The 144,179-nt window shown below is 38.5% G+C and overlaps 5 protein-coding genes and 2 non-coding genes across 24 annotated transcripts in view; 4 read left to right on the forward strand and 3 right to left on the reverse strand.

Annotated features, from left to right (window-relative positions):
• The first annotated feature begins 28,727 nt into the window (after positions 1-28,727).
• LOC120104984 lies at positions 28,728-28,833 on the forward strand. The gene has a single exon (XR_005507384.1). It is a non-coding gene; the product is annotated as a small nucleolar RNA R71 (small nucleolar RNA).
• Positions 28,834-33,416: 4,583 nt separating this feature from the next.
• Positions 33,417-69,956, forward strand: LOC103696124 (ATP-dependent RNA helicase DEAH12, chloroplastic-like). The gene is made up of 3 exons (XM_039116992.1): positions 33,417-34,421; positions 58,939-62,080; positions 68,315-69,956. Exons 1-3 carry the CDS (start codon positions 33,588-33,590, stop codon positions 69,523-69,525), a joined length of 5,187 nt encoding a protein of 1,728 aa, XP_038972920.1. The 5' UTR covers positions 33,417-33,587; the 3' UTR covers positions 69,526-69,956.
• Positions 69,904-70,919, reverse strand: LOC103696119. The gene is made up of 2 exons (XM_008777654.4): positions 70,507-70,919; positions 69,904-70,423 (listed from the first exon to the last, which is right to left on the reverse strand). The coding sequence occupies exons 1-2, from the start codon at positions 70,878-70,880 to the stop codon at positions 70,051-70,053; spliced, it is 747 nt and encodes a 248-aa protein (XP_008775876.2). The 5' UTR covers positions 70,881-70,919; the 3' UTR covers positions 69,904-70,050.
• A 3,485-nt stretch (positions 70,920-74,404) lies between these two features.
• On the reverse strand, positions 74,405-87,000 carry LOC103696125 (31 kDa ribonucleoprotein, chloroplastic). 11 transcript variants are annotated; one of them, XR_005507377.1, is made up of 7 exons: positions 86,588-86,999; positions 85,607-85,705; positions 85,220-85,498; positions 84,936-85,100; positions 77,461-77,521; positions 75,178-75,242; positions 74,405-75,094 (listed from the first exon to the last, which is right to left on the reverse strand). XR_005507377.1 is itself a non-coding variant. In XM_039116994.1 (6 exons), exons 1-5 carry the CDS (start codon positions 86,924-86,926, stop codon positions 84,951-84,953), a joined length of 795 nt encoding a protein of 264 aa, XP_038972922.1. In that variant the 5' UTR covers positions 86,927-87,000; the 3' UTR covers positions 78,214-78,447; positions 84,936-84,950. The 11 variants fall into 11 exon arrangements, 4 of the variants coding, with proteins under 4 accessions (XP_038972921.1, XP_038972922.1, XP_017695858.2 ...); XR_005507375.1 differs by having other exon boundaries at positions 74,405-75,104; XR_005507376.1 differs by having other exon boundaries at positions 75,178-75,250.
• Positions 87,001-99,618: 12,618 nt separating this feature from the next.
• On the reverse strand, positions 99,619-101,943 carry LOC103696122. Its single transcript, XM_008777655.4, has 5 exons — positions 101,682-101,943; positions 101,473-101,544; positions 101,297-101,367; positions 100,995-101,188; positions 99,619-100,178 (listed from the first exon to the last, which is right to left on the reverse strand). Exons 1-5 carry the CDS (start codon positions 101,867-101,869, stop codon positions 99,999-100,001), a joined length of 705 nt encoding a protein of 234 aa, XP_008775877.1. The 5' UTR covers positions 101,870-101,943; the 3' UTR covers positions 99,619-99,998.
• A 17,667-nt stretch (positions 101,944-119,610) lies between these two features.
• LOC120104983 lies at positions 119,611-119,716 on the forward strand. Its single transcript, XR_005507383.1, has one exon. It is a non-coding gene; the product is annotated as a small nucleolar RNA R71 (small nucleolar RNA).
• Positions 119,717-129,983: 10,267 nt separating this feature from the next.
• Positions 129,984-144,179, forward strand: part of LOC103696979 (RING-H2 finger protein ATL52) — a 15,439-nt gene continuing 1,243 nt past the window's right edge. For 3 of the 8 annotated variants that reach the window (XM_026801075.2, XM_026801078.2, XM_039116995.1), the window contains exons 1-2: positions 129,984-131,477; positions 138,981-139,024. In XM_026801075.2, coding sequence (XP_026656876.2) covers positions 130,117-131,274 — 1,158 coding nt within the window. In that variant the 5' untranslated portion in view covers positions 129,984-130,116 and the 3' untranslated portion in view covers positions 131,275-131,477; positions 138,981-139,024. Of the gene's footprint in view, positions 131,478-138,977; positions 139,025-144,179 lie in introns of all 8 variants that reach the window. The other 5 variants (XM_026801077.2, XM_026801079.2, XM_017840565.3 and 2 more) reach the window with 2 other exon arrangements.

Here is a 144,179-nt window from a genome sequence, read left to right on the forward strand (position 1 = left end):
ATGTTATGTAACTATTTAATCTTTTCTAGCAGCATAATAAGTTGTCTAACAAAGAGCAGTGGGCATGGCAAAACAATAAATAGAAATAAATATTGGGACTAGATTAATACCTGTCGTCAACACATCAGAAGCCTGTGCATCTTGCTGTGTAAGTGCAAATACTCTTCCTTGAGTCTTTGGCCCCTGGCTTCCTTCCATTGCCTGAGTAGATCTATTCTCGTTTCTTTGTGGGCAGTCTGCAATTTTATGACCTATCTTACCACATCTAAAACAGGCACCGGTGTTCCAATGGCAATCCTTGTCAGCATGAGCCTTACCACATCTGGAACATTTATTGATATTCATCTGCTTAAGGTTGTCACTCGTGGATTTCTTGTTTGAACTTTCGACGTTTTCATTGCTCTGCCCCTGAAATTCATTTGACCTGTTTCTCTTCTTTTGGTTTCTTTCCCTTTCCAACCGTTCATCAATAACTTCCCTTTCAATTATTAAAGCCTTATTTACCACAGCTGCATAGGTAGTCAATTCATAAGGTACCACTTGTTTTCTAATTTCAGTCTTTAGTCCCATCTCAAATTTATGCGTTCGATCTAGTTCATCTTCGACTAACTTTGGAACAAATTTCGCTAGCTCGGTAAATTTAGCTTCATATTCTGCAACAGTCATATTTCTTTGCTTTAGGTGAATAAACTCCTGCTCTTTCTGCGTCTTACACTCCGAGGAAAATACTTATCATAAAATGCTCCTCGAAATTTTCCCAAGTGAGTGGCTCCCTATCTGCTCATATTTATGTTCCAACATCCGCCACCAGTTGAATGCCTCACCTTGCATCATGTATGATGCAAACAAAATCTTTTCATCATTCTGGCATCTCAAGACAGCAAATGCTTTTTCCATCTCTATAAGCCAATTATCTGCTTCCAACGGTTCTGTAGTCCCCTTGAAAGCTGGAGGAGCCAGCCTCTTAAATTCAGCTATACTGCTCGTTGTTCACACTGTTCCCCTCGTCCTTGCTGTGGCTGTGTCTGGGCAACTGTGCTTGTTGTTGGAGCAACTGCTGTTGCACTTGCTGTTGCATCTGCATAAGGCCCACTATGGTCTGCATAACTTGGCCTAGGCCTGGCTCTTGTCCTGTCTGAGTATCACTAGCAGGATTGACGACTCTCTCCTGCTGAGGGGTGTTACCAGCTTGTTGGGGTGTACTGTCATTTTGCGGGTTGGGTGCCTTATTAGTAGCTCTGCGAGTAGTCTTTCTCGTCCGACGTGGAGGCATCCTGATCTATGTCTATCAGATAGCAGCATACCAATAATAAGCTTACCAGTTCATTACAAGTACATAGAATGGTTGTTACAATCATCATAAACTAACGTTCCAATGTCCTAGTGTCTACCCACCTACACTCATGTCATGTCAGAGTTTTTTTTTTTTTATTTTATCCATCCTGCTCTGATACCATAAAAGTTGTCACGCCCCCGCCCGAGATCGCGAGCCGGGGGTCCGCGCCAACCGCCGCACACCCATAGGAACTCTCCCACAGCATGCAAGGCATCTAAACCAAATACTCAATTATAACTAAAATAATTCAGCTGAAATAAATGCAATCTTATTCCATTGACTAACAAGTCATAGGGTTCACAAGTCTAAATACGCAGCGGAACAATAAAGATAACATCAATTTAAACAAAGCCTAATCTAGGATAACTTGTGCTTCAGTTCTTCTAGTCGCTCTCCCATTTTAAATCCCGATAGGTTAGTTCTCAGAATCTGTAAAACAACAAGAAATTGTATATAATGAGCTAGACAGCCCAGTAAGTAATAAACACCTTAACTAGTCAATTCATATAATAACATAAAATATAAATACAAATTACGATGAATCAACATAATAACATAATCAATTCCTTTTCAAGCACAAATTCATTAAAATTCATATTTTTCAAATATCTATATACATAATCATAAATCTGATTCGAAACAAATCATATTCATCTCATCAGCCTTTAGCTACGACCACACTTATACCCTGTGGCTAGGCCAGAAACAGAACCGCACTTATACCCTGCGGAGTGGGCCAGAATACCGCACTTATACCCTGCGGAGTGGGCCAGAATACCACACTTATACCCTGTGGTGGGGCCAGAATTGCCAATGCATAACCCCCTATTGGCAGGGTCCAGAACATAGCCAGGCTGAGAGTTCTAAATCTGATGCACATCAAAATTCTTTTGTAACATAATAGATATATCATAATTCGATCTAAATATGTATATAAAAAAAAGTAATATAACAATAGTCCGAAAAATATTATTCCAATTCACATATCCATTTTTCATTCAAAGCATCATCTCGTAAAATTCATAAATCACATATAAATTCATTAACAATTTATTCGATGCAAAAATAATATTATATAAATGAAGAGTCTAGAAGGCAGTTCATTACTTACATTGAACGCGATCCACAACAAATCCAATTAATCTCACAAATTCCTCGCAGAACCTAATATCCAAAAATCATATTTTCTTTTAAAATTAATCACAATATATATAAAACTTAAATTTTAACATTCTTCCAGGCCGACCCTGCAGAAGTGCTAGCCCCCGAGGTTCGGTTCGGGTTCATACCCGTAAACCACCCTTTCCCTTTATTTATATTTATTATTATTTTTTTTCTTTCTTCTTTTTTTTTCTTTTCTTTTCTTTCTTCTCTTTTCTTTTTCTTTTCTTTTTCTTTTCTTTCTTCTCTTTTCTTTCTTCCTTTTTTTTCTTTTCTTCTTCTCCAGAACTTCTCCCGACTTCTCTCCTTCCCCCTTTCTTTCTTCTTTCTTCTTTTTCTTTCTCCTCCTCCTCTTCTCCCGACGTTCTTCTCCTCCCCCCTTTCTTTCTTCTTCTTTCTCTCCCGCGAAGGGAGGTCGCGAGCTCGGAGAAGTCAAGTCGAGGCCGGCGGCGCTCTCTTCCCGCGGAGGAGGCATGCACGGGAGAGAAGAAGACCCACGACGGTCGGCCTTCTCCTTCTTCCCTCTCTTCTTCTTTCTTTCTTCTTTTTTTTTTTTTTTCAATGGTACTACAAAGAGATAAAGATTAGGATTCCCTTACCTCAGCCCCGGTGAAGGTCCGGCGGCTTCCTCCCTCTCCAGCGGCTCCTTCCTCTCCGGCGGCAATGGTGGAAAAAGGGTCGTCCGTGCTGTGGCTCGGCTCTCTCTTTCTCTCTCTCGGTCGGCAACCCAAGGAAGAAGAACCCCCAACCAGGAAGGGACTTGGGTTTGCGGCTCCTCTTCCAATGGCTTCAACGAGAGGAGGAGAAGCCCTAAAAACAACCAGATGCCGGCTTCTTCGGATCTCCCCTTCTTCACGCCCCCTCACGTGCGACGCACGTGAGGCCAAAACCTTGGGGCTGCCGGTCCACTAGACCGGCTCAGATCCAGGGTCTCACGCTACGCGAGAGGAACACCCCCCCCCCCCCCCATGGTTTTACCACAACAAAAAAAAGAAAAAATATATGTAGGATAGAAACAGGAGAATGGCCAAAAAAAAGAAAAAATATATATAGGATAGAAACGGGAGAATGGCCAGTGAAAAATAAAAGGTATTTTTGGAATTAAAAAATAAGCTCTCTCCATCATCAAAAGAGGCATTCCTTCCTTTATTTGACCCTCATATGTTTATCTTGATCTGATGGAGTGTTGAAAGTCCGATGGAGTGTTGAAAGTGAGTTTGAAATAAGGGATAGGGGATATGAGAGTTTTGCTCCTTTTCACGGCAAAATGGAAAGAAGATAGGTAGAAGGAAGAAAAAAGAGATGAAAGATATTTTTTATTTTTAGAGTTGCAATTTTTTCTTAAACTTTGAGAAAATAAGTCAGGGTCTAAGTCTTTTAAGAATCCCCTTTTTCATCAAAAAAATTATTAAGAATCCTATAAGTGCATACTTTTTGCATTTTATCTTACGAGGAAGGATTGAAGTTTCATGAATCTCGTTGGAAAAAATTTGATTATTATTATTATTAATGCTAGGTCTTATTAGCGTTTATAAGTGCCGCTAATACTTTAAAAAGTGCTGCAAATAGTTTTATCAGCCTTTTTGATAGGATAGTATCAGCAATTAATTACGAGTGAAACAAATACTGATAAAAGTCCATTTATAAGTGCCTTTGAAGTCTCAATTCCCACACTTTGTCTTACATTTTTAGCAGCATTTATACATGCTATTAATAATCCATTTGCGGTACTTGTGGAAATGCAGTTAAAAGTTTGCTTAATAGTGGCATTTATAAGTGCCATAACATTTGTATTTTAGTAGCTATTAATGACACATTGATATGTTGCTAATAATCAATTTATTGGCTTCTCTAATAAGTGCCTCTATATCATTTAAACTGGAATGGCCACCTCCCATTATTATGGGCAAATGTAAATTTCCGCAAAAAAGGATTGTTAGATTTGGTAACATTATATCACTCCTTCTACCTTTATTGAAAATATATTATTAGTTGATGGACTAAAGTATAATTTTCTTAGCATTAGTCAACTGTGTGATAAAAGTTTTAAAGTAATATTTGAATTCTCTATATGCATTGTTTCTAGTCCCAATGAGGATGGCATAAAATTTGTCAAGTATAGGTCTGAAAATGTATACATGGTCAATATAGACCATTTATCCATGAAAATGCTTAGTTGCAATAAATGCCAAAATCAGTGAGACTAGTTGGTTATGACATTGTAGGCTAGACCATGATAGCATGGATCTTATTTCAAAATTAGCTAAAAAAATCAAATTATAGATTTTTCTAAATTATATTTTGAAAAAGACAAAGTTTGTGATGCATGCCAATTAGAAAAATAGACTAGAATTTTTTTAAATCAAAGAATATGGTCTCAACTTTTAGGCCATTAAAACTTCTGCATATAGATTTATTTAGACTAACTAGAACTACAAGTCTAGGTGGCAAATATTTAGATTTGTCATCATTGATGATTTTTCGAGATTTACATGAATTTTATTTCTGGCACATAAAGATAAAACTTTTTTTGCATTTTCAAAACTATACAAAAGAATTTCAAATGAAAAAGATTTGCAGGTTCTTAAAATCAAAAGTGATCTTAGAACTGAATTTAAAAAATTTTGTAATAAAAATAGCATTGAACATAATTTATTTGGACCTAGGACACGTCAACATAATGGAGTGGCAGAAACGAAAAATAGAACTCTTAAAGAAATGTCTAGAACCATGCTGTGTGAAAGTCATCTTTTAAGATATTTTTAGGCTGAGGCAATCAACAAAATATGTTACATTCTAAATAGAGTATCAATCAAACTATTATTAAAGAAAATATCCTATGAACTTTGAAAAAATAGAAAAACCTAACATTGGGTATTTCATGTTTTTGGTTACAAATATTTTGTACTCAATAATGTAAAAATAATTTAGAAAAAAATTGATGCCAAATTCGATGAGCCTATTTTTTTTAGATACTCATCTTCTAGGCAAGGCATATAGAGTATTCAACAAGAGAACCCTAGTAACAGAAGAGTCTATACATATTGTATTTGATAAGCCTAATGATCTTCCATCAAGAAAGAAAAAGTTTTTAATGATGATACAGATTCATCGGCAGGAAAATGAAGGACCTCACCTTGAAGGATAAATCTACACAAGATGCAATGGACTGTGAAGAAAAAGATAATGAAGATGATCAAAAAGAAGAGGATCATCTATAACAACAATTTCAAGATAGACATGACTTACTTAGAGAATGAAGGTATGTTCATAATCACCTAAACAAACTTACAATTGGTGAATCCATCTCACAGGATAAGAAATAGATTTTTTATTAGAGATATTTGTAACCACTTAGCTTTTGTATCTCATATTGAACCCAAAATTATAGAAGAAGCTGAACAAGATCATAACTGGATAATTGCCATGCAAGAAAAATTAAACTAATTTGAAATAAATAATATTTGGAAGCTTAGAAGTAGACCCAAAACTTATCTTGTAATAGAAACAAAATGGGTTTACAGAAATAAATTAAATGAAGATGAAAGTATTATTAGAAACAAAGCTAGATTAGTTAGTTGCTAAAGGATATAATCAAAAAGAAGGCATTGATTTTGATAAAACTTTTGCTTCTATTGCAAGATAAGAAGCTATCAGATTGTTACTTGCCTTTGTTTGCTATATGAATTTAAAATTGTTTCAAATAGATGTTAAAAGTTCTTTTCTAAATAGATTTATAGCAAAGAAAGTTTATGTCTAGTTTTGGAAATTATAAATTTTCAAATTATGTTTTCAAATTAAATAAAACTTTATATGCTTTAAAGTAAGTTCTTAGAGCTTGGTATGAAAGACTGAGCAAATTTTTTTTAAAAAATAATTTTTCAAAAGAAAATATAGATTAAAATATTTCAAAAAAAAGATGATGATGTTTTAATTGTTTAAATATATGTCGATAATATTATTTTTGGTGTTACTAATCAAGCTTTATATCAAGAATTGTTAAGCTCTTGTAGGAAGAATTTAAGATGAGCATAATGGATAAACTCATTTTTTTTTTGGACTCAAAATTAAATAAACCAAAGATGAAAACTTCATCAGCCAAAGTAAATATACAAGAAAAATTTTGAAAAAAAATTGGCATAGAGAAAGCCAAGTATTTTGGTACCCTTATGAGTCCCTCTTGTAAATTAAACAAAGATGAGCATGGTAAGAGTAATGATTTAAAGCTTTATCGAGGCATAATAGGTTCTATATTATATCTTACTGCTAGTAGACCTGATATCATATTAAGTATATGTTTGTGTGCTAGATATCAATCTAATTCTAAAGAATCACACTAAATAGCTGTTAAAAGAATCTTAAGATATCTAAATGGAACAAAAAATCTAAGCTTATTCTAAACAATCTTCAATCAGCCTAATTAGGCATTCAGATGCAGATTTCACTAGTTGTAAAATTGCGAGTAGAACTTGCCAATTTTTTGGAGTCAAATTAATCTCTTGGTTTAATAAGAAATAAAATTCAGTAGCTTTGTCTATGGTTGAGGCCGAATATATAGTAGCTGAAAGTTGTTGTGCTCAAATCTTATGGATTAAGCAACTACTTAGGAATTATGGTATAAAACTTAATAATATTTCCATAAGATGTGGCAATACAAGTGTTATTAACTTAACTAAAATTCTTGTACAATAATCTAGAACTAAACACATTGAGATAAGATATCATTTCATATGATACTATGTTCAAAACAATGATGTGATGCTTAATTTTGTTTGTTCTAAAAAATAATTAGCCGATATCTTTACTAAACCCCTTAGTGAAGACAAGTTTTGTTTGATTAGGGGTGAACTTGGAGTTTGTAATCCTTTTGGTTAAAATCTTTTTAATTAAACTCTTGATTATTTTGTTATATTAATTCAATTTTATTCTTTCTAATTTTATAAAAATTAAGTATTTTTTTTCATTGTAAGCCGACTCTTGGTCTAAGGAGTTGACTCTAGATAATGAGGAGTCGACCCCATAAAGTAAGGGGGGCTTTGAGTCGACTCTAGAGTTAACTCGAAGTTCTACAGGGTATGGAGGAGTCGACTCGTAGAAATTGATGGGACTACCCCTCACTCAGGAGTTGACTCGAAAATTGGGGCAAGCCAACTCCTAATTCGGGAGACAGGTATTATACCCAAACGTTTCCAATTCTGTTTCATTTCTTCTACTCCCTCCTTCAACTTGAAACTCTTTCCTACCCTCTTCTCTTCCAAAACCCGATCTATCCTCGACCTTTTCTCTTCGGTTAGATTGGTCTCTCATGGCTCCAAAGAAGTAGATTGCTCAACAAATAAAGTGGGTGAAAACACTAGTTCCATCAAAAAGATTAACCAAAGCTAGGTTAGACTATGTTCCTCTGCAAGTTGAAGAGGCAGTTCCTTCTCCTCCCAAGCATCCCAAGTCAGGTACCCCTCTTTGCTAGGATAGTAACTATTGGACGGAAGATTGATTTTAAGTTTTCGATATGAGAGGATTTTTCAATTGGAAGAAAACTGAAGCAGATGGGTTTGGAGTTTATGTGCTCCCTAGATGTTCCTTCGTACCCCAACTTAGTAACATAATTCTATGGAAATGTGAAGTTTAGGGCAAAAAAACTTAGAGTCCATAGTCAAGGGGACTCACATTTCTGGATGCATCAAGTTTGGGAAGGATTATGCACATGCCAACTGTTGGACCTTCAAATGACTACCTTGAAGAGTGTCAGATTGGGTTGTAGTACATTTTAGATAGAGAGGAAGTTGATGAACAAGAAGAGATCCGTGCAAGCTGATTTCTATAGAGATGAGATTTCTTCATCATATGATTAGTAGAATCTTCTTTCCTAAGATGGGAAGATTTGATTTCATTTTAGAACGGAACATTTTGGTGATGTACCATGTGCTCAGGGAGAGTCCTCTGAATTTTCCTTCACTCATGTTCTAGCAAATGCATGAGGAAGCAACCAGGTCAAAAATATCTCTACCTTACGACATGATTCTGACCTTGGTGTTTAGGAAACATGGTGTTGTGCTTGAAGGAGAAACCTTGAGAGCACTACTACACATCGACACCTACAATAACCGTTCCTTGCATCGAATGGGATATTCTAAGATTGATGGTCATTGGGTGCTAGAAGACTTGATGAGCCTAGAGGAGATGAGCTCCATCAGGCAGAGGCTGGACCCAGTGAACCTGTTGCTACTACTAATGAAGGTATTGAGCCAACTGCCCATACGGAGATGCCTTCATCTGAGCCAGAATTGCCTAGAGGCAAGGACTTCCCTGTATCCTTTGACTTCCAACCTCCACATCTAGAGAGTAGGTGAATGCCAGGATGATGGCTTCTGGAGTTACTAGTCAATAGGAGCAGCAAGCCCCTAGGTCATCACATGGCACTCTTCCTATGGATCTGAGATTAGAGCCTAATGTTTCCTCATTGACCTAAATGATAGTAACGGTGAGGCATGATGTCTCTAACATCCAATTTCTGGTGACCAGTCCAATTTGGGAGGAACAACATATATTGAGGGGAGAAAAGAAACTTGCAGGCTTCTATAAAGAAAGAAATCAATGAATTTATTGCAAGTGCATAGAAGATCAGTGAGCTTATTCTAGGGATGCTTAAAAAATTTTGGGATAAATCAAGGTATTTAATAGAATCGCTTACTGCGTCTGCCTCTATTCTTATTGAGATGATCGCTTCAACACAGGAGTTTGAGAGCCTAGTCTACCCCATTAGCCTAGTCCATCTCGTCTACCTCCACCAGGATTTAGAGCTAGAAGATCCATCATTTATTGCCCTTACCATGGTTCACCCTCATCCCTCGTCCTCAATGAATCTAAAACTTATGAACCTTCCTTATCCTCCTTGTTTTGTATAGATGTAGGTTTACTTGAACTACATTTAATTCTAGTGCCTCAGCAAATACAATTTGAAATAATCATACTTTTTTTCAATCTCTTTTACTTAACAAAAAATTACAGCTTAATTTCATATCATGTGGCATATGTTTATCCGTCTATTTTGTAACCATGCTTTAAGTGTTATATTTATCTTTAATGTATGGATATTTTCAGTGTTATGGATGTTTAAATGTTCCTCAATACATTCTCTTGTGAAATTTTTCTCTTTTTTAAGCTTACCTTTTTTATCATCACAAAAAGGGGGAGAAGTACAAAGTTAAAAACCAAGAGAAGTACAAAGTTAAATACCAAAGAGAAGTACAAAGTTAAATACCAAGAGAAGTACAAAGTTAAATGCCAAAAGAAGAATAAATGGAAACAACAATGAAATTAATTAAAAAGAAATAGTAATAAGAAGGAATTAACTTGTACATCGTGGAAGAACTGCTTGTTGGCAGCATATTAAAACTACCTTTGCGATAGTTTTCTCAAAGAAATTTTGCTCCATTCCAATTCTAGTCAATCCAAAAGTAAAAACTAACTAGATAAAAAATGAAAGTGAATTTCTCTATATATATTAAGTTTCAAAAGATGTCATCCTTGTTCATACTATTCTCTTTTGGAACTCAAAAGCTTTTGTCATCATTAAAAAGGGGAAGATTATTAACCCAAAAAGTTTGATTTTGATGATATAAAAATATTTGAATAAAAGTTTACTAATCAGTTGCTTGAAGTATACTTGAATGTTTGCAGAAAGCCATGAAAATTTTTTTCAAATAACCTTCTACATGGAGAAATAAAATCTTTTTATCTAAATCTTTACACAAAGAGATCCAACTCCAAAAATACCTTAAAGCATCCCTTGAATGCTCATATGCAATAATAGTGAATTTCAACTTGGGCTATCTCAAGAGTTGACCCCCTGGATTACAACAAGTCGACCCTAAAAGAACAAGAGTCGACCCTAAACAGTCTCAGAAGATAGACAAAGAGTTGTATAATTCACCGTATTGACGAGTTGACCTATAAAGATTATAAGTTGACTCCAGTCAGACAAGAGTCAATTCTAGAAGCAAGCGATTCAACCTTTGAATAACCATAGACAAAAATAGAGAGTTATAAAATTCATTATAAGGAGGCCTGCTATGCCAAAAGCGAGAAAAACCCCATCCCTCTCTTTCCTTTTTGTTTTGTGCCCCCATGTCCCTCCCGTGTGACGGCATGGGTGTACTTGGAGCTTATCGACAGAAACGAATCAGTTTAGATAGTCCTTTGTGGCTCCGATGGAGACTAGATCAACGTGTCATTGGCTCAAAATCTTTCTGGAAAGAAGTAAGAAGCTGATTGTAATGGCCAAAAGGTCAATTTCGATAAGAGCCAGTGCTTCTTCTCGAACAGAGCTCCTCGCAGAAATTCCGGATCATTGAGGAGGAATAAAAAAAGGTAGTTTTCCTAAGCAATGAGGAACAAGTTGCCAGGCAACATCCTGATCCACCAATCCCAATTGGCATCCCAGTACAAACGGGACCAATGAAGATCATGAGCCGACTCCAATCAGACAAGAGTCGACCCCAGAAGCAATGAGTCAACCCCTGAATGATCACAGAAAAAAAATTAGATAGTAGTAAATTCAGTATGTTGGAGAGTCGACCTATGAAGATAATGAGCAGACCCTTGTCAATGGATGAGTCGACTCTTAAACCAAAAAAGTCGACCCCACAATAGTCATAGGAGAAAGACAAAATGGAGTAAAAGCAACAGTTAGTTCAAGTCAACCCTTGAAGATCATGACTCGACCCTTGAAAATGACGAGTCGACACGCCTGCGCCTGATAACAGTAACAACTAGTTTTTCTATAAATCAAAATAACAGTTTTTGTCGCACGATGGCTCATTAGATGTTGCTCGATTTTCATAAAATCATTCTAGATTTCCCATCTGCCATATCAATAGGAATAAATTAACATGCTATCGAGATCTTTGCAAAACTTTTCTTTTTCGGATTTTCCCACCTATCAGCTCAGGTAAACCAAGATCATAGTGTAATGATCAGCATCTCAAAATTTAAAACCTTGGTAGACTATTTTTGGCTTTATGAATAAAAGATTATCTAAACTAGTCTCTTTTAATAACTTTTATAATTACTTTTCTTTTATTTTAGTTGAAAGAACATTTATGTCGTAATTAAGGACCTCCATGAAATTTTACTCCATGTGCAATGGTTTTACTTGGGCAACATATTGATCAAGATATCAATATATAGCATAGTAAGAGCTTCAAATATGACATTTATTGAAGCATATTTTTGCCAGATAACATAAACCAATATATCATATTCTAAAACTAAAAAATAGAAAACATAAATATACCATGAGATATAGGCTAATATAATTTAAATGCATTGATTAATTTCAATCTTTTTAATTATCTAAAAGTACGTTTAATTGATAAGTATTTAAAATCAAACCTAAAAATGGAGTTAATCATTTTTTATATTTATGGGCACTATATCAGTATCTTGATTAGCATATGTCTATATTAAGATAAAAGATCTTTTTGAAAGTCCTCATCATCCCATCTTAAACCATGAGAAAACTAATATGTTAATTCATCTTATCAAAGCCATCAATCAATATGGTCGAGATATCAATTTTAAAAACTTTACTATATAATGTGTTTCCCTAATACCTCTACACCTCATTATTCCTAGAGAAGATGAAGCTGATCACATGTATGGTGCAACCACAAGAAGATTGCTAGTAGGCTAAATTATGCTTATAAAAAGTTCTGGTTACTCAATTTAAGGGGGTAAAGGGTTTATACATAATCCTTTCAGATGCATAATATGAAATGCTCAATGGATGCAACAAGACCAAAGAACGAAAATAAATGAAAGGTGGGTTAGTGACTATAATGGAAGAGCAAACATTATATAACAAGTGGTTATTCCATGTTTTTAATAGTAAGATGAGGAAGCATATTAGACCATTGGGCAATGCTAAATCTGATGTTCAAATTATTAGGAGTATTTGATAAAACTTAGTTGACAAGATTATCCGTTGAAAGAGAGAGCGATGTACTAAAGAGAGAAGATCTACAGAGATTATATATAAAATCTACTTCATATTTACTAAGTGGAATTCTTTTATAAGCATGAGCTAGCTTACAAGTAGGTATCTTGATGGTTTTTCTAGTTGAATCTTGCCATCGCTAGGAATGTCTAGTTTAGGGATATTTGGAAAACAAATTATGTAGCTAAATTTTTTAAATATTGATACTTAGCTGTTTAGGGATATTAGGAAAACATATTATTGTAGCTAAAGCTTTTAAACATTGATACTTAGTCATTTTTGATTAGTGATCAATATCAAGATGAATTGAGATTTTGTCTTTTTTGTCAAAGGCTAATGATCGGTTCTTTCAATTCAAAAATAAACCACGCAATAGCACGTATCCTGTAGGATAGTGATTACGGGTGTCGGTCCACAGGGATTGGAGACAAGTTATTTTTTCCTAATTGAATAATTACTTCAAAGGGGTATAAGCTAGAGTAAATGATAAAAACTAATAATTAATATGGATGTAATAGTATGAATTATCTATGGAGGGAGGTGTTTAGGGCTAGAATCCACCGATAGAATTTATATTCGTGACGCTTTCAATGATTGAGTTGTATTTAAGACTTGATTGCTTCCGACTACAAGCCAAGCAATCATAAAGAAAATTATAACTAATTCCCGAGCATGAATCATCTAAGTCTAGCACAAACCATCTACTCTAACGATAAGCAATGACCTGTCTAACTTAGCATGATGCATCTGATCTTTAAAATCAATTAAACATGAAATCGATGTCACATGAATATCTCCTCCAAACCACAGGTGTTGGATTCGATGAAATAGATCAATCTATGTAAAATATTTTATGCAAGATAAATAATTTCACATAAATTGGATAAATCATAAAGATCAATTGATAAATTCTTCATCATGCAACAATCTTTACAATACAAACTCAAATCAATAAAAATGAAACGAATACTCCTCTATGGCTTCATCAAACCTCTAAACCGAGGTTTAGCTGCTCATGATGCTCGGCGACTTTGATCGGCTTGCTGAGATGCTCCACGCCATCCGTCTCAAGTCCTTCCTTCTTTTCTTTTTTTTTTTCTTTCTCTAACTCATCCGCTCACAGCATCCCTCTTTTTTTATTCTTCTCGGCACATAACAGAGCATGCTCTGTTCCTTGGTTCTTCTCATCCTCCCCCTCCCTCTTCTCTTTGCCGATGGCCTCTTTATATAGACCCTCACCGGTGATGGATCCCCTGGGAGTACGCTGGTGAGGATGCGAATCCCGGATGCTCATCCGATGGGAGCTGGTTGCGGGATTAATGTGGAGTGAAAGAAGAAGGATTCGCCAATTCCATGGGATTGCGGACGGTTGGAATGGCTCAATCCGGCAGAGGGAGACGGCTAGATGCTTGATTTCATGGGATGCTGGAAGCGTTGATCATGGAGGATGATTTTCGGCTGCTGGGAGGTGGAACGGGCGGCGGATGGCAGCGGTTGATGCGGCTGGGAGGATCGCTCCGATGGCCGCTGTGCGGAGGCGGAGGCGCAGGCGGAGGAACGGAAGGTTGGCTGCACCGCATGGAGGATTCTTAGGCGACGCCATTGTGGAATTGTGTCCCAAAGCCATTTTTTTTAATTGTAAGAAATTGAATTATGTATATGTTTTATTAAAATGAATAAAAATTTATTCTGGCAATTTTCTATTCATCACAAGTGTTGCATCTTCAAATTGAACTCCTGTGTATTGTGATGAAGTCCTTAGGACTAATTTAGTGGATAAAAGAGGTTTTATCATTTAGTCCTTAACCAGTTCGCGACCAAATGACGAGCTGTCAATTGGACGATAGCTATGTCAAGTATAGGTCGTTGTGTGCCATTTAGTTGGTTGTCCTCTTAAACCAAGGAGTGTGGAGACACTGTATGGCATACAGGTGAGATGTAGGAGTACATCGTCACTGAATAGTGACTCACCTGCGTAGCACTCCACTGTCGGGAGTTAGCTCGTAAAACGTATGGGCATAAGTACCCTTAGACCTGAGACTGTCACGGTGACTTGCAAGCAACTCACTGTACTTAGGCACTGGATGACCTGAATTTCTAATTCAGGGATCGGAAGGATGCTGGGTGCAGTCAAGTACTCGCGAAGTCTGTGTATGAGTCAAGATGGGATTGACCGCTCCAGATTTTAGGAGTTGATGTCTCACTGTATTTCAATTCAGTAAAACCTTAGCCAGGGTAAACCAAAGTGATAGGTCACTTGATTTGATTATTTGAAATACACTATGGATGACCGGACCCAGAGGTCGACAGTCCTCTCTGAGGTCATTTGAGCATCGAAGGTCATAGGGATGAATTATGCAACAACCATACGTCTAGGTTCTTGAATGTTGCTTTGCATATTCGACCTATCCGGACGTCGGGTATCATTGCTAGATGGTCACCTCGATTAGTGCATGGAGTAGTCCATGTACTACCGGCTTAGTGTTCGAACCTATCGGAGTCACGCACATAAGTCAAGTTAAGTAGGAAGGACTTGATCCAATTTAATTGAGAATTAAATTGTGGGTCATTTGAGATTTGATTTTGTCTATGTTCAGCTAGCACTGAACATGAGGTACATACTGAATTTCATGGATGTGTATTTAATTATGTCTGTATTCTGGCTTAATCAAGTTTCAATTAATGTAATTGAAATTGATTTGGACTCATTTGTTGAGTTTGTTTTTGAATTGGATTCAAATGAATTGGGCTTAATGATGATTTTATTAGAATTTATTCCATATTTATTCTAGTCCAAGTGTGACTTGGATTGATCCGAAAATTGAACTAATTGGAGTTCACATGAATCAGATTCATGTGGAATTTTTCCGGATCCAAAATCTTTCAAATTGGTCTTCAATTTGGTTTAGAACCAATGATGGACCCAAGCCCATTTGATTCAGCCCATTTGAATTAACCCATTTAAGTCAAGTCTTTGATGAAATTTACTTGTTTGCCCCTCAATTGAATGACACGTTCTGGTTTCTTCCTCGGTCCATGGACCAATTTTCTGCAAATTCTCCCGTGGACCGCGTTTCTTCTTCTTCCGAACACATCGAAGGCCGCTTGATCTTCCCTCTTTCGGCTACCATTTGAAGATCCGAAGAGACGTGTCTCTTCGGTTTTGAAACCTCTTTAATAGGACTGATTTAATTGAAATCAAACGGTTCAAAAAATTCAATAAAATCATGAAACGTTTGGCGTTCACTCTTCCCTTTTGGCGTTTTCTCTTCCCTGGTTCAGCCTTGTCTTTGCCTATAAATAGGCTAGCTTTCTCTTCATTCTGGCTAGAGATTTTATCTGGGGAGAGGGGAGATTCATGATCTTTTGAGTAGCTTGAAAAGAGAGGAAAAGGAAACGGGAAGAAAGAGGAAAAGAAAGAAAAAAAAAAAGGGAAGAAAGAATTTTTGAAATTCTTTTCTTCCAGGGGTTTATTTGCAAAAGGGTTTTTGCACTATACAGACATCATCCTACCTTCCTGCATTTCTTGGCGTGCGTGTGAAGTAGAGGGTCCGTACATCCGGGCCCGCATAGCACCAGATCCATCAGTACCAGATCCGGCACCAGATCCAGTCCAGATCCAGTTCCCGATCCAGTACCAGATCTAGCATCCGATCCAGTATCTGATCCAGCACTTGGCCCTGTACCAGATTCTGTTCCTGAGTACCTTGACCATCTTCCGCTGCGGGATCGAGGTATGATAAACATAATATAGTTATGTTATTTATTATACCTGTTATAAATAAATAGATAAAATTTTAAAACTGATTTTCTGACCTGGCATCCGATTTTATCGGATTTTGCGAGATATTTTCCCTTCAACTGGTATCAGAGCCAGGTTGGCCGATGGAATTGGCCTATAATATCTAGAATTATGCATGATTTAATTTTTAAATTTAGATTAGATCTAGATTTATTGATAAAATATCAATCTTGTGCTGAATTATAAGGTTGTCCTGCTATAAGGTTAACCCCTTATAGTGAAAGGTTGTCCTAGCACAAAATTGAGATTAATTTGTATCATAAAATAATAGTTTATTTTTGTGAAATTATGCATAATTGAATGTTTATGAAATTTCAGTTTTAAATTTATTATGACCACAAAATTTAAATATAAATTGTTTATATTGGAATAAATTGACACCTTGAATTCATACATTTAATAAAGAATTAAATGTTGAATTTAAAATTTAAAATTTGAATTTCAAAATAAAGATTTAAAATTCAAAATTTGAAATTCGAATTAAATTTACATTTGAACATGGGTTTTGGGGCATGGGTTAGCACAATCAGATTAGTTGATTAGGTTAGACCTAATGTTAGAATTGAATTGGAATCAATAGTTGTATTAGACTAAATTCATTTTTCTAATTTGATCAAACTCAATAGTTTAGTTGATCATGTCCAAACACTTCAATTGGATCTGATTGTGGCTCAGTGGTCGAGCCTGAGTTCTCAATGACTATCTAAATCAACTTGACATCACCATTTGGTGTCTAAGGCCAGTTGGATCTACGGTTATTAATTGGGGCTACCTCTTTCCTGGCCAACTCTGTTGGTGTCTAGGAAAGACGGTTCATGGCGGAACCCTCCCGTGATCTCTCTTACCTGGCCAATATGGTCGTTCAAGCTTTGATTTAGATATCTTGAGACTTGGTACTCACCCATGTCAATAAGGAAATCAGTATGACTGATTTAGATGTCCATAGACCAATGAAATTCTATGTCCTCTATTTGACTCAGTACAGTCAATGGGAGGATATAGAATTATCCGGTCTCTCTAAATCCTCTAAATTATTAGGTCCTTAAAATGATATAGTTATATAGATAACTAGGTCATAGCCTCCCATTAAAATGGATGATAATTGGTCCAGTATTTCAGTTGGACATGCAGGATGCTTCCGTCTGGTGTTCATCTGAATATTGGAATTATCCTTCATTATATGATAGCTTCTTTGAGCTATCTGATTGTGATTAGGTTGGCCGAGCTTCCTCGGGCCTGATCATACATTAGGTAGTGTCATCGAGTTAGTTCATTAATGGTTGGACCTAACCAGGATTTTCAGTAGAGGCCTCCGCCTACTGATTACCAACTTGGGGCAAAATTGATTGCTAGAAATTGTTTAGAAAAATAATTGGTAATGTACCTACCCTTAGATGCACATGGGTTGGCCGAGCCTTCCTCGGGCCCGTAATGCTGTCTATGCGGATTCTAGTACCCAGTAGGGAATTAAAGTAATTCCTCGAATTAAAGGTAGAGGCTATTAATTCGATTAAATAGTGGGAGAAAACTTTAGACTAAAGTCCAAGTCTTTAGGATTAAATAAATCATATACTGATTAGTTGGGTTTTTCCTTTATTTTACAGATATGGCTAACTCATTATCCCTCCGAACACTCTTAGACAACGATAAACTTAATGGACCTAACTTCGATAGCTGTATCGGAAGTTGAAAATTGTATTAGAGCACGAGCGGATCCTATATGTGATATTGGATCCAGCACCTGAGGAACCTGCAGCAAATGCACCACGTGCAATCAGAGACGCTTATCAGAAGTGGCTTAATGATCGCACTACCGTACGCTGCATCATGAGGGCTTCGATGAATGGACGAATTTAGTCGTAAATTCGAAGAAGCACAGCCTGTGGAATATTTCAAATGTTGAAAGAGTCTTTCGGGACACCTGATGATGTCGAACCGACATAAGACTTCCTGTGCGATTTTCAATGCCCCGCATGAGGGAAGGGGAATCAATCACAGAACATGTATTGTACATGGTCGAGAAAATTGATCTCCCTGAGTAAACTTGGTTTTCCTCTGCACGAGCAATTGGGCAAGGATGCTATTTTGAACTCACTTCCCAAATCCTACCTGACCTTCCTTAGTCATTATAGAATGACTAAACCTGCAGTATCCTATCAATGGATTGCTAGGTTTACTGCAGACCTATGAGAAGGATCACCAACTCTTTAAGGGGTCGGTGAAATGTGGTGGGTGGAACTTCTGCAGGTCGTTCTTCCTTTAAGAAAGGAAAGAAAAAGAAGGTAAATAAAGTTCGTGCTAGGGCTTCTAAGCCCAAACAGACTATGAAGCTAGAAATCTGATCAGAGTAAGGCAGAATGCTTCTCTGCAAGAAGCAGGGTCACTGGAAGCGGAACTGTCCGGCTTATTTAGCGTCCCTTGATCCCAAACAGGCCAAAGAAGAAAATGCAGCAAACAGTTGCTGCACCAGGTAATTATATGATAACACCTTGTAATTTTTCTGTTTATGATTCTACTACCTGGGTATTGGATACCGGAAGTCCAATTAATATTTGCAATTCTTTGCAGGGACTTCAAGTAAGTAGAAGATTCAAGAACGGCGATCGATTCCTAAATGTTGGTGATGGAAGATCTGTTCCAGTCCTAGCTTTAGGAGTCATTGAGTTGTTTTTTTGAGTCTGGAGTAGTTATGTTAGATGATTGTCACTTTTGTCCAGCATTCTTGATGAATGTCATCTCTGTAGGCTTTTTGGCCAAGAATGGTTATACCTTTTATATAAATGAAAGATTTTGTGATATCATTTTTGAATTGATACTAAAATTTTCAGTGGACAAATAAAATATGGCATTTTATACTCTATCATTGCCTGTGAATGTAATGTACACATCTAATAAAACACCCTAAATTTGATAAAGTCAATGAAACCTATTTATGGCATTGCCGGCTTGGTCATATAAACAAAAACAGGATAAACAGGTTAGCCCAACAAGGCATTTTAGAAATCAATGATTGTGAATCATTGCCAACTTGTGAATCCTGTCTTCTGGGTAAAATGACCAAGTCACCTTTTTCTGAAAAGGGTGAACGAAGCCAGCGATGTTCTTGGCCCTCATACATACTGATGTATGTGGACCTATGAACGTAAGTGCCAAAGGTGGTTATGCCTACTTCATAACCTTCACAGATGACCTATTCCAGGTATGGGTATGTCTATCTGATGAAGCATTAAGTCGGAATCATTTGAAATGTTCAAACGATTTCGTAAATGAAGTAGAAAAACAGACTGAAAAGAGTATTAAGATCCTTCGGTCAGACCGAGGAGGAGAATACCTTTCGGTGATTTCTTGACTTATCTAGAGGAGAATGGGATTCTCTCACAATGGACCCCTCCAGAACACCTCAGCATAATGGTCGTATCCGAAAGGAGGAATCGAACTCTGTTAGACATGGTTCGATCCATGATGGGGTTTACTAGTCTGCCTCTATCTTTTTGGGGTTATGCTTTAGAGTCTGCGTGTATAATACTAAATAAGGTTCCAAGTAAGTCTGTTGAGAAAACTCCATATGAGATATGGACTGGGCGTAAGCCGACACTTTCATACCTTAGGGTTTGGGGATGTCCGGCTTATGTTAAACGTTCTCAAACTGACAAACTGGGTCCTAGGTCCGATAAGTGTTATTTTGTAGGGTACCCCAAGCAAACTAGGGGTTATTACTTTTACCTTCCTAATGAACAAAAGGTGTTCGTAGGACTTAAGGCAACATTTTTGGAAAAGGAATTTCTTGGTGAAGGAATTGTTGCCTCTAAGGTTGAACTTAGTGAAGTTCAGCAGGTGGAAGATTTAACACAATCTACTGAACCCACAGAATCGGTTTTAATTAGATCAAACCCGGAGCCCAATGTAGAAGCACCATTAAGGCGATCCGGTAGAGTACGCGTCAAGTGGATAGATACTACGGTTTCTTGGTCCATGACGCGGATCCTATTGAGCTCGATGAGAACAATGAGGATCCGATCACCTATATGGATGCTATGCAGAGGTCCGACTCTGAGTTGTGGCTTAATGCCATGAAATCCGAAATGGAGTCCATGGAAATCAATAGTGTATGGACACTAGTTGATCCACCCGAAGGGATAAAACCCATAGGGTGCAAATGGATCTTCAAAAGAAAGAGAGGCGCAGACGGAAAGGTGGAGACCTATAAAGCCCGTCTGGTTGTCAAGGGGTATCGTCAACGTTATGGTATCGATTATGACGAGACTTTTTCCCCTGTGGCAATGCTAAAATCTATTCGGATCATGCTAGCTATAGCAGCATATATGGATTATGAAATCTGGCAAATGGATGTGAAAACAGCTTTTCTAAATGGAGAGCTGGAAGAAGAGGTGTATATGATACAACCTGAGGGTTTCACATCCATAGACGAGTCCAAAGTATGCAAGCTACAAAAGTCCATTTATGGACTTAAGCAAGCTTCTCGAAGTTGGAACATACGTTTCGATAAAACTATCAAAACATATGGCTTCGTTAAGAACGAAGAAGAACCTTGTGTTTACAAGTGGGCTAACGGTTCAGTGATCACATTCCTTGTCTTGTATGTGGATGACATTCTCTTAATTGGGAATGACATTCCTGCATTACAAAATGTGAAACTTTGGCTGTCATCACAGTTCTCCATGAAGGATCTGGGAGAAGCATCCTACATCCTAGGGATGAAAATCTATAGAGATAGATCTAAGAGGTTGCTTGGATTATCCCAATCCACGTACATCGACACTATGTTGAAGCGGTTCAACATGGAGAATTCCAAGAAGGGCTATCTTCCGATAGGCCAAGAAATTTCTCTCTCTAAGAAAGATTGTCCGACAACTTCCGAGGAGAGAGAGCGTATGAGTAGAATTCCATATGCTTCTGCAGTAGGTTCTATCATGTACGCCATGACATGTACAAAACCGGACGTTGCTTACTCACTAGCAGTAGCGAGTAGGTATCAGTCTGATCCGGGTGAGAACCATTGGAAGGTGGTTGAAAACCATCCTTAAGTATTTGAGAAATACTAAGGACCAATGGTTAATCTATGGAGAATCCGACTTAAAACTTGTGGGGTTTACAGACTCTAGTTTTCAGTCAGACCATGATGATAGTAAGAGTATGTCAGGATTTGTGTTTACCCTGAATGGAGGAGCAGTCTGCTGGAAAAGTTCCAAGCAGCATTCAGTAGCCGATTCCGTATGCGAAGCAGAGTATGTTGCTGCATCAGATGCGGCAAAGGAAGCTGTTTGGATCAAGAAGTTTGTAAATCAACTTGGTGTTGCTCCCTCAATCAATGGTCCAGTTCTTTTGTATTGTGACAATACTGGAGCCATTGCACAAGCAAAGGAGCCAAAGTCTCACCATAGAACCAAGCACATTCTGCGTCGCTACCACCTTGTACGAGAGATCGTGGAGCGAGGTGACGTCAATCTTCAGAAGATCGATGGAAAGGAAAACCTGGCTGACCCATTCACTAAAGCTCTTTCTGTAAAGGAGTTCGATTATCACAAATCAAAGATGGGTATAAGATATTGTACAAATTGGCTTTAGTCCAAGTGGGAGTTGTTGGGAATTGTGTTCCAAAACCATTTTTTTTTAATTGTAAGAAATTGGATTATGTATATGTTTTATTAAAATGAATAAAAAAATTATTCTGGCAATTTTCTATTCATCACAAGTGTTACATCTTCAAATTGAACTCCTGTGTATTGTGATGAAGTCCTTAGGACTAATTTAGTGGATAAAAGAGGTTTTATCATTTAGTCCTTAAATCAGTTCGCGACCAAATGATGAGCTGTCAATTGGACGATAGCTATATCAAGTATAGGTCGTTGTGTGTCATTTAGTTGGTTGTCCTCTTAAACCAAGGAGTGTGGAGACACTGTATGGCATACAGGTGAGATGTAGGAGTACATCATCACTGAACAGTGACTCACCTGCGTAGCACTCCACTGTCGGGAGTTAGCTCGCAAAGCGTGTGGACATAAGTACCCCTTAGACCTGAGACTGTCACGGTGACTTGCAAGCAACTCACTGTACTTAGGCACTGGATGACCTGAATTTCTAATTCAGGGATCGGAAGGATGCTGGGTGCAGTCAAGTACTCGCGAAGTCTGTGTATGAGTCAAGATGGGATTGACCGCTCCAGATTTTAGGAGTTGATGTCTCACTGTATTTCAATTCAGTAAAACCTTGGCCAGGGTAAACCAAATGATAGGTCACTTGATTTGATTATTTGAAATACACTATGGATGACCGGACCCAGAGGTCGACAGTCCTCTCTGAGGTCATTTTGAGCATCGATGGTCATAGGGATGAATTATGCAACAACCATACGTCTAGGTTCTTGAATGTTGCTCTGCATATTCGACCTATCCGGACGTCGGGTATCATTGCTAGATGGTCACCTCGATTAGTGCATGGAGTAGTCCATGTACTACCGGCTTAGTGTTCGAACCTATCGGAGTCACGCACATAAGTCAAGTTAAGTAGGAAGGACTTGATCCAATTTAATTGAGAATTAAATTGTGGGTCATTTGAGATTTGATTTTGTCTATGTTCAGCTAGCACTGAACATGAGGTACATACTGAATTTCATGGATGTGTATTTAATTATGTCTGTATTCTGGCTTAATCAAGTTTCAATTAATGTAATTAAAATTGATTTGGACTCATTTGTTGAGTTTGGTTTTGAATTGGATGAATTGGGCTTAATAATGATTTTATTAGAATTTATTCCATATTTATTCTAGTCCAAGTGTGACTTGGATTGATCTGAAAATTGAACTAATTGGAGTTCACATGAATCAGATTCATGTGGAATTTTTCCGGATCCAAAATCTTTCAAATTGGTCTTCAATTTGGTTTAGAACCAATGATGGACCCAAGCCCATTTGATTCAGCCCATTTGAATGCATTAACCCATTTAAGTCAAGTCAAATTTGATGGAAATTTACTTGTTTGCCCCTCTAATTGAATGACATGTTCTGGTTTCTTCTTCGGTCCAGTGGACCAATTTTTCTGCAAACCTTCTCCCGTGGACCGCGTTCTTCTTCTTCTTCCGAACACATCGAAGGCCGCTTGATCTTCCCTCTTTCGGCTACCATTTGAAGATCCGAAGAGACGTGTCTCTTCGGTTTTGAAACCTCTTTAATATAGGACTGATTTAATTAAAATCAAACGGTTCAAAAAATTCAATAAAATCATGAAACGTTTGGCGTTCACTCTTCCCTTTTGGCGTTTTCTCTTCCCTGGTTCAGCCTTGTCTTTGCCTATAAATAGGCTAGCTTTCTCTTCATTCTGAGCTAGAGATTTTATCTGGGGAGAGGGGAGATTCATGATCTTTTGAGTAGCCTGTAAAAGAGAGAAAAAGGAAACGGGAAGAAAGAGGAAAAGAAAGAAAAAGAAAAAGGGAAGAAAGAATTTTTGAAATTCTTTTCTTCCAGGGGTTTATTTGCAAAAGGGTTTTTGCACTATACAGACATCATCCTACCTTCCTGCATTTCTTGGCGTGCGTGTGAAGTAGAGGGTCCGTACATCCGGGCCTCGCATAGCACCAGATCCATCAGTACCAGATCCGGCACCAGATCCAGTTCCAGATCCAGTTCCCGATCCAGTACCAGATCTAGCATCCGATCCAGTATCTGATCCAGCACTTGGCCCTGTACCAGATTCTGTTCCTGAGTACCTTGACCATCTTCCGCTGCGGGATCGAGGTATGATAAACATAATATAGTTATGTTATTTATTTATACCTGTTATAAATAAATAGATAAAATTTTAAAACTGATTTTCTGACCTGGCATCCGATTTTATCGGATTTTGCGAGATATTTTCCCTTCAACTGGTATCAGAGCCAGGTTGGCCGATGGAATTGGCCTATAATATCTAGAATTATGCATGATTTAATTTTTAAATTTAGATTAGATCTAGATTTATTGATAAAATATCAATCTTGTGCTGAATTATAAGGTTGTCCTGCTATAAGGTTAACCCCTTATAGTGAAAAGGTTGTCCTAGCACAAAATTGAGATTAATTTGTATCATAAAATAAATAGTTTATTTTTGTGAAATTATGCATAATTGATGTTTATGAAATTTCAGTTTTAAATTTATTATGACCACAAAATTTAAATATAAATTGTTTATATTTGGAATAAATTGACACCTTGAATTCATACATTTAATAAAGAATTAAATGTTGAATTTAAAATTTAAAATTTGAATTTCAAATAAAGATTTAAAATTCAAAATTTGAAATTCGAATTAAAATTTACATTTGAACATAGGTTTTGGGGCATGGGTTAGCACAATCAGATTAGTTGATTAGGTTAGACCTAATGTTAGAATTGAATTGGAATCAATAGTTGTATTAGACTAAATTCATTTTTCTAATTTGATCAAACTCAATAGTTTAGTTGATCATGTCCAAACACTTCAATTGGATCTGATTGTGGCTCAGTGGTCGAGCCTGAGTTCTCAATGACTATCTAAATCAACTTGACATACCATTTGGTGTCTAAGGCCAGTTGGATCTACGGTTATTAATTGGGGCTACCTCTTTCCTGGCCAACTCTGTTGGTGTCTAGGAAAGACGGTTAATGGCGGAACCCTCCCGTGATCTCTCTTACCTGGCCAATATGGTCGTTCAAGCTTTGATTTAGATATCTTGAGACTTGGTACTCACCCATGTCAATAAGGAAATCAGTATGACTGATTTAGATGTCCATAGACCAATGAAATTCTATGTCCTCTATTTGACTCAGTACAGTCAATGGGAGGATATAGAATTATCGGTCTCTCTAAAATCCTTTAAATTATTAGGTCCTTAAAATGATATAGTTATATAGATAACTAGGTCATAGCCTCCCATTAAAATGGATGATAATTGGTCCAGTATTTCAGTTGGACATGCAGGACGCTTCCGTCTGGTGTTCATCTGAATATTGGAATTATCCTTCATTATATGATAGCTCTTTGAGCTATCTGATTGTGATTAGGTTGGCCGAGCTTTCCTCGGGCCTGATCATACATTAGGTAGTGTCATCGAGTTAGTTCATTAATGGTTGGACCTAACCAGGATTTTCAGTAGAGGCCTCCGCCTACTGATTACCACTTGGGGCAAAATTGATTGCTAGAAATTGTTTAGAAAAATAATTGGTAATGTACCTACCCTTAGATGCACATGGGTTGGCCGAGCCTTCCTCGGGCCCGTATGCAGTCTATGCGGATTCTAGTACCCACTAGGGAATTAAAGTAATTCCTCGAATTAAAGGTAGAGGCTATTAATTCGATTAAAATAGTGGGAGAAAACTTTAGACTAAAGTCCAAGTCTTTAGGATTAAATAAATCATATACTGATTAGTTGGGTTTTTCCTTTATTTTACAGATATGGCTAACTCATTATCCCTCCGAACACTCTTAGACAACGATAAACTTAATGAACACTCTTAGAATTTCAAAGCACACACGGTTTTATTTACTAAATCACAGCCCAACTTCCAGGTTAATATGCAGTCTAAGTTAAAGTTGTTAAGTGTCCGTTTAGGGAGTTGTAAGACTCATTTATACTGGAGTGCTCGGTGAAATCTGGACTGTACATAAGCTAAGGGTTCGGATCAACAAAATATTGCAAAGACTAGTAGTTTCCAAGGATTGGTCGAAAGGACCTGTTCACTGATTCAAAATCATCTTATTTGCAGAATTTCGAGAGTTGTGGATATTTACTTTAGTACCTCACGGGCTTTATCTGTAATATTCCAGTTTACTCGAATTTTTACAACGACGGCTTTCACACTATTATCTTTTTCAAGGTCAATACAGAGTTTTTTTTTGGGTTCCTTTTTATATATATATTGTGCACTTTTACTCTTGTGGTGATTTCTCCGTGTAACGAGCAATCAGTCGACAACTCTTACACCAGTTGGCACAAGGTGTCAGGCATCAAGACTCCCCTACGGACTTATGCTCGGAGTTCTCATCACAAGCTCACTTGATCCTTGACAATAGGTAGCCCTTTTCGATGTTCCTGACTAAATCCATTATTATTGATGATTTTTTTTTTTGTATTCGATAAATATGATTCATCAGGGTCCAAGGTTGCTACTATACTATCAACATAATGTCGAGCTTAGACCTTAGAAGGGTCGGCCAGTGTGTAGTGAAATTCCAAAGTATTAATTAGCTTACAACTCCTTAAGAGAGACTTAATAACAAGAACTTAAATTTGTATTACTTCTGACTAGTCATTGAGCTGTTTAGATTTTATATACCTTGTGTGTTTATCATTCTCGCATAAATGTGTAGAAATTAGGTTTTTAAAAGCAAAAACTTTTTTTTTAATTTAATTTTTATTATTATTATTTTAAAAATGAACACATTTTTTTTATTATTTTTATATTTTTTAAATTTTTTTTTGGGATGAAAATCAAGATGAATACCCCCAAACATAAATCTGACATTGTGAAGTGAAAACGAATGCAAGAGATGCAAATAAAACCAAAAATGCTTAAAAATACTTAAAAATACCCCTAAATCTAAACCTAACATTGTCCTCAATGTTAAAGAAATTTAAGAGAATTGGGTTGCCTCCCAACAAGCGCTAAGTTTATTGTCTTCAGCCAGACACAGTGAGGTAGTTTTTGCATCTCCTTTTATGGGTTCATCTATTTTGTCTATCATAAAACACTCAACTTTCCTCGCGGGTTGGTCGTCTGCATTGAACACATTTAATTTTACCTTCATGTTCCCAAATGATATATTCATTACCCCCGTTCTACAATTTATGCACGCATTGGCTGTTGCTAACAAGGGGCGCCCAAGGATCACGGGAATTTGTTTCTTAGGATTGGGCTCATGTTCCATATCAAGGACGATGAAATCTACTGAAAAATAGAATTTGTCTACCTTGACAAGAACATCTTCAATTATCCACGTGGTATTTTTATAGATCGATCAGCCAATTGAAGGGATACCGAGGTTGGTTTTAACTCACCTAACCCAAGTTTCTCATAAACTGAATAAGGTAAAAGGTTGACACTTGCCCCTAGATCTAAGAGTGCTCGATCAATGAAATTATTTCCTAAGACACAGGAGATGGTGGGAGCACCAGGATCTTTGAATTTCGGAGGGGTGTTGTGTTGGAGAATAGAACTCACTTGCTCAGTTAGAAAGACCTTTCTGGGCACATGTGTCCTAGATTTTTGCTTTTGGGTGCACAGGTCTTTAAGAAATTTGGCATAGGAGGGAACTTGTCTAATAGCATCAAGAAGCGGAAGGTTGATCTTCACTTGTTTGAAAACCTCCATCATCTCCTCTAGTGAAGTTCCCTTTTTGCCAAAGGGAGAGGGTGAATTAAGAGCTTCAAAAAATGGGGCCTTTGGGATGTGAGTTTTGGCAGAAGGTGGACTAGCTGAAGAAGAAGAAGTTTTTAGAGTTTCATTTGACACATGTCTATCCTCTTCTTCATCTTCCTTATTGTTAACTTCCCCAATCTTATTATCTACTACACGTCCACTCCTTAGGGTAGTCAAAGCATTGGCTTGTTCATGATGAATTGCATTTAATTGATTTTCTTGAGCCATATATTGTCCCCTAGGATTACTTAGTGGTTGGCTTGGAAGCTTTCCTTCCTCTCGCTTGTTCAGTGCATTAGCTAGTTGCCCCACTTGGGATTCTAGCTTGGCGATGGATTGCGTGTGAGAGTGCACCAATTGTGTAATGGTTTCCAAACCTTGAAGGGCGTTCAACACTTTCTCCTCAAAGGCTGTGTTTCTTTGGGGTGGAGGAGGAGTGTGTTGAAATTGAATCGAGGGACGATAGGGATGAATATTTTGTGGGGTTTGAAAATTCTGAGAATTTTGAAAATTTTGGGAATAGGGTTGGGCTGTGTTCGAAGCTTGCTGCTTCCAAGAAAAATTTGGATGATTTTGCCATCCCGGATTATATGTATTGGAAAATGGGTCAGTACCCGGTCTAGGCTGTGTTTGAGCAGCATTGATGTGCTCTTGCACGAGTTCGGAAAATTGGGGCGCTGAAGGGCACTCATGAATAGGGTGGGATGGGCTAGAATAGATAGTACAGACTTGTGCTTGGGAAGAGTTCATGTAATGCCCACCTATCATCAGTTGGTCAATCTTATGGGACAATGCATCTATCTTGCTAGACAGGTCCATAGAATGACTTATTTCACAAATGGTCCCTTTTCTTTGAGAACTTAGGGGTGCTTGACGAGAACAGGAAGCATGGTGGAGGGAGTTTTCATTTAGATTTTCAAATAATTGCCATGCTTCATGCTCATTTTGAAGCATGAATGTCCCCCCGCATGCAGCATCGATTATCTGACGGTTTCGTTCAGTCAATCCGTCATAGAAACATGCACTAGCTGCCACTTAGGTATTTGATGATGAGGGCATTTACGGATTAGGTCCCGAAATCTCTCCTAAGTTTCATGAAATTCTTCTCCCTCAGTTTGGGAGAAGCTTGTAATGGCACGTCTAAACTGGTTCGTTCTTCCTATAGGAAAGTATTTTTTAAGGAATTCTTGTTGCATTTGATCCCAAGAACGAATCGAGTTGGTTTCTAAAGAATTCAGCCATTGTTTGGCTCTATCTTTAAGGGAGAAGGGGAATAATCTAAGTTTCAGAGCATCATCAGTGAAGTTCTGAATCTTGACAGTGGTGCAAATCTCAAGAAATTCATCTAGGTGTTTATATGGGTCTTCATTGGTGAGCCCATAAAAAGATGGGAGCATTTGGATCACACTAGATTTTATTTCATATTGTACAGCTCCTACTTCATGTAATCGAATGCAAAATGGGGAAGTGTAAATGGTGGGAGTAAAGTACTCCCTCAGGAGTTTGGGTTGTTCTTCAGCCATCTCAGGAGGTGGGAATGATCCTAATGTTTTGATCTTAGCTCGAATGTTCCTAAGGGTTCGTTCTATTTCAGGGTCAAAAGGTAATAGGTTTCGTACTCTAGAACGACTACCTTGCATACACTAGTACTCGATCAATCAAGCATGCAATAAAAGAGAAAAGCATATCAATCCTAGTCTTTGTCCTAAAATCACTAGACAGCTCCTAACTGGTTTGAAGAGGGCATCTAAGCCTCCAATCCGGTCTAGTGAACCGAGTTGACCAGGTAAGCTCCCAGGTAAGTGGAGGGGTCACGATGCGTTCGCAAAGGTCCCACTTAAAACCCACTTGCCTCGAACAGATGAACTGTCTCCCTTATAGGGACAAAGCTTGCCTAGACATCAACTAAGCCACAGAGCGAAATTGGTGCAACTTTCGGTGATCTTCGTCCTATTGAGCTCGAATGTCCCTAGGGGCCAATGTCTAATTGATTTTAATTAAAGTGACACTATGTGAGATTGAGTTCACCTAAATTGGGCAAGAGTCCGGTGATGAAATCCGGCTCTTATCTTGTTGGGGTGATTGCCCTTACTAAGTGCAGATTAATTGGTGTATGTGTATCAGGCATGCATTCACACTTTTGCTGAAATTAAAATCAAACAATCACCACAAAATTTCAAGCTAATAATTAATTTAAATAAAAAAGGTTTAGAGGTTACCAAAGGAAATTTCCCCAGCAATTTTTTTTTTTTTTTTTTAGGCAAACCTCTACAGCATTCCTTTTCCAGCAGTTTTCTTTTTGATCATCCCAGATTTTTCCTTTGATTCCTGATCAAATAAGATCAAAAGAAAATTAAAACAAATTAGTAGAAGGGAAAAAAGAGATAAGAAAAGTAACAATAATAGAAAATAATTTTTTTATTTTATTTTAGACATATATATGTTTTTTTTAAAGTTTTTTTTAATTAATTAATTTTTTTAATGATCGGAAAAATAACTATGCTAGCAATCCCCGGCAACGGCGCCAAAAATTGATCGGTTCTTTCAATTTCAAAAATAAACCACGCAATAGCACGTATCCTGTAGGATAGTGATTACGGGTGTCGGTCCACAGGGATTGGAGACAAGTTATTTTTTCCTAATTGAATAATTACTTCAAAGGGTATAAGCTAGAGTAAATGATAAAAACTAAGAATTAATATGGATGTAATAGTATGAATTATCTATGGAGGGAGGTGTTTAGGGCTAGAATCCACCGATAGATTTATATTCGTGACGCTTTCAATGATTGAGTTGTATTTAAGACTTGATTGCTTCCGACTACAAGCCAAAGCAATCATAAAAGAAAATTATAACTAATTCCAGCATGAATCATCTAAGTCTAGCACAAACCATCTACTCTAACGATAAGCATGACCTGTCTAACTTAGCATGATGCATCTGATCTTTAAATCATTAAACATGAAATCAATGTCACATGAATATCTCCTCCAAACCACAAGTGTTGGATTCGATGAAATAGATCAATCTATGTAAAATATTTTATGCAAGATAAATGATTCACATAAATTGGATAAATCATAAAGATCAATTGATAAATTCTTCATCATGCAACAATCTTACAATACAAACTCAAATCAATAAAAATGAAACGAATACTCCTCTATGGCTTCATCAAACCCCTAAACCGAGGTTTAGCTGCTCATGATGCTCGGCGACTTTGATCGGCTTGCTGAGATGCTCCACGCCATCCGTCTCAAGTCCTTCCTTCTTTTTTCTTTTTTTTTTCTTTCTCTAACTCATCCGCTCACAGCATCCCTCTTTTTTTATTCTTCTCGGCACCATAACAGAGCATGTTGTGTTCCTTGGTTCTTCTCACCGTCCTCCCCCCTCCCTCTTCTCTTTGCCGATGGCCTCTTCATATAGACCCTCTCGCCGGTGATGGATCCCCTGGGAGTACGCTGGTGAGGATGCGAATCCCGGATGCTCATCCGATGGGAGCTGGTTGCGGGATTAATGTGGAGTGAAAGAAGAAGGATTCGCCAATTCCATGGGATTGCGGACGGTTGGAATGGCTCAAATCCGGCAGAGGGAGACGGCCAGATGCTTGATTTCATGGGATGCTGGAAGCGTTGATCATGGAGGAGTGATTTCCGGCTGCTGGGAGGTGGAACGGGCGGCGGATGGCGCGCGGTTGATGCGGCTGGGAGGATCGCTCCGAATGGCCGCTGTGCGGAGGCGGAGGCGCAGGCGGAGGAACGGAAGGTTGGCTGCACCGCGTGGAGGATTTCTTAGGCGACGCCATCTCGTGGCTGGAACGGGAGAATCAACAGGAATCTTGGCCGTGATGCACTGCGGGGGAGGGGGGAAGAAGATAAACAGTGAACTCATTTGTTATTATATATATATATATATATATATATATATATATATATATATATATATATATTTTAACACTGTTCATATGAACAGTGTTTTCACGGGACACTGTTCATATGAACAGTGTTTTCAGTGATTCTTCCTGAAATTATTTTTATTTTATTATATTCATTATTTTCTTTTTTTTCTTGTTTTAAATTTATCAATTTTATATGAAGGCAGGTAATGAATTGGTTGGGAATTGACTTTGGGTTTGAGGTGGGTCATGATCGTTGATTTGCTTGAACTTACTCTCGAGCCCAATGTCGTTTAAATTTAATTCTTGCTAAACTGCTTCAGACCGGACTCAACAAGGCTAAAAGCAGGACCGTAACTTAATAAAAGGGTTAATCAAATATTTTTCCATACAATTATAACTTTCAATCTAATCAGGACCAAAGCCAATTTAATTATAACCTTAGCCGGGTCAACACAATCTTCTTATATGTTTTTCTATAGTTTTCATTAAAGATTGCAATCAAGAGAGAGACAAGTTCAGAATCTGGTTTAAGAAAAGAATTATTTACCTCTTACCATAATTTAAATTTAATTCAATGTTTATTCAATTTCATGGTAAAATATGTATTTATCAGTTTAAAAACATTGATAAGTGCTATGGAAAGATAACTAAATTATAAATTATTTAGCACTTATCAGCTAAGATGAGATGATGAGGATGTTTAGAAAGATATTTGATCTCACTTTACACATATACTACTCAAGACATTGATACAGCACAATAATGTAAAAAAAAGGACTAATGCAATTTTCTAAGATTTGATATTAAGACTTACTCATTAAAGACTCACTCAATTTTCTAAGATAATATGGAAGACAAAAAAAAAATATCTCAGTCCATATATCTAAATTATATTAATTGATATCTCATGATATATTTTTTGGTTTTCTTATAAATATGATATATTATTATATTAGTTAGGAAAATAAAGATTGATATTATATATATGTTGTAAGTTCTTGTTATGCTACATATCAAGTTTTTGATTAACTTGCTGTTTGGGGGAACCTAAAATATAATGTTGGAACTTTATTAGTAAAAAATAAAAGTTAGCTTTTTGTACATATACCGTAGCAAATATAGCTTATTATATATTTACTCTCTAAAAATGATTATTTATATATATGCCTCTTAAATCATCTTATTTTTACAACAATACTCGCCCATTAAATTCTTCATTAATAGTGTTAATAAACAAACATTTTAAAGAAAAAATAACTTTATTATCCATTTGTGTCAATATCCATAAAAAATTTGTGGAAAAATATAATTCTTCCCATATAAAATAAATGTTATTTTTTTTTCAAGGGTGCTAATATAAAAGAATAATCTTTTCATTCTATACTTAAAATGGTTATTCATTAACACCCTCAATTAAAAATTTATGGAGGGTCGTTGCTGAGAGATGAGGTTAATTCACTCGTACTCCCTCTCCTCTCAAAAGTTGCCAGATGGCCAGCAAGATATGTATGCATCGCCTCTCCGTTCCCAAAAAGTCGGCTCGGGTCAAGAAATCCGCGACCGGCCTACGTTTCAGGCTGTCGTTGATCCGATAAAAAGCAATAAATCCAACAATTAAATCTCCGACACCATGCTACGGAGCCCAGTTATCATAGCAAATAAATGCACTGCATTGCTGGTACGCCTCGTGGGATAAACAATTGGTGACTTCCGTGGGGTCACGTAGCGTATAACAAGTTTGGTACCTAATCTCCGCTCCGATTTTGGATTCGCTTTCCCTACCACCACTAACCGTAAACACCGACCCGAGAAGCACTATTAAAAGTTGCTCTCCTTTTCCGACGCCTCCCCTGCTTCTGGTCTCTTCTTCTTCTCGTCTGTTCTGGGTTTCTTCCCTTCGCGTCTCTCTCGCTCTTCTCTGACCGCTCCGCGGCCCCCCACCCACCCAAGATTCTACGCTTCCGCCGCCGCTCCCCCGGCTCGCCGAGGTGGCGGCCGTGAGGATGAGGCCGAGCACCTCGAGTCCCCCGTTCCCACCTTCGCCCGCCGGCCAATGGCGTTGCATCTCATGGCCGGCCACCCCCCACCCCTGCCCCCAGCCGCCGATGCCGCTGCGTCCGTTCATGGTGCTCCTCATCCGCGGTGGCGGTAAGAGGGACCCCACCCGGAGGGAGTTGGACGCCATCGACGCTCTGATCAACTCCGGCCCCTCCCGGCCAACGGAGTTCTTCGTCTACGCTTCCGGCCGCGTCGCCGCGAAGCTCTTCTACTGGAAGGAGGGAGAGACCATGGATTCTGTCCTCTTCTTCTGGCGCCGCCGGCTCGAGGGCGCCCACCTCCTGCGCCCCAAGGTGGTCGTCGCCGGGACCTCCATTCGCTACGACAGGGAGGAGGAGGCGGGCCGGGTCAGGGCCCTCTTCGTCGCCCACGCCTACGACCTCCACAAGGGCGAGTCGGTGAAGAGGTGCGAACAGAGGATTGGGGAGATCACCGCGGAGATCAAGAAGCTTTCAGCGCAGCTGGGTGGCCGGAACCGGTTGAAGGACTACGAGAAACTCTATGCGAAGCGGACGCAGCTACATACGGAGGAGGAGCAATTGAAGAAGAAGATGGAGGAATTCAGAGCTGCCATGCATTGCATTCTCTGTCATCTTGGAGAGCCCCTGGAAGAGGTTGGGCTGGAAAAGGAGGCTGCTTTCGAGCTGCTTAAGTTTGCAGGTGGCCGGGACTGGGGCTGCATTCACTCGGTCATGGTGCGCGAGTGCCGGAGGCTCGATGACAAGTTGCCAATTTATGCATGCAGAAGGCAAATTTTGAGAAATATAGTTGCCAATCAGGTATGGCTACAATCACTTTGTACAGATGATTGGATAAATTTAGCGCTGTTGTTCTGCTAGCGTTTATGTTTTCTTTTGGAGATTGTGCAAAGAATTTGATTCCTTGGATAAATCACCTGTCTACTTATTATTAATAAACTTGACCTGACAATTCAATCCAACTGCTGATTATGGTGGATGGGTTTTGCAGATTGGTACAAACAGAAGTAATGAAATCGTTTTATTATTCTCTTTTTCAGTGCACCGTTGTTTTGCTACGTGGTTATGGGAATTGCAAAAGTTCTTTTCTTTTTTATTTAAAATTATTAGGATCTGTTTAATGCTCTCATTCATTGGTTGCTGTCACAAATTTGTTTCTCTTGAGGTTCTCTTTTTTGTGGGAAGGGAGTGTAACTTATGATTTCGTTGGGAGGGGAGTAGAATCCTTTCTTTTATCCGTTTTTCTCTTATTATTATTATCATCATTCCTCGGGTGAGGATTCAGTATTACACTCCTTTTTCTCGTGGGGTGGGGTTGGAGGCTCGGTAATGTATTGGCAAAGGCCTTTTTGGAGCCGGAAGCCCAAAGACCATCTGTAATTTGCTCTTTCATGACCTGGAAAAATCAGACCTTTTTGGTGTCAGAACACAAAAAGACAATCTGTAATTTGCTCTTGTACAGCATGGAAAAATCAGGAAGGTCGAAGGTCTTCTCAAACAACTGTTCTCTCATTAAGGAGTTCCCAGGTAGCTGATCTCTATATTGTGGCAATATAAAATATATAATTATATGTGATTCTGTCAATATTGTCCCATTAGAAGTCATTAAACATATACTATGGTTATTTGAGATGAAAAGTGGTTTGTATATTTTGTTTAGTTGATTTTGTTGGAATAGTTGAAAAGGCTATCTCATGATAATTGATAGTAAAATTATACTGAGATATGTCATATATGTCTTCTTTGCATATTAGGAATCTCTGTTTTATAGCAAAAGCTGGAGACTTATGTAGAGGCAATAGTAAAAAATATCTGCATTCTTTGAGAAAATTTGAGTCAAGGGAAAGGGTACAATTGGATAATTTTATACGAAGTTATCATTTCTTACCTTTTCACATCATTGGTGCTGCCATTGCTGTTTCTTGTTTTCCAGATTAGGTGGTTTTGTTCATACGTGAGAATGAGAGCCCTTTAAGAATGCTGTGCAACAAAGATACCATGCCATACAATAACACAGCTATGTGCATATGTTAGTTTATAGTGATAAATAAACTAAGTGCCAATTTTTTCTTAGAATTTAGCAAGAACTAAGAGATAAAAGTATGGAAGATACCACAAATTTTTACATAAATGATTGCACATAGATAGCTTATAAATGTTAATGAATTCATGCACTGTGCATGTATACTTATGCATGTTTGTATATATATTTGTGTACAAGGTATGCTGTCTTGGTACCAGGCTCCGTACTGGTGCCACCTTGTTACTGTGTTGGTATGTATGGTACGGAGGCCACTTTCAGTGTACCAAGTGTTGGTTCGCCCTTCGTACCGTGTACCAATACCGAACCGATATAGTTCGCCTCTTACCATCTGGTTCAGTATGGTATGGCATGCCACGTTTGTATGTCTTTAAAATTTTATGGTTTCAAGTATTGGCCCATGCGAGTGCAGGAGAATATCCACACTTGACAATGGGTTGGTGTGGGATACTGCGTATGATGCTGGCTCATATCAACTTTGGCTAGTTGTATTAGCTTGTATTGATTTATGAGGGTTATTACAACTTAGTATTATATGTTACTGAGTCAGTCTACCCCCCCCCCCCGGGGATGAAAATTCTCATGATGTCCATTTGCTAGTGAACTCCATTTCAATGACAATTTAATGGTTGGCATGATATGCACATATATGTGCTTTTAATATATGTAGTGATGCGGACTTAATGCATGCTTATATGTATGAGTGCAGGCATGTTAGTATTTGCACGTGTGAACATGAGAACAACTCAATTATTGTTGCAATTCTACTTAGGGTCGGGGTAACTATGCTAGAATCTCACCCGAAGCTCATTTGGTCATTGGCTTCCTTAATGCTTCTTATTCAACATTTTAAAGAGAACTGTATCTTTATACCTGCTCCGGAATATGCTCCAAAACTCACTTCTCATAACCAAACTTCCTTGTTTGGCTACATCAGCAACTTAAGAGGTTGACTGGCCTTATAAGGCTTCTTTTTATTGAAAGCGAGAAGAAATAGATTGTCCACACCTTCTCTTTTCCCATAAAAGAGAGGCATCTACTGTGTTTTGGGTGTCTAAAAAGGAAAGAGGGGGGGGGATAGGGAAAAGAAAAGGAGGAAGGAGAGGATTATGGAGAAAGTACTGGCTGTTTGCAAATGCCTGTCACTTCTTCCCCTTAATCTTGGCCTCTAGCCCTTTTGCCTTCTTTAGAGACTGTTTGGTTGCCCATAACTAGGCAACTGTTTGGTTGCCCATAACTAGGCAACTGTTTGGTTGCCGATTGTTGAAATCACGAATCCTTCCGTGATTAGTGGGATCAGATTTGATCTGATTCAATCTCGGTTTAAAACCAAATTTGTTGAAGAGAATAATTTTCAGATTTGGTCGGTTGTGATTGCTGCTTTTTTTGGCTAGTTTAAATTTATTTGTTTCTCTCTCTTATCCCTTTAATTTAGCTTGTAGTTTCCAAGAATAAAGGGATCTGTTTTATGATCAGATTCTATAAATATTTGTATTATCAAAGAGGAATGAGATAGCAAGTATTCCAATCTTTGTTCATCCGATTGTAGTGTTCCTATTCCGTCGTCTCCTCCCCGATTTCATGGTATCAGAGCCGAGGGTTGTTTGAGACAGAGGAATGGCTAAAACAGCCATGACCGGTGCGCGCAGGGATGAGGAGTCCAGAGGCTCTACGGAGACTTCTGGACCCAACCCTACAAGCGCACCCACTACAACCACCGTCAATATGCCGTCTGCAAACTTTTCAGAAAACTCACCTCTACAGATCACCACAACCCGTCTCAATAGCACCAATTTTCTCCAATGGTCCCGTTCCGCTTTAATGGTTATCCGAGGACGTGGACGGCTTGGCTACATTACGGGAGCAACAAAGCAACCGGCTGAAGGAGATGCAGCCTACGCAACCTGGGATGCTCAAAATTCCATGGTAATGGCATGGATTGGTAATTCTATGGAGGAGGACATTAGGGAATCTTACCTATACTATGCTACAGCCAAGGAGCTTTGGGATGCCCTAACTATGACATTCTCCGATCTTGAGAATTCAGCTCAATTGTTTGAGCTTCGGAATAGAGCACATGATTTACGACAAGGAGAACAAGATGTTACCCAGTATTACAATGCTCAACCGAACCATCTGACTTGTATTTGATGGTAAACACCCATTTGCAGCCAACTGGTGATTTTTCTTTCGATTTTTTCACAACTTGAGAAAATATGTGTTGGATCTTTTAGGAGAGACAGGCATGCTTGGAAGTAAACCTACTGGTACTCCTATAAATCCAAATCAGAAGTTGGGCGACTGCCTAGGTAGCACACCTATTGATAAAGGAAGGTATCAACGTCTAGTAGGGAAGCTCATTTATCTTTCTCATACTAGACCTGACATCGCCTTCACTAATACCTGCGGGTTTTGGTGTAATGGTAGCGCTTGATCCCCACATTTGGTATTAGAGCGAGGTTGCAGGTTCGAACCCCCAGGGTGTCGCTTGGGGGGGATTATTGGGATTATTCCAAGCCCCCCTTTAGGGGTTTGCTGCCACGTGTGGCTTATGGGGGCCACATGATGGCATCGGTGCTTGACAGCCCAGCCTACCGATGCGCTTATGGGGGGCAGTGCGAAGCCCCTCCTGCCTACCTGTCACTTAGTACGGGGCTCTGCTCTATTGTTGATAGCCGTGGGGGGTGCCCTGCGGTGGTCAGCCTCGGCTTAAGGAAATAAAGTTGTGCCTTTACTAACAGCAATTGCTTTTGGTATGGTGGTAAGCGCTTGATCCAACATGATTTGCGCTCTGTTTTACATGTCCCTAATTTAACTTGCAATCTTCTTTCCATAGTAAATTGACTATAGATTTAAAATGTGGTGTTCATTTTATTGGGTCTATGTGCATTTTTCAGGACCTGATTTCGGGGAAGAGGATTGGCAATGCTAAAGAATGTGAGGGACTATACTATTTCGAAGAAGAAGCCATCTTGAATAAACAAGCTTAAACCATGAGTTGTGAGTCTATTCCTAGAGAACAACAAATAATGTTATGGCATCGTAGGCTAGGTCATCCAAATTTTTCGTATTTAAAGAATTTGTTTCCAACTTTGTTTCGTAATACAGATTTATTTCAATGTGACATTTGTCAAATTGCTAAACATTCACGTTCTTCATTTCCATCTCATAACTATAAGGCATCTTCTCCTTTTACCTTGATTCATAGTGACATTTGGGGTCCGTCTAAGATTAAACACATAATGGGAAAAAGGTGGTTCATAACATTTACTGATGATCATACAAGATTATGTTGGGTTTATCTTTTAAAAGAAAAGTCAGAAGCTGAGGATGTTTTTAAAAACTTTCATTCCATGATAAAAACCCAATATGATACAAGTATAAAAATCCTTCGAACAGACAATGGGCGTGAGTATTTCAATCTTATCTTAGGGAATTTTCTTCTAGAAAAAGGGATTATTCATCAAAGCTCATGTATTATAACCCCACAACAAAATGGGATTGCCGAAAGAAAAAATCGCCACCTTCTCGAAACAGCTAGAGCCCTTATGTTTACAAGCAAGGTTCCAAAATATTTTTGGGGGGATGCAGTACTTACTGCTTGTTACCTAATAAACAGGATGCCAACCAGAGTTCATAATTATGAAACCCCTCTAAATGTCTTCCTAAACACTTACCCGAAAAATAGAGCTGTCGTGTCATTACCTTTAAAAGTGTTTGGATGTACTTCATTTACTCACATTCATGATTATGAACGAACCAAATTAGATCCTAAAGCTAGAAAGTGTATTTTCTTAGGCTATTCACCTACTCAAAAGGGATATAAGTGTTACTCTCCAGAAACTCATAAGTATTATACCTCAATGGATGTCACGTTTTTTGAAAATCAACCATTTTTTTCACAAAATTTCCCTCAGGGGGAGCATCATAGTGATGGGAATTTTTGGGAAACAACCACCCCCTCTCCTCTTCTCCCCATTTCTGAATTCGAGTCTAGAACTCCAGTTACTCCTACTCAACCTTCAACAAATCAAGAAAGTTCAATGATAGGGGGAGATGAGCAACTCCAAGCACCACCAGAGCTCCGTGTTTATTCAAGGAGGAATAACCCTCAGATAGTAGAACACCTCACGGACCAACTGCAAAGTCATGAATCTGAACCGATATCAGGTAATGATAATTACTCTACTCCACACTTTAATTCTACTAGCAATGATTTGGATGTTCCTATAGCTCTAAGGAAAGGTGTTCGGTCTTGCACACAACATCCGATCTCCAATTTCATTGCCTATAGCCACTTATCTAAACTACGGTCAGGACTCTTGTTGCAAATTTATCATCCTCAAAAATACCTAAGTCTATTCAGAAGGCCTTGTCAATTCCAGAGTGGAAAAAAGCAATTGAGGAAGAGATGTCAGCACTAGAAAAAAATGGGACTTGGCAAGTTGTGAAAAAACCGAAAAAAAAATCACTAGTTGGCTACAAATGGGTGTTTACCATCAAATACAAGTCAGATGGTTCGGTTCAGCGCTACAAAGCAAGATTAGTGGCAAAAGGTTTTTCTCAAACCTATGGCGTAGATTATCAGGAGACCTTTGCACCAGTAGCAAAGTTAAACACTGTAAGGGTTCTCCTATCACTTGCTGCAAATCTAGATTGGAAGCTTCAACAACTTGATGTGAAGAATGCTTTCTTAAATGGAGACTTAGAGGAAGAAGTGTATATGGAATTGCCACTAGGTTTTGATGAAGCTAGAGTTCAGGAAAAAGTTTGCAGACTCAGAAAATCCCTATATGGATTGAAGCAATCCCCGCGGGCATGGTTTGGTAGATTTATGAAAACTATATGTCAACAGGGATACAAATAAGCTTAATCTGATCATACTATGTTCTACAGGTATATAGGGGATAAGGTCACTGTTTTGATTGTTTATGTGGATGATATAATCTTAACAGGTGATGACTGTGAAGAAATGGAAAGATTAAAGAGAACTCTTGCAACCAAGTTTGAAATAAAAGATCTGGGTTCTTTACGATATTTTCTTGGAATGGAGATAGCTAGAAATAAAAGTGGCATCTCAGTATCACAGAGAAAATATGTGTTGGATCTTTTAGGAGAGACAGGCATGCTTGGAAGTAAACCTGCTGATACTCCTATAAATCCAAATCAGAAGTTGGGCGACTGCCTAGGTAGCACACCTGTTGATAAAGGAAGGTATCAACGTCTAGTAGGGAAGCTCATTTATCTTTCTCATACTAGACCTGACATCGCCTTCACTGTAAGTGTGGTAAGTCAGTTTATGCATGCACCTTTTGTAGAACATATGGATGTTGTCTACCAGATTTTGAGATACTTGAAAGGAACTCCAGGACGTGGTCTACTTTTTAGAAAGAATGAGGAAAGGACTGTTGAAACATTTACAGATGCAGACTGGGTAGGTTCAGTAAAAGATAGACGATCAACCACTGGATATTGTACCTTTGTATGGGGCAACCTAGTGACCTGGAGGAGTAAGAAGCAAGCAGTTGTAGCAAGAAGCAGTGCGGAGGCAGAATTCAGGGCTGTAGCCCATGGAATTTGTGAAATAATGTGGCTGAAACTATTGTTAAAAGAACTCAGAATTGAGAAGAATGAACCTATGAAAGTCTACTGTGATAACAAGGCAGCAATTGCAATATCACACAATCCAGTTCATCATGATAGGACAAAACATGTTGAGGTGGATCGTCACTTTATTAAAGAGAAGATAGAAGAAGGAACGATTTGTATGGTTTATATACCTTCGTCTGAACAAGCTGCAGATTTACTAACAAAGGGACTCTTCAAACCTGCATTCGAGAAATTGGTTGACAAGCTGGGTTTGTTCGATGTATATAGCCCAGCTTGAGGGGGAGTGTTGAAATCACGAATCCTTCCGTGATTAGTGGGATCAGATTTGATCTGATTCAATCTCGGTTTAAAACCAAATTTGTTGAAGAGAATAATTTTCAGATTTGGTCGGTTGTGATTGCTGCTTTTTTTGGCTAGTTTAAATTTATTTGTTTCTCTCTCTTATCCCTTTAATTAGCTTGTAGTTTCCAAGAATAAAGGGATCTGTTTTATGATCAGATTCTATAAATATTTGTATTATCAAAGAGGAATGAGATAACAAGTATTCCAATCTTTGTTCATCCGATTGTAGTGTTCCTATTCCGTCGTCTCCTCCCGGTTTCACCGATAACTAGGCATCTGAACTCAGGCCCAGCAGGAACCCATTACAATTGTTTGATTGGTCAACAGTGGAGCCTAGGTGGGTTCCCAACATGGCTCATAAAGAGAAAAAATGGCTCAAATGACTTTCCTCCAAGGGGAGCTGAGGCCACTTCAGCAAAGTGGGCACCCACTCAGCCGCTAACAATGAACCAAGTAGGCCCGTAATCTCATTCATTGATTGAAGTTGGGTAATATGCAATGTCAAAAGATGGAGAGAAGGGGAATGTTTGTTGGCATTATCTAAACTCTTCACCTTATGGAATATCGTAAAATTTGGGAGAAGTAGGGGACAAGAACTTCTCAAAGGTGCAAGCTGAAACTTTTGTTCAAAATTCCAAGCATGGTGCAGACTGCAGAGGTTATATGACATAGGAGGGATCAAATCCTATATTCATTTTTCAATTTTGAGAAAAATATGTTTCTAAATCCACCTATACAACTCAAGAGCAGTGATGATAAATGAGCCATGGAATATTTCAAAATCAATAAGTTAAATATCCAAAGTCTATACAAATTGGGTTTGAAAATGGGTTGAACTGATTTCATATTCTTGTAATTGGACAAGCTAAGGGCCTACTTTGGTTGGGCTGTGGTCTCCTCCTTAGTAGGCTTGTTTAATGATGCTTTTGTTGATTTCTTTTCAACATGCTCCCCTTCTTGGTGAAAGACTTACCCTTGAGTCAAACCTTCTTGCTCTTGGCATAGTACAGAGAGAGATTTGTGTGTTGGAAGTAAACAAGCATGATAATCACCAAGAATCTTATTCTTGTCGGCAAGGTACGCGGTACCGACTGTACCGATGTACCGGTGGGCATCGGTACCGGTACGGTACCGAACCAAACCGAGCCAAACCGGTACGGTACCGATGGGGCTAAAAGCCAAAAAAATTTTGGAGCCATTACAGATTGGTCGGTTTGGGCCGGTACCGGTCGGTACGCGTCGGTACCGGATCGGTACGGGCCGGTACGCGTCGGTACGGGTTGGTACGCATCGGTATGGGCTGGTACGCGTCGGTACGGTTCGGTAGCGAAATATGTAGCTGTACCGTACCGGTAAGATTCGGTACCGGTATGTACCGGCCGGTACCGACCCGTACCGACCGGTACGGTAGACCATGCTTGTCGGCAAGGTTCGCTGTACCGGTCGGTACCGGTCGGTACCGAGCGTACCGTACCCGTACCGATGGGTACCGGTATCGGTACACCAATGTCGGTACGGTCGGTACTGAGCGTACGGTACCGTACCGACACTCGGTACGCCTATACTAATGCGGTACCGGTACGGGGTTCGGTACCGGTACGGCGAACCTTGCTTGTCGGTATTCTTTCTAATGCATAGGAGAACTTTGAACGGATCTTCCACCCAATATCGAGGCTTACAATGATGTCTCAGTAGGAAGCACTTTTGGCGACGATCATATACTAAATCTTTTTCCTTAAAACTGCACATGTCCAATGATTGTTGGCAACACTTCGCATTAATTTCAAACATTAGTTGTGGTGTGTGGGTTGTCAAGGGACTGCATAGTTCACATGAGTATACGTTGCATATGCCAAGAGTGGCATTTAAAGCCACTCTTTTGTGAAGCAAATTCTAGAAAAGTTCATACCAACAGAATTAAGAGAGTAAACAAACGAGGATTATTTTTAAAAGGAAACAACTGGTTACAATGTCATGGCCCAAAATTCAAACTTGCTCGAATCTTGAGGTGTGACCATCAAAGTTGACCAAGATACCATTCATGTTCAACATCCTCAAAGGAAACCATATGTTCAATCGAAATTCTATGAAAAATATATTATAATCAATAGCTCTTAGATAAAGTCCACTCACAAACTTCCTGATGCAGGAGAATCCAAGAGTTTGCTTAATTAGCTACTTTTAATATATGCTTTTGATTATTTTAGTTTATGGTTAGTAATTATGTCTCTAGTTATATTAAGTAGTCATGTGACTAGCATGTGACTTTTAATGAATTTGGATGGCTAAGATTAGATGGGGTTCTTTATCATCAAGAGCTGGGATTAGAGAGCTATTGTAACCCTAGTATAAATAGTCTTTAGACTCAGATTAAGTACTTGTCTTATTCTTATTTCAGAAGTTAGTGGTACAAACCCTAAAATGCATTGTTCTTGTTCATGTTTCAATCTTGCTGAATTTTAGCCCCTGTTTTGCTGTCTATTTGCTGGTTTTTTTTCTTTTTTTTTTCTTTTTTTTTTTTTTACGTCCAGCACTATGTCAAAGTTATTTTAGAGCAACATGATCCTAAGGGTTGCATTAGGATTTTGTTTATAAACCATGGTTGTACATGGTAGTGGCCGTGGAAGGGGAAATCAAGCTCTGCAGATGGAATTGGCTGAGATGTGGAATATGATTGAAGATTTGTTGCAGGCTGTACAAGCTTTACAGGAGCAGGAACATGTGGGAGCCCATATGGAGATTCTGGAAGGTGACCACGATCCCTTAGACATGTCAGAAGGTGGTCTTGAGGATGAAACTGATGAAGAAGATGAAAACCCCTTTCATGATGCTGGACCCGTAAGTCATGTGGTACGAGGTGGATTGGAAAAGAGGTTAGCACATGCTCTTAATTTAAATAGTGGTAGAATCAAGATTGAAGTTGCTGATTTTCTAGGAAAGGTGCATGCAGAAGATTATGTAGATTGGAAAGCTAGCCTGAAGAATTACTTTGAATGGAAGCCAAAAGCAGAATAGGAAGGTACTGTTTGTTAATATTACATTGAAGGGCACTGCACTTCAATGGTTTCAATGGTGGAAGAGAGTCGAAGAGCAACATGCAAGATAAGGCAAGCCAAAAATACGCACTTGGGAATACATGAAAGCGAAGATGTGGAAGCCATTTTTGCTAGCTGATTATGCAATGGAATTGTATGAGAAATTTCACTTACTGAAGCAAAATATGTCAGTAGAGGAATACACTTCAGGATTCAATAACCCTTCTATTGGGGTTGGTATGAGACTAATAAACAAATGACTTCCCGCTACCTTGCTGGTCTAAATTAATCTGCTAGAGATGAGATGGCAGTGGCCTGTTTATTTAATTTTAAAGATGCTTGACAATATGCTTTAATGGCTGAAAAACGAATGTAGGGCTGATAGTAGCTTACAAAGTAATACTAATGCAATTTGAGGCTCTCAAAATGATCAAATAGCTTAGAGGACTGGTTGAGGTGTTGTCACAACCAACAAAGCAAGTGGAGGGAGCCTAGTAAATATTGATAGGAGTGGTAAGGGAAAGAAAGTGCTGCAATATGGAGCCCAAAATAGTTCTAAGTCTCATACTTTTAAAGTGGGCAACGGGTGACAAATGTGGTGTTTTGCTTGTGGTGAAATGAGACACAATTCTTATGCTTGTCTGCAACAAAAGGGTGATCCTAGCCGAGTTTGAAGAAGTAGAGGAGACTCCAGAACTTGTTTATGCTGAATATATCGATGAGAGCAAAGAAGTTGATGTCTATCCAGTTCAAGAGGAGTCTTTGGTGATTCGAAGGGTGATGACAAAGATGATTAGAGAAGAATGGGAAGATTGGCGGCGGCGTAGCATTTTTAGGACACTTGTTCTTTGTGGTGGCAAGGTGTGCGATCTAATCATCAACGGAGGAATCATGGAAATGTTATTTTAAAAGGCGCAGTGGAAAAGTTGAAATTTGTCTACTGAGAAGCATCCTCATCCCTATAAAATCAGGTGGCTTAAAAAGGAAAATGAGATATCAGTGACATGTCAATGCTTGGTCAAATTTACTATGGGTCGTGAATTGGATGATGAAGCTTAGTGGTATTATGCCATTGGATGCTTATCATATTCTTTTGGACAAACTGTGGTTATATGATCATGACATGGATCATCGTACTAAGCCTAATACTTATTCATTTTATAGAGGTCATAAGAAGTATACCTTGCATCCTCCTAAGCAAGGTACGTCGTTTCGGTATCGGGCCCCGTATCAGTGCCACATTGTCACTATGTCGGTATGCCTAGTACGGGGCTGGTTCGGCGTACCGAGTGTTTGGTACGTCCCCCATACCGTGTACCGGCACCGAATCTGTACAGTATGGTATATGCCCCATTACCGTCCGATTTGGTATGGTATGGCATACCATGCTCTTAAGGAAGAAGTTAAAGAAGAAGTTACTAGTTCTTATACAAGCAACTAGGTTAATGCATTTTTATCCGTTGAAAAATTTGAAGCTGAGAGTATATATGCTTTGGTTAGCAAACTGATAAAGGATGACAAATTGGAGAATCACATAGCATCCTGGTGAAATTCAGCAATTGTTAAAAGAGTTTGAAGAGCTGGTTAGCGATCATTTGCCACAGGATTTACTGCCCATGAGGAGCATCCAACTTGCCATTGATTTGGTTTCAGAAGCATCTTTACCAAATCTGCAGCTTATCAAATGTTGCCTATGCAATGAGCTGAGATGCAAAGATGGGTTGAGGAGTTACTTGCTAAAGGGTTGGTGCATGAAAGCAAAAGCCCATGTATGTGTCCAACCTTGCTTTTAAAAAGGATGGTTCTTTGAGGATGTGTGCGGACAGCCGTGCTATTAACAAAATCATTGTCAGATACCCATATCCCATTCCTGGTCTAGAAGATATGCTTGATTAGTTGGTTGGTTTAAGAGTATTTTCTAAGATTTACTTGAAAAGTGGTTATCACCAAATCAGATTGAGGAGTGCTGGTAAATGGAAGACTGCATTCAAAACACCGGATAGGTTCTACGAGTGGTTGGTGATGCCATTCGGTCTTTCTAATGCACCGAGAACATTTATGAGGGTTATGACCAAGGTATGCTGAACCGACCGGTTCACCAAGGTATACTGAACCGACCGGAACCGATTGGTTCAGCCTGTACCGAACCGGTGCCGACGGTCACCGGTACGGTACAGCGTATAAAAATGGTTCCGACCTAAACTGGATCGGAATTGATTGGTTCCGTACTTGTACCGGTGCGAATTGCGCCGGTACAAGCTGGTACCGGTGCGAACCGGGCCCGATTCGCACCGGTACAAGCACATTTTCCCCATGCGTGGGCACGCGGGGAAGAGCGCCCGCGCGTGGGCAGCGCGCCCCGCGCGTGGGGAAGAGTGCCCATGCCGCTGGAGCCCGCGTGGGCCTCTTAATGCTACTCTGTGGCATTTAACACGTCCGCGCGGACACGTGCGGACACGCGCGGACGTGGTGATTTTCTTTTGTGGGAATCGCGCGCGGCCGCACAAGCGGAGAACGCGCGCCCGCGCGCGATTTCCCGCGCAGGAACTGCGCCCGCATGCGATTCCCCAGCAGGTAATTGCGCCCACGCGGGGTTCCCGCGCGGGGCACCGTGCCCACGCGGGCTGCTAGCCTGCGTGGGCCATTTAATGCCACAGTGGCATTTGACGCGTCCGCGGACGCGTCGTTTTTTTTTTCACTTTTTTTTTATGTCCACGCGTGAGCGGCTCTGGTTCGGTACTGGTTCCAAGCCGGTATCGAACCAGAACCGTACGGGTGCCGGTGCTCACCGGTACGCCGGTACGGTCGATCCGGCGAACCTTGGTTATGACTAAGGTACTAAAATCTTTCTCGAAATCATTTGTCGTTGTTTATTTTGATGATATTTTAATTTATAGTCAAGCCAAGGAGGAGCATTTGATTCAGCTGCATGAAGTTTTGGAGGTACTCTGTACTGAGAATCTCTTTATAAACTTAGAAAAATGCTCGTACTTGTGCGATGAAGTTGTATTTCTGCAATTTATTGTTTCAGCAGATGGATTGAAACTAGACCCTAGTAAAGTACGTGCCAACAGTGTAGCCAACTCATCAATCAATTAAAGAAATTCGAAGTTTTCATAAGTTAGCCTTATTTTATAAGAGGTTCACAAAGAATTTCAGCTCTATTATGAGTTCTTTAACTAAATGCTTGAAGAAGAAATGTTTTGAGTGGTCAAATTCTGAACAAAGAGCTTTTGAACAGATCAAAACTTAGCTAACAAAAGCACCAGTTTTTGCACTACCAGATTTTAGAAGTTGTTTGTTGTGGAATGTGATGCATTGCATATGGGAAATGGGGTTGTTCTCGGCCAAGATGGAAGGATGGTGCCAAGGTTCGCTGTCTCAGTACCAAACTTGTTGCCGATACCATTACTGTTATTGTATTGGCATGTCCGGTACAGGGTTGGTTTTGCATATTGATACTCAATATGCTCCATGTACCGTATACCGGTTCGGTACTGGTACAGTATGGTTGGTATGAACCTGTACTGACCGGTATGGCAAACAATGGCCAGTGGCATTTTTGGGCAAAAAGTTATGTAATTCTAAACGACAGTATTCCACCTTTGACTTAGAGTTTTATGCTTTGATGCAGGCTATTCATCATTAGCAACATTATCCGGCTTATCTGGAATTTGTGGTTAAATCAAAGCATCAGGGATTGTGGTATTTGAATTCTAAGAAAACACTTAATGAACGTCAAACAAGGTGGAGTTCTTTTCTTGATGAGTTCATGTTTTCACTAAAATACAAAACTGGCGAGTTGAATATAGTGGCAGATGCGTTGAGCAGGTGATTTTTACTTCTAATGGTGATAAGTAACACCAATTATAGGCTTTGAAGAGATGAAACATCAATGCAAAACTGATCCATATTTTTGCCAAATTATAGATGAATTACATGATCTAGAAAATTCAGAAAAATTGTTGTGCACGTTGCATGATGGTTATCTTTTCAAGGGCAACAGTTATGCATTCTAGAGTGGTCTTTACATTAGCAGATAATCAAGGAACTTCATTGTAATGGCTTGGGAGGATATTTTGTCAAAGATAAGACATTGACAATGGTGGTTGATCGCTATTATTGGCCGAAAATGTATAAAGACATGGACAGACTGGTGCGAAGGTGTTCAGCTTGCCAATTTGGCTAGGGGAGATCCAAAAATATGGGTTGTACACTCCTTTACTTGAACCAGAAGTCCCATGGCTTCATTTAAGCGTGAATTTTGTCTTGGGACTTCCAAAGGCTGAAAAAGGAAATGACTCCATTTTTGTTGTGGTGGATCGATATTCAAAAATGTCACAATTTATTCCATGTTCTAAAACTGCTGATGTTGCGCATGTTGCTGAGTTATTTTTAAGAGAAGTGGTGAGGCTACATGGTGTTCCAACTTCCATTATGTCTGATAGGGATGTCAAGTTCGTGGCACTTTTGGAGAACCTTGAGGAAACTTGGGACTCAGCTAAAGTATTCGAGCACATGCCATCCACAAACATATGGCCAAATCAAAGCAATTGACTGTAGTTTGGGCAACATGTTGAGATATCTTGTTGAAAAAAATTTAAGAGCTATGACTTTGTTATACCCAAGCTGAATTTGCTTAGAATAATTTAGTTAATAAGACCATAAAGAAGACACCTTTTGAAGCAGCGTATGGGCTTAAATCACTTGTGCTTGATTTAGTGGCATTGCCACAAGAAGCTTGAGTAAGTGATGATGGAGAGGCTTTTGCAGAACATATTTGGCAGATCTATGAGGAGGTAAGAGCAGCTTTAAAAGCCAGCAATGAAGCTTATGTCTGCTACTAATCAACATTGACAGGTCAAGGACTTCGAAGAGGGTGATTTGGTACTTGTGCATCTGAGGCGAGAAAGGTGTCCAAAAGGTATTTATCAGAAACTTAAATCAAGGAAATTCGGTCTTTGTAAAGTGCTGAAGAAAATCAGTTCAAACCAAGGTATGCTGAATCGGTCGGAACCGACCGGTTCAGCCTGTACCGTATTGGTACCGGCCAGCATCGGTAAAGCCATAGAATTCAGTTCCGACTCCAAAGGAGGTCGGAACCGAACTTTGGGGTCGGAACCGAACGGCTTCTTGCTTGTACGGGTGCGAACCGGTGCGGTTCGCACCGGTACAAGACCGGTACCGGCACCGGGGAAGAAGAGGAAAGAAGAGGAAGAAAGAAAGAGGAAGAAGAAGAGAAAGGGGAGAAGAAGCCTACCTGTCACACCGGGCCTCAGGCCGATGAGGATCGCCGTCCCTTCTTTGCTCGCGGTAGAAGGGGAAAGAGAGGATAAGAGAGGAGGAGAGGGGAAGAAAGGAGAGGAAGAGAGTTCGGAAAGGAAAACGAAGAAGAGAAGGGGAAAAAAGAAGAAAAAAAGGGGCGTTCGCGCGCCAGGCAGCACACCGCGTGGGCGCCAGCGGGAAATCGCTCACGCCCGTGCGCGATTCAATGCGCAGGGAACCGCGCCCGCGTGCCTTTCCCCAAGCTCACGCGCGGCACCGCACGAGGCAGCGAGCCCAGGCAGCACCGCGCACGAGCACGAGCCCACGCGGCCTCGCGTGGGCATTTAATGCCACTCTGTGGCTAAAATGCGGACGCACGCGCATCCGCATTTTTTTTTCTGCGGTTGACTGGTTCGGTACCTATTCCAACCGGGACCGAACCGGTACCAGTCCCCACCGGTACGTCGGTTCGGTCGATTCCGCGTACCTTGGTTCAAATGCATATTTGATAGCGCTGTCACCCCTTTTATAAATCAGCCTAATCTTTAATGTTTATGATTTATATTCTTTTAGGGATTTGATGGGGAAGTGGCTACAATAGCAAATTAGGTTCATCAGCTGCCAACGATGCAACCAGAGGTTGTTGAAGACGTGTTGGATGTCAAGGAAGTGATGTCAAGGAGAGGCAACCAATATAGATGATTTTTGATGAAATGGTTGGGTAAGCCAGCTAGTGGAAGTACTTGGATTGCTGAAGAAGAGTTGAAGAAGGTTGATCCGGATATATATGCTGAAGCTGTCAAAGTTTTTTCATGAGAGTCGAATTCTTTTTTTTTTTTCAATTTGGGAGATCAATGCAGGAGCATCCAAGAAATTTGCTTAATTAGCTACTTTTGATTTGTTCTTTTGATTAGTTTTGTCTATGATCAGTAATTATGTCTCTAGTTATATTAAGTAGTCATGTGATTAGCATGTGACTTTTAATGAGTTTGGATAGCTAAGATTAGACGGGGTTATTTATCATCAAAGGTTGGGATTAGAGAGCCGATGTAACCCTAGTAACAATGTTTTAGGCCCTGTTGGAAGTAGAGCTGTATGAAGTAGAGCTTTTATTAAAAGCCGTTTGCTGTTTGGTAACTATATTTCTAAAGTGCTGTGGCACTTTAAGATGTGTTTGGTAAACAAACTGAGAAAGTACTTTTATGTGACAAAATGACCATAAAGGACATTACTAGTATTATACAACAGAGCATAATAAAATATAATATGTATTAATACATAAATATATGTATAGTATAATATTAATGTAATATAATATAATATTATTATAATATAGTACTATAACATTGTGTACTATAGGATAATAATTTGATATAATATTAAATTATTTAACATAACATATCAATGTATTATGATATAATGTAATGTAATATTATATTTGTAGTATAATACAATAATAAATGTATAAAATATTATAATTATTAGTGTAAATTAATTTTTTACCCTTCTGATGACTATTTATCTTTCAAACAAATTTGGTTTTATATTCAAAAAAAAAGTCAAACGATCCACATATGCCTTAACAGGAAAAGCGGAATTTCGGGATTCAGTCCCGTTCTCTGACCAATTAGCTACCTACCATCCAGAAGCGATGAAAGGAAGGAGAGAGATAGGAACAACCCTTTCCAAGGCAAGGGAGCCACCTTTTTGCTTACCGCCCGAACTTTCTTTCTTAGCTAGATGATAAAATTGGTTAAATAATTACTATATTTATTTTTATTTATTTATTTATTTAGATCAGATTATTTGCCACTCACTCATTATTTTTCTTTTTATTTATTTTATTTAGTTATTTATTTATTATTTTATTTTAGTGAAATATATTTATTTATTATCTTATTTATTTATTTATTCGTTCAGTCGTATGTATATTTATTTATGCATTTATTTTTTCCTTTTCTTTTCTTTTCTTTTTCTTTCTTTTTCTTTTTTTTCTTCTCTTTTTTTCTTTCCTTTTCTTTTTTTTCTTTTCTTTTTTCTTCTCTTCTTCTCCTTCCTTCCTCTCTTCCCTTATTTATTTATTTATTTTATTTAGTTATTTATTTATTATTTTATTTCATTAAAATATATTTATTTATTATCTTATTTATTTATTCATTTATTTATTTATATACATATTTATTTATGTATTTATTTATTTATCTTCTTTCCTTTTCTTTTTATTCTCTTTTTTTCTTTCCTTTTCTTTTTTTTTTTCTTTTTTTCTTTCCTTTTCTTTTTTTTTTCTTTTTTTCTTTCGTTTTCTTTTTTTTCTTTTCTTTTTCTTCTCTTCTTCTCTTTCCTTCCTCTCTTCCCTTCTTCTCCTTTCTTATCCTCCTACGAGGCCGGCGGCGCCGGAAGGGGGCTAGGCTACGGCGGCCATGGGAGGGGGCCTGGCTGTGGCCGCGGCGCTGCGAAGGCCCACGACCGGCCGCCATGGGGGCTTCGCTGCGGCTCGCCTCCCCAGTCCTGCGGCTGGGACGCCGTTGTCCCGCGGATGGTGGAGCGGCCACCCCACGACCGAGCCCGGCCGCTCCACAGGTCGGCCGCGCGCCACGGGTGGCGTCGCGACGGCCTACGGAGGGGTCGCCGGCCACGGGTGGTGGCCGGCGTGGTGACTCCCAAAACAAAAAAAGAAGAGAGGCGGCGGCGTTGAGAGGAAGAAGATAGAGAGGGAGAGGGAGGGGGATGGGTGAGAGAGGAAGAGGCGGATGGATGAGAGTTTTGGGAGAAAAAAGAGATTTAAATGGGGGTATTTTGGTCAAAAAAATAGCTTTCGACAAAGCTGAAAACAACATTTTCGGAAAGCTCCAAAATGGAGCTTCTCCCAAAAAGTTGTTTTCAACTTTCTGAGAAAGCTGAAACAGCTTTTCGAAAGTTTTACCAAACACCCTTTTTCATCCAAAAATACTTTTAGACTCAAATTAAGTAGCCATCTTATTCTTGTTTCAAAAGTTAGTGATTTACAAACCTTGAAAAGTAAAATCCATTGTACTTGTTCCTATTTCGATCTTGCTGAATTATAGCCTCTATTTGTTGTCTATTCTCTGTTTTGTTTTTACTTCCAGCACTACGTCACTTCCCTTATAAGAAAGTTTACTTACAAACTTGGAAATTCCAACATTTACAATATTATACTTTCAATGATACGGAGAAAATAAAAAAAGAACCATGTTTTTTGTTGTTGCTTCAATGCATGGTTTCAAGAAGAACCGGATGGTATGAATAGTACTGCACCATTCCGACAAGTTTGCAACACTAGTACCTAGTGTGTCGGTACCCATTACCATAGTTCCAACAAAAAAATTGGTATGAGATCTGGTATTAATATTTGAAACTTTGCTTCATTGATTATTAGAATCCAAAGAAAAACATTGAGTCCTCTTTCTTTGGAAGGTTTCTTTCTATGTTTTACCACTAACTCTAAAAGGATTATATAAAAACCAGGTGAGCTACAAAGCTAAGTGAGGAGCAACCATAGACAAATTTTAAGTGTCCAGTGAAAACAAATTGCTTTTTAAACAAAACATGCAGTAAAATTTCCACTAGAAAATTTTAAGTGCCCATTTGAGAATGAAGTCTCCAAAACAAGGTTTTCAGCTAGCCCATTTGCAGCACATAAGGCTCAAATGGTTCACAAAATGTCATAAATTAATTAATTGTCCAAAACCTAAAGCAAAGGTTCGTTGCAAACACTTTTATTATGAAAACACTGAAAACCAAAAGCTTCTAATAAGGATATACTATCAAATGATCAAAACATTTTAAAATTAAACTTTGTTTTTTCACATAATTTCATATTCTCTCAAAAGGTTCACTTATGCTCTAGATGCTACTCATATCCTTATTGTGCTCATCAATAATTCTAATAAAATGACACCACTTATTATCCTTGTTGCTAGTGCAAATGGGACCACTCATTATCCTCAAAGTCCATTTGGCCAAGGTTCTGCATATACCACCTCGCCAAAGGTTCCACATAAATAATTGGAGTGAGGCAACTTAAATACTAGCTGGTTTGGGGTCCACATAGATCCTCGTTAGTAATCTACATAAGGCCATAAATACTTCTCAAACAGATGTTCCTCATTGAAATTCTACTGGTCGTTCTCTAGACCATCCTATCCGTGGTCTTCCTAGTGGGGATCGGTAACGCCAGGACTCTCTCGGCCAACTGCTCTCCAAAGGCGCACCGGATGAAGTCCTCATTCCATCTTCTCTCCTCTGGGATGAACAGATCACAGACTTTGCACCCGACCAAACTTGCCGGGTCGATCATGGTAGGCTACAGGCCGAGTGGTTGCTCTATCAACCATTTGTCATCCATCACATCCATGATCTGCCCATCACCAATAGCCCATCTGATCGAAGGGAGTAGCGTAGGGGCGCGGGCATATATCTCCCTCTAAATGAAGGAGCTATGACACCTGATATGGAATTCGGGCACAGCGGAAAGAGCCCTATATTTGGCCCTCATCAGGGTGCACCATAGACTCTCAAGTTCCAAAAGGTACCTGGCAGTATGTAGTAGAGCCCCATATTTAACAGTGTGATGATTTGTCATTTTTGATTTTATAATGATCCTATTCTTTATGTTGTGTTGTTAAGGGTTTTGGAAGATCACCCTTGTTCTCTAATGCTTAATCATTTAAATAAAATTTTCTCCTTCTCAGATGGAAAGATCCACTCTAATAGAAATTGCATTCTTTTAGGTGGGGGCAAACTTAGGTTACTAGTGGAAGAAAATTCTGAAAATATCATTGTTTTCTTACTTAACAAAAATTCAAATGTTCCACAATGAACAATCACTAAAAGCTCTATAGAGAAAAGACACTCCTTTTTGAACTAACTTATAGAAGATACCAGTAAATACATGATCGAAAGTCAAAGCATGGTTCACCATACTGGCCTGAACTGGGTGGCACAAGACGTATCCTACTGTACCGGTTTGGTACTGGTATGCGGCATGGAAGGCGTACTGATAATTGGTGCTAGTGTGGCACTGGTACAGGGTCTGGTACCGAGACGATGAACCTTGAGTCAGAATATATATAAGTTCGATGCGCGACAATTCAAAAACTCAAATAGTTTCAATATCTTCAACTAGAAATCAGAAATAATGTTCAAAACTGGCTAAGTCCAGGTTTCTTATATAACAACTGGCAAGGATTTGACAAGTATCTATAAGGGTCAAAAAAAAAAAAAATAACCTTAAAACTTGATACCAAATACAAAGCCTAGCTTTCAAATATTAACTTTAAAATGGCCATAAGGTTTAGAACTTCAAAATGATCTGTAACTTGATATTGAAAATAAACTTTTAGGAAGATGAAAGAACTTTTCAAGACACATGAAAGGATCACTTATGATGGAAACCTTGTATTTTTGGAGGACTTAAGCTATAAGAAACTTAAGAATAAAAGAAAGATCTTAGAAAGTTAAATTCTAATGGAGAAGTGACCTACCTCTAAGCTAAAGAAATCAGCAAATCCTTGCCCAAATTCCCTTCTCCTCCTCCTCCTCCTCCTCTATAAAGGTTTATAAACTCTTTTCTTGCTCCCTAGGTAGCCTTCCTTAGCCTATTTATAAGCAAGGAAGTATGGTTCAAGTAGGTGGGGCCCACTGTTCTCCTTAGGTCGGCCAGCTGGTTAGGTCGGTTACCTTAGTTGAGTAGGTTGCTTGATTGGATATTCTAAGTCCATGTTTTTTGCAGTCAGACTACTACAAAAGATAGGCAAACTAGACAAACAGGCAGATATGTTTTTTTTTTTTGATTTTTATAATTTTCATTTACTTAAGACATTAGATGTAAATAAGGATGGAGTCCTCATTTGAATTCAGTTAAAAGTTCAATTTCTCTATAATAAAAACTTGACTTCTCAACTATGGTTTGAATTTTGAAATCTAGTTTTATTGGCACCGAATCAAAATTTCAACTTTTAAATGCGGTGTGCCGGTGTTATTTGTGATTCTTTTTTTTTAAACATGCAATGCACATGTCAATATGCTAGTCATTGGTGATTTTTTTTGAAGATTATTAGTCTTGCTAGAGTGTGATTTTGGTAAGCAGTGCACTGGTATAGCTGTTTAATAGTTTATGTTACTTGTGCATGAAAGTTCAGTTCTGATTTCATCTCAAAGCAAGTTGATAAAGATAGTCATATACTGCTAGTAGGATCATACCATGGGGTGAAAGGAGTGCAAATGTGGTGTCAATGTGCCAAGTTTTATGTTGTTTTCTCCTCTTATCTTTTGGGGGTTGTCAAGGTCTTTAGTAACTTCTGCGAAATGTATCTTGTACCAAATTTTTGAGGTAGATGGCCCATTCACTAATTGAAACGGAGAATTGTGGATAGCTAGTACACAATTCCCACACCGTAGGAAGGAGTGAAAGGGGCCAAACCATATAACTTAGGCCTTATTTGGGAAAGCTGTTGGCGGTAGAGCTTTTAGAAGTAGAGCTTTTATAAAAAGCTGTTTACTGTTTGGTAACTACATTTCTAAAGTGCTGTAGAACTTTAATATGTGTTTGGTAAACAAATTGAGAAAGTACTTTTGGTATAACAAAATGACCATGAAGGACATTACATAGTATTATACAATAGAGCATAATAAAATATAATGTATTAATACATAAATATATATTATAGTATAATATTAATATAATGTAATATAATATTATTATAATATAGTAATATAATATTGTATACTATGGCATAATAATTTAATATAATATGAAATTATTTAACATAACATATCAATGTATTATGATAAAATTTAATATAATATTATATTTATAGTATAATACAATAATAAAGGTATAAAATATTATAATTATTAGCGTAAATTAATTTTCATTCTCTCGATGGTTGTGGGATAATATAACATAATATTAAATTATTTAACATTAGCATATTAATGTATTATGATATAATATAATATAATATTATATTTATAGTATAATCAATAATAAAGGTATAAAATATTATAATTATATCATATAATATGTTTTGTGTAATTATTCTATTTTATTATGGGTATTTTGGTCCAGAAAGAAAAAATATTATAACTCAAAATAACTTTCTGACAATTCCTAAAAGTGCTTTTTTGGAGAAGCTCTAAAATGGAATTTCTCCCAAAAAGCTATTTTAGCTTTCTGAAAAAGCTAAAACAACTTTCCAAAAATTTTACCAAACACTCCTATTTTATCTAAAAGTGTTTTTGGAGGGCCAGAATGTATTTTTTGGCCCTCAAAAAGCTCCCCCAAACATGGCTTTAGTGGTTAGAATAGTTCTACCACTTCTTTGTCTAATTTTTGAGGGACTAGTCTTTAAAACTGGACATTTTCCATTTTGATGTTTGTCTTATTACAAGTTCTTGTTGTTGTTTGTGTTTTCAGGGGGAAAAAGAAATAATTAGATTTGCTTACTTCTTTGACTCCTAGGAGATGATTTTTAGGACTGATATGAATGGTTTAGCAAAAAGCAGGGAGGGCGGTGAGGTGGTCAGTTATAGTTTCTTCAAAAATAAAGGAAGGCAGCTATTCCTCTACAATAGTATCCAGTTCAATTAAAATATATTACAACTTGAGCTAAGAATTAATACCAGATTGTGGAATTGTTCCCTCTAGCAGAACAATAGAAAATAAATGTTATGGTAGAAGGATTGATTTCGTAGTATGTGTGACAAATTCTTGGTCCAATTGAACTAGACGTAAATCTAGAGAGAAAGTGCAAAGAGTTGCCATGTTTCTAATCAAATCTGTCCCCTCCTCCAAACTATTTAAATCAGTGCTGAGGGTAATCTCCCTTAAGTCCTAGAGGAAAGGGCTTTATACACACATACATATCATATATATGTGTGCATGTGTGCGTGCATGAAAGCATGCACACAATAAAGGACAAGTAGATACATTAATACAACTTAGGACACCAAGGGAAAGACAGTGAGAAAAGGAGCAGTTGACTAGCTGTTATGGCCGTTATCGTGAAAATAGGGATAGAAGCCGTATTACAAATCATCCTCCCTCTGGTTTTGCTCCTTGTGTTTATGGTAAGTTGTGTTGCCTATATATTTAGCCTTACAGTCCTCTTTTCCAGCCAGTAGATGGTCCTGTCACTTGAAATTTGGCATCAATAAGTTTATTTTCCACTTCTTGAAAATAGGACTAAACTAAAATACCATTTTTGACCTTCTAACATTGAAGATTAAATCATTAAACTATAAACTTGCAAATTTTTACTAAAAGCTAAATAAAAAGAGAAATCGAGATACAATCCCCCCATCAACCCCAACCATTCACTGGCACACACAAGAAAAACAGGAAGTGGGCCTAATACTTGGTGCATTGACATCGATTCGCCATCCTAATTGAGTAATCTTGTACTATGATAGAGATTTTTTGAGTACTCATTATCAAGGTACTCCGAACCGGTACCGAGAGACGTACCGGTGGCCTACCAGACCAGTTCATCGTTCTTCGTACCATTTCGGTACTGGACAAGCGAGTCGCCGACTTCACTTAAAAAACCCCAATTTTTTTTCCGCGGCCGCGTTCCTTGTTTCAGAAGTTCGAAACAGGGAACGTAGTCGCGGCCTCCACTGCCCCCCGCGGCCTCCGTCGGCCCCCCGAGGCCCTCCGATGGCGGCGGAGGCCTCTCCTTCTCCCTCCCTCCCCCGTTCGCTCTCTCCTTCTCTTCTTTTTTCCGGCTCTGGCTGGGTTTTGTCGGTATGGGCTGTGTACCATTTTCCACGGCTGAACCGTACTGGTCAGGGCTCAGACCGGTACGGTAGGTGCTGAACCGGCTGGTACAAGCTGGTTCAGCATACTATGCTCATTATCCAAAAATCAATTTTAAGATTGTGTCCCCTTTTATAATCATAGGTAATGATCTTCATTGGGTGATCTTGTACTATGATAGAGAGTTTCTGAGTACTCATCATCCAAAAGTCAATTTTAAGATTTTGTCCGCTTTTATAATCACAGGTAATGATCTTGATTGGGGAGACTGGTTCTGGAAAGAGTACACAATTGGTCCAATATCTTGCTGATTCAGGGCTAGTCACTGATGGATCAATTGTGTGTACTCAACCACGTAAAATTGCTGCCATATCTTTAGCACAAAGGGTTGCAGAGGAAAGTTATGGATGCTATGCTGAGAATTATGTGGTTTCTTATCCCGCCTACTCATCATCCCAGGTGTTCAATTCTAAGGTGATGTTTATGACAGACCATTGTCTTCTGCAACACTGTATGAATGGGACCAGTCTGGCTGGTATTTCATATATCATCATAGATGAAGCTCATGAAAGAAGCTTGAATACTGATCTGTTGTTGGCATTGATAAAGAGAAATCTACTTGAGAGGTATGATCTAAGGCTTATAATAATGTCTGCTACAGCTGATGCTAGCAAACTTTCAGATTACTTCTGTGGTTGCAGCACCTTTTATGTACTGGGAAGAAACTTCCCTGTTGAAGTCAAATATGTTCCTGATATATCTGCTAATGCTTCTTATGCTTCCATTACAAAACATTATTCTGGTAATTATTCTTCATATCTTTCTGATGTGGTTAAGATGGTGAATGTGATTCACAAGACAGAGGACAACGGTGCTATTCTTGCATTCTTGACTTCACAGATCGAAGTAGAATGGGCTTGTGAAAAGTTTGATGACCCCTCTGCAATTGTTTTGCCAATGCACGGAAAACTTTCTTGTGAAGAACAAAATCGTGTTTTCCAAAGTTACCCTGGAAAAAGGAAAATTGTATTTTCCACTAATGTAGCAGAGACTTCACTTACTATTCAAGACATCAAGTACGTTGTTGATTCTGGAATGGTCAAAGAGAGCAAGTTTGATCCTAGCAGCGGTATGAATGTGCTTAAGGTTTGCAGGATCAGCCAAAGTTCTGCAAATCAACGAGCTGGTCGAGCAGGTAGAACAGCACCTGGCAAGTGCTACAGGCTTTACTCAGAGCATGATTTCCAATCAATGCAAATGCATCAGGAGCCTGAAATTCGTAAAGTTCATCTTGGAATTGCTTGCTTGAGGATTCTTGCATTAGGTGTAAAGAATGTACAGGACTTCGAGTTTATTGATGCCCCAAGTCCAAAGGCAGTTGAGATAGCAACTCAGAGTCTAATCCAATTAGGTGCCATAATTAGTTATGAGGATGCATTTGAATTAACTGAGACTGGACACTGCTTGACCAAATTGGGTATTGAACCACGGCTTGGAAAAATTATTCTTGATTGCATTAGTTGTGGCTTGATCAAAGAAGGCTTGGTTCTTGCTGCTGTAATGACAAATGCTAGCAGCATATTTTGCAGAGTTGGTAGTCATGAGCAGAAACATAAAGCAGACTGCCTGAAGGTGCCATTCTGCCATCATGATGGGGACCTTTTCACTCTGCTTTCTGTTTACAAGGAATGGGAAGATGAAAATGAAAGTAAAAGCAAATGGTGTTGGCAGAACAGCATCAATGCTAAGTCAATGAGAAGATGTCAGGATACTATGCAGGAACTGGAAAACTGCCTTAGACATGAACTCAAAATTGTCATTCCAAAGTACTGGTTATGGAACCCACATAAACCTAGCAAGCATGACAAGTCATTGAAGAAGGTTATACTTGCATCCCTTGCTGAAAATACAGCAATGTATTCTGGATGTGATCAACTAGGTTACAAAGTGGCTTTAACAGGTCAAAATCTGCCCCTGCATCCTTCATGTTCATTAATAGTATATGGCCACAAGCCAAGCTGGGTAGTTTTTGGTGAAATTTTGTCGATATCCGATCAATATTTGTTTTGTGTGACTGCTGTTGACTATGATTGCTTGTACAAGATTGAGCCTCCATTATTTGACGTCTTGCAGTTGGAGAGCCAGAAAATGCATATGAATGTGGTTACTGGAGTTGGTGTTAATCTTCTTAGAAGGCTATGTGGCAAATCCAATAATAACTTACGGTGCCTAGTTTCATGTGTTCAAGAAGTTTGCAAGGACAAAAATATCTGTATTGATGTTGACTTCAACAAAAGAGAGATTCAGTTATTTGCCCCAGAAAACAATATGGGAAAAGTTTGTTCTATTGTTAATGATGCCTTGGAGTTGGAAAGACGCTGGTTAAGGGATGAATGCATTGAGAAATGCTTGTATCATGGAAATCTTGGTGTTTCTCCTTTTGCACTGTTTGGTTCAGGTGCTGAAATTAAGCATCTAGAACTTCAAAAGAGATACCTAACTGTACAGATATCCCATCCAAGTGCACATACTCTAGATGACAAGGAACTTCTCATGATGGTTGATAAACATGGCTATGGAATAGCTAATTTTCATAAGCATGCAGGGAGTGGACAAGGGGGATCGGACTTAAACAAATGGGGCAAGGTAACCTTTCTGAGTCCTGAGGCTGCAGAAGATGCTGTAGCCAGACTAAATGATGTAGAATTTCATGGTTCCTTATTGAAAGTTCTTCCTTTGAGGGCAGGAGATCATACTGTGTTACCATTTCCTTTAGTAAGAGCCAAAATTTGTTGGCCACGTAGACCTAGCAAGGGAGCAGCGCTGATTGCATGTGCAAAAGAGGATGCTGAATTTATAGTTAAAGACTGCTCTGCATTGCTCATTGGTGAAAGGTATGTTAATTGTGAAGTCAGTGTAAAATCCAAGGATTGTGTTTTTGTGACAGGAATTCAAAAAGACATTACAGAACCAGAAATATATGATGCATTTATAGGAGCAACAGAGAGGAGAATCCTTGGTGTTCGTTTGTTGAGAGGAGAAGCCATGAATAACCTCCCACCGTCTACTTATGCAGAATTTCTTGTTAGAGAAATTGCTCCTTTCGTGCCAAGCAAGAATTCAAGTAACAGTTTCTGGGTCGAAGTCTTTGACTACGAACCAAGAGATTGGATGGTGAAAGCTTTAATTACATTTGATGGCAATCTACATTTGGAAGCAGCAAATGCTTTGAATTACATCCAAGGGAGAGTGCTTCCTTGCTGTCTACCATGGCAAAAGATACAGTGCCAGCATATGTTTTACAGCTCTGTATCTTGCCCTCCTCGTGTTTATTTTGTTCTTAAGAAGCAAATGGATCAACTACTTCAAAGGTTTAAGAATCAGAAAGGTATATGGGTTTTAACCATTTATCAAATTTATTTATCTTCATTCACTTTTATTTGTGCTGCATAAATTATTCTTGGTTTATTAATTTAGTTCACCTTGTACTTATCTTTGCTGAAAATCATGCCTGTTGATCTAGTTGATTTCAAATGTCTCTATTTTTGATCTGTTGATATACATATTTATCTGCATTACTCAGTAGATGAATTACTCAATTATAAGAACTGGAGCACGAATGTGGGATTTAGAGCACTACTGGAGAAATTGCAAAATAGATCAATTAAATAATGTGTTCATGTTTGAAGAGAAATGGACCAATTTATGGGAGAAGTCCAATGGGATTATTTATATGTTACACATCTCTTATTAGCATGACATGAGTTGGGTTCACAAAAGTAATATTTAAATGTCTTTCTTGGGCCCCAGGTGGTGATGAGTATCGGATTAATTAGTTAATTATTAAAATAGGAACCTTCTAATTGAGATATGTTATCTCGGTATCGGGCCCCATACTCGTGCCACACTATCACTGTGTTAATGTGGTACAGTACGGGCCAATTCGACATACTGAGTGTCAATACACCTTCCGTATTGTGTATCGATACTGAATCGATGTGGTACGGTATATGCCGAAACTAAACTAGTACGGTATGGTATGTACCACCTGGTTCGGTACAATACGGCGAGTCTTGCTCCTAATAGCACATATATATGCTGGAAGAGGTCTAAAGTAGCCACCAAGGTGGTAGCCCAGTTGGAACGGAGCGTTTGCTTCCAACCAAGTGCTTCCAGGTTCGAAACGCACGGGCGTCGATTAAATTTAGGGACCGGATGCCCCACGCCTGGACACGGGGTCTGGAAGCGCTACTGGTCGGCTGGTAGCCTGGGTGGTGCCAGGTGTGACGTACTCACACGGAGGGTCGGGTCGGATAACTGAACTGGCCCACAGGTGGGGAGGGTATGAGTAAAACCGGCCGGGGTGCCCAACACACGGTCATTTCTACCCGCATCGAACATTCTCCTGGCGGGGTGGGGGCCCAGTGGGGGCTGCTACGCGGGGGTGAGCTTGTCTCTTCCTCCCCTCTTCCCCTTTTTATTAGCAAAAAAAAAAAAAAAAAAAAAAAGAGGTCTAAAGTCGTTTCTATGTTGAGGACCTGTACTTGCACTTGCTAATTTGATTGTCTACACTCAAGTTTAGAGCCAGGTTGTAATATTCATAGAACATATAAACGCTACTTGTCAATAGCTTCTTAAATATGTAGGGGATGGTTTCTTTAGGAAGTTTTTCTCGTAACTTGGCAGGCTGGCATGATCAAGTTTACTAGGTCTAATTGTTAGTGTTGATTGAGCTTGAGAGCATAACATTTAAATGAAAAGTTGAAGGAGATGATTACATCTATTCTTATCTTTTTATTTTCTTTCTGTGCTTAGTTTCCTCTTTGTTTCTTTTTTGTCTGTTTTCTCTAATCGTAAGAAATCCCTTGAGGCCTCTTGACAGGAGTGCAGAAATCATGCAAGTTTTCATAACGAATTATTCAAATCCCTAGATGATTTGCTTGTATAATGTCAGATGAATAAATGGGTTTGGATATCTTTAGTATAAGAATGAAGTCAGATATTTATAGTTGAAGAAACAATGAAGGGGAAAATGGAGATGGGTTCTAAGGGACTATCCTAGCTTGCTTTTAGTTGTGCAATGCGAGATGAAATTGGATGAGACATGTTACAGAAAGCTCACAGGGATCAAGAGTGGAGAGGTTGGAAAACTTTGATTTCTCCTCTTCTTCCTTCTTTCTTCTTTTTTTTTTCCTTTTGTGGGGTGGGGAGGGGGGTGCTGGGCTTGAGGTCACTGTCTCTGTTAATATGCTTGCTAACATGAGCTGGTCATTTTGTTGAAACTAAGCTCAAAATTCTAAAAAAATATAAAACTAGTTGCATAGCCTAAAATCATGGTGCTATTGTCAACCTTTTTAACATTCGCTCTATGAACTTTTGTTATATCAGAAAACAAAGCAAAACAAAAAGAATATTGGAGTGGGAAGGGGTATATGCAAAATGCATGTAGAAAAGAATATGTCTTAAAAGAAGTAAGCTTGCCCTCGAAAGGTGTCTACAACAGCATGAGAGAAGAGTTTATGCAGGAAAAGTGGAAGAGAAGACAACTGAGTTGTGATGAAACGTTGTAATATATACTTAAGAAGTATGTTGCATAAATATATTTGGTGGAGATACTCCTTGGTTAAAATTCAATTTATACTTTTAAAGCACTGAAGATAGTTTTATCATTCAGCTTGTTAGATGTCATCTGAGCTGTAAACATGCCAACTAGGCTGGGAATACCAGGACACTTTTATCACCATTTGCCTGATGCAAGAGACCTTTAATTAGTAACAATAGGTAATGTATCAAAGATTTGTTTCTGTAGCATGTAGAACGTGTTTGGGAGATGATCAAGCTGATGATCTCTGTTATGGCCTTACAAGTTTGCATTTTTGCTGAGGCACATGAATCTTCAATCCAAGAACATATGCTCTTTAACTTCTTTGCTGCATGCACTTAAACTGATTTTTGGAACCCAGAGAATCATGACAGGAATATAACCTGATTCCTGTATCCTAACAGACAAGGACATGTAAGCAAATTGAGTTATGCAGCGTAGGGAACCTAGCTGCTTCTAGAATCCCCATTCAATTGTGTTTGAAGGTTTCATGGTCAATGGATCACACAAAGATTAGCAAATTAGCCGTTTCTTTACTCATTTATCAAAAAAGAGGCCAATGGCATGCGCATCACACTGGTGTGAGTGATGATGAGTTTACACCGTTGAAAAAAATAAGTTTGATTACCCATAAGATAAGTGGCTTGCAGAAAATGAACAAAAAGGGAAAGGATAGGGAATGATCTTCGATGGAGAAAATGAAATTTTGATATCCCAACCTTGATATTTGAAGGTTCTCAAAGTTATACATCTGCATCATATTAATAAAACACAGTTGATAGTCATCTAATATTAACTTGTAAGCATGTTCCGCTGTTTTTCAATTTGGCTCTTCAGTTTATAAATTTGTGCCTTTGAGCTAAATGAGCTTCCTACATCACACCTTACCTTCCCTTGTTGTCTAGACTCTTTCCAATCCTCAGAGAAACCTTAAAAAGTTGCACCTCTGTTGCATGAGTTTAAGCTGCATAACCAGTAGGCAAGTCTTACTACTTACCAAAGACCTTCTATATTTCATGGCAGGTTCTTTCTAGCCCAGTGTTGCTTTCCATATTTGAAGGGTACTTCAGGTTGAGAGTCATTTCTAAATGTTCTCATGCTTCAATAATATAGTTGATTAGAACTTACTTCCTCTATATTGGTGGGACTTGGACTATTAGTTTGGTGCAGATTAAGGTTTATTCGTAATGTTTCTACTTTCCGTTATGTTGATGAATTTTTGTGCCTGGTTTCTTTTATTTCTGATTGCTCCTTTATGACTTGGAATTGTCATGGAAAAGTAAGATGAAATTTTGATTATTTTCAAATCTTTCATGTGATTGGATGCAACATGGTGTACATTGTCTCTTAGAAATGACCATAGGAGGTCCAGTAGCTGATGAAGAAGCATTTTGCTAATTATAGAGTAGCGAAGAAGAGGGTTGCCAAAAAGGTGGAGATGGACCACCGAGCGATAGAGCCACCTTATCACTCTAGAGAGTCAGAAAAAGTATCTACTCTAAATGACAATAAGGCATAGATCCAAGCGAGCCTGGATGATCAGTGGCAGCAGGATAAGGTGGCTAGGTATAGGACTCAATTTGGGCCCTCACACTATGAGTCGGGCTCCAGCTTTACGAGCAATAGGGTGGATCTAGAGTTCAAAAGAACTTCCTCAATTAGGGAGGCCGACAGTAGAGGCGGTGGTTGTATTGCATCTATGCTGGAAAGAAGTCCTTCAGGAAGATTCCATCAGGAGCCACCATCCATGATTTAGATCAACATTCTTGTTTCCAGCAAAGATTCGAAGTAGCAGAGGATTGATAATGCTAAAGAAAGATAAGAAGGATATATGGCGAACTATTGAATTCTGGTTCCATTTCAACCACATTCCAGCGAATGCGGCAGACAATACGTACTATAGGTCTGTCATTTTCTCCATATCGGCTGCTGGTCTTGGTGTAGATCCTGCATGACTGAAGGAAACTTACGATGAGTTTCTTAACAACAATAAGAAACTAAAGAAGTGGATTGCCTTATCCAAGTGGCCCACATATAGACTGACGATAATTTGTGATGGTTGGACCGATCCTACCAGGTGTAGCATCAACTTCTTGACATATTATGATACGAAGACTTTCTTCCATAAGTTTGTTGATGCTTCCGATCAAGTGCACGACGTCATGTATATTCTCAGATTGATGAAGGAGGTGATTTATCAAGTAGGAAAGCAGAATGTCGTATAGGTCATCATTGATAATGGATCACAATATAAGGCCGCTGAGAAGATCTTGATTGAGCGGCGGTCACATATTTTCTATACCTCATATGCTGCACATTGTATCAATCTCATGATGATGAACATTGCGAAGATTCGTAGAATGTAACAGACAGTGAAAACAACCCAAACCATCACTAGATATTTATAACTATACATGGGTCCTATCATTGATAAGGAGGTATACGGAGGGAGAGATCTTGAGACCTGGTATGATGGTTTGCTACCAACTATTACACTTGATAGCCTTTTTGAGAAAAAGTAGCCTGATGTTTGTCAGTTCCAAGTGGCAGAAAAGTAGATTTATGAGGGTCGACATTGAGAGGAGCAAGGTCTGCCGAACCGGTACTAGAACCCATATCAGTCGGCGGTCGGTACGAGTCGGTATTGGTTCGATACCATATCGTGTGTCGATACGAGCTTCTCGAAGTCATTCAGGAGGACACAATCTAGCTGTAGATGACCTCGCATATAGAGTAGAAATTATAGATTTATCAGGTTCTGAGTCGTATACTAGATCCTACTATCCACGGTCATAGGCAGCCTATGACCTATACTGATACAAATTGATATAGTGCGTCTGAGGCATTATCTTCTGGCTGCTACTACCTTACGCAACCTAAAGCATCTTATGGGTCAGATTTTCCTGTCGGAATATTCGGATGGATCCCTCCACAGCCGTATTATCAGCCTGAGGATACCCTTTAAAGTCAGAGCTTCAGCGAAAGATCTGAAAGTATTATTTGGAGCGCGTTCCTTATAAGATGAGTATACATAACTATAACACCGCTTGGTTAGAGGGGTAGGCTGATGTGATTCCTGACTATGCTAATGATCCGAAAATCTATGAGAGACATCGTTACTCAACGAAATTTTAGATATCGGCATATATGTTATATTTTTAAATATATATAATTGATTGTATTATTTTATATTTCTATCTCATTAGTTAGTTTTAGATATTTCATGTTGCTTCTTGTAGCATACAATATCTCACTAATTATTTTATATTTTCTATCACTTTAAAACAACAACATGCATCATTTAGGTTATACTGGGATCATAGAAACATCAAAAAATATCAAGAAATATCAAATTATACTTAAAATCATTGAAAAATTGACAAGAATTGATTACCAAAAAGCTTTAAAAAAAAATTGGATGTGCTGGTTCTGAACCGGCATGCCCAAGTGTACCATATGACCAATAAATCAAACCTAAAAGACTTTTTTAAAAAATTGGGACAGGAACGCCCAAGGGTACCGTGTGACCACTAAATCAAACATAAAAAGCTTTAAAAAAAATGGGTGTACTAGTTCGGAACTGATACGCCCAAGCGTACCATATGTTGGTACGGTATTGATTCGGTACTGTACCAAACTGTCCGCCGATTGGTACGGGTCTCGGTACCGGTTCGGCGGATTTTGATTTTGATCACCCATCACAAAGAAATTTTCTCTAAATGTATTTTGCAAATTTCCCTTGTTGTACACAAGGAAAAGGAGGAACTATCTAAGAAGAAAATATATTATTGTGCTGCTTGCTTGTTTTCTAATATCTGTTGAATTATGCCTTCAGTCTTGATATTCGTATTGCAGTTGCATTTTCCTTATTTCCTTATCAGGTACCCAGTATCGTGGCTGTTAAAAAATTTAACTTTATGCTAACAGAGTTTTATTGACCGATTGTTTTTCAATGAGTCTAGTTTGTTAACCAGTGTTTGGATCATATCCATTTACTCCCTGGTTTCTCCTCCTTTACAGGTGTGTCTTATAATTTGGAAAGGAATGAAAATGGTGCCTTTCGGATAAAGTTTTGTGCTAATTCCCCAAAAGCCATTGCAGATTTGAGGAATCCTCTGGAGCAGTTGTTGAAAGGCAAGACGGTAAATCATCCAAGCCTCACTCCAACAGTGCTGCGATCCCAGGATGGTATTGTGCTTATGAAAACTGTGGAGCGAGAGACTGGAACTTGCATTATGTATGACAGACAGAACATGATTGTTAAAGTGTTTGGACCCCAGAAAGTGGTGGATGCAGCTGAGGTGAAGCTGGTGAGAGCAGTACTTTCGTTTCATGAAAACAAGAAACTTGAGATCCGACTTCGGGGCCACAACCTGCCTCCAGGTTTGATGAAAGAGGTTGTTCGGAGGTTTGGACCAGACCTTCAAGGATTGAAGGAAAAGGTCCCTGGGGTCGAGGTGATTCTTAAGACCCGATATCATATCCTCTCAGTTCAAGGAAGCAACGAGCTGAAACAAAAGGTGGAAGAAATTGTATCTGAGGTGGGTCAGTCTCTTGGAAGTGGCAGCGCATTCGAGCAATCACCGGAAGAAGCCATTTGCCCCATTTGCCTCTGTGAGTTGGAGGAGCCCTTCAAGCTTGAGGAGTGTGGTCATGATTTCTGTCGTGCCTGTTTGATAGAACAGTGCGAGTCTGCCATCAGATCACGGGATGGATTTCCATTGTGCTGCACCAAGAAGGGTTGTGGAATGCCTCTACTGCTCGTGGACCTGAGGTCTTTGTTATGTAGAGACAAGTTGGAAGAACTATTCAGAGCCTCCTTGGGTGCCTTTGTGGCATCCAGCGAAGGGGCCTATCGCTTCTGTCCCACTCCTGACTGCCCATCGGTGTATGAGGTCTCCCCACCGAATGCAGTGGCCGGGCATTTTGTATGCGGTGCCTGCTCAGCAGAGGTCTGCACGCAATGCCATTTGGAGTATCATCCTTTTGTATCCTGTGAGCAATACAGAGAGTTCAAGGAGGACCCAAACCTCTCGGTGGTGGAATGGCGACTGGGAAAGGAGCATGTCAAGGACTGCCCCTCCTGCACCCACATTATAGAGAAGGTGGATGGGTGCAACCACATCGCATGCCGTTGTGGAGTGCACATCTGCTGGGTGTGCTTGGAGCCATTTGAAAGCAGTGAGAAATGTTACAGTCACCTTGCTTCATCACACCATGCTATCGTATGAAGTGTCTTCTGAAGTTTCTTACTTTGTTATTATGCAAACAAATATGCTCTGTGAATACGAAACCAGACTGTGCATCTGTTTGCAAGTTATATTAGCCTCAATTATCCTCTTATCTAACATTATTGTCCCGTATGATCCATATATGAAGCAGCTGGATAGGAGTACAGCACTTTTCGGTAGACATGGGACACAGCCCTGCATCAGTGGGATTACAATGCAGGCTTCTATCCCAGATGTCTGCAGACAAATAACAGTGCACAGCCTTGTGCTTTATAGTCCCATTTATGTATAAAGAACATCAACTTGTAAATATTCTCTAAAGTTATGTTTCTTTTTCCTTCTTTTTCCCTCTATCAAAGTGCATGGATTACTCTGTAATAAAGGAACCTGCAAGCAGTGTCATCTATAATTACTTGAATTGTTCAGTTTCATGTACACAGGCATAGCCTTTTGTATCTATCTAATCGTCACTCTGTTTGATACAAACTTTAAGATTCCCAGTACCTTTTCTTTGGACAATAGCCATCAAAATATGCAGCGGCCCAATGCGAGGCCAACTCCAGCAATTCCCAGACAGAGGGCCAATGTCAAGCACCATGCAGCCGCTGCCGGCGCTGCATCATCTTCCGCATGCTCCTCCTCTTTCTGTGACCGCAATATCTTCTCTTCGAGCATTGAGACCTCCATCTCGAGCAGCTTCACCCACTGCCTATGAGCCGAGAGACTTAACGACTCCTGGAGGAGCAGCGAGGCCATCTGCTCGTTTTTAGCATTCGCTAGAAGTGCCTTCTTCTCGGCTTCCCTTGCTCGTGTTTGCGAGAGCTGCAGAGCTCTCAGCAGGCTTGGGTTCTCTCCACCACGATCCAATCCCCATCCACCATCCCACTTGTTAGCCTTGCTGCAAAGATATCATCCTTTGTCTAACCAAAGCCATGATCAAGATGAAATGTCCAAAAACTGATAAAGTCTTGTCTGACTAACCTGGGAGCTGGTTTTGGAAGTGAATTCTGTGGCACCAAAGTCTTCTTATCGTCGTCTTCAATCAGCGAGAAGAGCTTGAGTGGAGGGGGAAGGTCACAATTCTGGAGGAGGTCGGCAACGCTGGAGGATCGATTCGAGAGCTCGAAGCCCATTAACATCTCCTTGTCACAGTGTTCAAACTGCCGATCAAACCACCCTTTTTTGGTTGGCGGACGAGAGCTTGGCCTCTCATCCATTAGCTTAGGGGAAGGAAGAGAGAACAAGCTTTGGTTCGTCTCCTTCTTGGGAGGGAAGGAGAGAAGGAAGAGGAGAAACAGGTGGGTGGGTTGGTTTGGTGGAGAATGGTTGGAAGAAGCGTGCCGCAAGTCATGCATTTACTCCGTTTGTAAAAGGGCCGAAAAAAAAAAGAAACAAAGAAAGAAAGGGCCGCTAGTTTCGTTATGGTTTTAATTTGGCGGATACGGAGAAGAATCTTTCAGTAGCGTGTGTTGCCAACCTCCTTCGAATACGCGTCATTCCATTCGCACGAGAGATTAAATCTTGGTGTCCAAATAGCCTTATGACGCGTTTCAGGTTCATTAAGTTGATAAATTTCAGGCTTTTTCTGAACGGTGATTTCTGAAGAGCACTACTTCCAGCATCACTTATTCCATATGGCAGCTGGGGATTGGTGCAATTCATGCATCGTGTGGGTGACGAGTAGGCCCCATGTATTAGACCACCAAGCAACACACCAATAATGTGAGCATAAAAATAAGTGATGAGGTGAAGTATTTTTCTTTGTCTTAAAAAATATATATCTTAAATCTCTTCACTTCTAGGTGATCATGTGCTTTTCTTGGAAACTCTTGGGGCCTAAGCATTGTTTTTTGGTATTTTTTCTATATTTGCATGATATGTTCAGAGTAAGTTAGATAAGAAATATCGGGATATAAATATTCTGATTAAAAGATTTCGATACAATAATTAAATGCTTTTGGTGACAATATGGTACCCAATGATCCCATAATAATTGGGGATTCTGCCTAAAAAATCGCTTAATTATTCAATTTATAGGAAGCAGCTTTTGCTTTTTTTTTATTTTTTTGGTAAAAATGATGACTAGAACATTGATCTCTTAACTACTTGCAAAAACAATCTTATGCTTCTATTAGGTGTGCATCCATATGTGTGAATATTTGCATTCAAACGAAGGTAGGGACACAATGGTCCAAGATGTTGGAAAGAATGTTTGAAACTTGGATTAAGATGGAGTGTGAGATTAATACCGAGCTTTTAGTTGTAACAGTTTTTGGATGATATCATACGTGTTGGACTAGATGGAGCTCAGTTTTTGGGTACTTGATGAAGCTTAGTTTAAGAAGGATAAGTAAACTTTTGGAATTGAGTTGGAGTTCAGTGCTTGAGTAAATGGTGTTTAACCGTGTTCACCGGTGAATAGAGTTTGAGTTTGGATGGAGTCTGTGGTACGGCTTAGCCATATGACCTCTCATACATGAGTTCCTTTAAATGTTATTTGTAGAGAAAAATTATTAAGAATATATATTTGTAGTTATTCATCTGTTATCTCTCTCCCATCTCCACCCATCTATTCCTTTTATGCCTTCCGTGTATTATTTAAATTTAAAACCCTTTGAGGTTCTTCACAAGGAAGTCATTCCTTCAAGAACAAAGTAATATAACTCTTTTTTCCAAATGTGAAAATTTTGATTTTTTTCTTTTGCAAAATTCCATTAATAGTATCTAGATTACAGGTTACCTATAATTTAATTAAAATGATCATTTATATATTTCGAATATTTTGATCCCCCTGCAGTAACTCATATCTAGCTGAGTCAGCATATAATCCATATTATTTAATCAGATTGAGAAAAGAATTCTCATGAATTTTAAACTACCAAATCAGCCCATTGATATCGATGAAGTCAATTTCTTAACACTTCATTCTTCAGCTATTTTAATTTCCTTGACAAGTAACTCCCTAAGAAATGGCACTAGGGATCAACTAGCTCTGTCAATAAAAATGGCTTGGCCAAATGATGGGCCTACTCCTGCTGCCAAAATGCTGTCATGCTTTGCATCCGATAAAGATGGGGAATTTTGAAACTGAACACTGCTTCATGGCACTGTGGCTCTCTTGACAAGAGAATTCCGAATTCCCTTAATAAAAAAAAAACCAAAGAATTCCAAAGGATACCATCACAATCTTGTGGACTAATGAATACATTGATAAGGTTGCATGTAAGAAAAATATAAAATATATAAATAAATCTATCTCATTCTATCAGCTTAAGCCTTTAGAACAAGTGGTGATTTCAACACTGCAAAGATAGGAGGCACAATTCCAAACCTTTTTTTTTTTTTTTCAGTGTTGCAAGTCTCAAGGGTGCTGGTTGGCATCCCACGACAAATGGTGGTTGGTGGCAACAGGCATTGCTGTGGTATAGCATGGTACTTTTAGAAACACCAACACCAAGCTACTTTGCCTTGTGGTAGGTTGAAACATCATATATTGAATGAGCCCCCCAGACCTCTTGTTCAAAGGCAAAAGGTGTTACCACGAAGCTATAGAAAAATTTGCTCTTTATGTTAACTTGAGTGGGAGGTTTTGAGGTCCTGAATTGGGAGACCTCACTCTCCTATTATTTGTAAAGGTGACAGTAGGGAGATTGCTTCTGCGCTGGGTTGTTCTGGAGAGAGGATGAATCTGACAGTGTTTAGCTTGTGATTGGATGGCTTTTAGTTTTTGTTTATCATTTCATGCGCTTAATGCTATGATGGTTAATCTTGCATCACCATTTCTTTAAAAAATTATAGGAGTAGAGCTAATATATGGTTGCTCATACAACAGTTTGAATATTATCTACTATCTTTAAACTATTTACTATCTATAAATCATATGAGTTTAAATATATATATATATATATATATATATATATTTTATGCTATTTAATTTGTCTATTTATAACCATGGGATGTATAAGCGTTGCATATACTAAAGATCTTTAAATCGTATAAATTTTTGATAATAAGAAGTTTAGAGATAATAGGAAACATCCAACAGTTTGGATTATCGATATCAAGCCTCCAGCCCTCCAATCAGGACCTATCTTATATGGGTTATTATGACGACACTTACATTTTAGCTCTACTCAAATTATAGAGCTCTTCGTAACAAGAAAATGCAGGATAGAAAAAACAATATTCTTTATCAATTATCCATATCAAATTTTTCTGTTGTTATGTAGAATGTTATTATCTTCTCCCTCCCATACCTAATTGATTGGGTGTATATGCATATTCAAATGATCCACTTATGTCATCTTCCAAAAACAACATCTTGGGCCAACTCCTGGACCAACTCCGGAGGAGGTCGTACATGCCTTTCACACACCTAATAGATGTTGAGAGTAACAACGAGATAAGGGAGTTAAGAAATAAACTCCCTTGACACTGACTTCAAACTACAAGTGGAAGATATGGTTCACCTCTATCCACACTTGTTGAGACTAAGAAACAAACAGTTCACGTAAATAAAACCACTTCCTCTATCAAAAGAACATAAACAACATCATTAATATGAACCAATGTTTCATTTGGGCATATTCTCTGAGTAATACTTTGATAACAAGTTGCAACCCCGTCCAATATGCTAAGAGTTTACTTCTTGGTGTAAATTATTTGTTCACTCTCCGGATATTTAGGAGAAGATTATGTCAACTTGGTGCACGTTCAAAGAATACGATCAAATCAAAACATAGGATAGTCTCTTGCACCTACTCCCCCATCTTTTCAAGATCCAATATAATATTTAGATAGTCTTCAGAAATAGCCTCCACTGGTAGTGAAATTGTAAGCCCGTATGCATCATCAAACATTTGATGGTAATCCTAACAGATGGCCGCTAAGACTATAAACTGATTCAAATATAGTGAAATTACAATATTGGTACATGATATGATATGAGACGACAAGATGTATCAAGCATCGGTGTTTATGAAACTGCATATATCAATTTGGTACAGATACAGTACGGTATGTTCGGTATAGTACGATACCGGCCGGTATGGCGAATCTACAGAGCTTGCACAAAAATCACTGTCATTCCTTCATATTGATTTATGACTTGGCAGCCAGCTGGCTGGTGAAGTAAAGTGTGAGGCCCAAGCTAAGCTCTAAGAGCATCAATGGCTGAAAGCTAGGAGTTCACATCTTACCTGACATTTGACAAGATGAGGACTGAGATTCTTAGCCTCTTCTCCCATTGCCTTGCGGTAGGAATCCATTATCCTTATTAAATCTGTCTGATGTCCTAATTTCGAGCCCCATTATCTTTGTTGAGAGATTTTTCTATTCTAGTAGTCATTAAGAGCGGAAATTTAGATTAAATTTGAGGAGAATGCGGTGATATTGTAGTTTGTAATTCTTTCATTTGTATCGAGAAATTAAGTTATAGCTGATTTTTGTTAAGGTTTAGTAATATTACTTATCTAAAAAATATTGATATTACTTATCGTGAAATTAAGCAGACAAACTCATGACGAAGTGTTGCTGTTTTCCTTGCAGTCTTGTGGGCTTCGGTTGACTCCTGCAATGACCTACACAACCATCAGAACAGATGAGCCTAGGCAAATTTGCCTTAAAAACAAATTTTGATTTGGACTTAATTACCTGTGTGCCCATGCATGTCATTATGTGACAGAAAAAGAGAGAGCATCCATAATCGGTGACTTTCTCTGCATTTCTAGGCCACCATGTGTATGAGTTTCACATAAGAAACAACATTAAATGCCCCAGAAAACCATAGGCCAAAAGTTACACTGAACTTTTCTCTTTATGAGATTTTTGAGATTCTAACAATTTTTACATTTCCAAGATTTTTTATTGTGATATATGATTTTTGTATTGCACGATCATTGCGTAATAAGAGATTTAAACTTAAATTGTTTAATAAACAATGGTTCAATTCTACTTATATATGGAAACTAGAAATATAGCAATTACATGAATATATTCAGATCTAAAAAGAGTTAGGCATTATCTCAACACATGATCATGTTAGGTGTTTCATTTATCTTATTGATTATGTTATAAATAACGGGCAGGTCAACACAGTCAGGTTGCATCGCCTAAAAATTAAAGACTTTGTTGCAAAGCTATGAGCCTCGCATTGCATGGTATCCATGGTTGTGATATGTTAACTAAAAGCATTGAACTACCAGATGATCTAGCAAGTACTGATGTAACTTGTGCCACCTAATCATGGTATGCCATACCGTACCGAATTAGACGGTACCGAACGTACCATACCGATAACCAGTAGCATACCGACACTCAGTACACCAAAAAATATCACGTATCGTACCGTATCGACACTATGCTAGTGTGGCACCAGTACGGAGTCCAGTACCGAAACGGCGAGCCTTAGACTTAATTCATGAGATAAATAGAAGACATGACAAAAATATGCGTAGAAACAAACTCTTAACTCACAGAATTGCTCAGGAGCATTTTAAAATTTTTATTGATAAGCAGAACTGGATCATTGTTTGTCATAGAGTTTTGAGTCTGGATATATTATTGAGTAATGATCATGTTCGACCATATATATCCATCTGCATATTGACCCAGAATTAGAAATGTAAAAATTTGCTAGAAAGTTCGATAAAAAATTTCATAAAGATTTTTAATGCATTCTTATGTATGTTTTGAACTTATGATACATGATAAATTATGGACTATGGTTTTCTGAACTTTTTATTAAGTTTGTTGTGTATAATCCATACTTTTTGTGGCCTAGAAATTTGGTAGAAGATTTCTTTCTATCAGGCACTTATGTAAGGGTGTGTACACAAATGAGTACAAATCAAAAAAATCATTCTTTCTTTAGAAGGTAAGTGCTAATAGCTTGGCTATGTGGACCATTATTCAAGTTGAAACCAAACATCAAGGGTGATACCATCTTCCTCTTGGTATTTCTCCTAAATTTCACCAACATTGTAACCCTCATTTATTTATTTCCATCAGTATACTGTTCTTTTTCTATTTGCTAGACCTAGAAATACTCTGTTATGGCACAACAAATAAGCTTTGGAAACCATGGCCTAGACTTTGTATATCTTTGTGTTGACCGTGACATAATTTTCAATTTAGAAGATTTCCTAGAGCTGTCATCATCCACCATCTTTAATGTGATGCATGGACCTCTTTTATCGAATAGTTTCGAATTTGATTGCTTACCAACCTAATTCATATAGTGATAAGAAGTTCCAACATACCTGTCAAGCCATTTTGATTTCACAGGCCAACTGTATAATATCTTCAACATTTAGGATGAAGAAGATTTTTTAAGTTTGACAAAGAGGCTTCAAAAACATATTGTATCCGCATGAGTATGAGTATGCTATGTAAATGACTTGTGGGCATCATCATCATTATCATCCACATTGGTATTATTGACTTAATTTGACTTCATTAAGATGGTTATATCATCCATATGCGAACCATAAAAAAGTCAAGTGAAAAAGAGATTACATCTCATAATCCATCTTTACAATTCGGACTTAAATAGGCGGCGAAGAGCAGAAAGCTTACTTAAATTAAATAACATAAAAAAAGTTATAGTTATATTATACTTTTCTTTTCGTTTGATAGGAAGTCATTACTGACAGTCCCGATCTGAAAGAATCATTGAAGCTGGATCATAGAAAGGATTAAATCTGCATACATGGTTCCTTTTTTTTTCAACTTCTCTTTCAACTGCCAGATCTTACTTATATGAATTAAGAATTCGGGTCAATTGGATCTCAATTGTTCAAATAAAGCTTGTCTCTTGAACAAACAAATGAGTTATATTATAACTACGTTTATAAATGGCTAGAAAGCTAAATACAATAACAGCATAGGAGAATTAAGTAGATGAGAATCAGGCCAATGTACACAAAAACCACATACCTCACATCATGCAGGGTTTTGGATATGGCGAATTCAATCCCATGGAATACACCACAATATCCTACATGAAGGAACAAAGAATCACCACAATAATATATGAGGGATGGTAGGGGAACATGTCCCCTTTCACGGCACAATGTGGCATGAAAGTCTAATAGCCTATCCAATACATTTTATAACCAGGAAATAACTCGCAATTGTCATGCCATGTACTTGTCTAATAACACAAAGATACTAAAACAATCTATCAACAAGGGCACTCTCTTAAGACAAATTTGGAATTTATGCTTCTTTTTGCCAATAAGGCAATTTCTGTCAAGTTTTTTGCAAGATAATTCACAAATCAAGTTGTTAATGTTAGCAATAGAAAAGTTTCATTATTTTTTCTACCTAGGACTGAACTAGCTTATGTCCATTACAGGTCTTACCTTTTAGGACATAGGTTTTCCCATCAAACTCACTTTTATCTGTCATTGGTACCCCTGCCTATCATTCATGGGCTTGGTCCAAAAAAAATATCAGGATAGAACTAAGCTGATTGAAGCCTTAGGTATATAAAACAATTTATCAAGATATCCGAAGAATTCATACAATTAGGGATAAAAATTAAAGTAGTTACAATAGTTGCCGTCAGAATAATTGAAAAGTTGAGTTGGTGAATAAACTATTATGATGATAAATTTGATCATATCCACCAGATTCTCTCAAGATCACCTATGAAGACAAAATCATGTGGACACATTATTCTTTTTATGATAATACTTCTTCTTTTGTACATAATTTCATGTATAAATTTCTGTATACAGTCAACAAAAAATAACTGATCGGTAGTCATCCACTTGATCTTTCGCTATCTGTTGATCTTGCTACAGTTGCAAGCTTGCTGTCATGCCTTCCCAGCTCCAGATTTGGCAACATCTGGAGGTGCTTCTTTCTACATCGCAACAGCTACTTGTGGCCTCTCTCTTTCTTCCAGCCGCATAAAGACTACCTTGCATCGTGAGCTGCCTCAGAAATCTTGGCAAGAATTTTTTGTACAGGCAAAGACAAGCATGGTGCCGAGATAGTTATACATATTACTGTAGCTTCTATATCCTAAGCATATATTGATCTGATAAAGAGTTTTTCTCTTCTGATACTCAACTTTCTCAGAAGCAGAACAACCAAATGGCTTCTATTTTGGACATGGATAAGCCCCAGCCATCTACAAGTCAAGCTGTGGTATCAATATCTTGCTTGTTGAAGGTTCCTTCTAATGCTTGGTTAATTGATTTGGACGTATTAGACCACGATCCCTTTCCCTCAATCTTTACCGGACCATGCAACTCATGTCACGCCCCAGATCCGGAACATGACATGGCCGTGCTACTGAGGGGTACAACCCACGAGAACACAAAGCCAACATTACTTTTTGCTTTCAAATTCCATCACAACAAATATAATAATTAAATATCTAATTTCATCAACTATTAAATAAAACCAATATTGGTTCAGAGCATCCAAATCCAACATCAATACCAGACCCATCACCCTCAACATTCAGAAAATCATTAGCTGCAAATTTATGGTCAATACTAAATTTTTTCTACAAAATCGTCAAGCTTGCTAATGCGAATTCCAAGCTTGGACCAACCTTCATTCCTACTGATTCTTTTTTCCTGGAAAGAGAAAAAATAAAAGAGGTATATGAGCGACACAGCTCAAAAAATAAACCTTTCAATACCTTACTGGATCAAGCACAAGTTTTTCATGTCAATGCATCATTTAGAAAAAATAATAGATATTCCAAAATAAGTATTTTATAATACAATATATTAAAAACAAGTCATAAAGCAAATCATGCATGAACAAATCATCCATCTTTCATAAACATAGTACTAAGTTCATATTGCAAATAAATTCATAAATCGTTCTTCATATCATGTAATTCTATCATGTATCAAAACACTGATCACAGATATTCATGCTATGGTCACTATAACCCGTGACAGGGCCATCTTCGTAATCGACAAGATATCATAGTTCATATTCATTACCAACTTTAACCCATTAGCAGAGAACCGTTTTTGTTAGATACTAGCTCCAGAGTATCGATTGACCCCTATTTCTAGAAATGGTCATAGTAATTTGAGAGCCTTTAAAAAACTTATATCTTTTTCTTAAAACATATATATAAATAGATGAAAAACACTAAATGGCATGATCAGATTCATATTTCATAATAAAATTATTTTCATCAAAACATTCATGAAACTTTCTTTTATAATAAAACATGATTTTCATAATACATATATCGATCCATAATTTTAAGAAAAACATGATATTTCCACAAGCAAATTTTATGCATGGAAAACATGATCATTTGAAAAATAATAAGAAGTGCAAGATTTACTTATCTCTTCCGTCTTAAAATGTCAAACTTTACTAGGCCATTTAATTAACCCTATAAAAATATTAAAAACAAAATTACTTTCTGTTTGACAATTTTAATCGAATTAAAATAATAAGAAATAGGGACGAGCGTTCGACGATTCCGAGTGGGTCAGGCATGAGCGATTCGATCAACAAATTATAGGGCATGGACTCGATCAGGGAGGAGGCCGTTTAACATAGTTCATCATCAATAGGTTTCATGGACCTTGACAAGATCTGGTGATTAGTCCAGTAGGCGACCCCAGGTACCCAGGCAATTCAAGGGCTTTTTTCAAGGGTCAACTCGGATTCGCAGATCAAGTAGACATAATCCGACTTCAGGTTTCTTGGACATTCTAGAGAGAGAAAGTGGAGAAAGAAGAGAAATTAGAGACAGAAAGTGGAGAGAACAGGGGAAGGAGAGCCGTGAAGCTCCCTCTCTCTCTTCGTCTTTCCGTGAAGTGGAAGGTGCTCAGCGGCTGCAGCCGCTTGTGGCCGTCGACCCCTTGCGGTCGACGGCCCATACGGTGCCGGCGGCTCGCCACGCCCGGCGACGGCCGGCCAAAATGGGAGAAAAGAAAATGGAATAAGGGAACAACAGGGGAACACGTCCGAGACCAATCCGACGATTTGCTGGCTAGATTCGAGGTGGAGACAGCGGCCCAAAGGCCGAAAAAAGGAAGAAAGGGAGCTTACCTCGTCTCCGATGAGCTTCCTCGGTTGGATCGACGGCGAACCCCCCCTAGATTCGCTGCGGAGTAATAAGAGATCTAAACCTTCAATGGAAGATCTTCCAAAGTGGACGCCAAAGGAGGGAAATAGAGGTCCTTTAATAGCTAAAAATCGGTTCAAAGATGGTAAGCTCCGATCTCCCTTGGTCTCCCCTCTCGGCAGAGTCGAAGGAAGAAGAGGACTCCTGTTCAGAGTCCGATTCTTCCTCTCCACGCGCACAGGCCGTATAGGCCTTAGCTCAATGGGCTTTCAGCCCAATTCATGTGTGGGCCAGTCAGTGGACCAGGCCCTCACACCTCATAGCCACTGATGCCCTGTTCACCTACCCAGTGGCACCACCTCTTGTGTTAAACATGTTGGAAGAACTATATCACCTCATTTTCATTTAGACAACATTTTTTGTGTGCCTTCCTATTCTTTCAATGTTCTTTCAGTCAACAATCTAGATGCTTAAATTGTCCATAGCTTTCTTCCATGCAGTGTAACATGGACACAAACACGAATTGGATTTGGACATGTGTCCAAAGTGTTTGACTCAGCAAGAGGAGAAAAACGAGATATAGGAATACATAGAAAAAAAAAGTTAACTAAAATATACATTTAAGTGTTGTATAAAAGAAAATATTAAAAGATATTATTTGTTATGGTCGTTTATAATGTGTGTTTCTCATCCATACTTTCCAATAATCTTAAGGACTTCAGGAAAATGACAATTTGCAAAATCATTTTAGTATTTACATTGTTAACCAATCCCTAGAAACCACGAAACCACATATTAAAAACTATTATGTTGGGTTGAACTCATTGTTGAAGGAGTCAGCTCTCTACCAATTTCTAAAAAATGCAATTAATAAATTTTAATAACTATTCAACTGTCTGATGTGTATCTAACTTGGATAAGTATTGGAACAAATTCTAGGAGCTGGACATGAGTGTCCGGGTAACATAGCTTCCCTGAATTTTGTTTATTTCAGGACCTCGTCATAAAGAAGAGAAACAGGCAGAGAAATTGATAGATGAGGGCAGAGTCTTAAGTGCCTGCCTCTTGGGGCTTCAAAGGCCAAATATCAAAACTTCCTTACTGTTTCTACATATTTTCTCTAATTTTTTTTTGAGAGAAAACTCCTCTAATATTTTGAATTTGTTGTTGCTTTCAAATTTTATTTAAAAAAAAAAAGTGGTCAAAGTAAAGTTGACAACATCTCCAAAACAAGATTTCCTCTTTATAGTGTCTCTTATATATCTGTCCAGTTTTCATTATTGATAACCTACAGAAAACCTGAAAAATGGAAAACCACTCAAGGAACAAAGATACTTCACTATTATTTATTTTAACTTAGAAAAAAAAAAAGAAGTGGAGTCATCAAATATATTTATGTTCAAAATAATTAACAGTTCTCACTAACTTCATTATAGAATGATACATTTTTTGTCAGAAAGGTTGGCTTATGCATCTTATATAGTATCAGAGATAGTTGTATCACTTACAATAATGTGCACTTTCAGTTGTTTCTACAATTGCACAATACCTATATAATCCTGGTAACAGCCAAATAGTGGTGGAAGAATCAAAGATATTTGTGCTCAAAATAATGTCACAAGTATTCATTTTTAGAACGAAAAACTTTTTTGTCAAAAAGGTTAGCTTGTGCATCTGATATGATATCAGAGTTAGCTGTATCACTTACTAGAATGTGTGCTTTCAGTTGTTTCTACAGTTGTGCAGTCCCTAACGAATCCTATTAACAACATGCTCTCATTATTAATCCTTGTTACGGTTAGATTCCTACCATGCACTAAATCCTCAATTTTTTTTCAACATCTCCCTCACAAATTTTAACACAAATTATTCAATTTGCTGTATCTACATTATATCTACTATACCACAGGCTCGACACTCCTAGATAAGCGATTCTGAGCAATCGACTACATGACATGTAATGCTTTTTTTACACTACTATGTCTTCTATCAGGATCCAGATCACCAGTGAATCTCTCTTGTCAATCTCTCTCTTAGAGGGAAAATGTTATGCCTTCTAATTCTAGAGATTAGTTACAGATTCTCAGTTTCTCATGTTTTGAATTGTTAGACATATATGTATATATAGAGAGAGAATTTACATTGCTAGCTTGTCGGTTCTAGGCATATTATTATTTGTTCTGGTCTTCTTACTATTGTTTTCAAGAACTTTGTAGAGGCCAAGGATTGGAACATAGCATGAAGTTGAAAGCTTGCGTCAACCAAAACAGTTGCATGTATCTTTTTCTAAGTTATCATTTTTTATGGGCTAAAAGCTGGCAAAGCTCTCACTGACTACCCTTTTCAAAATAATGCAAAGTCTTTGGCATCTTTAATTTAGTCCATTGGTTATTAAGGTCTTGGAACTTGAACTTCAATTGGTGGCTATGAAAGCATTTATGTTGTACGCTAATGATACATGTAACTTTACTAATCTATCTTATTCCGTATCATTTCAATATTCATCACATTAATTAACACTATAGAGTAAAGACTAAACCATCTTGACACACCAATCAAGCTCCATTTTATTGGTGCACTCACATTGTTTTCAAAATCGGCCACTATAGCTGTTATAGCAGATGCTATAGCAGCTGCTACGTATCATAGCAGCGCTGTATGGTGCTTGGATGAAAGTTCCTGATATGATCAGCAAAAACCTAATATAGTGGCTGCTACGCTATCGGTTCAAAGCGGGATATTTAGTCCATAGCAGGCCGGACTTGTTTCCTATTGGATTGGTCCAACAATCAACCATCCCAATAAGTTGATTAAAGCAATGGCTGGTCTAGTTATTTCATGCTCTAGCCAAACGAAGCGGTCTTGTTATTTCATGCTCTAGCCAAATAAAGCAATGGACTCCCTCTCTCCCTTCCTCCCTCTCCCTCTCACTCCCTCTCTCTCTTTTCCTCTCTCTCCTTCTCCCTCTCCCCCTCCCACTCTAGCTCTCCTTGTTTCGGTACGCCCTAGAATAGAATGATACAGACCCATATCATGCCGAATTGGTCGTCTACCGGTACAACCTCCAGTACCAGTTTGGCAAACCTTACTTCATAAAAAAATATTAATATGCTTAAGTAGGCTGTTTGGGTAATAATGCCCGCTATACCAGCTGCTATCCATTATCTGCTATGAAAACCTTGGTAGCTACATGCTTGCCATCTTCTTTATAATACATTGTCCATATATAGAGATTCCTAATTCATTCGTACTAACTAGTGTAATATATCTAAGTAGAATGACTATAACAACATTCATGTAAACAACATTCATGCAACTAACCTTGCAGCACACATCTCTTCTACTTACCTATCATTTTTGGAATTACACTATTCTTATCTCCACCTAAATTATTCTCCCTCTTTTTTCATTGGGCATACGCCCTGGGAATGTATCGACACTAATCCCTTGGTAGTGGACATTTTTAGACCTTTGAATTTACTTGTTGCATCCTGCTTTCTGTTGATGAATGCAGAAAGCTCTCTATGAAAGAAACTAGATGTCTTATCTAGGGAAAAACTCCAAGCATAGAGAATACCTTTATCACAATCCCTCTGCCTGACAACAAGGAAATTCAGGGAACACCACCACATTGGAGAAAGTAAGCGCTACCTCCACAATGTTACCTCTACTCAAAATCTTCCTTCTCTTTGCAATTTTTTAAAATCCTGAGCCTTATATGCTTCATACATCTCCTTATGGCCATTAAATAAAGTTCCATCTCCTAATGCTCCATATGTTCTTTTGAACATTCTTTTCTAACTTAGGGTGTTCTTTTGAGTTTCCTCTTATTATCCATGTCTACACCTCATAGGCATATGCTGAGACATCCTCTACTCCTAATGTTTGTCTTAAGAGGCTTCTCACCATTTATGTTTACCTATTTTATCTATTGAAAAGCAAAGAATAGATCATTCAAGTACTACTTCAGTGACCCATAAATCATACTAGTTCAGAATTACTTCCCTGACGTGAGCACACATGAGGGCCCAGTATTTATTTTGTCACTATAAATTGTTATTATCAAATCAAAATTCTAGAAAGTCCATCTTAATATTTTATTCTAAAGTACTGCCCTGCCATAAGGTTGGGAGTATGGAGTGAACTAGATACCTCCATATACCAACTTAAAGCCTTCTACTTGTCATGTGACAGTCTTGTGGTTATGTCATGTTATGCCTATTTAGCATATGGAACCTTGTTAAAAAAATGAAAAACACATGATTTCAATAAAAATAAAGTGATGATATATACAGTGTGATATTTATTTGATGGTATATTCGATATGATATTTATATGCCTCATTCAATACCTCCTCATATTTTCCTCACATTTCACCATCTTGGTTTGATTGCTCTCCACTGCCATTTGCTGCGCTAGATGCCTCATCTAATTGCTCATTTGTAGACAATTTAGCTTCAGCACTGTCGGTTTGAATTTTACCAAAAGCCAAATTTATTGGCCTTCCCATCAATTTCTGCAACAATAACAACATAGCATGAATCCAAATAAAGAGATACACATAAGAAATTTATAGTTCTTAAAAAGAGCTATAAGTAATGCATCATGTCCATATACAACTAGGTCCAAATCTACCTTCCCATTGAAAGTAGCTATTGCAGCCTCCGCTTCTTCTTTTGAAGCAAAGGAGACAAATCCATAGCCTGCCGATCTTCTTGGATTGCTCTGGAAGACCACTTCAGCAGATAAAACATTCCCACTGGCATTAAAGAGTTCTCGAAGATCATGAGACCTTACCCGCCAAGCTAAATTCCCCACAAAAACATTGTATTTCGATACAGGAACCATTGCCACTGAAGAATCTTTTTTCAATGATCTGGCAAATTCCACCTTAATCACTCGACCATCCAAATCCTAAATTGCAATCAGCACAAAGATAAGTTAAAATGAAAAGACTTGACAGATTATCTCATGGAAGAAAAGAATTGAAGGGGGCCTGATTCCATGACCTAAAATACTTACATATGAATTCAGATTGTTAAGGGCTGCAAGTGCTTCTTCCTCCGAAGCCATTGTGACAAATGCCAATCCTCTGTTTCTAGTGCTGTTGTACATTGAGAGCTGGACAAAGAAAGTCCGAATGATCAATATATACTACATATATGGTGATAGAAAACTAAGGGAGACAACAAACACAAGATAGACCCTATTCAGACAAGATTGACTAACTGTCAAACACAAAATAAACAGAGGAATATATATTAACCTAGCCTTTGTCATTAATGTGATATCTCGATTAACAGATGATCATGGTACGCCATGCTGTAATAAAACAGATGGTACGGGGCATATCATACTATACCGATATAGTGATAGCATAGCATTGGTACGGGGCGTGGTATTGAGACGGCATATCTTGCGGATGATCAATGTCAAGGACAATAAAAATACGAGTTCTTGTACAATCGCATTCAACAAAAGTTTGAAAGCCATGAAAGACAGTATGAACTTGATAGTCAAGGTCGTTACTAGGTTTTTTGTTATTTGTTTCTTCCGGCCATCGTAATATGGAATATTAAATATTTGATTCCAATTGGCATTGCTGTTAACTAACCTAGATTACAGCACAAGGCAACTGAAATCAATACTGAAGTCATCAAATTCCAGGACTGCCCTTGAGACAAACCACTTAACAAAGCGTGCTCTGTCCTTGCTTTCTCACTATACTTTCTTTTCCTCATCTTCAAAATTTCCAAATATCTTTTTTAGCAGAACAGATTTTATTTAAGATTGTGATAGTTTTCTCTTTCCAATCCATGTCAATTTTGAATTTGTAAACAACGATGAAAAGCCACACTATTCCACGGATAACTGTATTAGCAAAGCAATGACATAATAAATTAAATTAAAACCAAAACCGAAATGGTAGCCAAGAAACACTCCAAGATTTAACCTTCCCACCCCATCCCCCCTCTTCAACTTAGAAGAGAAATGAATCCATACCTCGACATCAGTCACGGTTCCGTGCTTCTCGAAGATATTTCTGATGTCCTCGGCGGTGCAAGTCCAAGGTATATTCTGCGCAATCAGCCGCTTCCGAGCCTCCCTCGAGATCTCTGCCGACTCCTCTGCTGCTGCTGTTGCTGTGGCCGAGCTGGTGCTGAGAGTGGCGATAAAAGAGAAAGGTCGCTGGAGGAAAAGGATTCCTCTCGTGCTGCTTCGAGTATTGGGAATCCTGGGGACGGAGAAGGGGAAGAGGATTTGGGTTTGAGAAGGTTTCGGGAGTGGAGGAGAGAGATGAGGCTGGTGAGAAGAAGGGAGTCGGGGGAGAAGAAGCGCCATGGCCGAAGGAGCTGGCGCTCTCCTTTTTTATCCGCTGTGTGGCTCAAATGAGATTTTCCAACTGAAGCAATCAAACACTACTCCCTAAAAAAGGTTGTGGTTTGTTATTTTTCTTTTTATCTTCTTAAAAAAGCAAAGTTTTGTTGCTTACCAGCACGCAGCGACGGCTGGATTTATCCGAAATGGAAGAAAAAAAATGGATAGCTTACCAGCATATAGTTTTTTATAAATTTTTTTTTTGCTAAAAAAAAAAAAGAAGGGGGAGAAAGAGACAAGCCCACCCCCGCGTAGCACGAATACCAGCCCGTGCATTTCGAACTCGGAACAATTTGGTTGGAAGTAAGACCACGCTCTCACTAAGCTACCACCTCAATAGTAATAAAATTTTTTTTTTTGCAAATATATTTATAACAGTCTTAATGTTATATATATATATATATATATATATATATATATATATATATATATATATATATATATATATACAATAAATAAAAAAAATGCAATAGCTAAATCCTATAGCTCTCTGAGATTTCTGCAGAAAATATATGCATTTATATTTAAAAAATTAATAATAATTAAATGATCGAATAAAAAGTAAAATAGAGTTTCCAAATCTAAATTCAATTATTTTCTGCACGCTCATCCTCTTCTCATTTGCATAACTTGCAGATCCTAATATTTCCATCCCCCTTTACTCTTCTTCACGATCATATCCACCCCACCCTTCCCACCGAAACACTTTTATACCCGTGCCGATATCTATTTTTAGCTCACCCTTTTATCATTTGGATTGCTTTGAGAGCCGTGCTGACGTTACACTCCACTTTAAGACCCGTGCCCCGTGCCCACAATTAGGGTTGAAAGTGGGCCGGGCCGGGCCACACCCCTACCCAAGCTCGGCCCAAATTTATTTTTCGGGCTTCGGGCCGGGCCTAGGCCCGAATAGTATTATAGAAACTCGGCCTCAGCCCGGCCCGAGCCTGATTGGGCCAGCCCGATCACGAGCCCGGCCCGATCACCTGATGTTGTACAAGCTAATATATGGAAAAAATAAATTAACTAATCTGCAGCACAAGCTAATCTGCAACAGCACAAATAATAAATTAACTTTCATGGTTCCACATGAACAGCTACTGCACAAAAAAAGGTAGCATAATGAACTCCACGAACATGGATTAGAAATTATATTCATTTGAAAAAAATCATAGCATTACACTCCAAATAACAAACTAAGAAAGACATGAACTAAAAGCATATGTGGAAAAAAATAGTACGATCAATTCAATAATCAAAGGGAGCTTAGGGAGGTAAGTGGTAACCCCTCATGAAAAAACAAATATACCCAATGCAGCCAGCCAACCATAGCATATTCAAAACTCACAGTGCTGGTCCAACAAATGAGAGAATCCCCAGTTTACTAATGCAACAAGAAATCCCATATGAGATCCAAGTAACAACCAAATAAGCAGCAGGAAGGGTAGATTCTGAGAAGCCTCAGTAGAAATATCATGTTGCCAAAATGCTTGACATGTGACGTGACGACATGCAAAGGAAATGGAATTTATCATTCTATCAAACCAGTATATGATAGCTCCGATCAGGTAAAAGGATCAGTGCAATTTGACACTTCAACGATACAACTGCAACCAAACAAAAGGATTCCATCAAAAATAGGAGGTTAAAAAAATCATCGCTCTGATCACATCTTGCTTTTCAGAATCGAACCAATTATTCAAATCACAATATACGACAAATGATAATACTTGAAAGGAAAAGGTACCCCCTCGAAAAGAAGCAATCAGAACCCCTCGAAAAAAGAACTGTCATCATCTACATTCAACGTTACAGAACTCAAGCAATTTGCAACTGTTAACACACAAATCAATCATAAATGTTTAAATTATAAGTACAATAAGCAAATAAAAAATATTAGATAAATTTAAAAGATTTATATACCTTCATCATATTGTTCACGAAGCCAATCTTGGGTACAAACTAAGGCTTCTACGGTAGATGGGCTTAAAGAGCTCCGATACTGATCCATAACTCTACCACCAGTGCTGAATGCTGACTCAGATGAAACAGTGGAGATTGGAATAGCTAGAACATCTCGAGCCATTCTTGATAGTATAGAATAAACTGCTACATTGCTCTTCCACCAAGCCAAGATGTCAAACTCCTTATTCTCCAAATCAGGAAGCACATCATCATCCAAATAACTCTAGCTCAGATCTCTTTAGGCGTTTTGAAGAACTCTGACTTCTAAATTGAGAAAAATCCATACCAAATTTCTTTTTGGAAGAAACGGAACTTATATCACCTTGTCCACCAAAATTAGATGTTCGCTCACTTGAACTCATAGAGGGCTGCACCCTTGTTGCATCTACATACTCATTATACAATTTAAAAAGACAAGCACGAATATCATCAATCTTTTTCTTGCACTCCTCCAACTCAAATGCCTTTTGATAACAAAACTCTACAAATATCAACTTTGATTTGGGATCCAAAATAGAAGCAATTACCAACAAATTATTGCACTGAGACCAATATTTGTTAAACTTCTTTAGCATCTCATTTGTTAATTGCTTCACTGTTTCATCAGTATCGATACTTTCATCCATCAATAAAGCCCTAATTTTCCAAACTTCTTTTAGGTATAAATTGGATGTGGGATACTTACAACCAGAAAATACTTTAGTGGCATCAAGAAAGGCTTCTAAGAATTTAAAAATTATAGAAGCCTTTTTTCATTCATCATTGGTGGGGCATACACATGAATGCTCAGGTGCATATCTAATAAGAGCATCTTTATAACCAAGTGCATCATGCAACATTTTATAAGTAGAATTCCACCTTGTAGGAATTGATGGTGTGCGTGCAGAGGGCTAAGCATGAATTTCAGAAAATTTTATGCGGAAAGAACGAGTTAAACATTTTAACCCAAAACATGTTTGATATTTTAGATATTTTGACTCTGGTACCAGTCGAAGACAGTCTTCAACTGCACATCACATGTGGCGCGGGCTCAGTCCCAATACATAGGGTGACACCCGCGCGTGCCTATCAAATATCACACGATCACGCATGAGAGTTTCCGGGAATCGGATAGTCTCCACTAATCCTTTACTTTGATACCAAATATCACAAAGCCCTCAGATCCCGAGGATTGTATGATTCAAATAAATATGCATAAATCACAACTTCTTGTGATTTGAAGATTGAGATCATATTTCAACCGTAAAAGAGATCAGATCTCTTACCTTTAGAAGGAGGTTCCTTCAAGGATGCTTCGCAGCCGCACAAGCGTCCGACCTCGATGACTCATCCAAGCGAAGCTCCAGAATGATCAGCTTTCCGGGGAGTGCTAGCTCGCAGGGAGGCAGAAGGTTGGCTGAAAGGGAGAAGAAGGAAGAAGATGGACCTTCATAGCACAAGAACTCCCTCTTGGGCTTTCACCTTTAGAGCTTCTCTCTCCTCTCACTCTCTTTCTCTAATGCTCTTCATATCAAGAAGAAGGAAGAGGGGTGGCCTATTTATAGGCCAAAAAGAGGGTGAGGTGTCCCTATGAGGTGTCCGATGAGGTGTCCTGCCAGGACACATGTCACACATGCGAGGAAAAGAGGTGTCTTGCTCCGCCACGTGTCATGCATGCAAAGGAATGAGGTGGCCTGGAGGGCGATGTCATGGATGACCTCATGAGGCAGATGAGGTTATGGATGACATCAGGAGGAGTGTGAGGTGTTTAGGCCCGCCACATGTCACACATGCAAGCAAAAAAGGTGTTATGCTCCGCCACGTGTCACGCATGCAAAGGGGTGAGGTGGCCTGGAGGGCGATATCATGGATGACCTCATGAGGCAGATGAGGTCATGGATGACATCAGGAAGAGTGTGAGGTATCCAGACCCGCCACATGTCACACATGCAAGTAAAAGAGGTGTCCTGCTCTGCCACGTGTCACGCATGCAAAGGGGTGAGGTGGCCTGGAGGGCGATCGGGATGTGGGTCCCACATACAGTATGTGGGTCCCACCTAAGCAGGACGTGGGTCCCACATACAGTATGTGGCTCCCACCTAGGCAGGACGTGGGTCCCACATTCAGTATGTGGGTCCCACATAGGGAAGGAAGTCCTAGTCATACTTGGATCATAATTGATTTTAATCCAATTTGACTCAAGCCAAATCTGATTTGGTTGGGGGACAAATTAGACATTTTCACCAAACCAATTTTGGTGTCAATTACGGTTTTACCAATTTCAAATCATATTTGAATTTGGTCAAGCCCAATTTCTATTACTCAATCAAATTGAGTCTAATCAGTGATCCAATCACCAATTAACTTCTCCAAGCAACAATTGCTTAGGGCAATCAGTCAATCACATTGACTATTTTACCTCTAGACGATTCTCAATCGTCAATCAACCATTTGATCAATCCAGAAATTTCTAAGCATGTGACCTCACAGATTCGAACCTAAGCTGGTAGTACAAGAACACTTCCTGCACTAATCGAAGTAACCATCTAGCAATGGGACCCGACGACCTAATAGGCCGACTAGATGCAAAGCAACATTCTAGAACCTATGGACTATGGTTACCGCATAATTCATCCTCTTGACCGGAAAATGCCCAGGGTGGGTTCAGAGTCTGTCTACCCTGAAACGATCTATCCGAAAATATGTTTCAATTCAATAAGTCAAGTGATAGAGATTTGACTTTTTCTGGCCAGGATACTACTTAATTGAAAACACAAGGCATTCACCCTTATTTCTAAGGGAGGTCAATCCCATCTTGATCTGCAACTGACTACCATAAGTACTTGGCTGGACCCAGAAATCTTCCGTCGCTGGATTAGAAATCCAGGTAGTCCGGCACCAAAGTACAGTGAGTTGCTTGCAAGCCACCGGTTGCAATCTCAGGTCTAAAGAATACATATACCTATATCCACTCGGAACAACTCTTGACAAGAGAGAGTGACGTCAATTAGTCACGTTCAGTGAACGTACACTACCATTCACCTGTATACCATACTAGTATCTCTATACTCTTTGGTTTGGAAAACAACCAACAAATATGATACATAATGACCTACCTCCGATAATACTATCGTCCTATTAATAGTATATCATACGGTCATGAACATTTAAGGACATGTGTGACAAAATCATATTTCATTACACAAAGCAGTCCTAAGAACTTCATCACATCGGAGTTTGTGAAGATGTTCTGGTGATGAATAAATACCATGTTACTTATAATTGATTCAAATACATTTACAATCAACAATTGATTGGATTTAGGACATAATTCCCAACAGGAACATCCAAAGTGAGTCCTTTTCTAGCAGGAAGTCTCATATGTTGTGCAATTTCATTAAATGCTTGCATTCGAGATGGGGATGCAGAGACATATCTAACAATTTCTCTTATACATTCAATAGCTTCATGAATGATTTTCATTCCATCCTGAACCATAACATTTAATATATGTGCACAACATCTAATATGACTGTACTCCCTACTAAACAACATTGCATAACAAATTTGATCTCGGAGCCTTCTCATTACAGCATCATTTATGCTGCAATTATTCAAAGTAATACAACATATTTTACAATCCAATTCTCATTCAACAAGACATTTTCTTATAGCATCTTCAATTGCAAAGCTGGTGTGAGGGTATGGGAGTTTCTTGAAACTAATAATCTTCTTATGTAAAATAAAATCAGAATCAATATAATGTGCTGTGAAATAAATGTAACCAATTTTCTGATTTGATATCCAAATATCAGTAGTGAAACTAACCCGAGAACTTAGGTTCTTGAATACATCATGCAATTTTTTTCTCTCTTCTTAATACAAAACTATACAATCGTGTTTTACAGTCTTACGACCCATAATTTTGAATAATGGCTGAAGAGATCTCATAAAATCCAGAAAAACAGTGTGCTCAACAATACGAAATGGAAGGTCAACACATATGATAAATTTTGCAAGAATTTTTCTACTCTCTTCTTGATTGAATTTGAAAGACTTTATCGGATCCTTTGAACTTGGTAATAAGAGTAACTGATTAGTCAGATTCTTTTGATACTTCGTGCAAATATTTTCAAGATGACGTTTTAGATGACTCGTTCCTCCTTTAGTGCTCCCACTTAAAACTTTTTTACAATATTTGCACTTAGCTATTGACCCTTCAGAATTTTTTTCCTCGATAAAGTGATTCCATACTCAAGATCTTTTTCTAGAAGAATTGTCACAATCATTTTGAACAGTAACTTCATTTCTATCATCCTCATCCCTTAAATCTTCAACAATCTCATTTTCATCCATTTTAGAATGAGACATTAGTAAAAATAACCTGCCCAAATAACAAAATAAATATCACAAATTTAACATATAACAAAATAAATAGCATTTGGTGGATAAGTTCAAATATATTTATGAAAAGGGCTTGTATAGTTTAATTATGTTGCACACAATTTCCTATTACTTTGCCTACACATAGTCATAGATGACTATTACAGAACACCAACCCACACAAAAATTTACAGAAGAACTTCTTTTGACCATTGCAAGATGCCAAGCTGCACGATAGACACAAAGGAAGTTTGAAGAGAAGGAAGTTTCTCAGTCTATATCACTTACAACTGAAAGAAGTTCCTAGGGAAGATAATGTAGTTTAGCTCTTTGATATGAAAAGACTAAAATTTCTCAGTCTATATCACTCACAACTGAAGCAAGAATCTCTTTGATTTAAAAAACTATGCCTTCATTCATACTGTCTAAAGGATACACATCCACAAAAAACTATCATCAGTATCAGTCAAACAGTCGACAATCAAATTAAGCATCATCTGAAATTTCATTTACCTCTTTTTGCTCTAGCCGTTTAACCAATTCCTGGGGCTCTTTATCCCGTTGTCTTGCAGTGTAGTATGTTCCCTTTCCTTTTCTTCCTCCTCAGCTTCACCTGGGGAATACACACCAAAACTAGTAAATGGAGTTAGTCTTTGCAACATGGACAAGCTGATATACAGATAGAATAAAAATAACATATTCCTCACAGTAGTAAAACCAATAGAACAATACCACACAAAAGTTAGTAACAAGGTGTATAAGAAGACCAACTCCAAATCAACAACTTCAGCATTTGAATGTCTGATATGCCACAAAATGAAAAACAAAAACAACAAAAGAAACTACTCCGCAGCTCCTCCTAGCTCATTTTTGCCCCGTCCGCGGCTCAAGAGAAGAACTCAAATAAAAGAAGACACAGAGGAAGTTTGAAGAGAAGGATAAGTAATCAACAAGAAATCAGATCTTCCAGCAAATTATAATATTTGGCCATGATCGAACCAAACAGTGTAAGCCCTTAGATCGCGATGGGGGTGAGGACGGTCGAGTACGGTCGACGAGCTTGGACGGTCGACGAGCCCTCAGATCTAGGGTTTCACCACTTCGCCGAGCTTGGACGGCGACCGACGACGAGCCGACTAGGAGAAGCGGAGAAACCCTAGCTCCACCGCTCCATGCCTCCACCGCTCGTCCGCTCTGGGCCTCTGCAAATCCCAACCAAAATCCAAAAGGAAGAAGATCATTCATAATCGTACCTCAAAACCTAGCTTCGCCGATGATTGGGTGGTCAGGACTCCTCTTCACCACTTCACCGAGCTTAGACGGTCGACGAGGATGACTGGCGAGTGGCGACCGACGAAGTGGTGACCGGCGAGTGGCGACCAGCGAAACCCTAGCTCCACGCCTCGTCGCCTCTACCGCTCGTCCACTGGCGGCTGGTGCTCTGCCTCTACAAATCCCTCGGGCAACCATAGGCAATCCAGTTTAGCCGCGATTCAGGCCATTTGGCAATCGGCAGACAGCCAGACCCAGACGCATTCGGTTCGGTCACCAACTCACCGCGATTTGGGCTGGAAGTGGGCTCGGGCTGGGACGTGCCCGGGTCGGGTCAATAAAATAGCCGAGCCCGGTCCAAAATAGAAATGGGCTTAATCATTCAGCCTGAGCCTGGCCCGACATACATTGGGCCCCATAGCCCGGCCCGCGGGCGGCCCGACCCGATGGGCTTCGGGCCAGCCCGAGCCCACTTCCAACCCTACCCACAATGGTTAGCCGTGTGATCTCTTTGAAACATTTTAGAGCCATGAAGCTTCTTCCCTCAACTTCACCCTCCACTCATCTTCCTCCTCCCTACTCCAACATCCTCCCACCCCATCTCCCTCACCTATCGGATCTCCTCCACTTTCTCGGACCGAAGCCATCTCCGGCACCTGCCCTTATTCGCCCACTTCTTCTCATCCTCCTCCAAAATCCTACCCACCACCCGAGCTCCCTCCCTCATCCCCTTCCGTTGAGGTCTCCCGTCGCCTGTGCTCTCCACCGCCCGCCCAAACTCCGGCAACGTCGGCTTCCACGGAGGTCTCCCATCGCCCGTGAAGCAGAGTCCTCCACCACCCTCCCGAACGGCCCCCTCTACCGGATTGCTCTAAGATTCGTGCCGGTATTTTTCTCAACCTCACTTTGTTCTCATCCCCTCCACACGATCCTACCCTCAGATCTCCCACTCCCAACCGGATCACTTTGAGATCCCTGCCGATATTTTTCTCACCATCTCTCTCCTCACATTCGCCAATCTCCTAGCGCCTGACCGCTTTGAGATCTGTACCAATAGCTCTCTAGAATATTCCAGAGAGCTTCGCTTTCTTCCCTCACCCGCCTCCTCAAATTGCTTTGAGATTCGTGCCAGTATTTTCCATTCCTCCCTAATCACTTTAAGAGTCGTGTCCTCAATCTCACTTTTTTCCCATCTCCCTCCACACAATCCTAGCGTCCGATCTCCCACTCCCAACCGGATCACTTTGAGATCCGTACCGATATTTTCCTCACCCCTCCCTCTTCTCACATTTGCCAATCTCCTCCTACCATCCAATCACTTTGAGGTCCATGCTGATAGTTCTCTAGACCATTCTAGACTCCGCTTTCTTCCCTCACTCACCCATCTCAGATTGCTTTGAGATCCATGCTAATATTTTCCAGTCCCACCGGATTGCTTTAAGATCCATACCCTCTACTTATATCTGATATAGCAACACTCTAATATTTTCCAGTCCCCCCCGCCCCCCCCCAACTGCTAGATCAGTTTAAAGTTCTATGCTGGTATTAGTTAAAATTTGTGAGCTCTCTAGAATTTCAGAGAGCTTCAGCTCATTACCTCTCTCTACTCTTTTCCTCATCTCCCTCCAACCCCTGCCTCGGCTATCGTACCCCGCACTTCCATCTCCTGATATTGCTCCAGTTCATTCCCTCTCTCGTTCTCTCCTCATCTCCCTCCTCCAAACCCTACCCCCTGCTATAGTGCCCCCACTTCCATCTCCTAATGCTGCCCTTCTCTTTCCTCATGTTCCTCCATCGCGCTTGCAGCACGGAAAAAGGATGATCGTCTTTTCTTTCCGGCAACCCCCCAATGTTTCGGCCCAGGAAAGGGAGAAGAAGAGAAAAAAAAACTTACATTTTAGGTCAGCGGTGTCCTCCCTTTCTTAGATGATAACACGAGCAGAGGATGGTTGCAGGTCTCCTACAGCAACCCCCTAATATTCTAGGAAGAAAGGGACACAGGAGAGAAGAAACAGGCTGTGGTTATGTAGTCACAATGCTTTCCAAGAAGTCACATATAATGGAGTAGTGATCTCCACACCTCGCTGCAGCTGGGATGACGAAGTGACATAGCGATGTGACTGCAGACATCTACTTGCGAGTGGGATGGCACAGTCACGCGTGCTTGCAGACTGATCTCCTCCATTTTTTTCTATCCTTTTTTTTCTTGCTTCATCAAGATAACTACCGTTGCCATCTGCCCCATCTATGGCAAGGTAAGGCAACCACACACATCCACCTGGCAGCATGATGGCACAGTCATGCTTGCTTGCAGAGTTTTTTTCTTAGTTCAGTGGGCTACATTTAAGTTTTTTTCTTAGTTCAGTGGGCTACGTTTCACGGTTCATTCATTAAGACAAGTATTGTTTCTTTTTTCTGTCTTTTTCTCTACCTTTTGTTTTAGTGGGAAGGCATTTTATGGTTCATTCATTAAGATAGGTACTGTTGGGCTTCGTTTTACAATTCATTCATTAATGCAAGTACCGTTTGCTCTAAATTTTTTTCATACCTTTTTTTTTTAGTGGGATGCACATTCTGGAGGCAATGCAGACTATTTACATTTTATTAAGGCAGTTTTGGAGGAGAAAAGTCGTTTCACGATTCATTTATGAAAATAGACATTGTTCTCTTCTTCTTTTTTTTAAGGCTATGCTGCAGAGCGATTTCTCCAAACTTTTCAAACTAGCTGGATGGTGTCGTGTGGAAGTCTCCGATGCCAACATCCAGGCAAACTTCAATGCAACACTTATCGTTCTGGGAGACCATCGGGCTCTCCTTTAATGTATTATATAGATAATAGGTAAATGATGATCAGAATTTTTTCTAGACCCCAGTTTTCCAAAATTGAAATCCCACAAGTCTTATTTTTACTGGAGCTAAAAATTTCTACGAAGTGTTAATAATTGGTAGATGCATCACATCTAGGTTGCATTTAAAAATTTTTAATCAAAAACTATAATTTTATTTTTATAAATCTATATATTTTTATTTTTGAAGCAAAATGGTGGTAGAATGCACTGGCCACCACACATTTTATTAGCAATGGAATAGATATAAAATATTTTTCAAAAAACTTTAAAAGCAAGAAATTGTTTTTCAAAGCAAGTAGTAAATTATTTGAAAAGGATGTGTCTGCAAGGAAAAGTTAAAAACATTATTAAAAGAAAACGCAGCTTCTACTTCGACTTTAAAATGACAATAAACCTAACTCCTAGTTAAAGTTGTTCCAGATCATGTAAAGCAGCAATCAACCGTTTTCCAGCCTCCCTCAAGTTCTCTGCCGCCTCCTCTGTTGCTGTTGTTGCTGCTGTGGCCAAGGTGGAGCTGAGAGTAGCAATAGAAGAGAAAGGTCTCTCGAGAAGAAGGATTCCTCTCGTGTTGCTTCGAGAATGGGAATCTTAGGGATGGAAAAGGGGAAGAAGGTTTGGGCTTGAGAAGGTTTTGGGAATGGAGAAGAAGCTCTATGGTCTAAGTTACAGTGTAGCCAGGAGCTTGGGGTGGAGCTCATCAAAACCTCAATTTGTAGATGCATCATGCATTGCACCAAATGTATATAGAATTTTGATAAATCACTATTTTTCACATCAATTCTTGTAAATTTGCAACCTGTATTTGTAGTCCCTCCTGCTATTCCTCTTATAAACCTATCGCTCAGTAGCAAATCAACATCTCTCTCTCTCTCTCTTTGTGTGTTTGTGTGTGTGTGTTTGTGTGCCTTCTGTGGGCATTGTTGTTGTTATTATTGTTGAACATTAGGATGGAAGGTTGCCTGATCAATATTAGGGTGAAGACGAGGATCTTTTATGGTGCTTATTTTATATCCCGTACCACCCTAGCAAGATAAGTGACAACTGTCTGTCTTCGAGATTGATGATGTTGCAATTATCCAAGGTTGCACAACCCTCTATGTTGCAAAATATGCATCATAGAAAATTCTGACTTGCGTTCAAATCCAGACTTAGATTCGAATCTAGGCCACTAGTATCCAACATCTAATAATTTTACCAACCTAACCAACTGACCCTGATTTTTTAAATATGCTAAAGTTGTCATGTTTTACACTCTAGCTTGAAGACATTATTTGTATATTTCATGGTATTCATGGGCATTGAATTGGCTATTTAGTAATGCATTTTGTGTGAAAAGACGTGAAAAATTACAGGGTCGGGTTGGAGATTATCCTAGTTATTTGCCAAAATTTAATGGTGGGGTAGCATATTTTATATATGTGGAGTTTTGCATGCTATTTTTTTCTTTTCAACAGCCAGTAACGATACAATTTGATCCTATAAACATATCAGTTCAGAAGGATTGCCGTTATATGGGTGAGATCATTCAACTGATATTCTTTTTTTTTGAGGGGATTGATATACCTAGCTGCATGCTCTTCCTATTATATTTAAAAGAAATTATTTATCCTTGCCAAATCGTTGAAGATTAATTAACTTCCAAGCAAATCCACAACTTACATAAAAATAAAATAGGTTAAGCAAAATTGCTAATTTGAGACTTTTGCGATGAGGGAAGAAATCATCTATTCAATAGTTTATGCAGACACATATTACAAGTAGTGTCTGTAAACAAAAAGCAGATACTTGATGTATGCATCCAACAAACTAATTTAAACTTTTACTAAGAACTTACATGATAGGCGAGGAATTATTAACTATCATCGATATGTTGGCGTAAGCAGAAACAGTCATGACAAGCTATCAACTTATGATAATTTCATAAATAAACCAGAGTTAGATGCCTAATGCACCCGTGACATTGCTAAGCTTATGGGGAAAAAAGTATTCAAGTATTATTGCATGATGACAAAATTCTTCAGATTATGATAATTTCATAAATAAACCAGAGTTAGATGCCTAATGCACCCGTGACATTGCTAAGCTTATGGGGAAAAAAGTACTCAAGAATTATTGCATGATGACAAAATTCTTCAGATCTTACATTTGTGAGGAAGCTATCCATTTATGTTTTCAATTGAAAATTCCAAGGACTGCTGCAGTATATCATGACTACTTTTGGACAAAATACAAGTTTCTCATTCATTTGCTTTCTGTTTAAATATTGACTCCACACTTCTATGGCTAATTCATAGAAGGTGAAATCTTTTGTTTTTGACATGGGTGCTGTGGAAGATTCCACTTCTCCTGCAGACTGATGTTGAGTTCATGGACTTGGTTTGCACCTGACCTAAGCTTAAGGACTAACCCATGTATTTCTTGTCAAATAGCAAATTAGTCCTGGCTCAACTTATGTCATAAAGTACACCACGAATATTTCTTTAGGAAAGTGGAACAAGTCAAGGGCACAGGACAGATATTAATACAAACTTTTGAAAAGAACAATCAATTATAATACTAAGGGGGAGCATTTTTTTTTCCCCCATTTTTTATTTATCACTTGTTTCCCCTGTGTCTTCTGACTGAGCTGTGCCTGGGTTGGCCCCTTTGTCTGCTGGAATTTCTCTCTCTTTGGCTTCCTTCTCTGCTTGGATTTTTTCCTCTACGAGCTCTTCTTTCTCAATGATAGGCTCCACCAATGCATCCACCTCTTCTTCTATTTGATCAACCTAAACAACAGTTAATATAAATATTATATCAAAGTTTCTTTCCCTTCAACAAACTTAAAAAATCAATGGTTAATCGGTCAGCCAAATTCAGAAACAAAGACATTGCAATATTTCTACCTAGATGAGGAGGAAGGAGTCACTTTTTCTTTTTTTGCCCCCAAAAAAGTAGAATTGATCGTAGATCGACCTTAGGCACAAAAAATATCAAATTTTAAATAGATCCAGCCCGAATTAAAAATAAATAGAGTTTTGGCCCAGGCCCAGTCAAGGATCAACTATAAAAAAAAGAAAAGAAAAAAAGAAAGTGCATGCTTTAGACTAGAAAGTTTTTAAGTTTTGAGTGCTTCTTTTTTTATTTAAAAAATCCTTTAAAAAGGACAACACGATGAAAAAGGTTTTGATGGTATATCATTTCTTATAAGTAACCACTAGCCCCAATGGTCAATAAAAAAAAAAAAAGGAGAAAATGTCAATCCCACACAGTAGGATGGTGGACATGCCAAAAAGGATAAGCGTAAGAAAAGTAACCCTCATATATTAAAGTAATACCTGACAAATTTGGCCACCCACTATTTACATGTTGATCTTATCATTAATAGGAAACCCACACTTTAATCTCAACTACCCATTTCTAATAGACTATTCAATTTCTGATACTAAATATACCACATGTAGATTTTTTCCTCTTTTCAGAGAAATAACCAATTATAGAGTTGTTAATTATAGGTTAATGATATTAATCTAATGAAGAAGATTAGAGATGCATGTCATGATATTTGTATAAAAAAATTAGTATTGAACTTCTAAAGAGGGCACCTTCTGAAGGAAGGCTTCAGCTTTCTCTGCATCCTGGTCTACATGGTCTGCAATGTCTTCAATCTTCAAAGCTACCTCCTTTAACCTTCCATCGCCAGGAAGTGCATCAGCCACATCAGAAGCTATCTTCTCTGTAATCTCTGCCACCTTCTCGACAGTCTCTATGACAGTTTCAGCAGCCTTCTCCACCCCATCTAAGACAAAATTCAGAGACATGAATCAAGCTCTCGCACCAACAAAAGATCCGAACCATGGCCATATTTACTTTCATCGATCATTCTAATTAACCTAGCATTTGGTACCTTCTAGCCTCAGTATTCTCCTGTAGAATGGCAAGGCAACGCAAAATATGGACCCCAACATCCACCTAGCCCTGCAAAATTCACAAACTCTTCAAATATATGAGGATTCTATATGTGAAATGGAAAAAAAAGAAAGGGGATTTTAATTGGATGAATAGCCGACTGTGTTCTCTTACCATACTGGGATGTTGGGTAAAGGAAGACCACGACCAGATGGTTGAACTGGGCCGGCATTAGAGTCTGTCTTTCTACATCAAAGTAGTGCAATCATCTAGTCATGATCATAAAAATATCGGAAGAATTCCAACCAAAACTTACAGAAAGATAAAAGAAACTATCACAAATTATCTAGAAAGAAAGTGGTTCCTTGATGAAGATCACCTACTTTCCATCCTCTTTACTCGACTTCGTGCCATCAACGCCGGAGGATTGCATTGCTCGAGCAACGGAGATACTGTGCCTCCGAGGGGGTGCAGAGATTTTTATGAACAGACGATGAGGAGCAACCTTTGGGCAAGAGCTAGAAGGGAGGGTGAGGGAAGGGGGTTTGGCAGGAATAAGAGAATGGGCCATGGACTTCGTCTCCAAATACTTTCTTATGATATCCTCCACGCAATTTATAAATGGGAAGAAGAAGGTAGCTTTAGACGTGTTCTTATTATAGTCTGAAGGAGAATATAAGCTCTTCGTATGGACAATGAGCACTTTCAAGGAAGATGCTCAAACCAATCAAACTTAAGCCTTGAGGTAAACGTTTTATCTGGGTGGCGGTCGAAGCTTTGTGGTGGGTCATGACCATTAGCCAACTAAAGGAGTAGCTTGGCTGTTGGTCTTTTGCCGTTAAGGGTAAACTAGTTGATCAGTCAAAGCGGAACAAAACCCCACCATGTTCTCCACGAGCTGGACTCCTACGAACTTGAACATGTTAGGTAGACAAAATAACCCAAAAACTGGATTGAGCTTAGTTTAGAGAACAGCTTCAATGATTTAAACAAAAGAAACGTGGAAAACACCTCCCAACAGCTGCAGGGAAACACCTACCAACAGGAGGGATAAAAGAGGATTGGATGACATTCCTTTCGATTCGTATTCAAATATCTAATTTTATTTATCATCTTATTTAATTTTATATAGTATTTATAAATTTTTATAAAAAATAAATAATCATATTAATATGCTATTAACTTGATTCACCATCCACTTAGTAATCTTTGATTTTATACTCATAAAATTTAGTTATTCGACTTATATCTATATATATCTATACTTATGGTACCTGATTTATATCCGTGTCTATTTAAAATAAATATAGATATCATTTTTATATCTGACTAATATCCATATCCATATTTATATTTTTCCAATAAAATAAATATATGCACATATTAGTATCCATTGTATCTTATCCGATTTCCAACAGCGGGATTTTCACCCTTGATTGTGTGAAATCGTGCAGGACTGTGACCTCTCATTTAAAATGGAGAGGCATGACCCTTAAGCTGATGCTAAAATCATATAATACTCCCATGCTTGCCCGGAGTTTGCTTCAGAGGGAAAAATTAAATAAAAGAAATGATTTTAATGATGGAACCTGGCCGGCGCCTGAGTCAATAAGTTGCAGCTATAGTAGTCAAAAACACATCAAATTATATAAGTAAATGGAAAGGGTGATGAAGCATTTTGAGGGCAGGTTAGAGTATACGTGTAAGCACAAGCATTACAAGCAAGATATTTTCCTTCCTATCAATTGCTGATACTTCAAAGGAATTATCACAGAGAATGCCAAATGATGGATTGTTTTCCTACCAAGAGTAGGCTCAATTCGTAATACTAATGGGTTGACAAGTAGTTGATTAGGTTTAATTATTGAGATACTAATTTTTATTAATTTTAATCATGTCCTACATCGTGCTTAAGTGTTAAGGTTTGATATACATTGATGACCTCTTAATTAATTGTGTAAATTATAAGGCCCCATTCATTAGTTACTGTAGTATGTAGAACTGAAAGCCAAGAATTAGGACTGCAAGCAAGTCCATTTGGATCGAGGATTGGCATGATCCAAATCCAATTCATATTTGAATTGGATCAAAAAAGTTGAATCCTAATCCTATTCTCCTTGAATTTGGAATGAATTTGAAAGTAAATTTATCATTCCAACAGATATTCCAGGTTAATCAGGTCAAAACTAATCCAAACACAAATTATAATAAATACATATAAATTGATTAATATTAATAAGCAACATGGAAACATTATCAAAAACATATTATACATAATATTTGATTCATAACCATATATAATTATAATCAATAACATAAATTTGGACAAATTATACCATGAAGGGAAAACCAATTTCTTATATTCAAGGAGGACATTGAAATATATATTATACTGATTTTGAATAAGTTTGAGTTGGTATGCGTTCAGATAGAGAATTTAAGGATCCAAATCCAATGTACGTCTAAAATGGGCTATGGTTTTAAGTTTGAGCCTGACCTAACTAACTTTGGTTTGGGTTAGACTGACTAACTAATTTCAGATTGGTTTTAGATTGAAAACGGTTGCAGCCTAAATAAAGTAATTGGGTGGTAGTTTATTCTCGCCAGATAGGCTTGGCCTATTTCAAACTCTGGCTTCAATCAAGTTTTAGATACGCAAATCAGTGCATCTCTGACCATACTACTTTTGCGTATTCTATTATACATGAAAGTGGGATGATCAAGTTGACACAACTATGGCTTGGTTTACTCACTTCTCATGCCTATTATTTTTATAGGAAATGTCATAGTTACATTGGTGCTTAAATTTATGCTAATATTGATTCATGGGACTAGTCCCTTCCAGCTTGGAGATGAGCCTAGATTGATCCCATACCCTAGATCAATCCAAAGCCCTAGGGTAGCTTGGGCCCACCCTAATAGATTGATCCCATGCCCTTCTTCCATTGCTGCCTTAAGGGCAGAAAGACAAGAAGGAGCTTAGCCCAAGAAGAATGGAGACTGACATGGATGAATCAACAAAATAGGGGATTATGTGCATATGCACACACTAGAAGAGAATCCCGACGGTCAAAAGATGTAAAGAAAAATTAAAAAAAATGCGGCCTATTTTATATCCTATATTTTTTTTTTGCATACATATTCTTCTAAATATTAGAATTTATATGAATATCCTCCCAAAATTATTATTTACATGTATACCCTTATCAACACTTATTTTGCATTTATACCATTTCTTTTTCTTACATATGCGCCCACACCATCTAACACTATTAAGAAATTAGCGGTTTAAAATTAAAAATATCTGAAATACCCTTAATGGGTAGACATGCTAAAAGAAATATTTATAAAGGTATATATGCAAATAGCAACTTTGCGAGGATATTCATACATTTTCAAATATTTAGGAGGGTTTACATGCAAAAAAAATTTGATTTTATTTTTGTATATTTCAATTTGTTTTAACACTCGAGTTTATTTAGTGCTTGCTCCTCAATATTTCTACAAAATATTTCTTTAAAAAAATAGATTCGATAATTAGATAACAAAAAGAGTTATGAAAGTTCTTTCACTAAGCATGGAACTATTCTACTTTATTCTCTTTTATTTATAACAACCACTATATTTTATTTTATCTAAAACTAGCTTGTAATATTTATTGTTATGAATGCATATATGAGGGCATGTATCATAATATAGAAAAGGATTAGAATCTCTTAAAAGGCACATGATAGATTACAATAATAAAGCTTTTTTGCAATTTTTGTGCTCATGGATGAAAAACAACATCAATCAGCCCCCAATCAAAATCATTGAAGGACTTCAAAACCCTTTGGACATACTAACAACCTCCATGGCCATATAGTAAAAGGTCATCCTTTACGTTGTGTACCTTAAGCCACTTTTTTTTGGAACTTTAATTTTCTAAAGAAGAGAAGATCTAGTGTATGGGGCCTATCTTGTCACGGCAATTTTAAATCAGCCTGTCTTATCACATGATAAATTTTCTAGCTCTAAAAGATAAATATAGCAAATCCTATATGCAAAAAGATAAATATTATAAATCTTTCACAATACGCCGAAGGTAGGACCTGACCATTTTCATGTTAAAAAGATGGATATAATGAAGGGAGAACTTCTATGACAAATATGAGAGAGACTTAGATTTCGATGGCGAGAACTCCAACAAATGGAAATGAGAGAGAAGGGTTGCCTATGGTGAAGAAAAGAGTTGATAGAATGGTTTTGATTCCAATTCGAAAAGTGCAAGAGAGAGATCAAGAGAGATCAAAAAAAATTTAGAGGAGGTAGAGATATTAATTCCCAGTGAGACCATTAACTCGTTACCGCTTCAGAGGTAAAAAGATAATTTTATAATTTTAATTAATTTTTACTTTAAAGATAATTTTATAATTTTAATTAATTTTAATTCCCAATGATCATGTCAGCTGAATCGCTATGTTAAAGGTATCATATAAATATAGTATTTTGTAAGGACATGCATGAAAATATCAATTTAGAATTCAAATTTCAATATTTAGGAAGGTATTTATGCAAAGAATTTTTTTAACATGTATACCTTCCTATATAATTTGTATGAATACTGTTGCAAAATTACTATTTACATCTAGTCTCTTATAAACATTTCTTTTTGCATGTTTACCCATTAAGCAAATTTAAACCGCTAACTTTTAGATGGCATGGGTGCATATGCAAATGAAAAAGAAAAGGAAAGATATATATAAAAAAACAAGTGTGTCATGAGGGTGTACTTCTAAATATTAATTTTGAAAGGATACGCATGCAAATTTCAATATGTAAGAGGGTATGTACGCAAAAATCCTTTAAAAAAAATGCAGGATAAATATCAACTAATGCAACGTTGGGGATACTCTCATTTATGAAATGTGGGGATTTAGTGTGAAAAAAATCTTAAAACCATTTATGTAATGCCAATAGCAGGAATCAAGCAACTGGCCTATTGTTGGCCAGATTTTCACCCATCCGGATGAATGCCGAGAAACTCGAGGTCTCAAAGAACTCGGTTGGTTGATGGAGAAAGGCGCAAAGTCTTTCTAGCAACAAGGTTGGTATGCCTGGTGTGCGATTGGCATCTAATTAACTAGAAAGATGATGATGGAGATTGAAGGGAGGATAGAGAATAATGTAAGTTAAGGTACTTTAACCTTCAAGAACTTTCATCACCATCACACCGTTGTTAAAGTGGATAAGGCAGTGTAACACTGGGTTACGATAAGAGTATAGCATTGGGCTACAGTGAGGATGTAGTACTGAGCTATGGTAGAAATCTAAGTTATGCCTACTCGTAGAATAAAAAATAGAGTAAAACTAAGATAAGATAAAAATACATTAGATTGATTATCGAAGGATCTCCAATATAGAGCACAATTCCAATATCTATACTAAAATATAGTAACCATCTACTCTAGCGGTTGCCATCGATGTTTGGCTATCACTGTTGGGAACCCGCCCATGCCGCAGAAAATTAAAAATTTTTCAGATGCAGCGGAAGAGGCATGCACGGGGTCATACGTTCATCTCATGAACGTTATTTCAAAAACCGTTCGTAGATGGATTAGGATTAAAACTTTTTAAACAATTAGGAAGACCAGATCTTCACCTTGTGCGGGTAGATGATCACCGCAAACTGAAGTTCGTGGTTTTGGAAGAAGGTTCGCTTGAAGCCGCACACGCATCCGGCCTCTACGGGTATCCACACGAAGCAGAGGACCAATCCAAATACTCTAATCTCCCCGGGGTGCTAGCTCCCTTGCAGAGATTTGTTTTGATGGCTGATCACCTCCTTCTCAATCAACTCTTGAATGTCAGAGGGAGGATGAAGAAGAAGAAGACTCCAGGGAGAAAAATCAAAAGGCTAGTTGCAGCCTTTTGATTTCCCTGCGTTGGAACCAAGGATGAAGACCAAGAGGAGGCGCACGGCTCCTCTTCTTTTTCCTTTGCTGATGGCGGCTGAAAACCCAAGAGAAAAGGGTGGCTCACGGCTGAAAGGAGGGGGAAAAGAATTCACCTAGGGTTTGTTCCTTTACCTCCTTATAAAGACACATGAAGCTCCTACATTTTAGGAGCTTTATGTTTTTCCTTTTGGAGCCTAGAAGAGGGGCGCACGCCCCCTCTTCACTTCTCTTTGATTTCGGCCAAGGAGGAGGTTCTCCTCATCACGCATGCCCTACTTGATCCAATCAAGTGGGGCGTGGGGTCTAATGCAAGGTGGTCTAGTCCTCTTCCAAAGAGGATTAGGTGCACTTATTTGTTTTCCCTTCAAATCCTAATCCAATTAGGATTTGATTGAATCATGACTCAATTGAACCTTTCAATCCTAATCAAATTAGGAGTCATCATAATTCATTAGATTAATAATTAATTAGGACTTAAGAAATCCTAATCCAATTAGGACTTATTTAATTTTAGTCCTAATCCAATTAGGACTCTACTTTGAATCCAAAGTCCTAATCCAATTAGGACTTCTTAGGAATCCTATTCTAAGTAGGAATCCAAATTGAATTCAAAATCCTAATCTAATTAGGATTGTAGGAATCCTACTCCAAGTAGGACTCCCAGTCCTAGTCCAAGTAGGATTCCCAGTCCTAATCCAATTAGGACTCTAGGAATCCTACTCCAAATAGGATTCGTATTTTAAGTCCAATTAATTAATTTCCAGTGTTCCTTCTTCAACTGATTATCAATCGAATTGATTACTCGTGATTCATAATCACTATTCAACCATCGGATCGGTCAATACTTCTAGTGTGTGTGACCCCATAGGTTCTATTCTGACTGGTAGTGAGATATATTGTGATCTCTATCACAATATCATTGAAAACTCCTTTCAATGGGTTGGAACAGTTCCAACTCAACTCATTAGGATTTATCGATCATCAAGATATACCCTGTGAGTCTCACCATCCACCAGTGACACCTAGCAGCATGTAGTGGCCACCCAGCAGAATGGAATCATGAACCTCTAGGTGCAGTTGTCGTGTGATACAGTCCTTCTATCGTGGATCCCTACAGACCGGAGGTCATGGATAACTCGTCAAACCTCGTTGTCTGTCATATGTCTAGATTTATTCGACTTGAGATCGAGAGTAGAAAACTCTTTTCCACTATATATATTCTGCCCTGGCCAAGGTCTTAAAACTCAGTCTAATAAATCACATAGGATCACTCCTCATCTATCAAGGTCGATAGATTCCATGTAAGTGCATACCCTACTCCTACAGTGAACCTACTGCAGCCAATCTACACAACAAGGACCCATATGACTAGAGACCATGTGTATGTGCAGTCAAACTACAATAACCTCACTGTGAGTAGCCGAAGCACTACAGGTCAAAGGATCAGTCACACTACTGCAACATCAAGCAAGTCACTGACGAGTGGATAGACATCCAAGTGACTTCTTGTCTTGGTCACGCTCAGTACCCTTGTTCTCTAACAAGCACCTGCACTATCACTTCAGTGTCCCTACACTGTGGACTCGAGTCTCGTCCATCCATAAGGAAAGCGATGTGTGCACTGATCAGATCGATCACCGTCCTCATGATGATCCATTGATCAGGAGCATTTAGAAATTAATCACCAATGATACATGGCTCAAATTCTCAACTTTTGAGAATATGTATCATCATCTTATTAATTCTTTGGACGATTCATAGACACATAAACAATATGAATGAAAAGAATGCCCATTTATTAATCAATAATAATAAAGTCAAGTATAAAATTATGTCCCAGAATTAATAAATGTGTTAGCCAGATTGGCTTCTAGGGCATACTTCTAACAATCTCCCACTTGCACTAAAGCCAATCAGCCATAAACCTAAGCCCCATCTTCTCAAGATGCGCTTCAGTTTTCTGCCGACTTAGCTGCTTAGTGAATGGGTCCGCCATATTTTCTATGGAGTCTACTCTATGATCCTCTACTTATTTCGTTTCGAGGTAGTCGCTTATTAGGTTAAATTGCCGCTCTATGTGCTTCGTTTTCTGGTGAGACCTTTGGCTCCTTAGCTAGTGCTATGGTGCCTTTGTTATCGCAGTAGAGTGTTATGACATCTGATGACATTACACCTAACTCTGCAATGAACTTCTTAAACCAAAAGATTTCCACTGCACCCTTAGAGACGGCTTAACATTCAGCTTCTAAGGTAGAATCTACAATGATTGGTTATTTGGAACTCTTCCAATTTACTGTACCACCATTGCACATATTCTGATGTAGACTTTCTATCATCAATATGTGTGCATCTTTCAACTCTTATCTTCTCCCAAAGACCAAGAATATATCCTTAGTTCTTCTCAAGTACTTAAGACTGTTCTTCACAGCTATCTTGCACTTCTTGCCTGGATTTGACTGATATATGCTCGTGACACTCACAGCATGTACTATATCAAATCACGTATATTGCATGGTATATGTGAGGCTCCCTATAGCCGAAGCATAAGGGATCTTGCTCATCCATTGAATCTCTTCAGATGTGTTGGGGCACATCTTCTTGGAGTGATTTATCCCATGCCTAAGGGGTAATAATCCCCTTTTAGAGGTTTTTCATGTCGAACGTCTTCAACACTCCCTCTATGTACATATGCTGTGATAGGACAAGCATCCTCTTAGATCTATCTTTATAGACCTTAATTTAAAATATAGGATGCTTTCCCAAGGTCTATCATGGAGAATTCCTTACACAACCAAAACTTGACCTAAGTTAGCATGGAAATATCATTGCCAATTTGAAGGATATCATCCACGTACAATACGAAGAATGCAATAGTCCTCCCACTAACTTTCTTATAGACACATGGTTCCTCTTCGTTCTTGATGAAATCAAATGATTTGATTATATCGTTGAAACGAGTGTTCCAACTCCGAGATATTTGTTTTTGTCCACAGATGAACCTTTGCAGCTTACAGACCTTGTGATCCCCATCATCGTATCATGATATGCTGCAACAGCAAGCAATATTCGAATGGACTTTTGCAATGCTACAGGTGAAAAGTATCCTTATAATCAGTGCCTTCGCACTGACTATAACCTTTCGCTACTAGCCTTGCTTTATAGGTCTCTACCTAGCCATCCAAACTTAATGTTCTCTTGTAGATCCATTTACACCCAATAGGTACTATACCTTCTGGTGGATCCACTAAGATCCAGATTTGGCTGGAATGCATGGAATCCATCACTGACTTTATCGCTTTCAGCCATCTCCCGGAATCGATGTCTAACATTGCCTCGTTGTAGGTATTGGGATCCTTACCTTGATCCCTATCTCCCATGAGGAATACTTCCTCTACATCCTCTGTAAGCATACCTAAGTACCTTTCAGGCGGACGGAAGATCCTACTAGATTTACGAGGTGGAGTAGGTACTACGTGTACTGGCTTAATATGAATAGGTTCTATAGGCACAATGGCTCGTTGCTCTTTGGAGACTTTTTCTTATAGCTCATTTTTCCTCCCACTGCCTCTATCAAGGATAAACTATTTTCATGAAGATAGCATGGCGTCTCACAAACACTTTGTGATCCTTTGGGACGAAAAAATCGTATCCTAATAACTCTTTCAGGATATTCAATAAAACGAGCATTAATTGTCCTATCCTCTAACTTGTCCGCCTGTTGTCGCTTGACGTGGGCCGGACATCCTCAAATCTTGAGATGACTAAGACTCGACTTCTTACCATGTCATATCTCATATGGTGTGGTAGGAACGGACTTTAGAGGGAATTCTATTCAATAAGTAAATAGCTGAAAATAGGGCATCTATCTAAAGAAACAAGGGTAAATCAGTGAAGCTCATCATGGATCGGACCATATCCAATAGAGTCCGATTCCTCCTCTCCGACACTTCGTTGAACTGAGGTGTACCAGGAGGAGTCCATTATAAAACTATACCATTCTCCTTGAGATAACCACGGAACTCTCCACTAAGGTATTTACCTCTTCGATCTGATCGAAGAACCTTAGTGAGTTTTTCTGTATGTTTTTCTACTTCATATTTAAACTCTTTGAACCTTTCAAAAGTTTCAGATTTGTGTATCATACACATATCCATATCATGAGTAATCATCGGTAAATGAAGTAAAAAAATATAACCCCTAGCCTGCACATCGAATGGGCCACACACATCAGTGTGTACTAGAATAAGTATTTCAGTGGACCTCCCTGTGTCCTACAAAGGATAACTTGGCCATCTTTCCTTGAAGGCAGAATCCACAAATCGAATATGACTCGAAAGTTAATGAGCCCAGAAGCTCATGTTTCTCCAATTTGTTTATTCTGTCTTCTCCTATATGGCCAAGCCTGAGGTGCCACAAATACTTCAGATTTATCTTATTTCTGGATCTTTTAGATCCTATGGTATTCACTGTTTGCTCAGATACATTCACAGATACATCCATATGTATGTGATAGAGACTGTCAATCATAAAACCACATTGAACCTAATTTATTTCTCAAATAAATGGAATAGTAGTCTTAAAAAGATCTTTCTGTGCTAAGATACAGAAATCAAATTTCTGCTAGCAATAGGTAACAGTCCCTAAATATCCTGAGCATATCTGACATACTTTCTGAAGGTCTGTCACCCTTTATGTTCTTTATGCTTCCCATGTATGTAGGACAGTTCCTCTTCCAAATGGCCGTCCATGATGCAATGGAAACATTTTTCCTTGCAATTGGCCTTTTTCTTGGAACTTCCTTATTTGGCATTTTCTCGGTCTTCTGTTTCTTCGCATGCTTTTTCTTCTTCCAAATAGACTCTCTCTTGGAAGTAGAAACTAGCTCGACAGTGAGAACGATGCCCCTTGAACTCTTCAAGGCCCCTAAGGTAGTTACCAATTTATTTAACAATTTTGTTTTGGTGCATACAATCTTGTTCATATGGTAATTTACTATAAACTGTTCATATGAAGCTAGAAGGGATTGTGGGATCAAATCCGTTTACAATTCCTTGTGCATGGTCATGCCGAGCTTCTCAAGCTTCTCTAAGTCCTTTATCATGGTCAAACCATGATCATGGACAGACTGTCCATCGCGCATCTTTGCCTTGAAGAGCCTCTTGGACACTTCAAAACATGCTGCGCGACTCTGATCGCCATACAACTCTTGCAGGTGATTTAATATGTTCCTGGCAGTCTTCATGTTCTCATGCTGGCATTGTAATTCAGTGGACATGGATGTCATTGTGCAGCACCTAACCTTATTGTCATTGTTCGTCCACTTTAGCATGCGTCTTACGCTGATCAGTGATCGGACAGATTGGTAATATGGGGATTCTATGGTCTAGCACATACCTTAATTTCATAATTCAAAATTATTTTTGAAATTTGCTGAGCCAGTCTTTATAATTGGGTTTGGTCAAACGGTTGTTCTATAGGATATGAGTTAAAAGTCTAGAAGCTGACTTTATAATCCTCAGAGAGTAAAGATTCTAGTTAGAATTTTGTACTTAATCCTAATTTGTTCTAGGGTCTTTTTAGAATAAATGTACCTCCCACTATTTTGTCGAATCCCTCACACTCCCCTGGTAGGAAAACGGAAATCCTACGCGATTAGGGTTTCTAGTGGGTACTGCGGTCTCACCGATTCACATGCCGCCTCACCTAACAGTTATTGGTGACACATGAATGGATGAGTGTACAACTCTTGTACAATGCTTCTCAAGCATGTTGCAGTGCAACTTGGTCTCTAAGCCATGAAGACCTCACCTAACAGTTATTGGTCCCATTTCTTAGTTAAGTCAGACCCACCGTATAACCGTATGAATAAAGTCGTCATTGGGTCCTCACCTAACAGTTATTGGTGCCCAACCCCACCTTTACCCTACAACATCTCATGTCTATAGAGAGGTCCAGCCCCCGATGCAACTTGCCCACTGTATCCAGCCGAGACAAATCAACATCAGAAAGACCTTGGCAGCTCTACTACAGTGGAAGACCTATTGACTTAATATTGGTTAATCAGGTCTTAGTGTTTGCAACTTGAGCTCTTCATAAGAGGTAATCGAACAATTGGCCAGGTAAGCAGGTGGGAGGCTCCCCTTACTCAGAGAGTAAGGTCCTAATTAAGTAACCACCTTTCATGCTTTCCTAGACACCAATTAGATCAATTAATCTAATATGATCCGCTCATGTTGGTTCACTCTCGACTTGATTGAGGAGGTTTTAGTTTAGGTCTCTTTCGATTGGCAACTCGCATCTTATGCACACTTCCATCTACCCGCTATGCATAGGCATAAACATTAAACATCCAGGCATATATATAAGAAAGTAAATGTAACTGGTGATGATGATGGATCCAGGATGGGTCATAGTACAAGCACATGCACGTCAATTGGTTTGATCGTCTTCAACTCTTGACTCGATTTTGATCCCTTAGGTTCAATTGTAATCAACTCCTTGATCCATCTTCAATCAATCTATGATCTCAATCCGCGTAAGGCTTGCTTGTAGGAGGCATACATCGATCAACCATCGACGTGCAACATACATCACAGATTACATCCCAGATAAAATTCAAAATAAAAGAATAATTACAACCCTTTTTCGATGAGACACGCAGGTCTCTAATACATGAATTTAAGATGCACGCAGGCATCTGGAAAAATGATTTACATGTTATCACATAACATCACAGAACATTTCAGGCATTGCAGAACATTTCAGCACATTCACAAAAGGGTCATCCATGATCATCACCATTCGCATCACATGCATAATTTTAATTTACAGATCTGAAACTTAATTGATTACCTCATCTCATGAGTCGCTGATCATGCAAGGGATGATTCTTAAATAATTGTAATCATATTAATTATATAACAGAATCATTAATCAATGCATACCAAAATTCAGCATGCAGAAAAATTCTGCAACCTGAAATTCTGCATGCATAAAAATCAGCAGGCATAATCCTTTAATTTTCAGATCTAATATGCCTTGATCCTTTTAATCCTAATCGTAATCTACGAAGCCTAGGCTCTGATACTACTGTTGGGAACCCGCCCATGCCGCAGAAAATTAAAAATTTTTCAGATGCAGCGGAAGAGGCATGTGATCGGTTATTTCAATTTCAAAAATAAACCACGCAATAGCACGTATCCTGTAGGATAGTGATTACGGGTGTCGGTCCACAGGGATTGGAGACAAGTTATTTTTCCTAATTAAATAATTACTTCAAAGGGGATAAGCTAGAGTAAATGATAAAAACTAAGAATTAATATGGGTGTAGTAGTATGAATTATCTATGGAGAGAGGTGTTTAGGGCTAGATTCCACCGATAGATTTATATCCGTGACGCTTTTCAATGATTGAGTTGTATGTAAGACTTGATTGCTTCCGACTACAAGCCAAAGCAATCACAAAAGAAAATATAACTAATTCCCAGCATGAATCATCTAAGTCTAGCACAAACCATCTACTCTAACGATAAGCATGACCTGTCTAACCTAGCATGATGCATCTGATCATTAAGTCATTAAACATGAAATCGATGTCACATGAATATCTCCTCCAAACCACAGGTGTTGGATTCGATGAAATAGATCAATCTATGTAAAATATTTTATGCAAGATAATGATTCACATAAATTGGATAAATCATAAGATCAATTGATAAATTCTTCATCATGCAACCTATCTTACAATACAAACTCAAATCAATAAAAATGAAACGAATACTCCTCTATGGCTTCATCAAACCCCTAAACCGAGGCTTAGCTGCTCATGGTGGCCGGAAGTCCTCCCATCTTCATAAAAAAATTGCTCTTCACTCCCTTCTGCTCCCAGCCTCTCTCTCTTCTCTCTTTTTTTATTTTATTTCTTCATCTCCCTCTCGGCTTTCTTCTTCTTTTCACTGAAACAGGGGGTCTCCCCTATTTTTCTGTTGAACCCAGCTCTCCCCCCCCCCCCCCCGCTCTCCCTTCTTCGTCTTCTTATAGCTCGCCGAAGACCAGCAGCGATGGATCCCGAGAGAGGAGGAGGGCGTGATGTTGGGAATGATCTCGGGCGAAGATGGAGCTCGAAGCGGGTGCCGATCCGGAAGGGGCTGGGTTACCGGCTCGTTGAATGCAGTCGGCTGGGATCGCGGTGAAGGCTGAATCACAGGGATTGGAGCTGGGAATCGATGGGAGGAACGCGGACGACCGGATCTCGGAGAAGACGGAGGAGCTGCTCGCTGGTGTGCTCGTTGGATGCGGCTGGAACGGGCTGATGCGGAAGAGCTGGATCTCGGCTGCTGGGAAGAGGGCTGGCCGCGGGATCGACGGGGAGACGCCGGAGGCGTCACGGGCGGAAGAGGAGGCGGAGGATCTGGATCTGGCTGCACCGCGTGGGACTCGTGGCTGGAACGGGCAGCGGGGCGCTCTGTGAGGCGAGATCATGGGAAGAATAGATAGAGGGAGGAAGGAGATAAACAGTGAAACAATTTTATTTATTTATTTTTTTATATTATATTATTTCCCACTGTTCATATGAACAGTGTTTTTACGGGACACTGTTCATATGAACAGTGAATCCAGTGATTTTCCCCGAAATTATTTTTATTTATTTTATTATATTAATTATCTTCTTTTTTTATTTTCAATTTATAAATTTTATATGAAGGCTGGTAAGGAATTGCTTTGGGTTTGAGGTGGGTCATGATGGTTGACTTGTCCTTGAGCCCATTGTCATTTAATTCTTGCTAAGCTGCTTCAGATCGAACTCGACCGGTCAAAACCAAGACCATGACTTAATAAAAATATTTTCCATACAATTATAACTTTCAATCTAATCAGGACCAAAACCCATTTAATTATAACCTTAGCCGAGTCAACACAATCTCCTTATATGTTTTTCTGTAGTTTTCATGAAAGATTGCAATCAAGAGAGAGAGACAAGTTCAAAATCTGGTTTAAGAAAAGAATTATTTACCTCTTACCATAATTTAAATTTAATTCAATGTTTATTCAATTTCATGGTAAAATATGTATTTATCAGTTTAAAAACATTGATAAGTGCTATGGAAGGATGACTAAATTATAAATTATTAAGCACTTATCACACCCCCAAACCTATGTTTTGCTAGTCCTCGAGCAAAATAAAATTAAAGAAAAGCTCTAACTCACTTTCGCAGGCATCGCGATTGCATTTACCATATGCAACAAGGCTTTAAACCCCTAGGTTACCCTAGTGGACGAGTTATAGTCTCGTGAGGGTTTCCAGTGAAGATACCCACAAACTTCAATATCATTTATTGTTTATGATTAATTTGTTGTTGTTGTTGTTGTTTTTTTTTTTTTAATTCAAATCTAATTTAGATACATAAATGATAAGAATTTCAAAGCACACACGGTTTTATTTACTAAGTCAGCCCAAATTCTAGATTAGTATGCAATCTAAGTTAAAGTCATTAAGTTTCCGTTTAGGGAGTTGTAAGACTCATTTATACTGGAGTGCTTGGTGAAATCTGGACCGTACACAAGCTAAGGGTTCGGATCTCCAAAATATTGTTAATACTAGTAGTTTCCAAGGATTGGTCGAAAAGACCTGCTCACTGATTCAAAAACATCATATCTGCAGGATTTCGAGAGTTGTGGATGTTTACTTTAGTACCTCACAGGCTTTATCTGTAATATTCCAGTTTACTCGAATTTTTACAACGACGGCTTTCACACTATTGTCTTTTTCAAGGTCAATACAGAACTTTTTTTTTTTTTTTTGAAAGATGTATAATTGTGTACTTTTACTCTTGTGGTGATTTCTCCGGGTAACGAGCAATCAGTCGACAACTCTCACACCAGTTGGCACAAGGTGTGAGGCATCAAGACTCCCCTACGGACTTATGCTCGGAGTCCTCATCACAAGCCCATTTAACCTTTGACAATAGGTAGCCCTTTTCGATGTTCCTGACTAAATCCTTTTTTATTGATGATTTTTTTTTTTTGGATTAGATAAGTATGATTCATCAGGGTCCAAGGTTGCTACTATACTATCAACATAATGTCGAGCCTAGACCTTAGAAGGGTCGGCCAGTGTGTAGTGAAATTCCAAAGTATTAATTAGCTTACAACTCCCTAAGAGAGACTTAATAAAAAGAACTTAAATTTGTATAACTTCCGACTAGTCATTGGGCTTTTTAGATTTTATATACCTTGTATGTTTATCATTCTCACATTAATGTATAGAAATTAGGTTTTTTTTTGTTTTTTTTTAAAAAAACTTTTTTATTATTATTATTATTATTTTTAAATTTTTTTATTATTATTTATTATTTTATAAAAATGAAAATGAACATATTTTTTCTTTTTTCTTTTTTTTTGGATGAAAATCAAGATGAATACCCCCAAACCTAAACCTAACATTGTGAAGTGAAAACGAATGCAAGAGATGCAAACAAAACCAAAAATTCTTAAAAATACTCAAAAATACCCCCAAACCTAAACCTAACATTGTCCTCAATGTTAAAGAAATCTAAGAGAATTGGGTTGCCTCCCAACAAGCGCTAAGTTTATTGTCTTCAGCCAGACATAGTGAGATAGTTTTTGCATCTCCTTCTATGAGGTCATCTATTTTGTCTATCATAAAACACTCAATTTTCCTTGCGGGTTGGTCGGCCGCATTGAACACATTTAATTTTACCTTCATATTCCCAAATGATATGTTCATTACCCCTGTTCTACAATTGATGCACGCATTGGCTGTTGCTAAAAAGGGCCGCCCAAGGATAACGGGGATTTGTCTATTAGGATTGGGCTCATGTTCCATATCAAGGACAATGAAATCTACTGGAAAATAGAATTTATCTACCTTGACAAGAACATCTTCAATTATCCCACGTGGTGTTTTTATAGATCGATCAGCCAATTGAAGGGATACCGAGGTTGGTTTTAACTCACCTAAACCAAGTTTCTCATAAACTGAATAAGGTAAAAGGTTGACACTTGCCCCTAGATCTAAGAGTGCTCGATCAATGAAATTATTTCCTAAGACACAGGAGATGGTGGGAGCACCAGGATCTTTGAATTTTGGAGGGGTGTTGTGTTGGAGAATAGAACTCACTTGCTCAGTTAGGAAGACCTTTTTAGGCACATGTGTCCTAGATTTTCGCTTTTGTGTACAAAGATCTTTGAGAAATTTGGCATAGGAGGGAACTTGTCTGATGGCATCAAGGAGTGGGAGGTTGATTTTAACTTGTTTGAAGACCTCCATCATCTCTTCTAATGAAGTTCCCTTTTTGCCAAATGGAGAGGGTGAAGTAAGAGCTTCAGGATATGGGGCCTTTGGGATATGAGTTTTGGCAGAAGGTGGACTAGGTGAAGAAGAAGAAGAAGGTTTTTCATTTGACACATTTCTATCCTCTTCTTCATCTTCCTTATTGTTGTCCTCCCCAATCTTATTGTCTACTACACGTCCACTCCTTAGGGTAGTCAAAGCATTGGCTTGTTCATGATGAATTGCATTTAGTTGATTTTCTTGAGCCATGTATTATCCCCTAGGATTACTTAGTAGTTGGCTTGGAAGCTTTCCTTCCTCTCGCTTGTTTAGTGCATTAGCTAGTTGACCCATTTGGGATTCTAGCTTGGCGATTGATTGCGTATGAGAGTGCACTAATTGTGTAATGGTTTCCAAACCTTGAAGGGCGTTCAACACTTTCTCCTCAAAGGCTGTGTTTCTTTGGGGTGGAGGAGAAGTGTGTTGAAATTGAGTCGAGGGACGGTAGGGATGAATATTTTGTTGGGTTTGAAAATTCTGAGGATTTTGAAAATTTTGGGAATAGGGTTGGGCTGTGTTCGAAGCTTGCTGCTTCCAAGAAAAGTTTGGATGATTTCGCCATCCCGGGTTATATGTATTGGAAAATGGGTCATTACCCGGTCTGGGCTGTGTTTGAGCAGCATTGATATGTTCTTGTACGAGTTCGGGAAATTGGGGTGCTGAGGGGCACTCATGAATAGAATGTGATGGGCTAGAACAAATAGTACACACTTGTGCTTGGGAAGAGTTCATGTAATGCCCACCTATCATCAGTTGGTCAATCTTATGGGACAATGCATCTACCTTGCTAGACAGGTCCATAGAATGACTTATTTCACAAATGGCCCCTTTTCTTTGAGAACTCGGGGGTGCTTGACGAGAACATGAAGCATGGTGGAGGGAGTTTTCATTTAGATTTTCAAATAATTTCCATGCTTCATGCTCATTTTGAAGCATGAATGTCCCCCCACATGCGGCATCAATCATCTGACGGTTTCGTTCTGTCAATCCGTCATAAAAACATTGCACTAGTTGCCACTTAGGTATTTGATGATGAGGGCATTTACGGATTAGGTCCCTAAATCTCTTCCAAGTTTCATGAAATTCTTCTCCCTCAGTTTGGGAGAAGCTTGTAATGGCACGTCTAAACTGGTTCGTTCTTCCTATGGGAAAGTATTTTTTAAGGAATTCTTGTTGCATTTGATCCCAAGAACGAATTGAGTTAGCTTCTAAAGAATTCAGCCATTGTTTGGCTCTATCTTTAAGGGAGAAGGGGAATAATCTAAGTTTCAGAGCATCATCAGTGAAATTCTGAATCTTGACAGTGGTGCAAATTTCAAGGAATTCATCTAGGTGTTTATATGGATCTTCATTGGTGAGCCCATAAAAAGATGGAAGCATTTGGATCACACTAGACTTTATTTCATATTGTACAGCTGCTACTTCAGGTAATCGAATGCAAGATGGGGAAGTGTAAATAGTGGGAGTAAAGTATTCCCTCAGGAGTTTGGGTTGTTCTTCAGCCATCTTAAGAGGTGGGGATGATCCTAATGTTTTGATCTTAGCTCGAATGTTCCTAAGGGTTCGTTCTATTTCAGGGTCAAAAGGTAATAGGTTTTGTACTCTAGAATGACTACCGTGCATACACTAGTACTCGATCAATCAAGCATGCAATAAAAGAGAAAAGCATATCAATCCTAGTCTTTGACCTAAAATCACTAGACAGCTCCTAACTGGTTTGAAGAGGGCACCTAAGCCTCCAATCCGGTCTAATGAACCGAGTTGACCAGGTAAGCTCCCAGGTAAGTGGAGGGGTCACGATGCGTTCGCAAAGGTCCCACTTAAAATCCACTTGCCTCGAACAGATGAACTGTCTCCCTTATAGGGACAAAGCTTGCCTAGACATCAACTAAGCCACAGAGCGAAATTGGTGCAACTTTCGATGATCTTCGTCCTATTGAGCTCGAATGTCCCTAGGAGCCAATGTCTAATTGATTTTAATTAAAGTGACACTATGTGAGATTGAGTTCACCTAAGTTGGGCAAGAGTCCGGTGATGAAATCCGGCTCTTATCTTGTTGGGATGATTGCCCTTACTATGTGCAGATTGATTTGTGTATGTATATCAAACATGCATTCACACTCTTGCTGAAATTGAAATCAAACAATCACCACAAAATTTCAAGCTAATAATTAATTTAAATAAGAAAGGTTTAGAGGTTACCAAAAGGAATTTCCCCAGCAATTTTAAAAATTTTTTTTTAGCAAACCTCCAAAGCATTCCTTTCTGATAGCCCAGATCTCCTCTTCGATTCCTGATCAAATAAGACCAAAAGAAAAATTAAAAAAAAAATTAGTAGAAGAGAAAAAGGAGATAAGAAAAGTAACAATAATAGAGAATAATTTTATATATATATATATATATATATATTTTTGAAAGTTTTTTTTTTAATTAATTTTTTTTTTTTAATGATAGGAAAAATAACTATGCAAGCAATCTCCGGCAACGGCGCCAAAAATTGATCGGTTATTTCAATTTCAAAAATAAACCACGCAATAGCACGTATCCTGTAGGATAGTGATTACGGGTGTCGGTCCACAGGGATTGGAGACAAGTTATTTTTCCTAATTAAATAATTACTTCAAAGGGGATAAGCTAGAGTAAATGATAAAAACTAAGAATTAATATGGGTGTAGTAGTATGAATTATCTATGGAGAGAGGTGTTTAGGGCTAGATTCCACCGATAGATTTATATCCGTGACGCTTTTCAATGATTGAGTTGTATGTAAGACTTGATTGCTTCCGACTACAAGCCAAAGCAATCACAAAAGAAAATATAACTAATTCCCAGCATGAATCATCTAAGTCTAGCACAAACCATCTACTCTAACGATAAGCATGACCTGTCTAACCTAGCATGATGCATCTGATCATTAAGTCATTAAACATGAAATCGATGTCACATGAATATCTCCTCCAAACCACAGGTGTTGGATTCGATGAAATAGATCAATCTATGTAAAATATTTTATGCAAGATAAATGATTCACATAAATTGGATAAATCATAAGATCAATTGATAAATTCTTCATCATGCAACCTATCTTACAATACAAACTCAAATCAATAGAAATGAAACGAATACTCCTCTATGGCTTCATCAAACCCCTAAACCGAGGCTTAGCTGCTCATGGTGGCCGGAAGTCCTCCCATCTTCATAAAAAAATTGCTCTTCACTCCCTTCCGCTCCCAGCCTCTCTCTCTTCTCTCTTTTTTTATTTTATTTCTTCATCTCCCTCTCGGCTTTCTTCTTCTTTTCACTGAAACAGGGGGTCTCCCCTGTTTTTCTGTTGAACCCAGCTCTCCCCCCCCCCCCGCTCTCCCTTCTTCGTCTTCTTATAGCTCGCCAAAGACCAGCAGCGATGGATCCCGAGAGAGGAGGAGGGCGTGATGTTGGGAATGATCTCGGGCGAAGATGGAGCTCGAAGCGGGTGCCGATCCGGAAGGGGCTGGGTTACCGGCTCGTTGAATGCAGTCGGCTGGGATCGCGGTGAAGGCTGAATCACAGGGATTGGAGCTGGGAATCGATGGGAGGAACGCGGACGACCGGATCTCGGAGAAGACGGAGGAGCTGCTCGCTGGTGTGCTCGTTGGATGCGGCTGGAACGGGCTGATGCGGAAGAGCTGGATCTCGGCTGCTGGGAAGAGGGCTGGCCGCGGGATCGACGGGGAGACGCGGAGGCGTCACGGGCGGAAGAGGAGGCGGAGGATCTGGATCTGGCTGCACCGCGTGGGACTCGTGGCTGGAACGGGCAGCGGGGCGCTCTGTGAGGCGAGATCATGGGAAGAATAGATAGAGGGAGGAAGGAGATAAACAGTGAAACAATTTTATTTATTTATTTTTTTATATTATATTATTTCCCACTGTTCATATGAACAGTGTTTTTACGGGACACTGTTCATATGAACAGTGAATCCAGTGATTTTCCCCAAAATTATTTTTATTTATTTTATTATATTAATTATCTTCTTTTTTTATTTTCAATTTATAAATTTTATATGAAGGCTGGTAAGGAATTGCTTTGGGTTTGAGGTGGGTCATGATGGTTGACTTGTCCTTGAGCCCATTGTCATTTAATTCTTGCTAAGCTGCTTCAGATCGAACTCGACCGGTCAAAACCAAGACCATGACTTAATAAAAATATTTTCCATACAATTATAACTTTCAATCTAATCAGGACCAAAACCCATTTAATTATAACCTTAGCCGAGTCAACACAATCTCCTTATATGTTTTTCTGTAGTTTTCATGAAAGATTGCAATCAAGAGAGAGAGACAAGTTCAAAATCTGGTTTAAGAAAAGAATTATTTACCTCTTACCATAATTTAAATTTAATTCAATGTTTATTCAATTTCATGGTAAAATATGTATTTATCAGTTTAAAAACATTGATAAGTGCTATGGAAGGATGACTAAATTATAAATTATTAAGCACTTATCAGCATGCACGGGGTCATACGTTCATCTCATGAACGTTATTTCAAAAACCGTTCGTAGATGGATTAGGATTAAAACTTTTTAAACAATTAGGAAGACCAGATCTTCATCTTGTGCGGGTAGATGATCACCGCAAACTGAAGTTCGTGGTTTTGGAAGAAGGTTCGCTTGAAGCCGCACACGCATCCGGCCTCTACGGGTATCCACACGAAGCAGAGGACCAATCCAAATACTCTAATCTCCCCGGGGTGCTAGCTCCCTTGCAGAGATTTGTTTTGATAGCTGATCACCTCCTTCTCAATCAACTCTTGAATGTCAGAGGGAGGATGAAGAAGAAGAAGACTCCAGGGAGAAGAATCAAAAGGCTAGTTGCAGCCTTTTGATTTCCCTGCGTTGGAACCAAGGATGAAGACCAAGAGGAGGCGCACGGCTCCTCTTTTTTTTCCTTTGCTGATGGCGGCTGAAAACCCAAGAGAAAAGGGTGGCTCACGGCTGAAAGGAGGGGGAAAAGAATTCACCTAGGGTTTGTTCCTTTACCTCCTTATAAAGACACATGAAGCTCCTACATTTTAGGAGCTTTATGTTTTTCCTTTTGGAGCCTAGAAGAGGGGCGCACGCCCCCTCTTCACTTCTCTTTGATTTCGGCCAAGGAGGAGGTTCTCCTCATCACGCATGCCCTACTTGATCCAATCAAGTGGGGCGTGGGGTCTAATGCAAGGTGGTCTAGTCCTCTTCCAAAGAGGATTAGGTGCACCTATTTGTTTTCCCTTCAAATCCTAATCCAATTAGGATTTGATTGAATCATGACTCAATTGAACCTTTCAATCCTAATCAAATTAGGAGTCATCATAATTCATTAGATTAATAATTAATTAGGACTTAAGAAATCCTAATCCAATTAGGACTTATTTAATTTTAGTCCTAATCCAATTAGGACTCTACTTTGAATCCGAAATCCTAATCCAATTAGGACTTCTTAGGAATCCTATTCTAAGTAGGAATCCAAATTGAATTCAAAATCCTAATCTAATTAGGATTGTAGGAATCCTACTCCAAGTAGGACTCCCAGTCCTAGTCCAAGTAGGATTCCCAGTCCTAATCCAATTAGGACTCTAGGAATCCTACTCCAAGTAGGATTCGTATTTTAAGTCCAATTAATTAATTCCCAGTGTTCCTTCTTCAACTGATTATCAATCGAATTGATTACTCGTGATTCATAATAACTATTCAACCATCGGATCGGTCAATACTTCTAGTGTGTGTGACCCCATAGGTTCTATTCTGACTGGTAGTGAGATATATTGTGATCTCTATCACAATATCATTGAAAACTCCTTTCAATGGGTTGGAACAGTTCCAACTCAACTCATTAGGGTTTATCGATCATCAAGATATACCCTGTGAGTCTCACCATCCATCAGTAACACCTAGCAGCATGTAGTGGCCACCCAGCAGAATGGAATCATGAACCTCTAGGTGCAGTTGTCGTGTGATACAGTCCTTCTATCGTGGATCCCTACATACCGGAGGTCATGGATAACTCGTCAAACCTCGTTGTCTATCATATGTCTAGATTTATTTGACTTGAGTTCGAGAGTAGAAAACTCTTTTCCACTATATATATTCTGCCCTGGCCAAGGTCTTAAAACTCAGTCTAATAAATCACATAGGATCACTCCTCATCTATCAAGGTCGATAGATTCCATGTAAGTGCATACCCTACTCCTACAGTGAACCTACTGCAGCCAATCTACACAACAAGGACCCATATGACTAGAGACCATGTGTATGTGCAGTCAAACTACAATAACCTCACTGTGAGTAGCCGAAACACTGCAGGTCAAAGGATCAGTCACACTACTGCAACATCAAGCAAGTCACTGACGAGTGGATAGACATCCAAGTGACTTCTTGTCTTGGTCACGCTCAGTACCCTTGTTCTCTAACAAGCACCTGCACTATCACTTCAGTGTCCCTACACTGTGGACTCGAGTCTCGTCCATCCATAAGGAAAGCGATGTGTGCACTGATCAGATCGATCACCGTCCTCGTGATGATCCATTGATCAGGAGCATTTAGAAATTAATCACCAATGATACATGGCTCAAATTCTCAACTCTTGAGAATATGTATCATCATCTTATTAATTCCTTGGACGATTCATAGACACATAAACAATATGAATGAAAAGAATGCCCATTTATTAATCAATAATAATAAAGTCAAGTACAAAATTATGTCCCAGAATTAATATTGTGTTAGCCAGATTGGCTTCTAGGGCATACTTCTAACAATCACTCCATTAACCCAACAAGGGTCACATAACTTTTATCCGTTGTGATTTCATTTAAGATCCATGTGGCGCTTGCTTGTAGCTACTTTCTAGGTTATTGAATGTAATGTAAACACCTATCAATTACCTAAGAATAACCAAACTACTATGACAACAATCTACTTCGTTAAATTAAGGTTTATTATAGTTAAAAGGTTATTTATATACTGATTCAAATTATGTTGTGATATTTGATATTTTAATAATTATTTTTTTAAAAAATCAATATTTTCCATTTGATGAAAATAAAAAGTGATCATTCGATAATTTGTTATATTTTCCAAAACATTGGTTTAACGTATTTAAAACTTTTAATAAATCAACATATTTCTATATTTGTATATATTTTTTTCTTACAAACTCTTTAAAATACAGATAATTTTATTTGTGTTGCAATTTAAAAGTAGTAGAGGTATTTAATGTACAAATTTTTAGTACTCTTATATTATATAGATTATTTAATTAATTTATAATTTTTAATATTTTTAATAAAAAATGTAGTCGGATCAGTGATCGTGATTCTTTGCCAAATTAATCTAGAGTATTCTTATTTCGGATCAAATTAAACTCGGCATCAATATATACTATTAGATAGAATTTTTAATTTGTGTTAGCAACTCATGTTTTCTAAAGAATGGTTCTAACTTATCTATAAGAAAAATCAAGATAAGTTACAAACTGATACCTAGCAATTAATCACAAATGTGGGATCAAATACTATTTTCTATTTTTTTTAAAATGCTACTAAAATAATGTAGCAAATTCTATGATAAAGATGAGCTATAAATGCATACCACGACAATTTAACATGAATGTGGGGCAAAAAGTTATTTTCCAGAATTTTTTAGAAATGCTACTAAAATAATATCATGGATTCTACGGTAAAGATAAGCTACAAACTAATACTCGGTAGGTTATTATAAATGTGGAGAAAAGTGTCATTTTCTAATGTTTTTCAAAAATGAGACTAAAATAATGTTAGGGATTTTATGATTTCTTGTAGAGGCACTCATGGATATGTATGCACCTTTTTCTTAACTAGAGTTCAAGCCAGTGACTTCCATCGTAGAAACTAATAGTGTCACCATAATGGCCAAGGAGTAGGGTTGTAGGTCGCAGGATTATAACCAGAAAGGATGAGGGTTGCAGCTAATAGTGGCTAAGAAGCATACAACGGGAATAAAGGAGATAGAGGTGTTCTTGAAGTGGATGAACCAATTATGAGAAAATTAAGATATAAATTATTTTAAAGTTAAAATTATTTATATCGGTTGAGATGGTATGGATATGTACAATAAAATGTGAGAAGGCTTAAGTAAGGTGAGGTACTTTGATTTGTATTAAAATAGTAAAATAAGAGGAGAAAATCTAAAATAATAAGGATGGGAGTTATAAGAAAGGAAATGCATAAACTTGAAATAACCATAAAACTTTAAATAGAAATACTTCGTGAATGAGAATAAACAAAGCAACCCAGGATAGTTGAGAAAAAGGCTTGATGATTATTACAATTATATATCTCTACTATATTAAAAATGCAAGCCGTGGATTTTAAAAATATTCCTCCCAAATTCTATGTATTATCTATGCTTACCCCCCTAAAGTTTATTTTTATCCAATATTTTAAGTCATAACTTAACAGAATGTTAGTCAAACCGTTAACTTTTAATGGGACACAAGTGCTACGTCAAAATTTTTTAAAATGATTAAAATAACCTTACAACTCCCCTAAAGTTTATGTTTATTATATTTACACAATATTTTGTAAACCTACAGTTATAACCAGTTAAATTGGCAACGTTAGTCATGTATCTATTGTAAAAAGTCAAAATTATCTCTATAGAAAAATATGGCTCCTCTTTCATTTTTCCGACTTTATGATCTCTTCAAAGTTTTCAATCTTTAATAATCTTCTTTTCTTCGAGATTCAGTAGCTAGAGTTTTTTTCTCACTTTTTCACCCTATCACGAGCGTCCCCTCTCAATGAGCGATCGACAACAAGCTTCTTTTCTAATGAACATCCAGCGACGAGCATCCTTAATTCTCGACTAGTATTCGACAACGAGCGTTCTTTCTGATCAGATTTTATTCTCGTTTTTTCACCCACTATGTCACAGAGATTGAAGGCGCCGGTGTATCATTTGCTGATTCTGAATTTTATTTGTCTAATACTATAGACATGATTCCTTAACATTATCGCCATGAATAAAGATTCTTATGTATACATATAGAATTATGATAGTTCTGATAGCCTATTATCAAAAGGATCTAAATTAGTATGTGTGTGAGAACTCTTCTTTTTGGAATGTGTATTAGTTGTGATTCCATGGCCTGACTTGGATCATGAACAGGCTAGCTCAAGCAATAAAACTCTTGATACTAGTTTCCTGCAGCAGAAATTTTAGAGGCATCGACTTACCTGAGAGATCTAAATTGCTTTTCTCTTTGTATATAACTATTTTCTGATGATTCATTAAGATTAAGCTTTAAACCTATGGTGCCTCATGGCTCTTTCTTGGGTGGATGTTATATCACTTAAGGCTAGTTTGGTCATTTTTTATTTTTTTTTGATATTACGATTAGGTCTTATTTAAATTAATAATTTGGCTAATATTCTATTAAGTTATAGATTAAAGTATTGGATAAAAATAAACTTCAGTAGGGTAAGTGTAGATTTTTCAAACTAATGAATATAAGTATAATTTATTTCTAATCTTAGAATTTTTTTATAACTTACTGATCACTCAGAAACAATTTTGACTTTTTATATGAGGTAAACAGATTTACTAATACCGTTAAATTAACTAGGTGTAAGTATAAATTTTACAAACTATTGTGTGTAAGTGTAATAAATATAAACTTTAAAAAGAAATTTGTAATTTATTGTATTTTTTAAACTTAAATTTACCATTTCTTTCTAAAGTATAAAAATATTCTACTATAGTTAAACTTTAGAAATCGATTATAATAGAAAATATCCCATCATAGCTAGATGATTATGGCAAGTAAAATTATTCAAATAAAAAATTGAAATAATTTCAAATTCAACTTATTTGTAGCAAGTAGAAAATTTCCAAACAAAAAATAATTTTATATAGAAAATATCCCACTGTAATTAGATAAATATGATGAGTATTAAAATATCCAAATTTTTAAATAGAGAAAATTAATATAATCATTGAATAGAAAATTTCAAATAACAAAAATTTGGAATTGCCTCGAGTTCAAGTGGATCATAATTATGTAGAATGTTGGCAAGTAGAATATTTTCAAATTAATATAGTCATACAAATTTTTAAATAAAGAAATTAATAAAGCCATAGAATAGAAAATTTTCAAATAAAGAAAATTTGGAATTGCGTCAAAGTCAAGTTAATGATAATTCTGTAGAATGTTGGCAAGTGGATTATTTTCAAATTAATAAAGTCTTAATTTATGTCGAGTAGAAAATTTAAAATAATTATTTTAAAATTTTAAACAGATAATTCTTAACTATTTTAAGTACATAGTCAAATAATTATGACAACTAGAATATGTCTGAATAAAGAAAATTTAGAAAATTTTCACATAAAAATAATATAATTAAAAAATTCCTAATAAATAAAATTTGGAATTATTTCAAATAGAAGACGGTCCTAATTGAGTAAAATATTGGTGAGTTGAATATTTCAAATAAAAATTTTTAAATAATAAAAAATTGAACTTATGCCAAATTCAATTTAATCATAATTGGGTTGAATCTTGGCGAATGGAGTAATTCCAAATTACTAGTCTTATAATTATAGTTATAAGAGAACTACCAAATTAAAAAATTATGATTTTTTTATTTAAATTCATGTTAATCATAATTGAATAGTATATTAACAAGTAGAGTTTTTTTATATTAATTCCCAAGTATTTTTTTGCCATATATATATTTGTACTCAAGCAATCTCTCTCTATAAATATTAAAGGCATCCATACACATCTCAACATGACATTGTTTGTTGTATTCCACTAAGTTAGATCCGCCTAATTCAACTTCATTTGTTGCAATTTTTAAATTATTTACAAAGGTCTTTTTTCTGAAAAAAATTGCAGAACAAACGATATCAGTTGATAAATCTTAGCAGGGTCCAATTTGTCAAGAAAGTCTTTGTCACAAGTCCATCTGGTAATTGGACCGTGCCAGATTTGTCCAAAGCCAATCAAGAGGCACAGCAACGAAAGAGAAAATAGTAGAGTTGACGGAGGAGATGATGATGAGGGGATCAAGCCGCTTTGCATGAGACGTGTGCGAGTTTCCAACCTCGGAGACCACTTCAAGAGCTGCGCAGGTGGTGAATAAAATACTAGGAGTGCTTTGAGAGCTGTGCGGGTCTCGATCGAACGGTCGACGTCCATCAATCAGTCTTTCTCGATCGCAGTGTCCCCACCAATCTACTCCCACCACACTACACCGACTTCTCAGGGCACCCACGCGCATACCGCAACCTAACCACACCGGGGCCCAGCTGGATTCCAACGTGTGTGGACCAATAAACGCGTGGGTTAAGTTTCACAAAAGTGGGCGTAATTTTCCCAGAAGCAAAGGAAATGACGCCCCAACCCCACTCCGTTGACGTCCAGATTAGAAAACCGACGGCTTGCTTCCCCGCTCCCTCTCCCTCCATTCTCCGGCGGAGGCGAGAGATGAGAAAAATCCCAACTTCCGGCTCTCCGGCCTAATCCCAGTCCACGATGGCGCTCTATCGTCGGATCCTCTCCCCCGACGGCGAGGTCGTCGTCTTCTGGGCCGAGTATAACTCCTCCTGGTGCGACCCTTTGTCATCCAACACCTCCTGCAACGCCACCTACCCGCCGTCCAGCGACATCGTCCCCATAAATGTCGCCAACCGCGACCGCCACCTCCCCAACGTCGTCATCCTTGCCATCTCCGTCATCGCCGCAGTCTTCTTCCTCTCCGTCACCTGCTACGCCTGCGCCGTCTTCCGCCGCCGTCGGCGCCAGCGCCACCCCCTTCTCCCCCATGCCCCAGCCTCCGTCCCCGCCGGCGCCGCCGACGCCACTGCCTCCCCCCGGTCCGACGAGGACGGGGCCTCCGAGGACGGGGAGTGGCTGCACGCTGTGTGGTACATCCGGACCGTCGGGCTTGATGAGTCAACGATAAGGTCCATCGCCGTCGCCGAGTACAAGGTCGGCGGCGCGATCCTCGGCGCCTCCGACTGCTCGGTGTGCCTCGGGGAGTTCCAGGACGGAGAGCTCGTCCGGTTACTCCCCAAGTGCGGCCACGCTTTCCACGTCCCCTGCATCGATACCTGGCTCCGGGCCCACGTCAACTGCCCCCTTTGCCGGGCCTGCATCGTCGATCCGGCCGCCGCGCTCGTCGGCGCCGCTCCTCCTCCTCCTGCCACGGTCACTGCCGCTACTATCTCGGTCGAGGGCTCGAGTTCCTCGGCTCCTGTGGACAATCCCGACACTGGAATCCAAGCACCGGAGAGCGATCCCAGGGTGCAAGACAGGGAAGAGGAGGATCGAGGGATGGAGAGTGGAATTGGAATTTTGATTAACCAGGTGCCGGAAAGCTCTGAGATTAGGGTGCCAAGCGATTTGGAGGAAGGTGGGTTTCAGCCAGTTCGCCGGTCGGTTTCGATGGACTCGCTATTCTTGGGTACTCTTCCCATCACAATGGAGCGGGAAGAGATTTCCGGGGAGGAGGGACAAGATCCCAATTTTGGTGGAGAGCAAAGACTAAAGAACAAGGGAAAGCAGGGGAATTCTTCTAAAAGGTCTTCATTGCAGAAGGGCCATTTCGAGATAGAAAGATCTCTGTCGAGTGGCAGGTGGTTCTTCTCAAGATATGGACGGGTGGCGAGGAACTCAATTCTCCCTTTGTGATGGTGGATAAAGGCTGCTTGTTTAGTTTAATTGTAGTTATAATAATATCCCTTTGAATTGGCAGTTTCCATGAATTGGGAATATGAAGAGTGTTCTCAGCAAATTGGGAGCTGCTCGCTGCTGTTCATACAATTAGTGATAGCGAGGAAGGTTAAAAAAGTGAACTTTCCCGTGTCACGGATACTAGGCAATTCGAACTTATGGTAATACACAGAACTTTGTTCCCATGTCAATGAATGTCTTCACCTGCTGAAGTAGCTGTATACATGTTTCAGTTTTATCAATAAAAAGTAAATTGCAGCAGAAACTATTGCTTACTGCTCTGGCAATGTTTCTTTGTCTTATCCTTTATTTGTCGTATTTGTTTCAATGTATAGATTGCATATTTCTGTGTTCTTTGTTTGCCAGTTATCTTAGCTATGATTTATGATCATGGATATAATCTTGGAGAAATATGATTGCAATTTATGGTTATGGTACATTCCGCAGGTAATATAATATTCTTACAGCGATGATTTTATATGATCTGAAAATCTAATTAGCATGCTTCTATTCTTGTAGCTGCTTTCTGTCTTTGTTACTGATCACCATGTGCTATGGTAAACTCTACCTTACCTGGAAATAATTTTTTTTGTCTGTTTTTGTGTTGTTTATGTATGTTGACAGCAGATATAGTCAACTAGACATTAATTTTGGGAAGTGTCCTGCAACTTAAATCTTGAAGTAGCATATTATCTATTACTCCCTTTTGTTTACCTTCATTAGCTGGCTTCTTTATGCAACAGATTGGGCCCCTTTTTTCTTGATGGTAGTAATTAATGGCCTGAATCAGTTGAAGAAACTATCATGATTCAATTGCTTTGATTTTGCAGACCGAACATGGGCAGAGTTAAATCTTATGCTATGGTCCATCTAGGTTTAGCATTAGATACTGTCAGCAAATTATCATTTTGTTTCCGGTGAATGCTCATAGCAACATTAGGCAGCAATGGTGAAGAATGCACAACTATATTGGTGAAAGTATGAAAAATATACGAAATCATCGGATCCTCCTCATCATATATGAAATCATTATGGAGGGGATCAATATATGCCAGCTCATCTCCTCTTGAATGCATTTCAATCTGAGCCTCAGATTATAGTGGGCATATACTAGGTTATTTAGTTGTTTCTATAATAGGCAGTTCCTCTGTTTGCTGTGAGTTAGGGCGAAGGTTGTCCAATTGCACTTACAACCACTAGAGGAGACTGTTTGCGAGAGGTTTTGGATTATTAACCTTCGAGGTATTTTGATGACGGCCCAAAGTGGAACTATCGTTTAGCTACAAATTATATAAAGTAAATTTCATACCAGACACTATTTAGCATCAAATATTATATTAGTTTGTCATTGTTGAGAAATACTTGGATTATGTTTGCATGCCACAAGTTCCCTCTCACTGAAGCTGTGGGAGCCCTTCTGAAATGCTTTAATTTGTGAAACACACATGACATATGATGTCATGAATTTGCTTGAATTGACAAGAAATGATTCCGTATGCTGTTGAACTTAATTTACATCCTCCAGACATCGGGTGATTAGTAGCCAAATCATGCTCCATCTTATAAATCACAATGTGTAGCATGGTCAGAACTCAGAAGTTTCTCGTCCATGTTTATTCCTGTGATATTGTACCGAAACTTTGGGTTCAAATAGTAGGCTACTAAGATATCTTGTAATTGGTTTAACTAACAAATAAATGATTGAACTTGGATTTTACTTTATAAGAATAAAAAAGTATAAGAAATATGCTTGCTTATTAAGAATAAACAAATGATTAACTGTTAGATGTAAATTTATGCCCATTTGGTAACCTCACCTCTGCCCAGTGATCTCAAAATACTTATTGACATGTATTGGATCTTTGTGCCTGATCTCGGCTTTAGCAATCCTCATCACATAGCATAGGAAACCCTTTTAAGGGTCTCACTATCCCTTACCTTGAGCATTCAATTTAATAGTGCAATTTACTCAACTATTTTCTTAGCCTGCTTTCAGATTTGCTGGCTTCTCACCAAGCCCTCCACATGACTGCCTTCAATGCTACTATAGGCATATGTGCTCTCTTGCCACTCGGCACTCATGAACATCTAATACAAATCTGTGTTCTTTTTAATAAGGTTATCAAGTGCAATAATGCATAGCAAAGCAAGCGATTGTTGGTCTTAATATCTCACCCCCGGTTGCTTCCTCATCAATTGCAGAATCCATGAGTGGTTTTATGTGAATTTTGTAATGAACTGGGCTGTCTTCGCAACTTGCTTCGCCCTATAGATCTTGCAATGTCCATTAGAATCAGGTGTATGCAGTGGGTAGCACATAGGATCTAGAATATGTGGCTTCTTGATCAATAGAATGTCCTTGATGGCCTTGTATTGTAGTTCATTTTTCGTAACCGCCTGCATGACCTGCTGCTTCCATTATATGATCAATTACTTAGTCCATCAGGCGCAGGTTGTAATAGCGATCTTTGCATCTTTTCTGAAGTATCAATTGACTCATAAGAAAATATCTTATCACAACATGTCAAAAAATTAATGATGCTTTGCCTATTGAGCCTGGTCTAACCATCATACATCAGAGTCACAGCATAGATATCCCACTCACTCTGGTAGGAGGCTATCCATCTTTCTAGCCCTTGATTACTATCGAGCAACTTCCCATATATGTCCTTCAACACAGGAGAATCAACACCCTAACCTTTTCTCTAAATAGTATTGATAGCAGAATGATAATACGTATTATCTTTGGCATTCGCAGAGATGTGGCTGAAGTGAAACCAAAAGTAATAGCTTTCCCTATATCCTTTTTTTTGTCCTTTACAAGCATAGTATTAATGCTTTGCTACTTAGAATCTCTGTTAGGAAAGATATGTGTATCTACGTCATGAATGGTAGTCCCTTCTAGTATATCCTTCATCTTCTTTCCTTTTTTGTTGCCGAAGGCCTCAAATATAGATGCAATTCTGCTGCCACCTTTTTCTACTATTTCTTTGACGGGCTTGATCCTTCTATAGCTTGGATATGCCTTAGGGAACCTGGAACTAAAACATGACTCAAACGTTGAGGGCCCAAATTGAGCCCTATGCCTAGCAATCTCCTTCCTTTGCCCTAATCATTTAAGTTCTTCTGTATAGAAGTCTGAATCTGCACCTCCTCCATGCCATCTGGATCCAATGCCTCATAGTATTTCGGATTCCTAGAGTGGTATGAAGATGGCTCAGCTCCCCGACATTCAATCTTTGCTCTTTTTTCAGCACTCCTTTACTTGCTCTCCTTAAAATTAGCAAAGTTGTTTTTGAACATCTGGTGGATCTCTTGTGGACATTTACTACGAGCAGCCACAATGTGGTAACCACTGGTCAAATGTTGTTTCAATCTCATTACCTCTCCCTTCCTCCACACCATGTAGCCCCACTTGCACTTTTAGTTGTATCGACTTGAAATTAATGCCATGTGCTCCCAACTTATGTCATGTTCTATTACTCCATCTTTCCTAGATCCATTTTTGCAAGTTTGATTGATGAATGTATATTTTATATTTTAATTAAAATATAATTATTTAAATAATTATTTAAAATTTAAATATTTAATATTGTAATGTAAAAGATACCAAATTACTTTAGAAAATACTCCTCTTATCTATAATCATTCTAATTTTTCATAATTTTTATATTTTTAAAATATTTTTAGTTAAACATTGATATTTAGATCTTACTATGTATGTTACATATATTTTTTTAGCCTATGGGTAAGCACTAATCACTACTTATTTTTAAATTTATTTAAATTTGGGCTTAGGTTTGCGTAGCCATGATCATACCCAAATTTAAAATAAATTGTTAGCAAATTGAGAAAGCAAGTAGCATGTAAGCCTTCCAAATTGGTACTTATTATATAGAAATTTTTGATTATTATTATTATTATTATTTTAATTGTAAAATATTTTTTAATGTAAAAATATAAAAAAATATGATGAACAAATATTATGATTTTTTTGTCATTTTGTAGATCATCGTTAGATCTACAACATATCTTGAGATCATCCCAAAATATCTTCTCATTTTTTCTAATTTTTGCCCTTTTAAGGCTTCAGAAACAAAACAAATGACAGAGAGAAGGAAGTGGGAGTTTACCCGTTACGAGTTGGATTTCATATGAAATTTTGCAAATATTGACCCTGCTTCAATTTTTATTTTTGGTTGAAAATAAAAAAATATAGTTTTAGAAGGACTGAGAGTGAACGAGAGGCCTTCTCAGTGCCTCCCCTCAATTATTATGAGTGGGATAAGCCCTAAACTAGCCGAACCACATTGAAGGTTTAGTTCGGTTTAGGACGATTTGGGGCATGTCCTGCCCCGAGAGGCTGTCACGTCCCGCTTCCAATTGGGACAATTTGATACACCCTGAACCAGGCGGTTTGAGGTAGGGTGGCGAATTCTGCTCTAGCCTATGTTCTAGGCAAAGACAACCAGCAGCAAATAAGTGCAACCTTCCAGTGTCTGAAGTCAGTTGGTCTTCCATGCGACCTCCAAGTTATTATCCTGGAAATACTCAAATCATATGTAGAAAACTAGAATCTGGTTGCAGAGATTTTAGAGGCATAGGGAAGCTTTTGATGAGAGAAAATAATATCCATTGAAACTGGGCATTGGGAGATGATTTATAAAATCACTATATATTCCTCTTTTTTTCTTTCTTTTTTTTTGAACATAGTAGTTTGGTGCTAGCAAATAGTTCAGGATATAGGTCCATAAGATTAATATTTCTGGGCTCATCAAGACCGTAAAATGGAATGTGGGATACTTTTCATAGTTTCTTTAAAATGTAATGCAGTATATACGTTTTTTAAAGTTCCATATGTTAATATTTTGTTTGTTTGGCATTGGCATGGTGCATGTAATGTTGTGCCAAGCCAATGCGCACTTCATTCCTTACTATACAGATATACATTCACTAGCTAAGAGCTGTAGGATATGGGGCCATGTTTAACTTTCCATTAAGAGCTGTAGGATTTAGGGATTTGAGCAAGTCTCATTTAATAGGATGCTGGTCTATTTTGTAATCACTATGTGAACTCCATTAATTTTTTTTTGATATCTTAGTACATGTATGGCTGTAATAAGGAGTTTGATTTTGTATTGCATGCCCACACCTTTTGATGGGGGATCATAAAAGAGGGAGTTGTGGTGGTGTATTTAGGGTATGAAGCATAGCTGGCGGAACCGTCTCGAACTATCCGGTTCGGGGCGTCTCAAGCCGTATCGGCGGCTTACCGGGATGGTTTCGACAAAGAATCCGAAATGCCGCATTGGAGGAGAAGGATAAGGAGAAAGAAAGAGAAGAAAAGAGAGAGCGGGGGAGAGAGAGAAAGGGAGGGAGGCCGGCAGAGGTCCAACGGAGGTTGGCAGAGGTACGACGGAGGTTGGTAGAGGGCTGACGGAGGCCGGTGCTGATGCGGGTGGTGGAGGCACGGCCGAACCCCACTTTCATTCAAAATAGGGGTCCGATTGTAAATTTTTTTGCGATTTTTAAGTAAGTCGGCCACCCGCACCAGCTCCAGCCTCCCTCCCTCTCTTTGACATCTCTCTCTCTTTTCCTCTCTCGCTCTCCCTCTCCTCCATCTCTTCTACTGTGTCGGCACGGGCCCGACACGGCCCGACGCTAGCTTATGCCGACTTGTCCCACCGGACAACCGATACAATGTCCGGTACCGGTTTCGCCGACCTTGGTATGAAATATCAAGAAAAGCCCAAGAATACATTGGAAGAACATTATAGTGACATGAAATTGATACTTAAAGGAATATATGGCAAAAGAAAGAGCTAGAGAACCAACCTAACTAGACAATTTTGCACCTTGCTTGGATACATAGGTCTAGAGAGAAGAGGAAAGGAAATGAGAGAAGAGAAGATGATGGAAGAGAAGATTGACTCCAAACACGAGCGAAAAAAAGATAAGAGAAAGGGCATTTCTCTTCTCTCCAACTATCTGCACTATTGGAGAGGTCGAAAAAGGGAGTTCAGAAAGAATCAGTTTCTCTCTATTTCTCCTCCTCTCTCCTCACTTGACTATTCAAACAAGGGATGTTAACTCTCTCTCTCTCCCCTCCTCTTGATTACAAATGAGGGATCCTGACATTTTGTCCTTTCTTTGTCTTCTCTTCCATTTAAATCTCACAATCCAAATTCCAAACAGTGTAAATTGCAATATACATAAGCATGTGTACTTACATACATGCATAAAATATGTATACATGCATACAGATATGTATGTGTCTGTATGTGTTCATTTTGAAGTGTTTATACAAACAAAATCTTAAAATGTCATTAAGGGGAAAAAACCTAAAGAGCAAAGCACATAATTCCTTGTTCCTTGGAAAGCCACATCATCTTTGTTATTAGTATTTTTGTTACTTTAGTAAACTAAGTCATACCATCATGAGAGGCCAGTGAGGTCTCAATTCTTGGAAGGAAATTACCCATAGCCAATTTCCTACAGCCTCTCTCGATCCATAACGGCGACACCATCAATTATGCCGGACACTTATTCCCTATTCATGTGTCCCTTTTGGAATTTAATTCAAGTCTGACTCTACTTTGAGCTGGAATAAGTGAACTTATTACAAAAATTCCAATTCAGTATAGGTGTAAACTTATGATCTGATCAGACTTTACATGATTAATTTTGTCTGGCAGAACCTCTCACCATAGGAAACAAGTAGGGCTCCGGAACTCCGCCATAGCATTCCCTGAGCCAGTTATTTTGATGCCTGGAATGATATGAAACACCACATGAGGGAATTAGCAAGCTGTAAATTTTTAAATGCAATCAAAGGCTTGATATGTTGAATCACTTGCCTGAACCTGATCCAAACCTGTCGGAAGTGGTCCATTTGATCCTCAATGGTCCATGACTCCATGTGATCATCTCTGATCAGTATACATTCCTGAGATGTTTGCACAGCATGATGCTTAATCACGGTCTTTGGCCTCATTATATCAGTTGAAAGGTCATGCAAACATCTACTGATCTCTGCCTTTTGTTTGTTGTGTTACTTTTTATGATGGTGATATTTTCCTTTGTTTTCATCTGAATGAACATAGGTTATCTTGGGTGCATAACAAAGTTTACTATTTTGATCATGTCTTACTTTTTCTGCAAAATAGATCGTAAGTACTATAAAGTTGGCTTGATTTGGCAGGATGCATCTGACTATTTCCATCAAACAGATTACTTATTCTTGAAGTGTGTTTCAAGCCATGTTTGAATGTTAAACATGTTAAATGCAATTTAATGACTTTTAACTCAATTTGTTGACAATTTTAGTTGTATATTCATGTAATAATGATAAATGTTATAGTAACATTGTGAAAATATTTGCCAATCTATTTGGACCTGTATCATCAACCTCTACAGGACATGTTCTCTTCGTTTTCAATATTGCATACTTTTCATTTATGAAATTTAAAAGCTTTGAGGGTAAAATGCTTTTTTGTTTCTTTCATTTGATAATATTCCTTCTCTCCTCTAAACGGGACTATCAATACATAGTTTTCATGTACTGTAAGGTTCTTGTTAGAAGATTTCATTAATCATCAGATTGACAGTAATATCTAAGATTTATATTTCAAAGGTTTACTATATTGTGCAAATTTTTCTAGCAGGCTTAATGCAGTGGGAAAGCTCTTGAATGATCTTTTGACAACTGGTTAGTTTTGTTCCATAGTTGTGTATTTGTGGTTTTCATTCTCATTTATCATTAGTTTATGATTCATCAACAATATCTATACTGAAAACAACTCTATTTTGCCTGCCAAGTTTGACTTGGTTGGACTTGCTTGATACTGTATTGCTTGTCTTATAAAGTGATCACTTATTAGAACTTCAAGCTTTTCGTTTTTATGGTGTTGGTGAATTAGACTTGTGCTTCTCCTTTTTTTGGACTAAGTATGTGTATTTGCTTTGTTTTTTTTGGGGGGGGGGGTGCCTATATTTTCCATCTTCGTTGTGGGTTTTCCATTTCCCCTCACTCCAATTTTCTCCCTTCTGAAGCATCTATCTCATTTCCACCTTGTTTCAGTTTTACATTCATTTTTTCCATGTGAAAGTCAAGTGAACAGAAACTTCTTTCTTTATGCTACTTCCTCTAGTCATTCTTTAAAATTTTAGCAAGGAGATGCATACTTGATATACTGTTTAGCCACGTTGCACAACCATTTAGATTCATACTTGGATATAGTACTCAAAATTGCAGAGTTTAGTCCAGGTCATTCATGGTATTAACACAGCCAAAATAAGGTTCGCACAATATTCTGTGTTTAGGTAGGAAATTAGTTCATGACTTCATGGGGAGGCCAGACATTCTAATAGCATGGGACTGCGTATTGGTTATAATTAGCTGGTGTTTAAGGAACAGAAGATGCAATTTTTTAACTTCAAAGCTTTATCTCCAAGTTTAGTACAGAGCAGAATCATGTTTTTGTTCAAGGATTGGACTTATACGGCTTCCAGCAAGTACTTGAAATCTACTGTTGCCCTCACAACTCTCCTTGCCAATGTTTAAACTCTCTCCCTTTCTTTTGTCATCAGACCTTTTCTCTCTTCCACCACTTCTCTCTTGTTTTATAACTCCTTTAACATCTTCACCCGTTCTCTGTAACTCCCGTACCTGCTCACTGTTCTCATCAAGATATGCCATACTATACCGAAACGAGTGGTTTGGGGCAAACTGTATCATACTGTTTCGGTGCTGGTATGCGGTACAGGGGCGTACCGACATTTGGTATGTTGAACCGGCCCCCATAACGAATGTACCGACACAATAAAAAGGTGGCGCTGGTATGGGGCCCGGCACCGAGATGGCATACCTCGGTTCCCATATTATGGATGCATTTAATTTAATGAATTGGGTTAGGCATCTCTATCTCTTCCTAAAAAAAAGCTGGTCAAAGAATGTGGCATGAATCAAACCTGCTATAAGAAAAATGAGGTTAAGAGATGTACTATAGCAACCAAGGTACGAGAGAGAGAATTAGAGTAGTGCCATTATTTTGTCTATGCTCTATACACGAACTAAAAAAAGGATGTGACAACTAAAAATTCTAATAAGTGTATCAACTTTAAAAATGAAGGTAGTAAATTTGATGAAGCAAGCTGTCAAAAGCCTCAAGTAGGTCTTTAAAATATTTAAAGCAAAATACAATGTTTCAAACTGTATGAGTAGTTCAGATAAAGATGGGTTGATGGTTAATTGCTTGATGAACAGCTGAAAAAACTTGTATCATCTCCTAGGGTGTATGTAGATGTATCATAGAATAATTGTATTTTTGTTTTGTATGTTTTTCAAAAAACAAGTTATGATTTCTTAACTAGGTCTTCCAGTATGATTACAATATCTCAAGTTTATGATTTTTCCACTCCTATCAAGGTTCATCGAATATGCAACAGAGAGGGTATTGGCTGGCGATTGGTTTGGCACAGTACAAGTTTGTACCGTGCAATTCTAGGACGTACCAACATGGGGAGAGTCAGAGAGGGAGGGGGAGAGGGAGAGAGAGAGAGGAAAAGAGAGGGAGGGAGGGAGAGCGAGAGGGAGAGGGAGAGGGAGGAATAGAGAGGGAGGAATAGAGAGGGAGGCTAAGAGGGAGGGCTCGAAAGCCCTTGGGTTGCCCTTGTTTCGTTTTAAAACAGAGGATCCTTATTTTTTTTTGCCGATTATGAAGAAACTATGCTGGTAACTGACTGAACCGGTTTGGTACGCTCCGAACCAGCTAGTTCGGCATGGTTCAGTAGACTTTGATTCCTATCATCTTACAATTTTTCACTTTTGAAGTTTCTCCTTTTAATAACCAAGCAATTCCTATATAAGCTCAATTCTTAAATTTTTAAGATTCTTAATTTAGGGAAGAGGATGGAATCATTATTCTGAAATTCTGAAATTCAGAAACCTACATGTGCTACCTTAGTGGAAGAGAGGAAGGTCCAAACATAATCTACATATATTTCCTTGGACTGGTGCTGCAGAATAGCCAAAGCAATATTTTGCAGAAACTATTCACTATAGAAAAGCATGCTCGTAACACCATAAGACACTACAGAGAATTTTGGAATCTTCCTGCATATTCACACTCATAGAATTGAAAGTATAAATTGAAATAGCACTCTAACATGTCCATGCTATGTGCATCTACCATAACCACAAAATTCAAGGCTTGTTCCTACTATTTGAGCTCAAGGTCGGTGAAATCGGTAACGGGCACCATATCGGTTGCCCGACGGGACGAGTTGGTACGGGCCTGCGTCGTGCTATTCCGGACCTGTACCGAGACAGTAGAAGAGGCAGGGGAGAGGAAGAATGAGAGAGAAAAAGAGAGGGAAGGGGGAGGCTGACGGAGGGCTGGAGAGCCGCCGCGTGGAGGAGCAGAGGCCGGAGAGCTGCCGCGTGGAGGAGCAGAGGCCGGAGAGCCGCCGCGCAGAGGAGTCGAAGGCCGGAGAGCCGCCAGAAAGCCACAGAAGAAGGGCTCCCTCCAGTTCCTATTTCATTTGAAATAGAAAATAAAAAAAATAAGTGAAGTCGGCAATGGGTTTGCTGACTTTCACTTAAAATCTCCAAAAATAAAAGGGGCCCCTCCGGCCCCTATTTCGATCGAAACAGGGGACCAAAGCAAGCCCCTCCTCCGTGGTTCCCTCCTTCGCACAACGCCTCCCCGGACTCCCCCGGCTGGCGGAGGCCGGCCTCGACCTTCTTCTCTCTTTCTTCCTCTCCCTCTCTCTCCCGCCCTCGCTCTCTCTTTTTCTATTTTTTCTTTGTCTTCTCTTCCTCCGACGCCGGTCTCGTTTTTGTCACTGGAACCGTCCCGGTCCGCAGCCTGTACGGCTTGGGACGACCTGAACCGGGCAATTCAGGACGATTCCGCCGACCTTGATTTGAGCGTTTATTGTCAACTTTATGAATCCTTATTCACCAAGCCTCCCTTTTTTATTTTTTGCCCTTCATCCTATGTGTATTATCTCCACCCTAAACATATACACATGAATATACATACATATTATATATATATGTATGTATGTATAGGTATGTATGCATGCATCTATGTATAATGACTATTCTATTGCTAATTGTACACAAGGAAATTTAATTACTATAATAGAATTTTAAGAAACCATATTTGATTTCAAATACAAGAGCGTTCATTAAGAACTAGATTGCAATTTTTGATTCAAAATATGGTTTTCCAGTTAAACAAGTAGAAATGTTTCTGGCGTAAATATAGATAAATTTACAGATAACATGGTGTCTGAGGGTATATGCATGGATTTATGAAAATTTTCAACATTAGACTTGGTTGAACAGTGAGTTTATGAAAAATTGTACTAAAGCATTTTCAAGGCTGTATGAAATTCTAGCAAACTCAACTCCTTCCATTTATAGTTTCACACTCTGCTTCATTATCAATCCTCATGGATGGCATTAGACACTAACTAAACAATTTTATCAGGAAAAATAGAAAATTACTCATCTTTTGTACTGGATTCTGGAATGCAGAACTCATTGAATTCCTGGGAGAAATATAGCATAACATGTCTGGTTTTAGAACAACTGACCTTAATGCTCATACAAACTGGGAGTAAGGTGTCTTGATTATCTTGTGTTGTGTTACCAGCTTTTTAAAGATGTTTTCTGCCATTTGTCACCAAGTTGTTAAGTTCCCGTAAAAGTGACTCATTTAGATCCTAACCTGGCATGAGGAAATATTTAACCTACCTTGCGAGTTGAAAAGGTAATTTTTAGTCAACAGTTTTTACTTTCACGAGCATTTCCTAGTTACTTTTAGTTCTATCTAGCTGATCTATCCTAGAATACCTACTCCGAGGGATAAAAAGGGGAACCATGTAGCTATCCTAGATTTATAGGGTAATGCTAGTTGTTCCTAATTTATTTATTTCATGGGTTGATGGCAGTGCATTCTGGTTTTCTCTTAGAATTTTCTTGGGACATTGTCTTCAACCACTCCTAGATATTGTTTTATGCAACTTCAGCATGCGCTTCATCTCTACTACTTGACAAGTAAAGCAGATTAGTTGCGTGGGAAAGTAACATGCTAAGCATATTTAAAATGCCAAACTTAGAGTGAAAATCTTATAGAATCATCCAAGCAAAGAGTGATGCTAAGGGCTCATCCTGGGGAAGAACATGAGGGCATGAGTGTTCTTGAAGCCAGTAATTGGCCAACAAAGCTTCCATGATGACTACTATAATGGACCATCATACTCGTTATCTAACTTGTGGGTGTATGCTGACATATGCTCGATAGCGGCTGATCTCCAATGAATCTTGACTTTCTGATGGCGTCATGCACTGAACTTTCCTTCTTCAAGCAATTTACTTGATTTAGAAGGGAGAACACATGAGGCCATGAACTTATATTACTCTGTCCCTTTTGTATTGTTAGAGGGGATTATAACTCGGCATCAAATGTATATGTCCATTGGCTGTTGAAGGTGCTTTTTCCACACATATCTTACATATGATTTTGCTGATTGATGTCCTCATTTGCTAAGCTAATTGCTTCCCAATGGTGTATTGTGGCCCCAACATCTATTATTGAATCTATTCACCAAGGCAACCTGCACATAGCTTCTTGAAACAAACATATAAACAAATAGGTCTCTCTGAGGTGTGTTCTTAAGCTGCCAGGCTAGAGTTTGAATTGCAATTCTTGGGATTTTGTTGTTTTTGACCATATATAATTTTCCAACAAAAAAAATGTAGTTTCTATAATCCAAAAAGAACCTGAGAGTTTTTTTACTGATATTACATTAGCAGAAATGTTCGATTGTCAAAAAAGCTGAGTTCAAAAGAA

The sequence above is a fragment of the Phoenix dactylifera genome, unplaced genomic scaffold (genome assembly GCF_009389715.1).
Source record: "Phoenix dactylifera cultivar Barhee BC4 unplaced genomic scaffold, palm_55x_up_171113_PBpolish2nd_filt_p 000153F, whole genome shotgun sequence".
In the NCBI taxonomy this organism is placed as follows: domain Eukaryota; kingdom Viridiplantae; phylum Streptophyta; class Magnoliopsida; order Arecales; family Arecaceae; genus Phoenix; species Phoenix dactylifera.

Excerpts from the sequence above, each read along its gene's own strand:
- LOC103696124 (XM_039116992.1), top strand. The coding sequence starts at position 33,588 with ATGAGGCCGAGCACCTCGAGTCCCCCGTTCCCACCTTCGCCCGCCGGC. Across the intron at positions 34,422-58,938 it reads GAAATATAGTTGCCAATCAG|GTAATGATCTTGATTGGGGA; the intron begins GTATGGCTACAA and ends TTATAATCACAG. Across the intron at positions 62,081-68,314 it reads AAGGTTTAAGAATCAGAAAG|GTGTGTCTTATAATTTGGAA; the intron begins GTATATGGGTTT and ends CCTCCTTTACAG.
- LOC103696119 (XM_008777654.4), bottom strand. The coding sequence starts at position 70,880 with ATGCATGACTTGCGGCACGCTTCTTCCAACCATTCTCCACCAAACCAA. Across the intron at positions 70,424-70,506 it reads CTTCCAAAACCAGCTCCCAG|CAAGGCTAACAAGTGGGATG; the intron begins GTTAGTCAGACA and ends ATATCTTTGCAG.
- LOC103696125 (XM_039116993.1), bottom strand. The coding sequence starts at position 86,926 with ATGGCGCTTCTTCTCCCCCGACTCCCTTCTTCTCACCAGCCTCATCTC. Across the intron at positions 85,706-86,587 it reads GAACCGTGACTGATGTCGAG|CTCTCAATGTACAACAGCAC; the intron begins GTATGGATTCAT and ends TTCTTTGTCCAG. Across the intron at positions 85,101-85,219 it reads TAGCTACTTTCAATGGGAAG|AAATTGATGGGAAGGCCAAT; the intron begins GTAGATTTGGAC and ends TTATTGTTGCAG.
- LOC103696122 (XM_008777655.4), bottom strand. The coding sequence starts at position 101,869 with ATGGCCCATTCTCTTATTCCTGCCAAACCCCCTTCCCTCACCCTCCCT. Across the intron at positions 101,189-101,296 it reads GAGAATACTGAGGCTAGAAG|ATGGGGTGGAGAAGGCTGCT; the intron begins GTACCAAATGCT and ends ATTTTGTCTTAG. Across the intron at positions 100,179-100,994 it reads CTGAAGCCTTCCTTCAGAAG|GTTGATCAAATAGAAGAAGA; the intron begins GTGCCCTCTTTA and ends ACTGTTGTTTAG.